The following is a 127,945-nucleotide window of genomic DNA, read 5'->3' on the forward strand; positions in this document are numbered from 1 at the left end:
CCTTTTGACACTTATATACATATATATATATATACATATATATATATATATATATATATATATATATATATTGTGGTAATTTTGGGGGGGGGGTTCTGAGAGCTTGCTGGGTATCTGTGTGTTTGTTAACTTTGTCCAGCTGGTCTCAGCTGTTTTGGAGGTTAGTGGCTCCTCCCACCCAGGGTTTAAAGCTCGCCCCTCCCCACTGTCCAAGTAAGCAGGTTTTCTTTTCATGCAGCTGGTTGCGACAGGTTCAATGCCAGAACCATCCTTCCTCTAATTATAGAGCTAAATAAGGATTTTAATCAGTTAGTGTTAGGACCTGCGAAATTATGGCCATGCCATGAAAGTGGCTCGCAGGCTTATACGCTTTGGCCAAAGGGTTAACTAAATGACCCCTTTTCCAATAGATAAATAGGTATTTCACTGTGTATTTTTGTCACATTGGATGTTGCTCTGGACTTCTTTGTTTCTTGTTTATACATACTGTACATGGACTGGGAGAAAGAACTGACTGCCTGGAAGGGGTTGTAAACGAACTCATCTCAGCCCAGAATGTGACTGACCAGGAAATAGTAGCCTTAAAAGTTCAAGTGAACACCCTAACTGAAGCGCTAGAAGATACAGAAAATCGATAGAGACGAAAAATTGTGCACAAGTTTTTTCATGCCCTGCTCTCCAATACTCCAGAAGAAAAGCTTTTGCTGGACAGGGTACATAGAGCCCTAGGACTGAAACAGGCTGACCCTAACAAAATGAGGGATGTTGTACCACAGTCAAAGAGGCTATTCTGTCAGTCTCCAGGTCAAAACCCTAGATAGAATTTGAAGGGCACCTGCATCAAATATTTAATGATTTCATTTCTTCCACCCTACTTTAGAGAGGAATTACAAGCAGTCATGCAGAACCTGAGGGACCAATAAATGAAATAGAAGTGGGGGTTGCTGTTCAAACTGGTAATATGGCATGACGGACCAACACTAGTGGATGAACTCCACAGGAAGGAGATAGGAATAAAACAACGAGCAAGGTTACCACCACCAACTAAAACAACTGATGAAACAGCGCTTACACCTATCTTAACGCAGACGAAGTCGCAGAGGAAAAGCAGACATAAGAATTTAGCAGAAATCCAAAAAGACTAAGGCGAATGAGCACCTCAGCACCACTGAAAAATTGCCCAAAAGAGGAAAAGTTGACTTTGAATAGATTTGACAATTAGAATAGTCCGAAGATCTTAGCATCACTCCAGCCCGGGAGACGAAGGAGGCTTGTTGGCCTCGCTGTTGAGTGACATCAGTGGAGGCTGCCAGCTGCGCCCCCTTTTCAACACCAGGTTTCGGAGTGTGGACGGACGTTCACAGAGGTACGCAATTAGGAGGCTTTATAATGTGAAATTATAATAGGCTTTATTGTGCCTGTTCCTTTTCATCAGGAAAATTATCCAAACACAGGGGGGGGGGGGAATAAAGCTTCCATTCACTTGGGAGTAATTCTAGTGAAAACACTATGCAACCAATTCACATCTCCCTAGTCAAGCATTTCTCCCCAGCCCCAAACATAGCATGAAAATAAGCAGATATAAGCAGTCTCTTGATAATGAAAGTCTTATCTGTTTATCAGCTGTAGAGTAAGCTTCTCTGCTCTCCTGGAACCGCACTGAGCGTGCACAGAAAATCAGCATCCAGGTTTAGAAGTCTTATCTGGGCCTTGTGACTTGAAAGCAGCTCTGCTAACTTTTGGCAGAGCTCAAAACAAGTGTCTCCAAGTTCAGCTCAGGTGTCAGCTAAAGAGTTCTCACTTCCTGTTTCAAAAGACAGGCTTTCTAAGCCATCTAATTCAGGCAGGTGGTGTTTAGTAATTAACTACAAGAGGTTAACCACCACACTGCTGGATTAAAGACACATTACTGAACAGGGATAAGTCCCCTGTTACATACCTCCCCTGTTTGTGGGAAGCTCGGGCTTACCACGGCCAAAGCCCATCCTTCCACTCTCATTCGAGATCTTTCTGTGACTTGAATGAGAGTGGATGGAGGAAGAGAACCTTCTGTCCCGCTGGGATTGGAGCCCTTTCTCCAGTTTATTTTTGTCTCCTCCCGAAGATGCTTGAGATCAGCACTCCTCAGTCGCTCGAGGAGGACTTTTTCCACGTAAAGTCTTCTTATTTCTTGCGCGGTCTTGAGATTTCTGTTGCGTCGGGCACTCCTCTTATGGTAGACAAAGTGTATGGCAACAGTTGTAGAGCAGTTAGGACTAGCCCTTGAAGTTTTCTGCTCTTGAAGCGGTCTTTCTGCAGCTTCTCCACACCACGGAGTCACCAGTTCAGCTTCTTCAGCTAAGGATTCTGCACTCCTACCTCTGTTTGTTGCCTGTTGGGCAGCTGTAGGTTTGGCTAGTGCTTTCTTTGGTGGCTCAAACTTCGTATTTTTGTTTTGAAGTTGCATGGAGTCCCCAACTCTCACTGTACCCTTGTCCTCACGGGCATTAGTTACTGTGGGATACTGGTGCTTGGGCAGTGCCAATACCTTTTTCCGTATTGAAGGAATCTGTATCAGAGTCTCCTTCATATTCTGGAGCTCTGTAATTTTTGTCGTCAAGGTTGCCGCTGCATTTGTTTTCTCCTTGGTCTACTGACTCAAGGGAATGGAACAGTCTCTCTGTCTCTCCAGACAAATAGAAGAAAAGTCGGCGGTCACTGCGTATATAGGAACTCAGCCATGGATGAAGATAAAATCAATATTTATTCAAACGTGGTGCTGGACATCACAAAGATTCACATCCTCTGACGCGTTTCGTTCCGTTAGGAACTTTATCAAAGAGTACAATGAATCTGTTCACAAGAACCTTAAGTAGGCAGGTCCCTCTCTGTCATTGGCTGAATATTAAATTAAATCAGTTGAAAGCAATTAGTAAATTACTGATTATAATTGAGCCCTTATGTGGAGAAGAACCCTGTCTACAAGGATATATTGTGAATATAAAACACATACAACAAGACAAGTAATAACAAAAGAACAATTAACAAATAATTAATAAAATATTAAAAACATTCTATTCTATTCTATTCTATTATCGAACACAAACACGGTTTAGAGGCTACTGAGCACTTTCTTGATCAATCCACTTTATCTATTTCACAATGCACTTTTTTATTACAATCAATATCTTTTTTATTAACACACAATTATTTTCTATTTGATTCACTTTTTTATTTACAAAATTTGGGTACCGCAATGGGCACAAGCTTCGCACCATCGTACGCGAATTTATTTATGGGTTTATGGGAGTCACGTTTTATTTATCACATTAACAATTCATATAGTCATAATATCGTCTTTTACCGGCGATATATTGACGATTTGATCTTTATTTGGAGGGGAGACGAAAAATCACTACTTTCTTTTCTTAATTATCTTAATAATAACACATATAATATTAAATTCACTTTTGAGCACCACATTAATCATATTCACTTTTTGGATTTACTCCTGTATATTGACGCAAATAAAACCATACAATCCGATATCTATAGGAAGCAGAATTCGAGAAACACATTGTTATGTGCTCAAAGCTCCCATCCACGGTCGTTGATCAGGAACATACCAGGGGCTCAATTTATCAGATTGAAAAAATTATGCTCAGATAATGAGGTGTTTCTATCCCATGCAAGGGAAATGTCTGATAGGTTCTTAGAGCGAGGATACTCAGCAAAAGATATAGCAACAGCTTTCGCCAAAGCAGATCATACAGAGAGGAGTGAACTTGTGTGTAAAAAAACAAGAAACTATATACCAAAAAAAGATAGAGAAATATTGTCAAGATCGGACAACAAAAAGAGTCCTTTCTTTATCAGTACATACAGCTCACAATCTCAGGATATTTGTAAAATAATTTCTAAACATTGGCATACACTACTACTAGATAAAGACATCCGCCCAATACTGGAACAAGGAAAGCCAAAACTTTGGCATCACACTTGTCACCTAGTATGTTCAATTCTAAGTCCAACTTAACTCAAATTCCAAGCATTCCTAAAGGTTTTTATAAATGTGGAATGTGTTCTATGTGCCAGTACGCTTGCCAAAGTAAATACATTTCTTATAATACCAACCTTAAGAAATATTATATTAAGACCTTTCTCAATTGTAACATCTCATTTGTTATTTACATTCTTTTTTGTGGCTGCGGACACAAATACATAGGCCGCACTATAAGACCGCTTAGAATAAGAATATCTGAACACGTACGTTTAATCAAGAAAGGGGACTTAAACCATCCAGTTCCCAGACACTTTGCACAATGTCCACATGGGGGCATTCAAAACTTTTCTTTTTCAGCTATAGAACATATACCCTGCCACCCTAGAGGTGGCAATAGGGAAAATACTTTAAACAAGCAAGAGATGTATTGGATATACACTCTCAACACTCTCCATCCACACGGCATTAACCATGAATGGGAGCTAAAACACTTCTTACATGGTTGACGTCTAGGGGAGTCTTGAGAGTGTGTCTCCATGCATCTCAACATATTTTTGTATTAATTCAATTCAATTTATGTAAATTTGTTATATTCAGTGCATTGTTGATAAAGATAAATATAAATTGTTTTGATATTGTCTCAATGTGATTCACATTTCTATGAGAGGTATATCTCATCAATTACCAATGTTATGTATATCACTTTATTGACTCTTTAATATAATTTTGGCATTATATTGGTTCATATATATATATATAATCTTTCAATGTGTAACCAATCTTCATTAGGTCCTAATATTTGTGATATATATATATATATTTCTTCCTTCCATAAATCTAATCATGTCTTCCAACTACAAAGGATTATTAATATATTTTTTATATTTGGGATGCTGCACATTACTTGAATTTGTTTTTAATATTTTATTAATTATTTGTTAATTGTTCTTTTGTTATCACTTGTCTTGTTGTATGTGTTTTATATTCACAATATATCCTTGTAGACAGGGTTCTTCTCCACATAAGGGCTCAATTATAATCAGTAATTTACTAATTGCTTTCAACTGATTTAATTTAATATTCAGCCAATGACAGAGAGGGACCTGCCTACTTAAGGTTCTTGTGAACAGATTCATTGTACTCTTTGATAAAGTTCCTAACGGAACGAAACGCGTCAGAGGATGTGAATCTTTGTGATGTCCAGCACCACGTTTGAATAAATATTGCTTTTATCTTCATTCATGGCTGAGTTCCTATATACGCAGTGACCGCCGACTTTTCTTCTATTTGTCTACTCTACGTCTACGGCTGGGGCACGCCAAGGATCCCCTGCACTACGGGACATACGTCACGATACCACCTCCCCTTGCAGTCGCGGGGACAGCCGGGACACGTGACGCGTCCATTGAAACCTTCCCAGAGTAACCAGGTTGGCGACGGCGATGACGTCATCCCGAAGCGCCGCACATGTGGAGCAAACGCCGGGAGTTCAACAGAGGGAGCAGTGAAGACACCAGGTGGGCAAAGGGCAGCAGGCATCGGTTGGCTTATCCGTGAGTACAGGAGGGGAGTCTCAAAAAGGCTTCTCATCCAGTCTCCTCACCAGCCCCTGCACAACGGGCCCCCCCCCTAGGTATTTCAAGTCTGCATTACTGTTGCATCATTTACATTCATGAACGCATTATATGCTTATTGCAGTGGGATCGCTTCTTTCATCTCTAATTTTCACAGCATCCAAGGATATTACTTGACCCATATCCAGTCACACACACTTCTCAGAGCACCAAACATCGTGGGGTTTACTCCCCTTATTCTATAGACTCTCTGTCTCTCCAGCTCTTGCTCCAGTTTCTGAGCCTTCTCACGCTCCCTCTCATACAGAGTCACCTGGTATCGAAGCTCCGCCTCCAATGGTGCTCTGAAGGCATGCAGCGTGGCCTTTAGCTCCTCATACTGCTCTGTGGGGACGTACTGGGTATTCAGACGTTCCTGCAGCACTTGTACCTCTTTAGCAGCCTGCAGCTTTTCTTCCTGCAGCGTTTGCTGCTTCTCCTCAGCATACTGGAGGTGTGTACGCAGACCTTGCAGTTGGTTCTGCAGTCGGTGCTCTGCTTCAAACATTTCCTCTTTCAAAACTTTATTTATTTCTTTAAGAGCCTGCAGCTCTTCATTCTTTCCCTTGACGTATTCTGTCAACTCAGAATTTTCTTTTTTTAATCTTAAATTTTCTCTTTTTTCAGTCTCTGTACTATTCAGGGCTTCCTTGCAGTCCACCTTCCATTTTTTCACATCTGCTTGGAGGCGGGCTGTCTCCTGGCGTGACACTTCCATCTCCAGGTTTAAGTTCTGAAGCTCCTTCTGAGAGACTTTGAGATCTAAGTTAAGATGTAGGATAGTTTTCCTTGAAATGTCCAGCTCCTCAGTGAGACTGTGTAGTTCCTTTCTGGAAACTTCCAGGTCTGTGCGGCAGCTGTTGGTCTCATGATGTGAGGCATCAAGTGCTCTGCGGAGTGTCTGAACCTCTTTCTGAGATACGTCCACTTCTATCCGGACACTGTTGATCTCCTGTTGTGAGGCATTCAGCTCTATGCGAAGAGTGTGAACCTCTTGCTGGAAGACTGTCATCTGCTTCAGTGCCTCCTCATACTTCCGCTTTAGCGTAGCCACCATTTTATCAGATTGGCTCTGCTTTTCATCCATGGCGGAAATAGTAGCCTTTGCAGTATCTAGCTCAGTCTTGAGATCGTCCAAGTCTGTCCTGGCTAAAGAGTAAATTGTGAGCACATCTTTTTGTAGCCTCACGTTATTTTTCAGTAGCTCCGCGTAACCATCTTTCTTTTGATTCAATTGTTCACGGAGTAAATCACAGACACGCCTGGCAATTTTCAGGTCGTCTTCAGGGCTGGTCAAGGGATCGTCACTCACTGGTTCCGGCTCCGCTTCCCTGGGATGACTGGTTGAGGGTTCCTCACTGTTGGCACCGGACAGACACTTCTTTGGGGTACACGACTTCTGCCTTGGGCCCTCTGGATATTCGGTTATACGCGGGACAAATTCTCCATTTTCTCTAGCCTGCAGGGCATCTCGGTCCCCCTTTTTCTCCACAGGATCTGCGGACGTGTCTGCTACTTCCATGGTAAGTGAAGAACCGCTTTTCTTTTTCTTCCTTTTTGATTTGGATGACACCGTCCCTTCAGGGATACTGGGGTCTCCATCTTCATTTGAAGTTTTAGCAGCGTCACTGGATCCACCCGGCTTTTCTTGCAACTGTAATAGCTGATGGAAATATTCGGTGATCCACTGCTCCCGCTCTGTCTCCTGCTGATCATATTCGTCATCAAAGGGAGCGGTCTTTTCTGTTCGTGCCGAGTTCAGGCACCCCCACCATTCTTGGGGTGTTTTGTGGGTGTGACTCGGTTCGGGTTCCCCGTAAGAGATGTCTTCCTCTTTATTGGACTGGAAGGGCCACTCTTCAGTGGGGTAGGGTTCATTACAGGAACGCTGCATCTTGTCCTCCATTTTTAGGCTATCAGGTGTCATTTTCTTCCTGACCTCAGGAGGCGCTATTGCAGCTGTTGCCACTGTATTTGCTAGAAACCCCAATTGTGATAGTCCTACAGATGGGCATATTTTGCTTGTAGAGGTCATGGCTCTCACAGGCATCTCTGTAGATTTTTCTTTCTTGGGTAATTTTTTTTTTTTTTCAATATCAGCAGTACTGTGCATGCATTTTCTCTTATCAGGTATACAAGATTGTGCAGTTGCTAGGTAAAAAAAAGTCTATTTGCTATACACCATTTATTTGCTAGGTGAATCCCTCCGCTTCAGCAACAGAATTTGGTTTTCTGCCTGAGTTCAGTAATTTTCAGTCTCATCTTTGGGTATTATGGAATTCACACTTCACACTTTGGGTGTCTGTTTTGCTCCCAAGATAATAGGCATACTTTTTTACTTGCAGAAAAAAAAACATTATTTGCAGTGGACTCAACACTCAGCAATTGGCTTTGAAAAAACTTTTTCTTTATAGGGCAATTTTACACTCAGCATTTGTTTGCTAAAAATACCCCTGCTTCAGCACAGTCTTTGTATCAATTTTCACACTTTTCTGCATATACTCCATTCACAGCTGGTAGCCCTATGCGGTGTGGCAACCTTTATTTGCAAAATCAGTACCACTCGTGGGTCACCATCTGTTTTCACTGCTTCAGCAAAACTTTTGAAAACAAGAAAAACCTATCCCTTTTTAAGGGCTGACTCACTTCTTGAACCCTGACTATGGCTAGAAGGCAAAATCCCTATTTCAATGACCGTATTACACTTTGTGATAGGTAATTAAAGGTTTACCTGCTTCAGCAGTCTCTTGGGATTGGGGAAAAGAGTCCATCTGTGGTTTTGTAGGTTTCAGTGCAGTGTAAGTTTCAGTGGTGTGTGTCCCTTTAAATCTGATCTCTGCTGCATGAGGGTTTTTTTTTTTTTTCCCCAAGATGTTTAGACTGTTTGTAGGCAAAAAAGCATAACAAAAAATTTCACATAAAAACTCCGGTCCTTTTTAACTACAAGGACACCTCTTGTCCCACTTCTGACACCATATGTGGACGGACGTTCACAGAGGTACGCAATTAGGAGGCTTTATAATGTGAAATTATAATAGGCTTTATTGTGCCTGTTCCTTTTCATCAGGAAAATTATCCAAACACAGGGGGAGGGGGGGGGGAATAAAGCTTCCATTCACTTGGGAGTAATTCTAGTGAAAACACTATGCAACCAATTCACATCTCCCTAGTCAAGCATTTCTCCCCAGCCCCAAACATAGCATGAAAATAAGCAGATATAAGCAGTCTCTTGATAATGAAAGTCTTATCTGTTTATCAGCTGTAGAGTAAGCTTCTCTGCTCTCCTGGAACCGCACTGAGCGTGCACAGAAAATCAGCATCCAGGTTTAGAAGTCTTATCTGGGCCTTGTGTCTTGAAAGCAGCTCTGCTAACTTTTGGCAGAGCTCAAAACAAGTGTCTCCAAGTTCAGCTCAGGTGTCAGCTAAAGAGTTCTCACTTCCTGTTTCAAAAGACAGGCTTTCTAAGCCATCTAATTCAGGCAGGTGGTGTTTAGTAATTAACTACAAGAGGTTAACCACCACACTGCTGGATTAAAGACACATTACTGAACAGGGATAAGTCCCCTGTTACATTGAGAGAAAGGGGACTAAGGAGCTTTATAAGCCCCTAGTTATTTTGCTTGGTTTTTAGTTTCTGTTTGGGGTTCCTCTCCTGTATACCCTTTTACTCTACCCATCCCATAAACCCTAGGCCAAGGGATTATATGGGATGTTTACCTCTACAAAAGGGGAAACGGAACCCCCACCCTTAGAGGAATCGCCCACCCCACACATTCGCTAAAAGTTAAGATGATGTCCCGCACTCTCTGGAAGACTCGCAGGGCTAGTCTCACTGTTTCATGTAAGTTACTGTTAATTTTTGACCCTCCTCCTCCACCCCAATTTAGACGAGAGATATGTCATGAGAATAGTAGAACAAATTCAAAAAACAAGCTACAACAAAAAAATGTATTAGATCGGGTTTAGTTACAACATGTTAAAACGTGGTCACTTAATGTTAAAGGACTAAATAGACCAAAAAAAAAAATGACAATACAAGATTTTAACAAACAAATGTTGGATATTGTTTCCATACAGGCGACTCATTTCAGGAGATGAGATCAGCCCAGATTCTTTGATAAGGTCTTCCCGACGGTGTTCCTCACATCAGCACCTGTAAAGAAAAGATTAGTAGCCATAATGGTGAAAACGTCGGTACCATTTGCCCTGGAGGAAAGTGAATCAGACAAAGAGGGTCGATTCCTGTTCCTCTGGCAAAATCAGGACTACGGCCATTACTTTCGCTAACATTTACGCACCAAGCGAAAGACAGGCTCAGTTTTTCCGGAGTGTTTTCCCACGGCTAGCTAAATCCGCTGCAGAAAAGATAATTATGTCGAGTGACTTGAATGTGGCATGTGACACAAAACTAGATAAGTCAAATCCCGCAAAAGGGACCTACAGAACACAAAACCCACACAACACAGACCTCTAAGGGTTCACACAAGACTTAACACTGTCGGATATATATGGAGGTTACAACACCCCAAAGAGAGAGACTATACATTCCATTCAACACATTTAGCACACTCCAGAATCGATTACTTTTTCATTGAGCATTCACTGATTCCAGAAGTGAGTGCCACAAAGATTCACACGATTACCTGGTCGGACCATGAACTAATAACATCAGAGTGCAATAGTAGGAGCAGTAATTAAGGGAGTAATTCACTAATGCACACATAGTAATAGGATGCACTAATTCTACTGTCAAGTTTCTATTTTTTTGCTAATGAATGAAAACTACCCATTATAATTTGTCACAGCCCTATTTAAGAAACTTGATTCAAAGGTATGGAACTAAAAAAAGAATTATACAGATGCTAACTTACAGAATACATTTTATCTCACTCTATGGGGCTGATTCTATATGTGCCAAAGTGAACGATTGGGTTGTTTTCGTTAGAAATGTCCAAGTTATGTATATGGGGAATTTTGGTCCTAAACGGCCCGATCTATCGCTTCGGCACATATACAATCAACTCCTTAGTAGGACAGACCTGACTACACTCACAGATTTTCTGTGAGCCTGATTTGGAATCATTTTAAAAGATTTTTAGCATCAGCATCTCATGGCTTTCAATGGGGTCACAGCGATAGAAGTCAGTATTTTTTTTTAATTATCACAAAGCAATTTTTTGGTAATTGGTGGAGATGGACATCTCTGGCATGATGCTAAGAATCATCATGGAACCTAGCATCCATGGACCTACACAAAGCAATAAATCCTACGCTCGCCCCCAAGGCATTTAAATAAAATGCAGGGGGTCCGCACGAGGCCTCTGTAACTTCTCCTACCTGGTCTTCGGCGACGCATCACCATGGTAACACGGCAGCGGCATCACGTGATGTTGCCATGGCCACATGACATCACATGACCCTGCGACATCATTTGATGCTGGAGTCTGATGGGGGGCGCGAGCAGGGGAGGAGAGCAGGCTGGGGGACAAAGGGAGAAAACTTTACGCACCCCTGCAATAATATATCCAATCATTCACCCAACTGCAATAATACATCCAATCATTCAACCAACTGCAATACTACATCCAATCATCTATCCAACAGCCATAATACATCCAATCATTCAACCAACTGCAATAATACATCCAATCATCTATCCAACAGCCATAATACATCCAATCATTCAACCAACTGCAATAATACATCCAATCATCTATCCAACAGCCATAATACATCCAATCATTCAACCAACTGCAATACTACATACAATTATCCATCCAACAGCAATAATACATACAGTTATCCAGCCAAAAGCAATAATATATTCAATAATCCCACAGCAGTAATATATACAATCGCACATCCAGCAGCAATATTACATACAATTAAACAGCCAACAGCAAATACATACATATAGAAGCGTAGTGAGTTAAATATATACAGTCCTGAATATTGTGGTGGGGACAAATGGAAAGGATGAACTTTTTTGAAAAATGTAATACTGTATTAAAGTCCACAGACTTCTCAATTGAGAACATGAATTGAGAGTTTGATAGAATACATTTGATTGTAGTAAGTGAAACTACATTGCATTCTGATAATCCATTGATGTTGGAATTAGAACGGTATACTTTCTGGCAGCAGGCAACTCTACCCCTACTCTAATTCACTAAGACCTTGCCCATATCAAAGATGGCCGCAGCGAAACATTCCTACTGTACTACTCTAAACATGGGCGCCGGTGACGTCAGCAGAGCGCCTGGATAGCTTGTGTGATTCGAGTTTGAAGTGTTCCAGAATGCGCGTTGTGTGTGATTACGGTGGAAGCAGAGAACGTTCGGAGGCACGAGGAGCGGTTTCTACTCACTCACCGCAACAGACAGTAAGCACCGAGTTCTTAGGTGACGTCTTCTCATGAATGCTGACGGAGACAGACCTGGCAGCCCGTGCATGCAGTGTACACGCTGCTGGCGTCATGCCTTCATCAGTATGGCGTGCGGCTTAGGGATAGTGCATGTACTGTATGCGGAGTCCTTTAAGTTCAAACACACCTGCAGTTCCATGTGTTCGGGGTGACCAACTTCCAGGGGGTATTAATCAAACCATTTCAATGTAGCCAGTAACTGGAGGGAAAATGGGCAGGACTGTAACATAGACCTTAGCTGCCATTGTTTCCATGCCTATATTCAATACAGTGAGAAGCTGGGTGATGTATTATTAACCAATGTTTTAACTTCCTTTCTAGAGAATGTAAGTTGATACATTAACTATGGGTCACCTCATTTCAGATTGTATTGACATTGTGTGTGTTTCTCTGTTTTTGTTAATATTTGCGTGAGCCTTCTTGATCTCAATATGGCTTTTTATGGTATTAAGACATTGCCCTAATTATTACTCTGCATTTAACAATTTATAGAAGGGTTTGAAATGTTGTGCATTGTGTAGTATCTATGCAACACCTCTGAATGCCTCTTGTGTGTCACGGAAAAGCAGTCAAAGAATCTGAAAACTACAATTTTGTGTATATATAATTTTTTCTTCATATTACACTTACAGTTGTCGTTTTGCATTATAGTTTATAGGTCTTTTACAATTGGACCATATCACCAGAGAGTAACCATGTCATCAGAGGTTATAGTGGAGCACAACAAGTGTATCCGAGAATCCACGAAAGAAGAAAATATAACATTAAACAACGCTGGGAATGATGAACTGACAAAAGAAACCCTCGAGAGGGATTTTAGAACACAGGAAGTTATGTCAAAGAGACAGATGAAGAAACTGTTAAAGCAAAAACAGTGGGATGACCAGAGAGAACTCAGAAAGTATGTATAAAATATACATTTTTGATATCTAGTTCATTATCAGGGAGCCTGTTTGTTCTTGTTCTGTACATAATATTTAGGCCTTTCATTTATTTAATTTGTACACAATTTATGCCTTGTTAATAGAGAACCGTACAACCCTCAAAAAGCCACACCAAACTTTTCATATCTGTCTGTAAACTCGTATAGTTGACATCTCTAAACTCATTGTAACCTTCCACGTGTTTTGTTTATTTATAAAATGTTTTACCAGGAAGTAATACATTGAGAATTTCCTCTCGTTTTCAAGTATGTCCTGTGAACAGAGTTATAACAATACATGGTTACAGTAAAAGAACAGGGTTATACAGTAATTCACGTACATTTCATGGACAGTTAGTTGGAAAATTGGGTGCAAGGGATAAAGGAGTTGGAGAGGTTCAGATTGAAATACAGCAATTTTAACACCAACAAACATCAGCAAAATGCTCTCACCCTTTGGCTGCCCTTCAGCTGTATGTGTATCAACATACCAAGAATATTAAATACACTTTGTTTTTTTGCCATACTGTATTTAAAAATAAAAATACTATGCAACCGTGCTTAGTCACTGGATATATTGTAATAAATACAGCCTCTGTGTTTCAGATTCTTTTTGGAGAAGCGTGGTGATATAGAACATGCCCAAGAGAATATTAAAATATTGTATTAATGTAAAGAAATCAAACTGCTGTTACAGTATATAGTAATCATAAAATGACAAGTTGTGTAAGTACACTAGATATATCACCAGCAGTACTGGGAAGCTGTGACAGGTTCTACTCATCCTCCTGCCGGTGATCTTGAAGCCTCCTCCTCCTTGTAGCTTGTTAGATCTTTTTCCCCTTCATCTCCTCCTTGCTAGTCCTTTACATTATTTTTTATACTTTTCAGCTCCATTTAGTAAAATCGTCTTGAAAACTGATTTATTTTATTTATTTATTTATAAAATATTTTACCAGGAAGTAATACATTGAGAGTTACCTCTCGTTTTCAAGTATGTCCTGGGCACAGAGTAAAACAAATAATACATGGTTACAAATACAGTTACATAAATGAACAGGGTATACATTATATACAAGACATTGCGTGCACAGTTAAAGAAAATATATATTATGGGCGTATGAAACAGTTACAGACCAGATTAAAATGCGAGACAGCCTTAGATTTGAAAGAACTTAAACTGGTGGTGGATGTGAGAGTCTCTGGTAGGTTGTTCCAGTTTTGGGGTGCACGGTAGGCGAAGGAGGAACGTCCGGATACTTTGTTGGGCCTTTGGACCATGAACAGTCTTTTGGAGTCTGATCTCAGGTGATAGGTACTGCATGTGGTGGGGGTGAGGAGCTTGTACAGATAGCTAGGTAGCTTGCCCATGAAGAATTTAAAGGCAAGACAGGAAAGGTGAACTTTGCGCCTAGACTCTAGTGATGACCAATCTAGTTCTTTGAGCATATCGCAGTGATGTGTGTTGTAGTTGCATTGGAGAACAAAACGACAAATTGTATTGTAGAGGGTGTCAAGTTTGCTAAGGTGGGTTTGAGGTGCTGAGCCGTATACTATGTCTCCATAGTCAATAATTGGCATTAGCATCTGCTGTGCGATACGCTTTCTGACCAGGAGACTTAGGGAGGATTTGTTCCTGTAAAGTGCCCCTAGGTTGGCATATGTCTTGGTTGTCAGGATATCGATGTGCATCCCGAATGTTAAGTGGGAGTCAAACCATAAGCCCAGGTATTTAAAACTTTGACGTCGGGTATTCTTGATGTGTGTAGACTTACTTCACTGTGTGTGTGTGTGTGTGTGTGTAGACTTACCTGACTGTGTGGGCCTGAGTGTACAAAATATATATATATATATATATATATATATATATATATGAAATGTATATAGGTGTGCATGGGCCCTTGTGCTAAATAACAAGCATAGAAGGTCATGGATAACTTTCATCTTTATTTTATTGGACCATGTTGAATATTTAAGTTATAGTGCAGAACTGACCAATTGTATAGTGCAATTTTACCTAAATTTCACCTAAAACAAAAACGTACAGTTAAGGTCACCTTAAATAGTAAGTTGACAGTGCAGTTGTCTCCTGATTATCACTGATCATAAGCGTTATCAATTAAAGCAGGTCTCCTGGGGAAACTTTTTTTTTTTTTTTAATAGGTTTGAAGCAGGGGTTCTCCTGAATTGAACCGCAAAGATTTTAGCTTGAGACCCCCTGCTTCCTGAGATATACAGTATGCCTCGAAAGGGGGTTCCCATAGCTGCTCTGGCTGGGCTTGTTTGAGCTAACATAATGGCGACTTAAATACCCAACGTCCTGCGGCCAATAGGAAGCTGTGACGTCATCCCTTGCGGCTTCTTATTGGCAAACATGACGAGTAAACAGCAGAGAGATCCTGGCACCCCATATGGAGGTAAATATCTCGAGAAGCAGGGAATCCCCGGAACTGAGATCAACGCAGTTCAGCTCCGGAGAACCTCTGCTTAAAACCTATTAGAAATAAATAAATGGTCCCCAAAAGTGCTGCTTTGAGTAGTGCACAGAATAATATTTACAAAAGGTTTGTGTACAAAAGAAATAAAATATGCATTGTTTCTACTGTACTATTATTATTTTGCTACATCAAGTCAGTATACTTTGAGAGCACTGCATACATAGTTGATATCACATAAATAAAACAGATACATTGTATACATTTTAGTTATATTAGTGGTTTTAGAAGATTTTATCTTTTTTTTTTTGTCAGATAAATTACTTTAATACAGCTCAACCCCCTTATAACTCTGTGCTTGGGGCCCAAAGAATCACATAGTGTTATAAGCGGATCGCGTTAGAAATAATGTACAATTGTATGCATTGTACAAGAAAGTATTTCAGATACCAATAATCGTGTTGTAAAGTATTCATAAATATGAAAATTGGGAGCCACGCTTGCATCGCGTTATAAGCGGATTCGCGTTGTAATGGATCGCGTTATAATGGGGTTGAGTTGTATTCAAAACCAGCATACATTTTAAGCAAAGTAATTATTTCAGTCTTTCAAATCTTTCCTTGTACTAACTCAAACTAAATATAGCAACCAGGTTAATGCATTTCATATACATTTTAATAAGTACACTTGCCACAAGTAGTTTTTCTTATGCAAATTCACAAAATATTTGTAGAGCTGAAGGAGTATCTCCGTGCTAGTTCCTGTGTATCCTTGTGCATGTCCCTATGCCTCAGGCACCTGAATGACATTGTAAGATGTACAGCACATGGGGCTTGTGGCTGCGAAGTGCTATATAAAACAAATATATGAAATCATGGCAAAAACTATTATTGCAAGAGAGTAGTCGAGCACACCAAACAAAAGATGCAAAAAGATTGCCTGTAGCACCCACCCATATTCAGTTGGGGTATCCCAAGTTGCATATATCCTGATTTTTGGTATTTAGTTTTTAGAACTATTATTGCAAATCACCCAGGGTATTTTGAAATGGGCAGTGGTTGTGAAATACTCTAATGGACAGTCTACATTTAAAAATGTAAACCTTGTATAATATTTGACTTAATGTAACTAATATTTTCTAATGTAATGCCAATACAAAAGAAAGGTCAAAGTTGAAGGCGGAGACCCATAACTCTGCATTTCTCATTTAAGGGCAATACCTTTTTGACATGTGTTTTTTTTTAATTTTATGAATTTACAATAAATTGCTGGCAGCACAATGTCAGGTTAATTCCTGAAATATTAATATTGTTGACCTTGATATAAAATGGAAGAAAAAAAATGTCAACAGCAACTGTACTGCCTTCCGACTTTAGGCAGAAGCGAAAAGAAAAGAGGCAAAAGAGGAAACAGGAGCGACAGACTCAGGTGGAGCAAAATACAGATGGTAACACCAGAAAACTAATCCGCAGGGAGATTCAGCCAAGCACCCTTAGACTGCTTATAGACTGCAGCTTTGATAGCTTGATGGCATTGAAGGTGAGCCATGTTCCTATAACTAAAGCCACTTTGTGCTGCAACTGTATGAAAATTATTTTGAACAGTCAAGAAATAAATTAAAACTGACAACTGCTCCCCTTTTCTTTTATTTATTCCCTCCCCCCTGTTTCTAATCTAGGATGTTAAAAAGCTAAACAAGCAAATTCAAAGATGTTATGCAGAAAATCGTCGGGCAATACACCCTGTTCAGGTGATTTGGATGCATGCTGGGCTGTGTGGGAATTGCTTTAGAAATGAAGGTTCAAAGTGGTCGCGTAGTATAAATCATCAGAGCACAAACTCTGAAGATACTGCATTGTGTGACACATCAGTGGAACGGGATGTGCTATAGATGCAGACAACTGGGAAAGGACCATAAGACATACTCCTTCGTGAGGCTTGAGTGAGATTCCTTACTGCTGATTACTGAATTGTTCTGCAGGAGGAAGTATTGCCGTAATATGTTAAGTATGATGCTGGTTGCTGAATATTTGTATGCAACCATAATTTCTCTAACCACTCTGAGGTTAACTCCTAAGCGTTACAATCTCTTGCTGGCTCTTCTTGCAACAGGTTATTATGCAGACATTGACTAGATTGTACCTGTGTGCTTTTTTCAGGGTTATAATCTGCAACAGTTTTTCCTCCCCATTTAAAGTAGCGTGCATTCTTTGATCTTGTATTTTGCTACAGGGAATTTGGCAAAACATTAAATATTACACGCAATCAATGGGCAGATACATTTGGCCAACTACTTACTGTATTATCTAATGCAGTGTTTCATACGCCTTCAGCAGAGCACTTTGAGCCTTATTCTATATCCACAGAAGCGTCCGTTTTCAGATGAAATTCCCCATTGACTTCAATAGGTGAATTTTGACTGGATTGGCCACTTGGGGTATTTAGAAAAGGCCCTGTTTGCGCAATGTTACATGACGCTGTGGCCCAGATCCACAAACAGTTCGCTTCACTTCTTATGAATGGGAGTAAAAGTATTCTAAAGCTTAGCACCCTTTTGTCGATCTGTGTGTGCAATGTTACATGACACTGTTGGGATCACACACTTTTAAGGCGTTTGTCACATCACTTTTATTTTTTAAATGAAAGGCTTCTAGTGTGTATAAAAATACAGGGAAAACAGGAAACCTCTCTAAATTGTCATCTTCCAGCTTTTCATTAACATTGATAAGAGTTTTTATATCTTCTCATTGATTTACATGGAGGGGTGCAAGTATTGTGAGCTGGAATAAGAAAAACAGTTCTCGTATAGTATAATTGGTTATTCATTAAAAGTTAAGATGTCGAATTGTATATATCTTATCAACAGAAATCGGTTACTAAACTGTGTGAGGAGTCCAGGTGCTGAGTTTGATTTAGCCAGTATGTCCAAAAACAGAATTAGTAGGAAAAATAAGATTTGTGTAGCTGAAAATGTAACCACACCAGGTAAATAAGTTGTATAGTTATGGGACTGTAATAGTAACAGCTCTGTTTTGTTTCTTCTAAGCTGTATTTAACTAGTCATGGTGGGCAGTTGAAAAGTAACATGGACGAATATGACAAAGGATGGACCAATTGGAAGGTAAATGACTAATGTAATGTACATGTTAATCTACTTTAAACCCAAAATGTAATTACAATATAAGGTCAAATAGATGATCTGAAGCTGCAATGCTATTGGTAATGTCAGGATGCAAACAGTCAGCCATCAGTAAATAAACATTCAAGAAATTCCTTTTTTCGCACAGTGTCTGTCATATTTTGAGTATTTCGAGCAACAACGATCACCCCCTTTTTGATGCAAAACATGCATTCTTTTATTAGGTTTTCAATATGTGATTGAAAAAAGATCAGAGAGTAATGAAGCATAAGCTCTGATCATTTGTTTGGTTGTCTTCATATATAATGTAAACTCATTTGTCATGTTTTTAAAATTAAGAGTACATTAAAGCTGCAGTTCCAGCTCCCGTGTGTTTTTTTTTTGTTTGTTTTTTTTTTTTTTACTTCAATAGTTTCATGTGGGCAATCTCTACTTACCTAAAGAACTGCATAGCTGCCGGTCAATTCGTTCTCCGTCTATTGATCGGCGAAGTTTGGCAACATCTTTAAATATGGGGAATGTAAATGGTTGCTATAGGAACAAGCATGCTTGTTAAAATATAATACAAGAAAATTGGTCTTTCAAAGTTGTTTTTTTTTTTTTTTTTAAACAGAAAATGCTAAAAGTATTTTTTCTTACTACAGAACTGATTTATTAAAAAAAAACACACATGCAGGATATTTCTTGAACTGCAGCTTTAATTATCGTTTATTTGTAAAAGCGCCAACATATTTTGCAGCATGATACAATGGGTAATTTGATTCCAAGAAAACCTGAAGACTGTGAGGCCTAAATTATGCCCCTTTGCTCAATATGCATTTTTTATGAGCAGGTTTGTTATGTAGCTATATGGAAAATAGCTGAAGCGCTCAAATGCAGGTATATCTCAAAATGATAATAAGCCAGACCACTGTACCAGGGTACTAACAATTGATATAGTACCTATTGTGTCATATAATGGGTACTATCCTCCTGAAGACAGGTGGTGTGTGGTGCAACCCACTCACATCTGTCTCATCGGCAGGTTCCCCTGAAAAATATGCAAATACTCACATCCTGGTAGGGCAGGCAGGCAGGCTGTGCAGCTACTCAATGCAATACAGGGAAAAGGGAGACCAAAAAGCGCACCAGCACAAACGGAGCAGGAAGAAACCAGAACAAAAAAATTATTAAAAGGGCACTTTAATGTGGCAAAAGACCCATCCAATGCATTTCGAACGTCGCAGCGTTCTTTTTCAAGGATAAAACACAATGTGATAACATCCATTATATACCCTCTTACCTGTGGGCCATTTCGCGCCAAAAATCAGAACCTGATGACGTCATAACAGAGCGACTCAGTGCCGATCTAAGGGCAAAAGGAAGTACCAAAGGCAGTGTGGCCATCTTGGATGTGGGCAAACATAGGAACACAATAACAAAGCTTTATTGACCATTCCAGCAGAACAAAATACATTGCTGCTAACTGGACAAGCATATTTAAACGAAATAAAGCTATATTAAACTAAACTAATGCTTAATAAAGGGTACTATTATATCAAGGAAAAACATGAACAAGGTGGATTAAAAAACTAGCTGTGTTGCAACTAAGTTATATACAAAAAAAAGTTAAAAATAAAAACCTCTAGACATGATTAAAAAAAATGTGCAAGAAAAGTAAATTTAAAGACATATTACACATACATACTGCATAACACAGATTGTGTACCTACATCATAGGAACCAGGGAAATACAACCATTATAAAATATGAAGTATTATCCACAAGATACATCAAAGAACAATTTAAGCTTACATATTAGCATAATATTTGCATGATAAGGCATAGGTTCAAAGGTTATAATGACAAGAATATAATGTCCAATATAATGACAATTGTCTTATTTAATCTGTATTACCAACTAATTACACCATAATACGTCTATCACAAAAATGTTTACAAAAAATGTGTTAGTTGCCAGTCAATGTTCAAGCCCATAGGGAAGCGCGTTTGGAGAGTGAAGATCCAATACGCCTCCCTACGGTCCAGAAGGTTGATATGATCACCTCCTCTAGATTTAGAAATAACTGATTCAATCCCCAAAAAGGAAAAATTATTAATTCCTCCCTGACCACATTCAGTGAAATGTTTTGAGACTGGATGATTAGTGTCTCTCAATTTTATGAGCCTTAAATGCTCTAACATCCTGACCTTAAGGGCTCTAGTCGTCCTCCCCACATACCTCTTGCCACAACCACATGTTATTAGATAAATCACAAATTGACTTTTACAATTTATAAAACTGTTGATCTTAAATTCCTTATTTGGTAATATATTCACACCATGTGGCGGTGGCAAGGCAAACTGGAAAAAACTTTTGGCAGGCTTCATGTGTTTACATGCACTACAAGAGCCACATTTGAAGGAACCCCTAGTGATAAAAGTTTTTTTTGAGACCAGAAGATTTGAGTTTACTTGGTGAAACATGAGATCCAATTGTTCTCGCTCTACGATATACAAAAGTAGGACCAGAATCCACATATTTTTTAAGGACAGGGTCCATGGATAAGACATTCCAATGTTTTGAAATTATAGAGTTTACTTTTCCACTTTGTTTACTAAATTGTGAAATAAAAAGAGGACATTTGTTTTTTAATTCTGTCAGTCCATGTGAGTCCTGTTTAATACCAATTGTCTTAACATTGTTAGCAAGGCGAGAATCTCCAATTGGATGTGTGGGCAACAATGATGCTCTCTCTGTATGTAATGCATTTTCAAATGCAATTGCTAAATGTGATTTGGGGTATCCCCTTTCCAAAAATCTCCTTGTAAGCTCCTCAGACTGAGAAAGGAAACCACTCATAGTGGAACAATTCCTTCTCAGTCTGAGGAACTGTCCCCTTGGTATGGCCTTTATGACATGGGATGGGTGGCAGCTGTCCGCCCTAAGAAAGGTGTTCCTGGCATTTTGCTTCCTATAAACATCCGTTTGGATTTTTTTGTCTATGTCTACAAATAATTGTAGATCCAGAAATTCAATGTGATGGAAATGAAAATTTAATGTAAATCTTAGATTATAAGAATTATTATTAAGATAAGATACAAAAGTGTGAAGTGTAGTGACATCCCCCCTCCAAATAATAATTAGGTCGTCCACAAATCTTTTATAAAAAACAATATTGTGACGAAATAAATTAGTGCTCGAATAAATAAAAAGTGCTTCCCACCATCCCATAAATAAGTTCGCAAAAGAAGGAGCAAAACTTGTACCCATAGCAGTGCCAATAAGTTGCAAATAAAACTTACCATTAAATGTGAAAAAGTTGTGCGTGAGTAAAAAGTGTATAGCGTCCAAAATAAAAGCCGATTGAAAAATTGATATTTCTGGTATCTCAATAAATTGGCGGACCGCTGCCAAACCATGGTCATGTTGTATAACAGAATACAGAGAGGTAACATCAAGTGTTACCCACAGGTAATCATTACCCCATTTAACATTTTTGATCTGATCAAGAAGATCACCAGAGTCCCGTATAAATGAGGGCAATTTCCTAACAAATGGCTGAAGAAAACCATTAACATATCTTGACAGACCATCTCCCAAAGATCCAATACTAGAGACAATGGGACGACCTGGAGGGTCGACCAATGTCTTGTGGATCTTTGGGAGATGGTGGAAGATAGGAATAATGGGATGAGATGGAATAATGAATTTAACCTCGTCCTTCGAAAGAACTTCCATAATAACACCTGAGTCAACCAGTTCTACAAGGAACTCCAAGAATTGCGGTGTGGGGTCGGCGGATAGTACACGATAGGACCGGCCATCATCCAGTTGGCATAATGCCTCCCTGATGTAACCGTCTCTGCCCTGCACCACCACCGCACCCCCCTTGTCCGCACTCTTAATGACCAATGCAGAATTATTTTTCAAAGATTTTAAAGCTAAACGTTCACTTTGATTCAAATTGTCATGATCTATATAGGATAGGGAAAATCCCTGAGCTAGAAGACGAAGGTCTCTTATAACCAGATTTTCAAACATAGTCAGAAATTGACCCTTGACATGAGTGGGGTAGAACACAGAACTCCTTTTTAGGCCTGAATTCCATTCAGAAAATGTAGGAATATTAACATCATCAACCGTCTGTTCAGATAAAAGATCATTCATATCTTGCAGGGTACAAAAATCATTAAATGTATGTAAAGCAATAGATACCGGAGGAACAGAGTCGGATGAGGGGACATCACTCTGGGTAGCAACCAAAATCCTTCCCTTTATTTCAAAAGGACACAAGAGAATCAGAAGAGGGAGGAGGGGGGGGAGGAGGAGGGGGCTACAGGTCCGCCTCCAAAAGGAAGAAGTTTTGAATGATATATCTAATGTTATAAATATTTCAGGAACTGCTCTCTCTCCTACAGAGTTGTCACTACTGGATAAAGGCCTAAAATTTTCACCTTCAATGAACTTTAATTTGTTTGAAACCACTATTGATGTGTATAAGTTTGTTCGGAAATTATCCTTGAAAAAGTTTTTTGACAATTTTATTCCAAATGTTACTAGGTCGACCGGAGATGAGGATTTAGATGGGGGGCCATCACACGCTACCCAGAGTGATGTCCCCTCATCCGACTCTGTTCCTCCGGTATCTATTGCTTTACATACATTTAATGATTTTTGTACCCTGCAAGATATGAATGATCTTTTATCTGAACAGACGGTTGATGATGTTAATATTCCTACATTTTCTGAATGGAATTCAGGCCTAAAAAGGAGTTCTGTGTTCTACCCCACTCATGTCAAGGGTCAATTTCTGACTATGTTTGAAAATCTGGTTATAAGAGACCTTCGTCTTCTAGCTCAGGGATTTTCCCTATCCTATATAGATCATGACAATTTGAATCAAAGTGAACGTTTAGCTTTAAAATCTTTGAAAAATAATTCTGCATTGGTCATTAAGAGTGCGGACAAGGGGGGTGCGGTGGTGGTGCAGGGCAGAGACGGTTACATCAGGGAGGCATTACGCCAACTGGATGATGGCCGGTCCTATCGTGTACTATCCGCCGACCCCACACCGCAATTCTTGGAGTTCCTTGTAGAACTGGTTGACTCAGGTGTTATTATGGAAGTTCTTTCGAAGGACGAGGTTAAATTCATTATTCCATCTCATCCCATTATTCCTATCTTCCACCATCTCCCAAAGATCCACAAGACATTGGTCGACCCTCCAGGTCGTCCCATTGTCTCTAGTATTGGATCTTTGGGAGATGGTCTGTCAAGATATGTTAATGGTTTTCTTCAGCCATTTGTTAGGAAATTGCCCTCATTTATATGGGACTCTGGTGATCTTCTTGATCAGATCAAAAATGTTAAATGGGGTAATGATTACCTGTGGGTAACACTTGATGTTACCTCTCTGTATTCTGTTATACAACATGACCATGGATTGGCAGCGGTCCGCCAATTTATTGAGATACCAGAAATATCAATTTTTCAATCGGCTTTTATTTTGGACGCTATACACTTTTTACTCACGCACAACTTTTTCACATTTAATGGTAAGTTTTATTTGCAACTTATTGGCACTGCTATGGGTACAAGTTTTGCTCCTTCTTTTGCGAACTTATTTATGGGATGGTGGGAAGCACTTTTTATTTATTCGAGCACTAATTTATTTCGTCACAATATTGTTTTTTATAAAAGATTTGTGGACGACCTAATTATTATTTGGAGGGGGGATGTCACTACACTTCACACTTTTGTATCTTATCTTAATAATAATTCTTATAATCTAAGATTTACATTAAATTTTCATTTCCATCACATTGAATTTCTGGATCTACAATTATTTGTAGACATAGACAAAAAAATCCAAACGGATGTTTATAGGAAGCAAAATGCCAGGAACACCTTTCTTAGGGCGGACAGCTGCCACCCATCCCATGTCATAAAGGCCATACCAAGGGGACAGTTCCTCAGACTGAGAAGGAATTGTTCCACTATGAGTGGTTTCCTTTCTCAGTCTGAGGAGCTTACAAGGAGATTTTTGGAAAGGGGATACCCCAAATCACATTTAGCAATTGCATTTGAAAATGCATTACATACAGAGAGAGCATCATTGTTGCCCACACATCCAATTGGAGATTCTCGCCTTGCTAACAATGTTAAGACAATTGGTATTAAACAGGACTCACATGGACTGACAGAATTAAAAAACAAATGTCCTCTTTTTATTTCACAATTTAGTAAACAAAGTGGAAAAGTAAACTCTATAATTTCAAAACATTGGAATGTCTTATCCATGGACCCTGTCCTTAAAAAATATGTGGATTCTGGTCCTACTTTTGTATATCGTAGAGCGAGAACAATTGGATCTCATGTTTCACCAAGTGAACTCAAATCTTCTGGTCTCAAAAAACTTTTATCACTAGGGGTTCCTTCAAATGTGGCTCTTGTAGTGCATGTAAACACATGAAGCCTGCCAAAAGTTTTTTCCAGTTTGCCTTGCCACCGCCACATGGTGTGAATATATTACCAAATAAGGAATTTAAGATTAACAGTTTTATAAATTGTAAAAGTCAATTTGTGATTTATCTAATAACATGTGGTTGTGGCAAGAGGTATGTGGGGAGGACGACTAGAGCCCTTAAGGTCAGGATGTTAGAGCATTTAAGGCTCATAAAATTGAGAGACACTAATCATCCAGTCTCAAAACATTTCACTGAATGTGGTCAGGGAGGAATTAATAATTTTTCCTTTTTGGGGATTGAATCAGTTATTTCTAAATCTAGAGGAGGTGATCATATCAACCTTCTGGACCGTAGGGAGGCGTATTGGATCTTCACTCTCCAAACGCGCTTCCCTATGGGCTTGAACATTGACTGGCAACTAACACATTTTTTGTAAACATTTTTGTGATAGACGTATTATGGTGTAATTAGTTGGTAATACAGATTAAATAAGACAATTGTCATTATATTGGACATTATATTCTTGTCATTATAACCTTTGAACCTATGCCTTATCATGCAAATATTATGCTAATATGTAAGCTTAAATTGTTCTTTGATGTATCTTGTGGATAATACTTCATATTTTATAATGGTTGTATTTCCCTGGTTCCTATGATGTAGGTACACAATCTGTGTTATGCAGTATGTATGTGTAATATGTCTTTAAATTTACTTTTCTTGCACATTTTTTTTAATCATGTCTAGAGGTTTTTATTTTTAACTTTTTTTTGTATATAACTTAGTTGCAACACAGCTAGTTTTTTAATCCACCTTGTTCATGTTTTTCCTTGATATAATAGTACCCTTTATTAAGCATTAGTTTAGTTTAATATAGCTTTATTTCGTTTAAATATGCTTGTCCAGTTAGCAGCAATGTATTTTGTTCTGCTGGAATGGTCAATAAAGCTTTGTTATTGTGTTCCTATGTTTGCCCACATCCAAAATGGCCACACTGCCTTTGGTACTTCCTTTTGCCCTTAGATCGGCACTGAGTCGCTCTGTTATGACGTCATCAGGTTCTGATTTTTGGCGCGAAATGGCCCACAGGTAAGAGGGTATATAATGGATGTTATCACATTGTGTTTTATCCTTGAAAAAGAACGCTGCGACGTTCGAAATGCATTGGATGGGTCTTTTGCCACATTAAAGTGCCCTTTTAATAATTTTTTTGTTCTGGTTTCTTCCTGCTCCGTTTGTGCTGGTGCGCTTTTTGGTCTCCCTTTTCCCTGTATTGTTATGTAGCTATACAATCACACAAGATCACAAACTAGAGCTTGAGCGGTTCACATAATTGTATTGCTGCACAGGATGCTAAAATTCAGGCAGATTAACACAATTCTATATTTGCCATTTGAGGATATCCATATCAAATCGGAGCACTACACAGATCTCATGAAGACTGAAGATCTAGTTTACCTTACATCTGACTCCCCTGACGTGCTCAGTGAACTTGACGAGACCAAAGCTTATATTATTGGAGGCCTGGTAGATCACAATCACCACAAGGTATAGTAAACATTCACGACGTTCCATTCTGTTTTGGTCACTGTCTGTTGCACGTACATAGGGCCAGTATTTGTGCGCGGGGCCTCTTGCCAGTATTTGTGCGCGGGGCCTCTTGCCAGTATTTGTGAGCGGGGCCTCTTGCCAGTATTTGTGCGCGGGGCCTCTTGCCAGTATTTGTGCGCGGGGCCTCTTGCCAGTATTTGTGCGCGGGGCCTCTTGCCCATCTTCATGTCATGGGGGCGTCGTGACTTTGTGTGGTAGCAGGAGATGCCGGCACTTGGAGTGAGTTAACTTCACCACCACAACATTTAAACTGATTGCGGAATTTGTCCTGGGGGAGAGTGCGGGACCAGGTATGTTCGCACCAATTGTACCGCCATCAAGCCGGCCTTGCGATGTGCAGTGGAATATGGCTGAAATCCTCCACACAATTGACTTTTAGGAAATGTCCCTTTTATTGTTGTGAACATATAACCTGGCAGAAATTTTAATAGAAAAATACAGTTTCTGTTTTGCTTGACTTGGTTCTTTTTTTTTTTTTTTTTTTCCACACCAGAACTACATTCCTGATAAATGGTCTATGTCGTTGTATTCAAACAAGATTGCTCATGGGAATTTCTCTCAGCCGGCACACAGTTTAAATTCTAGCTGGGGGGGGGGAAGTATTTAAGTTTCTAGTGTCAGCCATACTCGCATGCGAGGAAGATATGTTTTGCTAAAGCTTTTACAGTAGGTCCTGACGATTGAATATAATAGATCTGCGGCATCTTGTTGGAAAATTCCAAATTTATCAAAGATTGGCACTTTTTATCTCCCAATCACGACAGTTGCTGTCCGTGCTGACGAGGAGGTAAAAATGGTGCCAATCTATCTTCCCTTATTGATTGGGCCGGAACTAAAGGCATATATGGACTAGTAGAGCAGTGTATCGTCTGTAGGTCATGATTTACGCAATGTAAAAATAAGTGGTGTTGGCTTGCAAGCATGCAATGTCACAGCGAGTGCAATAACCTTGGCTACATTTGTGTACATATATCTATATATCATGTGATGGGAAATGTTTTACTGTATGTTACAGGGGATCACATACAATCAGGCGCTGGATCTTGGAATCGGTCACGCACAGCTGCCCCTCGGAAGCTTCGTGAAAATGAATAGTCGCAAAGTATTGGCAGTAAATCACGGTGAGTCGAGTAGCAAAACTGTTTTAACTATTCAATGGCAGTCTAAACACTATATAGGTTCCACATTAAGAAATATACGTCTACACTGGTCTAGGTATACAGATTGAATCTAGTGTAAGCTTATTATCATCCTTAGCTGCCTCCTGACTGGAGGGGAAATGATATAATTGATTTGTCATGTCGTTAATGACACTAGATTGAAATCCATTGAGATTCTTTGCTAATCACTCTAGCAAAAAATAAAAGGCCGCCAATGGTGACTGGACATTTCTGCTGCAGGTCCATGCAGTCAGACACCTGGTTTGCCATGACATCTGTGTCTTCAAATCATTTAAAAAAACACAGAATCCTGCACAATACAGGCATATTTTATGTCATGATTTGGAGGAGACCTTTAAAAACACAACTTTTAATTTACAGCATTAAAAAGATGGTGGCAAAAAGCAGGAGGTGGAACGACTGAGAGCACCACAATGTTGGGGAGGGGGGAGGGTCTTGCTTTTTCCTAAGGTGCACATATGTGTTCTATTAGGGATGTTAAACTTTTTAATGGTACAGTTAATTAACTTAATAGTTGATTTCAGGCTGTTGGAGTTTTCATGTGTTTTGTTCCAACAGTTCCTGGAAAAATACAAACAAATCATAAATCCACCGCTGTCCCATTTTGTGTTGCAGTTTTCGAGATCATGCTAGCCTATCTGGAGAAGAGAGATTGGAAGGAAGCTTTTTTCAGCGTGCTACCTCAGCGTAAGGGAGCAGTACCCCTGTGTGATGCCCATGAGGACATATTACCTGTACAAGTGGATGGGGAAGACTTGGACAGTGACTCAAGCTTCGATGAAGATGTCACAAGTCAGAATAAAAAGGGGAAATGAAAATCCCTGGGATTTTGGAAATATTCTTTTTTTTTTTTTTTTTTTTAATGGGCATAGCAGTGTTCAGACAAGATTGCATATTACAATCCTGCTGAAGAATACTGAACTTTTAATTATTTTTTTTATATAGACACTTTTGCTCTACAATGTTTTGTAAAAAAAAAAAAAAACTTCTACCAGCAAAGAAATAAACACTGCTATAGACCAACACTGTTTATATTGAGGTTCCTCAATTGAAAAGTAAGAAAAACATTTTGTAAGTGAAAATCTTGTTGGACATTCTGTTCGGTACTTTGAATGAGTAAACTTACATAGCCAAAGCGCTGAATGTAATAGGGGAAATCACAAAGTGCTTTACAAAGACATGAGATCTCTAAGTGGAGTGATTTCTACATATCTAAACTTTGTGTTTTCACTATTTCATTTCCACTTTGATACTAAATCTCCTAATTTGATGGTTGGGAAGAATGTTTTTTTTATTTTGTCCTCCTTTTATGAATCTGCAGAAATATTTTTTATGCAATTTCAGTTGTTAAAATATACAACCCAAACTTTATTAAAAACATTGAACTGTTTTCTCTTTAAATAATGAAATGATCAAATCGGTACTGCACATTTAATCAAAGCTTAACGAGCAGTAGATTTTAAAAGTTTGATCTCTTAATTAATAGAACGAGCCACACCCACATAATCACCTTCAGCCCATGTCGATCCACTGCTGGTTTAAACCCTCCCCACGGATCTTCCAGGTACTGCGGTTGCAAGCCTCCCCACACTACTCCAACAAACGTTCTCATTTCATCTGCTCATCTTACTTTTGGTCGTCTTGGTCCTTTAATTGCACTTGGAATTCAGTTCAGTAGCCTCTTTGTTCAGCGATGGTCATTTCTTATTGCGATTGGCTCACTGCCATTTCATTTCTTCACCCTTGTCAGACACTCGTTTAGTTTCAAACCCACTCATTATTTTTCCTCTCTTGGGGTAATACCCAGCATACATCTCTCCATACTTCGTTAATCCATTTATTTTTAAATGTTTTTTTATTGTGTTCAAGCATTTTATGAACATTGACAGAAAAAATGTAATACATTGTAGTACCAAATCAAAATGCATTTATACAAATACATTAAAAATGTCTGGTCAGTAAATACAATTTGTACCATCTATGAAAATCTCTTTGAAGAAGAGAAAAACGAAGAAAACAAAAATAAAAAATATAATCCGGAGGGATACATAATGAAGGGTCAGTCGAGGAGACTCTAAGCTGTCATTATTTGTCACACAATACAAGGGTTCAACCATTGCCATGAAAATTCAACCATGGGGTCCAGATCAATTAAAACTTTTTGGTGGAGTCTCTTATTAAGTGGGTAAGTTTCTCTATTTGCATCAGGTCACATGCATTTTTAGGAGAATGTCTAAGGATGTGGCTTCTTTTGTGTGTGTTGCAGAAAGCTTACAATGTATCACTAGCAGCTTTTGAGAAATGTATGAGAAGTTTAAAATGATTATATATGGTCATCACCTGTGGGGGTTTGCCTAACAGGAAAAGATAGGGATCTAGTGGGATGTCTGTCCCCAAACTGTCTGAAAAAGGTTTTTAAAGGTTTTCAGTTCAATATTTAGTAATGATGGGACATGACCACCATATGTGTACCAGTATGTCCACAATTCCTCCAACAGAGACCTGATGCCACAGGATACATCCTCCTCAATCTAGATGGGGTAATGTGTGTAGATATAGACTTGTTTTTTTTTTTTGTTTTTTTTAAATAAAGCTTGCGTCCATATCTGCACCCACTTAGCAGTTGCCAACTCCATCCCCAGATCTCTCCCAATTGCTGACAATCTGGTTTAGTGGAGTTGTGAGCCACCTGTAAATCGATGAATGTCCATGGCCCAGTCCCCAACGCAATTCAAATAAAAGGTCTCAAACTGAGTCGTTTCCATACCATCACTTCCCTCCGATATAACCGATTTGTGTGAAGTGTCTTAATTGTAAATATCTCTAATGTTCTTCCTTATCCAGTTTATATTTAATTTGGAAAGAGGTTACAGACCTCTGAGATCATGTCAAGTACTCTACATATATTATGAGTTTTTCACGATGGGAAGGAATTTACTTGGAGTCCTGGTGGGAATAGTGGATTGCTAAACAGTGGGCTCAGTACAGAGGGGTATGTAGTAGTAGACCATTTATCCCATATATGTAAGATGTTGCTGATTTTAAGGGGCTTATATTATATTATGAATTTGGGGTCTGTTTCTTGGAAAACCATGGCAAAGGTGCAACCCCTGTCCGACTCTGTTTGAACCCAGTGCTTCAGTTGTGCCCTCGCATACCACAGCACATTGCCGTCAACATGTTGCCTGATAGTAATCCTCCTTTGTAGTGGGGAGCATGTAATCGTCAAGTAGAAAAAAGACAGAAAAAAAAATCTAGGAATTACTTCACTAACGTGTAAATCCCTCAGCTCTGCCATCATGGACGTTCTCACACACTGTCTAAAGAAGTCACTTTGTTTTGTTTTTTTGGTTACCATTCATTTTCCTTTCAATTTCTAACAGCATTTATGGGTGACCGAGGCACTCTTATGAGTGGAACTTCAGCATAGTATGCCCTTTGATTCAAATGAAGTCCCTTATTTTGAGCATTTTATGCACCTGCGATCAGAGCTGACTTTGTCAGCTTCTACTGTCATTCACGCCACGTGCTCCCCGGAGAACACGTTACTTAATGTTCCCTATGTGCTTCTGTATGCGTAAAAGTGAGGTCTCATCGTCTGTCCTAAATACAGGAGCCCACAGGGGCACTCCAAAAGATAAACCACAAAGGTTATTTTGCAGTTCAAATATTGTATCGCTGTATAACTTTCACCTGCAATGCGTGATATGAAGTTAAATTTATCTATGGAGCCAAAAGTGCAGGCCTTGCACATGACACATTTCTAAAAGCCTTTAGGTTTCTGTAGCCAATTGGCACCAATATCTGTTCTTGATCTTTTGAATACACTGGGTGCCAATTTGTTTTTTTTTTAATTTTGGTGCTTTTCTTAAAATGACCCTTGGGTGATCCGGCATATTCTTCCCTAAAATGGTGTCTCTTTAAAAATGACAGTGTTTAGCAATGATGTTCCTAATCTTTGAAGCATCCCTGTTGTATTGTGTGGTAAAGGTAGCATGGAAATCAGTGGAAGATGATGGTTTTTGGTTTAGGGTCTAAAGTTTCCTCTCTTTTCAGCAAATTAGTTCTTTCAATTGCTATATTATACAATTCATAGTCTCAATCAATCTGTTTAAAAATGTCTGGTTATGACAAACCACCTCACTTGAGCAATTACCATTTGGACAATTGAGAAGGATAAAATGTATGTTAGAAATCCATTTGGGATGATGCCAGCTTGGTTTCTGGATATAACTATTACTGTCTACTTCCTTGAAAAAAGTTTTGTTAATTCTGTCATTCTCAATATAAATAGTCAGATTGAGAAAATCAATCTCTTGACTACTCCAGTGTGACGTAAGTTTAAAATTTAGGATGTTATTGATATACCATATTTCCTCGATTCTAAGACGCACCATTTATTCACATTTTAACATGTCTGAAATCGGGATGCGTCTTAGAATCGATGTCCGTTGGAAAAAAAAAACGAGGCTGCAAAGGGGCGCTGCTGGAGTAGCTGGTGGGAAGCCGCCGCAGTTTAACATCTTCATGCAAGCTGTGGGAGTGAAACAGTATATGCAACCCCTGCTTTGTCGTTTGTAACCTTTTGGGGGAGCTGGCAGTTTGCAGATCAGCAAGTGACGGACGGTGTCCTTTGTGTCAGACTGAAACGAAAGCCCTTCAGATGTATGAGGAGCTGGTGTATGGCACAACACTTTGTTTGTGGATGGATCGGCAGAGAGAAACGTGAATAGTCATCATGGTTACTGCTTTGCCTTTAACCTGTCGTCTGCCAGATTGGGGCTGCAAAGCACTGTGCTGGTCCATCCAGGAAAAAGGGGTTAAATTGATCTGCAACTAGAAGGGGTTCACAGGTAACTTATCAGATATCGGGGGTTACTGTTAAGGTAATTTTCTTTTGGGGGGGGGGGGGGGCGGTGAGTGGGGGTCAAGTGAGAGTTGTTGCTAGTTTCTCTGTAGGTCCAGAACTGAGTCTGTATTTCGATATATTCACTGCATGTTAATGGTGCGCCTTACAATCAATGGCGCCTTAGAACTGAGGAAATACGGTATTCAAGAAAGAGCTGAAGATCATCAACACTGCCCTGCCAAATGAACAGCACATCATCGATGTAATGTTTCCAGGGGCCCAGGTTCTCACCGACCTGGTGGATAGACAAAATAAAGTCAGACTAAAAATATTTGGCATAGGTCGGTTTGTGCTTTGTGCATTGAGCTGGGGGTATTAATCTTCCACGCCTGATGTTTTAGGAAAGTAATTTTCTCTGCTTCAAACAATTGCAGGAGATTTTGCACTAAGTGGAGCTATATATACGTATAAGTTATTTTGCATTTTGTGACAGAAGCCCCGATTTGATAAGACAGGGATTCTATATGAAATATGATTAACTACTATCCGCTATAGCACTATCCACGTTGTTAGGAGCATAGTAGGAAGTGGTTTTAGGGACTGGTCATGGATCAATATACCAAGTCCCTCTTTACAATGACTTTTTAAAATATATATTAAAAGGGTTTTATTTATTACACCTTTTACATATCTCACTCTGTCTTTTTGTCTGCAAATTGCAGCAGATTAATCTCAAAAAGGGTGATTCGCGTTTTTGTGGTTTTTTTTTTTATTTTTTAATTATTATTACCAATACATTCTGCAATTTGCGGATTCAGCAATCCGTTGGTGGATTATTAAATCCATCCACAGGTTATAGCCAATGGCGGTCTTTGATGACTCCACATAGATTAAAAAGACACCCTGTATTCGGGAGTTCCCGGTTTTAATGTTTCTATGCCTAAAAGAACTCGCTTCTTGCAAGTTTTGAGTCTGGAGGGCTTTTATTGAGGCTAAAATGTTTTTTTATACTGCCTGCACTATTTTGTTCCGTTTCTCTCTCCTGAGATCACCAACCCACATGAGAATTTTCTACACATCTTTGTCACAGATGGTGATTTGCTTTATTGTGAGTGTAGAGGGCGAGGGGGTTGGCCCGGTATTAAAGGGGTTGCACCCCATATGGCCACCCCCTGACCTCACCAGGGAGGCAAGGGGTTAACTGGACTGCGGTCCAGGAATGTGGCTTACACCTTGTCATGTCAGGAAAATGTGTGTTCCCCTGTTCCCATGTTTCATTATAATCCTGTATTTTAAAAGAACCATGTACTGATCAAAAGACTCTGCCACTCTAACTGTTTACCTGAGGGCGGAGAAGCATCAAACTGGAGTGGTTTGTAAGTGTTATATCTACACCTACAAACAATGAAGATCCTGCCAGATACTTCATCTGGTAGACTGCTCGTCGCCCCTGATTTAATTATGGGGCTACAGAAATAAGACCCTCAGAGTCCAAGTACGCATGGGCTAACTAGCTGGGGGGCATGGGTTAAACTGTGTTTCCACGTTAGGGATTGGATACAGATAATTGTTCACCAATAGTTTGTATTCAATGTTAAGAATAGGGTTACAAAGGTATATAAACTGTGTCAACCCTACAGTTTTGTTAGATCTTCTGATTTCACCTTGAATGTCACCGGATTGCTGGAGAATTGCTAGCTGATACTTCTCCATTCCCCAACCCTAAGTAAGTGCCTGTTAATTGTACTATATTGCTGTATTCACCTTTTTAAGGAATAAATATATTTTATTATATCTAAGCCTCGTTCAGTTCAACCCAGATATTTGGTGTTTGTTATATCTTGTCATAAGTTACCGTGACAAGCATATAATTAACTGGTAGTAAAACTATTGGAGGATACCTCATTTGAATGCCATCATTTATATTGCATTACTGCTCCATGATGTGTTTTCTGTGTCTCCTTCCTTGGTGTGGTCCCCCGCTCCCCATTTCCTTGAAAGATTGCAATTCAAGAGAGTACCGAGACCGTTTCTACTTGCAGGGTTCAGTATAGAGGAGTGCATCATTTATATTTGTCACTTTTATTATTATTATTATTATTATTATTACTTTTTCCCACGGGGTTCATTCTAAATACACAATTATTGGATTCACACCTTTTATGTTTTTTTTATAACATTTGACACATGCTATTCTATTTTATTATTATTTGTAGCTTCACTTTTGATTTTTGTTCAGTGTTTTGCTATTGGCTGTGTGGGAGAGCAGAGCCTTACTCCAACTAGCAGTGACGCCTGTTGGAACAGTTCCCAGGCCTCAGGGACTCAGAGCCTGTTATTTAGACCAAGCTCACAGCCTGAGCGGGACAGAGAGGAAGACTTCAGGTGTTGTCGCTTAAAGAGGTAAAAGGGCTATGTTTCGGCAAAGAGTTTAGTTCTCAATCTGTAGTTACATAACTGACAAGTATGTTGGTTAGTGCTCCAGAGGGAGCTAGGTATTTTGTTTTCATTCCTGTTCTGTTTTGTGCCCTTTTTGTTAATAAACCTGATAAGCGAACCCTACGTTTCCTGCCTCAATGTGAGAGAAAAGACCCCGCAAAGTGGCTGTTGTAACAATTGGTAGCGAATTTGGGCACTTTAAAAGGCATAGCACCTAAAGGTCTGTGGGTTTAAAAGGGCAAAAAGATCATGGGTTTTTTAAATGGCTGCTCAGTGTGAGTAAGACTGCTACAGAGGCACATACAAGAGGTATGGACTCTGCAAGTAAAGCCTGCCACACTTGTATGACTACCTATTGTGTTTAAAGCATACAAACATATTGATGCACTAGTGCCTCCCATGGTCAGTGTGAAGAAAACACCTGAAAGTGAGAGAATGGAGGATAGAATGTGTTCATTGTGTAATGAGCCTGGCCACACAAGACCGTGTACCTTCAGGAATGAACATTCCTATGTGGCCCCTGAAAGGCAGCAGTTCCAGAAGTGTTTATGGTGTAAAGATCCTGGTCACACTGAACAGTGTCCCTTCAGGTGTTATGATGACAATGACTCCTATGTGGCCCTGGCAAAAGAGCAGCATCAGTAGCAAGAGGAATATTAATTCCAGTGAGCCAAGCAACTGCAGCAGCAAGCAACACTCTGGATGCAAGAAACATACAGAAGCTTTTAACAATGAGTGTGGTCAGTACAACTGATGCAAAGTCTTCCAAGGAAAAGAGTAAGAGAGAGAAAAAGAAAAGTTCTCAACTTACAGATGAAGCTGTAGAAATGTTTATAGATGATCCTGGGACGTCAGAAAAGCATGCGTTGGAAAGGAGCTGACTTGAACTGCAGCCCAGATTTACTGACAGATTCATCAGGAGAATGGTGGCATCTCCAGAGGCTTCTTCGGAGGCAGAGGCCCGGCCGGAGCCACAGCAAGGGACCCGAGGTGGCAGAGGGTCCAATGTTGAAGTTGTGTACCCAGATGGTGTGTTTACCAGTTCTGACCATAAGAATCCCTCAACATACAGTACAAGGGAAGTGGGCCAGAAACCTAGGAGTGATTATTTCTTGAGCCACGCTGAAAATTCACTGCAAAGTACAAGGCAGGACTGTTGCTTATTCTGTGAGCGACTAGATAAAGAGCGAAAAGCCAAGGCTGAGTGAAAGCAGTACTATGAGATCTCTCTGAAAGATGTTGAGAACCTCATCACAGAGCTGAAACTCTTGCAGCATGAAATGGCAGAGCGAGCTTCAAAAGCTGGGCATGCATCTACAGGAGGCCAAGAAGAAATCAGCAAATGATGTGTAGAAGCAGCGAGTTCTGCAGGAAGAAAGAATCCATGCTGCCAACAACGTATAGGTGCTGCTGGAGCGTTTGAGTACCCAGTGTGTCCCTGCAGAGCAGCATGAGGAGCTGAATGCCATGCTGAGCATCACCAGAGCCACACAGGAGGAGGAGCTAAGAGGCCAGGTAACCCTGCATGAGAGGGAGAAGGTCCAGAAACTAGAGCGAGAGAAACAAACGCTGCTCCATCCCCAACAGTCGGTACGCCCAGGAGGAAGAAGTGTGGAAAAGGAAAGCAGCTCCAAACCTAGCAAAGAAATCTGTAGAGCTCCAAAATATAATGAAGGATGCACTGATGCAAGAACAAGGAAGAGGTGGAGGCTCTGAGAGGAGAACTGCGGGATGTGCTCAAGAAACAGAATTCTCTCGCTAATGAACTAGACTTGTTGAAAAGGAAGAAAAGCATTCAAATAATTCAGAAATTCTACAAATCTCTTATCCCAGGAAGAAGGGGGAGAGAAAGTTATTCACAAAGGAATACGTATGAACATTTGAAGCAATCTGTGATTGCACTCCAATCATTCTACCATGTCCACATGGTACGCAACAGGTTCCTTACTTTGAAAGGAGTTGCTATATAAATTCAGTCTCTGACTGGGATGAGACAGAAATGTATCCACTATCATACCCTGAGAAAGGCGTCCTTGGTTATCCAGCAGTGCTTCCATCTGAATAAATGTATGCATCAAAAAAGAGAGGTCCAAGCCTACAAGTCTGCCGACTTCAAAGCAGTGATGCCACAGAGTACAGTCTGAGTTACTGAGAACTCCATTAAGGTTGAGGTGCTGGAAATGAAAAAATGCTGAGCCAGATGCAAATGGTCGCGCTAGTGATAGGGAAGAGGAGATCGCACGACGCGTAGAAGAACTCGTTGCCAAGCGAGTAAAAGAAGAGTTGGTGAAATGCAAAGGTAAGCTTGACAAGTCCTCTGCTTGGCTGACAAAGCTAAGCACATCATTGTAAAGCAAGTACTTGAAGAGACATTGTTTGAATACACAGGCTACAAGAACTTTGTCACCAGTGTCCTCTGCAACCACGACTACTCATTGTGTTCACAAACTGAGGTAGTAAGCCTCTGTACTTCCTATTCTAAGTACCAGATAATTGCCCTAAAGGGGAAATCAAAATTTACTGGTAAGAGTGAAAATTGGCACGAGAAAAAACATTGCAGTAGGAAGAACCATGAAGGTTTATAGTTGGAATGTTCAAAGATTGGACGGTTCCAATTCTCACCGCTCTTTGCCACAACAAAAAAGTGAAGAAATTCAGATCCACTGGTTTTGCTGGAAGCCTAGATAACAGTGTGACAGTGTGAAAGACATAAATAATTAAAGTGAAGTTAAAGGACTTGCAGGACTGCAAATCAAAGAAGAAAAAGAGAAGAAATTGAAGTTGGAATTCTCCGACAAGAAAGAGGGCATTGATGTGTCTGAGGAGCTGTCGTCCCAAAGTGGAGCACAGGTTGAAGGCTGTTGACGAATACAAGTCTCCAATTCCCCTCAAAGCATGCCCATAAGGAGGTCTAATTATGGATGCCATAGAGATAAAGCCAATATAAATGATTAAGACACATGAAGTGACTCCAGTAATGAGATGACTATTACTATCAAGAGATTCACATGACAAATGATAACAATGAACTCGACAAAGGTGTGCGGTGAATAGTAGACATTCTGCATAAACTGCAGCTGAAGATGTGTACACTGAAAGATGTACACGGTAGTTCACCCCAGTAGGTCTGACATGGGGGGAGGATATGTGACAGTCACAGACTGTCTACGTAAGAGAGCATGCAATATGAAGGCGGTTAAACTCTTAGCTAGGCAAACAGCTAGGGTGTGTGAGTTAACTGCTAATTGCAAGGGATTTAAGAAACAGTCAGCAGCCTGACAGAATTTAGCTTTTTCCCAAACCAGTAGCGACACCGGTTGGAACAGTTCCCAGGCCTGTGTGACCCAGGGCGTGTTTGGACCGAGCTCACAGCCTGAGAAGGTCACAGAGAGAGACTTCAGGTGTTATCACTTACAGAGGTAAAAGGGCTAAGTATTGGTAAAGAGCTTGGCTCTCCAATCTGTAGTTAAGGAACTGACAAGTATATTAGTTTGTGCTCTAGAGGGAGCTAGGTATTGTTTTCTTGTTCTTGTTCCTGTTCTGTTTTGTGCCCTTTTGTTAATAAACCTGTTAAGCGAAGCCTACATTTCCTGCCTTATTAATGTGTGAGAAATAGACGTATATATATAATCATTCTCAACAAAAAAATCAAATCGATTATTAGGAATTTCATTCTGCTTCTCCTATGTTGTATTACGTTTTGACACCAAATGTACGATGGTCCACTAATGTACTCTTTTGTGCTATAATTTTGAAAAAAATGTTCAACAAACATAAGTAAACATATTTAATGAAGAATGTGAATACAAACAATCTCCAAATGTAAAGTCTTTATCATGTGCCCATTGGATTCTACTATATATATATTTATTGATTTCTGCAGCCACAGGGTTATCTGCAGGATATAAGTATGGCCAGATAGCTTAACTCGTCCCCCTGCAATGCAGCAAAAGCTGCTCAAAGCTGTGAAATGCAGCAAACTTAAGCTTATAGGGGACCATGTTAATGGTTTTGATGCAAAAGGTGGCACTATGTGCTCATTTGCATGTCATTTCCCAGAATCCCTTGCTGCATTGGAAGTGCTGTGTGCTGGGTGATAATGGTGAAAGGCGGGGTTGCAGACCTGCCTAAGACATGCAAATGAGCATACAGTAATATTTCCATTTGCTATATGCTTTACTGTGGAGGGGTTTTGTCACTTTTTTTACCCACCATAACTTTACTATGTGTGTATATATATATATATATATATATATATATATATATATATATATATATATATATATATAAATAAGAAAAAAATTAAGATACAGTGACTATGTACATTATCTGGAAAGAAGTACTTTGTTCCACAATACCCCTGAAGTATCCGTTCAGTTCCTGTTGAGCTGTTTCTTGGGGGTGCTGCTGTAGCACAGTCGACTGTTCCAACTGAAGGAAATGACAGGGCTACGAGTCTGCTCTCTGGATTTCGGCTTGCTGGGAGATTTCACATGTCTAGCTGCAGGTGTGTGTGGTCTGACTCTCTTGCAAAGCGACTTATCTGAAACAGTTGTAAAGACAAAATGTCACGTCACTATTAGAAAGAGTTAGCTGAGTTCTGTTGAAATGTGCTGCACAGGTGCTTTCAAACGCTCCAAAATTATGGAATCATTTGAAAGAACGGGTTTCAGGGTGTAATATGTGTAGTGGTGGCTCAGCATTAAGGTATTAATCATGAATCTATTACAAAAATACTGTAATTATTCTGAGAAAAATAACTGATCGACATATTATGAAGCATAAAGTTTACATCTGTATTACAATTGTGTTTGATCTAATTCTTCATATGTTGTACAATTCTTGAGATAATCACATTTTAGTCACTTCTCAATGTAATTTTTAAAATCATCTTCTTTTACCACAGATTCTTTAATTCCTTCATTAATTGTATTGACCTAATAGTTATAATGTAATTTTATTAATAGTAGTGAGGTTTTAAGTTGATTTTCATTAGAATTTTTCTATGAGCTGTCATATGCGAGTTTTAGCATAATGATTATTATTATATAATTAACATTATTGTTCTGCATTTCTGCCTGCTGTAGTTACGGTCTCATGGTCTGCGGGTGGCATTCTTCTCCCATTCATGTGCCCCGTGATTCACATTTCATACCTTTTTTCTTTTTTCACTTTTGGCCTCGCACATGGGATTTCCTGGCCTAACGTGCATACAAAAGGAAACGCGGATCCGTGTATCAGGACAGAATATGAGATTGTAAACTCTTTGGACAAGGAATTTATTGCTATGAACAGTAACTATTTACAAAACCATGGTAATCAGCTTAAAAAATAATAATTGTAAGTCTTCAAAAACACACTATGTCTTAAAATGCTGATATTCTAAACCAGAATAACTAAAGTAAATAAGTGTAGAGAATCCCACACATATTAGCGTATGAAAGCAACGATACACTGAGCTCCGTTAGGCTACGTAGCACAGTGCTAACCTAAATTAACGTTTGGTTTATAGTAACTCCAATCCACTAAAGGGAATAACCTGATATTATCCCAGTTTATGTCTTCAATGGGAGAGAGGGAAGAGATGGATTCACCTGTTAAATATGTTAATTTAAGTCCTTTGAATATACTTTGCATATCCATATTGTCTTCTTTCCCAGATTTCTCAGGTGTGTTCCTTTTTGTGCACATGTATCTCTTTACCTTTTGTATAAAGATGCATTAGGGGATGTGTGTAAGTCACTTTGTACTTTACAAAAAGTCTCTCTCTCTCGTCCCGACGTGAGTAACGACACCTTTAGTTAAGACCTAAGATACCAGCTTGGTCTTTGAACTTAACGCATGGTAGGCTTCAGTGTTTTGCTAATATTAGAGTGTACCTGTATCGAGCGTCCACCTCTGCTGATTGTAGCCTGTGGGAATAGCTGCCGTTCTTGTCAAACAGATGCTGTTGGGTGTCTCTGAAGTTCTCTTGCTGCTTATAAAAGAGCTCCAGTGCCAGGGAAGTGCGAATCAAGTGCGACACATACGCCTTCTCTGTTATAACCAGATAATTAACACAGTGGGGGCTATGTATCAAACTTTTGAGAACTTTCACGTGTGTGTGCACATGCTAATCATATTGGGGATAGTAAGGCTCTCCACAAACGGATAGCAAATGAGGCAATAACATCACTATTACTTGGTAATTTTTGCAATAACTAGTAGGTATTTGAACGCCTTCGCTGCCAAAGGCTCCACCAACACTAAATGGGTTAGAACAGCTTACTCTATTTTTTTTGCATATAAAATAAAAAGGAATTACCTTTCTGGTTTGCTGTCAATAGCCAATGCTGAACATCTGCCAGGGAATCAGACTGTAATATTTCACAAAGCTTCATTTGAACCTGATAAAGTAATATTTCAATTGTAGGCAACAACCATTTAAAAATGAACCATCGATACTTTGGGTGGAAATCGAAAACATTTACTGCCAAAATATAGACACAAATAAGGCTCCATGGCTCAGGAAGATAAATCGTCCTAAAGATCTTTATGAACACCCTACTATCGGTGCAGCTTTATGTGCATGGGATGAAATATCCAAGGATGAGAGAGTTTTTACGTTCCCATCCCCTCTCACTCTAATATGTGGGAACCCCGACTTTCCCCCAGGGTTGGTCTCCAGAATATTTAAAAAGGGGAGCCGAGTGGGTCAAATTAGGATAGGAAATCTTATGTAAATGGGAGAAATGAGATATTATAAATATTTTCAGGACCGGTTTGTTTTTAAAAGAAGGGGAGAGATGGCAATATATGCAAATTTTTCACTATATGAACACAAAAAATAAAAACACGTTGAGGATGTTTAATTTTTTTGAAATGGCGTTGGTATCGTTGGATGTAGGTGGGCACAATATATCGTATGTCTACAGAAAAATATTGGAAATCAAAGCTGAACCTAAGTCAGGATTTGTATAGCTTGGGAAAAGGAGTTGGTTAGAGAATAGTCTGCACTCAAATGGACACAAATATGGAGTAATGCCAGCTCTTCCTTGATGTCAACGAATATCTTAGAAAACATGTATTAGATAAGGTATGTGGTATTATACACCACAAAAACTGCACGAATATTATACGGGAACGTCTAAAAAGTGCTGGAGAGGATGTGAGGAGGTGGGAACAATGCTTCATATTTGGTGGAAGTGTAAGAAAATAAAGTGTTTTTGGGATGTGATATTAGAGTAGATTTTCAATATTACCATGATTAAAATCCCAAAAGACCTGAGTATTTTATTGCTAAACGGAGAAGGGATGAACGGGCACAGAATCAGGAAATCTCTGTTAATACATATGCTGAATGCAACAAGATGTTCTATCGCTGCCAACTGGAAAAAGCTGGATGCACCCACTATAGGACAATGGGAGTCCAGAATATGGGAGGTTATGAGGATGGAACAACTCTCATACATAACCACTGATACAAGGTTAAAATTTGAGCTTCTCTGGCGGCCATGGTCAGCGTTCACTGGTAATAGAATATTGTGAAAAGATCTGAGAGAGGAATCATCTGCCAAAATGGGAATAATAGAGACAATTGGGATTATTAAATATGGGGTTGACTTGTTTTTAGATTTTATTTTAATCAATTTTTTTGTTTCATGATTGTGTTTATCATTTAAACTGTCAGTGTGTGATAGTATATTCTAATATGTTCTTTTTTTGTAATATACTGTTTTGTAGTGTATTATACTGTGTTGTATGTTCACTGTTATAAAAATGTGGATTATAAATAAAGAATAATAATAAAAAAAAAAAAAAAAAAAGTACCACCGAATGGTAAATATGTATGCATGCACTATGGGAACTATGCAAAATTTAAGCTGGAATAAACATAACTAATATTTCCCTCCTCTCTCTGGAAGAGGTACCCATCATGGATTTGTGATGTTGCATGTGGCACTGGAAGAACCGTAGTGGCGCTAACACATTGACAATTCTCACTAATCCTCCTAATCAGTCCACCTACTTTACTGTACCTTTCCTCATCATCGCTGTGGCCATGTACGCTGTGGCCAATATAAGGATGGAGAAGAGGGCCTTTTAGCAGAATCAAGGGGGATTAGTGAAACATCTCAAACAACTGATGTGGTTCTCATTCTTCCAGTGTCAGAAATTGGGTCAAAGACCCAAAATGGTGGCTTCCCCGAAGCAGAATGAATATCAAACACAGGATACTATACATTTTGTTTTCAATAGCTCCAGTGGTGTGTGTATGTATATGTATATATACATACTTATACTTGATTTGAGGATGATGTTTTTGTTTCTTTCATCTCTTTGAGATTTTATTGCATTTTTGCACTGTAAGGGACTTTGAAAACACAGAGGCACTATAGATTGGGATATTATATTAGGCTGATGGTTATTTCAGGATTTTGTTTTCAGTATTCGTATTTTTGCTTATGAATTTTATGGCTGATTGCGATCCAAAGATGGCACTTTATTCGGATTAGTTCAAGGCATTTTTTGCGCACCTTGAAGATGGAGAGTAGGGTAAGTGGACACTTTGTTTACATTGTAATGCCCAGTTGGGCACATTGGTACTGTAAGAGTTACTGTATGCCTATTCTTTTCTTGGCCAAGTGTAGTGTCCATTATATACATAGACAAGGTAGGCCTAATGACAGCTTGGGGTATGTGTTATCAATTGGCAGTATTTTTGGTGCTACCCCAATCTCGCCAGATATAGGATTTTAGTGAACAAGTAATTTTGCGATAGTTACTCATTTGCATGTGCCGCAATACAAAAATAGCCAACATTTTGCAATGGTAAAAGGCTTCTTTTTTGTGCTATGCCTCTAGACATATGAATATACATGTACCTTGATATCTCCTATTTTTTCAAGTGTTGACCTGTAGTGAATAGCAATACTTGTAGTAGCATATGAATCTCCTAATTAATAATCATTCTATAGTAGTTGACACTGTACCATACCAGAAGCCATGTGAATAAAGTTTGTATCACTTGTATGTATGAATAATATATATACACACACACACACACCATGGAGCAAAAAAGAGATTAACTACTGTTCATAATCAGTCGTAAAGTAACAACGTGCGTATAATACAACATATGTTCTGATATAAAGGTCTTACTTTGAACTCATTGTTCTTGTACTTGGTGTCATTATATCGATACCTCGGCAACCTGGTAACACAACAATTAGACAACCTGCTCGAAGCCTGGGACTGGGAATCTGAGTGCAAACCATCAGCAGAGGTGTTGAGATTTCTTTTTAAAGGTTCTTCCTATCATCAATAAAGTAAAACACAACATTGTCAATATTCATTGAATTATCTATACATAGCTATTGATGTGGTCTTGTGACCAGAGAATAGGGGAAGCAATAAGAGTGTAATATGTAAAGATGGACAAAGTTGTTCAGAAACAGTTTTTTGTATTTTAGTCATCAAGCTATTTCAGTGGTTCAACGATTTGTAAGTTATTAATGGCAGTTCTTACAAGAGTTTTGGATTCATGTATATACCAAAAAAATCTGAATCCATTGATCTGTTGTGGCTAGGAAATAATATGCACGTCAAGGATATCTGTATATTAGCAAACATTTCCAGAAAAAGGTTATGTTAGCAACAGTAGTAACCTGAACCATTGGTTCACATTCAGTGGTACACAGTTACAACCGGTGTAGTTTGTGGAACGACTCCATATTGATTAATTGATATTAATACTTCGCTCTTAGAGCAATATACTAAGTGCCAGATGGGTCCCCAAATAGTTGCAGTTCAGAATGTAAATTAAATTCCTTTTGCATAAACACATATATAGTAGGTCTATATAATTTCCCCTAGATCAGAGCCCTAGAGTTAATGAGACCACAATGAGGGAGGAGAATGGAGGAAGAGGTATGTCCTCACAGGTAGGATGCAGACTAAGGGATAACCCAAAGCGTCCACACACCTCTTCCCTACAGCCGCCGGAGACTCACTACGCACTGACAGTGCGTCCTACTTCCAGCTCGTTGAGGTAGGGGCAGTGCTAAACCCGCAGCAACCAGACCTCATTGGGGTGTTGCCCAGGTAACCACACAGACGCTAATATCAAGCCTCTATTAGGGATGAGGTAAACAAGTGATCTACCACAGAAAAAATACAAACAGGAATGTTTTTTTCTGCGGTAGATCAAACAGTTCTGTCTTTTAAATATGTGAAGTTTTTGTGTTTAATGTATGGGTGTCTCTCTTGGACACTAGAGGGATCTTGAGTACACCACAAGCTGTTCTAAGCATTAAAATTTTATTGTGCACAATGTTGATGTTGTAAGGGGGAGGAGCGAGTTCACTCGTTTACCTCACCCCTAATAGAGGCTTGATATTACCATCTGTGTGGTTACCTGGGCAACACCCCGATGAAGTCTGGGTGCTGGGGGTTTAGCATCGCCCCTACCTCAATGAGCAGGGAGTAGGACACACTGTCAGTGCGTAGCGAGTCTCCGGCGGCTGTAGGGAAGGTGGTGTGTCTCCCCCACTAGCCGGCAGCCTCCAGAGTGATTGGTCGTGACGTCACCAAGGGGCGTCGCTAGGAAGGAACTCCCAGACGTCCACAGATGTATATGCCCATAGAGATATGCTAGACTCAATGATGACGTCATAAACATGCGTTTTTTGGCGCGAAATTGTAGTAATTATTGCAGTGTATAAAAAGGTCCCCTAGTGTGTTGTACCATACTCCTTGATAAAGCACCATGTTGTGTGAAACACGTTGGTGGGTACTTACCTCCCTGTTTGTCATGTCTGACAAACAAATAATTTTTTTCATTTCTGTACACCTGTGTCCCTGGGCAGTGCGCTGCTTTGTGCATTTATTTGCATACTTTCTGGATTAAATTTAAAATGAACTGCATTTAAGAACATCAAGTTCCCCTGAGGAAGCTTCGTCAGTAGTGAAACGCATAGGGAGACATACTGGAGGGGGACAAGTCCATCTGACACTCCAGCCCCATAGTGTGGTTGCACAGACCAGATGGATCCCTTGACCATTGCAGACTTGCAGTACTGTTACAGTAGGTAGTGTGACAAACGCCCCTCTTTTGTAGTGCTGACGTCTGTCTGGGTTCTTCCCGACACAGTCTTCTAGGGTTATTTAATACAAAAACAGGATCATGCAAAGTATTAAGCTGCTTAACTCAGGCTTCTGCCTGCTTTATTTTCATCCAAGTAAGGTACTGCAGCTTTAACATGTGTAGGTTAGAGGTACTCAGATACTTTCATTCAGCAGTTCACTCATTTCATTGTTACAGTATTTCCCACACTGTTATTTCAAGTAAAAAGAAACCAAACTATATAAACAAAATCCTATCCCTTTCAGGGATCTAACTACACATCAAAATCAGTCTCTCTAACAGCTGCTGGCCAACTAAACTGGTTCCCCAGCTTAAAACAATGCTCTCTCATTTAGGGTCACAAGATACAGCACAGTCTTTTAGCAACAGCAGTAACCATTTGTTTGTCTTATCTGTTTGGGGTGTCCAGGCAAATCCTCTGGTACTGTGATACGTGGAGAGGCCGTCAACCTCGATACTGGATGCAGGAGAGTAGCGACACCCCCAGCCCCCAGGCTCCAAGGAGAGAGAGTGAAATGCAAAACCTCTCTGCTCTAAATACCTGTGCATGTGATTAGAAGAGCAGGTGAGGGAGAACTAGAGCCATTGTAATCTGTGCTCTGGATTTTCCATCCAGCTGCCTGAGTTAATGGGAAGCTGTGGAACGGATCATTTGTAACTATTCCTGCACTTTCTGCTCTAAAATGGGGCAGAAAGCTGCCTAACATCTTTGGACTATGTCACATATCCCCCTCCCCAGCTCACACCTACTGGGGTGAGCGGCCATGGACCTCACTGGGGTGAGCGTCCTACCTGAAATACTTGAGCTAACTCCTCAGTACAATATTAAGTATTCACATGATACGAATATGAACTTCATTATAAATTTACCAACCGAAAAGGGCATTTTTTTTTTTCCATATTGTAAGCTACCAATATTTTTTCTCTTATACTACAGCCTTGTAATCTTAAGGGCCATCAACCCTGTATATTAATTTGTAGTTTTGCTACATTTTCAACACAGAGAACCAATATAACATTGTAATATTGACAAAATGCTTATTTGCATAGTTAAGTGTCCGTGACATAGTCCACACGTGTAATAAAAAAAAAAAATCGGTCAGTTCCCCCAAACATTTTTTTTTTTTTTTTTTTTTTTTGACTTCCAGTCTATTGCATCCTTTGACTTTATTTCATAGCCCGCTGCAACCTGCAAATGACTGGACTGTTTCTTTAGCTTCTGATGAGACCCTTGGACCAGATTCTCCTTGGCTCCACAGTGTGGTCCAGATTGGTGAGATATGGAACTATTCAGGCGCCATGTTAACCTTCGTTGTTTTTTCTTTTCAATCTTTGATTTCCCTTTTGTGGCCATTACCAGGCCTTTGGGTTTTGGAGACCTAGTTGCCTCTGTACAAACGTAGTCCATATTAACCATGTCATCAGGATCTGTCAACAAGTTTGTGTTTTCAGGAACTGCCACCCACTTGGCTAAAACATCTTCTGTGTTGTCCTGGGTGTGTCCACTAGTTTGATAATCTTCTGGACAACGTAAATGAAATTGAGGATCTGGATTTTTGAATTCCAGATCAGGGAGTATATTCTCAGGAGGGTGCCTATCTGTTTCTGGAATAACAGCAGCACAATCAAAGTCAATTCTTTCTCCTTCCTCTTTGTCATCAGTGAGGACATTGAGTTTACTTTCCCTGGTCTCCTTTTGTGACCGTGTCTCTTTTAGCCTTGGAATCTCTTTCTCCAACTTCATCTTTATAGCAAATCGTAATATTGCAACAGCATTGAAGATACACGTATAGGAACGTACAGCTTGCTTGGTTAGGAGGTAGGATTGATAGCCCGACTGAACCACTTTAGCCGCTTCTCCCATGTCCGTCATCTGTTTCAGAGCGAGGTTTAACTCTGTTTCATTTTCTCTATTCTTGACCTGCAGCTGCAGGTGCTCCTTCCGGGTCTTGTCCAGCTCCAGCTGCAGCCGGGCCCCCTCATTTGCCGTGTGGTCCAGCTGCTTGTAGATATCGGCCATCTCGCTTTTATAGCGCAGTGTCAGGCAAACCACCTGACGGACGGACACCTCCTCTCTCTTGGCGCACTGTATCTCGCGCTCAGCCATCTGCTTCTGCAGCTCTTCAACCTGATCGTGCCAGACCTCCCTCAGGGTCTTCACCTCTTTCTGGTGCTTGCTCTGGGTTTGCATCAGCGCCTCCATTTTTTGGAGCTCTGCAGTTTGTGTCGCCTGGATCGCCGCTGATTCTGTATTCTGCAGTGCTTCCTGCATTTCTAACTTTTCCTGGATCAATTGCTTCTCCACTTTTTCTGCTTGGTGAAGCTTCTCATCACTTTCACTGATCTGGTCAGTCAAGTCTGAATTTTTCTGTGTCAGACTTACATTCTCTCTTTTTACAGTCTCTAAATTACTCAGGGTATTCTCATAGGTTTTCTTCAATGTACACAGCTCTGTGCTGCGAGCGTAGACCTCATGGCGTGAGAGTTCCAGCTCTGCTTTAAGCGCGCTAGCCTCTTGCCGAGAAACCCCCAACTCTGTGATGAAGTTTTGCACATCTTTCTGGGACATCTCATAGCATAGTTTCCAGTCAGTTCTTGTTTTCTTTGATTCGCTTGGCTCTCTGCCTATGGTGGTAGCAGTAGCCTTTGTCATCTCTAGGCGTGTCGTCATTCCTGGGACGATTGCGCCAGGCCCTATGGGCTGTTGCTCATCTCGGCGCCTTTCTGACGCATGTCCTGACAGCGCAGGTTCAAGTGGCTCGGTCACTTCCCCTGTGACTTGAGGAACAGTTTTCTTTCTTTTTGCTTTATTAGCTCCAGAGATATCAGTGGTCCTGGGCACACACTCACTGTTATCAGCTTCCACATCTTGCTTGCACTCACAGGGCGTTGCTTGCTTTTGCAGCTGTTTGTCTTTGAAAATTTTGGGGCACACATCTTCCATGTGACCTACTTCACGACAGGCCCAGCATACTAAATTCATCTGTAGGTACGGCTCTCCTCCAGGGTCGTGATCATAGTATGGCCTGAAGGGACACTGTTTTGTATGGTTACGTACATTACACAACAAACATTTCACGTCTGCCATTTTAGAAACCCGGCAGGGACAATTGCTAGCTGCAATTTCACTCACTTCAGCAACTTACATACAGCACTTGCTAGCTGCAAATTCACTCACTTCAGCAAAAGGCATTAGCTTTACAAACAGCACTTGCTAGATGCAAATTTTTTTTTTTTTTTTCATCAGCAAAACATTTTGGTTTTCTGTTTGGGTTCAGGGTGCTATTGCATCCACACTTCGCACATTCTCTGTGTACGCTAGAAGCACAACTGATATACACAGTGGAACAGACTTCACTCATAGCATCTGTATTTTACTTCAGCTGGGCGGCCATTTTAAACCCCCACATTTATTTGCAAACCCACAGACTTTAGTGTCTGCCCGCATTCTCCACCATATGTGACAAACGCCCCTCTTTTGTAGTGCTGACGTCTGTCTGGGTTCTTCCCGACACAGTCTTCTAGGGTTATTTAATACAAAAACAGGATCATGCAAAGTATTAAGCTGCTTAACTCAGGCTTCTGCCTGCTTTATTTTCATCCAAGTAAGGTACTGCAGCTTTAACATGTGTAGGTTAGAGGTACTCAGATACTTTCATTCAGCAGTTCACTCATTTCATTGTTACAGTATTTCCCACACTGTTATTTCAAGTAAAAAGAAACCAAACTATATAAACAAAATCCTATCCCTTTCAGGGATCTAACTACACATCAAAATCAGTCTCTCTAACAGCTGCTGGCCAACTAAACTGGTTCCCCAGCTTAAAACAATGCTCTCTCATTTAGGGTCACAAGATACAGCACAGTCTTTTAGCAACAGCAGTAACCATTTGTTTGTCTTATCTGTTTGGGGTGTCCAGGCAAATCCTCTGGTACTGTGATACGTGGAGAGGCCGTCAACCTCGATACTGGATGCAGGAGAGTAGCGACACCCCCAGCCCCCAGGCTCCAAGGAGAGAGAGTGAAATGCAAAACCTCTCTGCTCTAAATACCTGTGCATGTGATTAGAAGAGCAGGTGAGGGAGAACTAGAGCCATTGTAATCTGTGCTCTGGATTTTCCATCCAGCTGCCTGAGTTAATGGGAAGCTGTGGAACGGATCATTTGTAACTATTCCTGCACTTTCTGCTCTAAAATGGGGCAGAAAGCTGCCTAACATCTTTGGACTATGTCACAGTAGAAACAAAAAATATCAGTGGTACAGCTGCCCCTGAAGTGTTGCAGAACTCACCAGCAAAAAGTAAGTTCAAAACAATTTATTGATCTACAAAAAATGATAAAAAAAATCTTTTTGTATTTTGTTTGTGTTTATTCCTACACATAGCCCTGGGAGGATTAGCATTTTTTAAAGACTGGTTGAGTCACATCATATATTTGAACCTAATATAAAAATAGAATGGTAGAAGGTAGAGCACTGCAACAAAATAGCAAGGGCTGGAGGCAAGGATAAAAACAATTATTTTATACGCATGACAGCCACAAAAATCAGACACACAACTGAGGTCCCCTGATGCGTTTCTTGCCATGGAGGCGCTTTATCAAAGAGTAACCTATATTCTGAGAACTCTCTGCTTAAAAAGCGGCATCCGAATGTAAAGGTAGATCACGCCCAAAAATATCTAATCAAGTTAATGATACCTAAACAGGTGCAGAAGGACGGATGCCTGCAGGTTTGAACAAGTAAACCCAACTAGAAACCGCTGCAGCAGGAGTTAATAAAGCAATTCTAAAACTGATATGTGTGGGGACAATCAGCATCAACCTTACTGCCAGAAAGTCAAAAAGGCAGCGCAGGCAAACAGTGTCCACCACACAAACCACACAACATCACATGAGCAACTAAACTGAAACATAATACATTAAACAATGTATTAAACCATATAAATAGTTGCAAAAACATATCAATAACTACAAAAATATAGAACCTATTAAAAGTAACCCCTCAGAAAAATGCAGAATTTAGAATGAACGGCTAGTGTCACAAATGTAAAAAATAATCAATACATGGAAAAATGGCAATTTAATAAATAAATCAATATATCTGCAACATGAGTCTATAGATGCATGATAATAAATCATAGATCTAATAACAATATATAATAAGAATATAATCATATAACACACTATCCTTCATAGCTACTAATAAATGGATGAATGTAAACCACATAGACTTCCTCATAGTAGAACTAAAACCATATGGAAAATACAATACGAGCAATCTAGCCTGAAATATATGTCCTATAACAGCAATATATAACCAAGATCATGTCATATGATAAATATATAAATATAAATCCATATGACATAAGATGCATGTAGATGTTGTGACTCTGTATATGTTAGTAGGTTGCATTATGCCTGCTTTCCAGTATGCAATGAGTTGACTCCCCTAGTTAGGCCACAGGTGATCCTAATTAAGTGGGCTCAACTGCTTTAAAAAAGGGGAAGAGGAAACGCTTCTCTGGCAGCAGTCTCTGTCAGACACTGAGAAAGGACAGAGGAGAGCTGACAGACAGACCCAGGCTGCTCAGACTTATGCTGTCCCGAATGGAATAAAGCTCCCAGGGACAGAGCACCCTGTTATGTTTTTGGACAAATAAAACCACCAGTATATTATTTCACTAAAAGCACTGTGTTGCCTACTCACTAACGACGGTCATCCTGCCACAATGTACAAACCAAACTTGGAATGGCAGGTAGTAGACAATGTCAAAACATTAGAAGAGAAATATAAAAAACCACCGTTCACAGATAGATACATTTACTGATAGAAGAAGATAACTGCCAATAATGAAAACTAAGAGAAAACTATCTCGATCCCATAAACATTAGAAATCAGTCACCCAATGTAAACATCAAATGATGAATAATGAAATGTAAAAATATAATACAATCATATCTAATGGAATAAAAATCCCACTATAACTATAAATTGTCTCAAAAATATAATCAATATCTAATCCATAAAATGAAGTGTGGTATATTGGATAAAACTCTCCATCAAAACAATAAGATCTGTACTGAGCTAAAATACATGTTTACAAAGGTCATATAAATTATAAAAAATGTTTTCGCTCCAAATCAAAACAAATACCAGAAGGATGTAATGTGTCCAAAGTAAAAATACAGAACATTTCTCGTTTGTTGAACATGCTCAATCGGTCACCCAGAAGAGGAGCATGGACGTGCTCAACATCCGAGAAAGAGAATTTCCCAATTCCACCCTGAGGACAGTTCGAAAAATGTCTTGGTACTGGGTGTAGTAAGTCAGGGGGGAGCAAACTTTTTTCCCTGTGCCCCCCTGCCGGCGGTCCCCTCACTCCCGTGCCCCCCCCTATCCCCTCACTCGCCTGCGTTCCGGCATCATGACGTCACGTTGCCATAGGAACGTGACGTCACATGACCTCGCGGCGTCATTTTGCCATGGCGACGCAGGAAGGAAGCCGCCGGAGCCTAGGTAAGTGAAGGTTTACAGAGGCCCTGCAGCTCCCCCGGCACTTAATTGAAGTGCCTTCGGGAAGCACGCGGGGCCTCTGTAAACCCCGCGCCCCCCCCCGCCGGCACTCTCGCACCCCCCCTGGGGGTCGCGCCCCCCAGTTTGCGCACCGCTGTAGTAAGTCACCTGACAGCGCGGACATGCTCCATTATCCTCTTTTTAAGAGGCCTAATGGGGCGTCCAATATAGCCCATTCCACAGCCACATCTAAGAAGATAGACTGTGGCTAGAATTACAATTGATAAAGGTTTGGATTGTCCGCTCTGTTTTTGCTTTAATACATTTCACTTTTTTTATTGGGTTCGCATATTGACATATGGCACAATATCCACATTTATGAAAGCCCTTCGGAATATTTCTAATTGTGGAATCACAAGATCAAGAATCAAACAGATGTAGTGAACGAAAAGTTGCTAGTGATTTGGCTTTTCTAAAGACAAATTTTGGTCTGTCCTTGTCTGCTCTGTTGTGTTATAAACAATGGTGTAGATATATCTCTGTTTGAGATTCTTGTTTATATCTTCTTCGATGAGCAGGTAAAAGATCCATTCGGTCCATCAATTTAGCTGCATTGAGGGCATCATTGACATGGAATTCCCTATATCCTCTAGCTAAAAATCTAGAGGCCAGGTCTTTAGATTGTATGTCAACGGCATCCTCAGTGGAGCAAAGCCTCTTTAATCAGAGGAATTTACCTTTTGGGTGCTCTTTTTAAGTGATCTGGAATGATTACTGTCTACCATAAGATATGTATTTCTTGCATTGGGCTTTCTGTATGTATCTGTTTGAATGTCTCCTTTTAGATCGATATACAACATTATTCTATTTTTCTCTTCCTATTGGGCTGAAGCACGCTTTCCGGATCCAAGGTTCCTTATACATGTAGCCATGCATGTAAAATGGTCTGCAGTTGTCTCCCCTGTTGGCAGTAAACCTGGTGAGTTACAGGGATGCCAGCAGTAATCATGGAGGTTTGCCCTCACACCCTGGTGAGGTGCCCTATGTATGGATGGGAGTGGCTGCATGCTCTGAGTCCACAGTTAGTGACATCAGAGCTGTGACAGTTCGTGAAGTATATAAGGCACAGCACTGCCCAAAGTTAGTGTGTTGGAGAGAGAGAGTTGTTGGAGTGCGTTGGGAACGAAGGATCCACTAGTGCAGTAACTAGTGGTCCATTTCTACATCAAACTTGATAAGAGCCACACTGTGTCCTGGGACTTGGCACAGGGGTGATCTCCCTACGGGGAGAGGGGATCCCACTCCATTGGGAGGGCGTACCTGTCAAAGGGACAGCAAATCGATATGTGCGGCTGAGACAGCTGGCTGTGAAGGGCAGCTTTCCCATACGAGATCAATAAAGATGCCCTGTTCAAAGATACCCCCACTGTGTGAGTGTGAAGTTACTCTCCAGTGGAAGGCACCACCAAGAAGGAGTTCCTCATCAGGACCCTCTCCCTGCGGACGCATAGATCCTGATGAGGTGGAGGCGCTGCACGTGATAAAGGTAGGACTTGCACACACTACCTCAGTTGCCTGTCTGGATTGACAATCCCCGAATACCATCATGCGGGAGACTCAGGAGTCCTGTTGCCTACAGGTGCACCACCAGACACGACCATGTAATGGTGACTGGTTAGACCACAGGGGCCAATATGAGATTGGGTGGGTAAGGCCAGAGGGAAAAGCCGTTACATACATATCAGCTGCTTACCTGCATCGTGAGTATTATCACATATGCTTGCTTGCAGCAGTACTCCCTCATCCTTCGCCAGTGAGGTTACGGTGTTCCACTCACCTGTCTGCGATTCAGCGGGAAGTGACCTACCCGCCCGATGAGGGGTGCTTCATTGTTGCGGGACTCAGCTCTCGGGCGGCCGGGTCACCTGGCTTTCCCCTCTGCATACATCTTCCACAAGGACATCAGGTGAGGTGGTTGCCGAATTACTCCACACACACTTGGCTTATCAGATGGACTTTTATCTGCCTTATATTTTATGGTTCCGGTTGTACGTTCTACATCAGCTATTTTCATTGACATTTATACCAAAGTGGATTCATTCATATTCACCCGGTGTTTGTAGCACCGAATCAGGGTTTTTTCCCAAGTTTTTCCATTTGAACCTAATATAGTTTGCAGTTGCAGCAACTGCATATGTGAGAATCCATGAAAGGGAAGGGGAGGGTTAATTCCCACTTGTGATGCTAACCAGGAGTAGGCAATGTTTGATCATGATATAAAAATATAAACATCTTCATAGCATAGGACAGTTCATAAGACTCAGGATTCCAGATAGTCCAATGTTAAACACACTCCCATAGATTATGCCACTAGCCATATAGGTAAGTCTTATGTGGTGGTCTAGGTAACCGTGTGTGGGACTGATCACATAAATGAAGTAAATGGATTACTCACTGCTGACCTTGGGGATATCCTGGTCCTGTCCTGCGTGCTCCTACCAAGGAACAATTGAAGAGAGTACAGGGAAAACGGCGGTGCTTCTGCTGCTGCTGCTGAAGATTGGAAACCACAAACTGCAAACCACAAAATATCCTAGGTGCAAAAATTTATTTTAGGGCATAGTAACAGCCAAAAAGAACACTCTGACTGAGTAAAAAATAAATTTTTGCACCTAGGATATTTTGTGGTTTGCAGTTTGTGGTTTCCAATCTTCAGCAGCAGCAGCAGCAGATGCACCGCCGTTTTCCCTGTACTCTCTTCAATATGTGAGAATCCAGAACAATTCACTGTAGCCATGTTGTGAATAAAAAGACTGGTAAGCAGGGCTACTGACTGCTCTCCTGATGGTAAGCAGGGCTACTGACTGCTCTCCCGGGCCTAGGACTACAGTCTATACCTGAGCCCTGGGTGGTTAAGCTGGGGGTTCTGACAGTTTGTTGAGCGGGGATGGGAGTGGACAACTTACAGACTGTTGAGCGGGGGTCTCTGTTTACCTGTCAGCGGTGTGGTAGAAGTCTGCCCAGGTGGCCAATAACAGACGTTGGGGCCTACTTCCGACCACGCCAACTTCCAGGTATAACCTGCCAAGCCCAGGACTATTGTCCCAGCAACCCCCCGCTGTTGGTGTCTCCACTGATAAGTTGTGCATCTCCTGCATCAATGTTTATGGGTTATTTAGGTTAATAAAGTACTGTATATTATATTTCCAGTATGGCTATTAAAGTATAAGCAATATTATATTTTTTTAAATCTTTATATTTACTAATGCTAGTTATAAAAGAAATACACAATTCTGTTTTCATTTAAATGTATCAATCAGGTACGCAACATGTGGGATGCATCAAAAATAATTTCAAACAACAAATGACTAGTTGTTCATATAAACAAAAGTATAATGTGCCTTAACAACCTTTATACAGACGACACACATTTCAAAAGGGTGTTACATTTTTGAGGCAACACAATTTTGAAATATGTTGGTACATAGGCCCCAATGACTTTTGGGTTGGGTTCATGACTGACATAGTATAGTATACTTAGCATCATCAACTAGAGCTGCTGTTCCTTCATTTGCTTGCTGGTATATTTAAGATGGAATAAGCCTGCTCATGCAACTGCACCTCTTTCCTTGGAGTTTGTGGTTTCCTGGGTTGAATTCCACCTCCAACTTTTTGAGAGAAGAATCTAAGTTCATTTTTCCATTTGGCTGGAGCTGGAAGAAACGAGCACAAAATGTCTATTCATTGAGATTGTCAAATTTTATTTAAAGCACCTTCTTAAACATTGAATTCTTAAAAAAGAAAAATAATGAATTAAAAAAATATTTTCTAATTACTGAACAATGCAGTCATCAGTTGAATTGCTTTTGTTTTAAAGTTACAGTATTGCTTGCTGGGCTCAAAATCTGAAGTTAAATTACTGCTACTTTGTTTTTATTATTTAGACCATGGATGGCCAAATCCAGTCCTCAAGGGCAACCAGCAGGTCAGGTTTTAAGGATATCCCTGCTAAAGCATAGGTGGCTCAGTCATTGACTGAGATTGAGCAACCTGTGCTGAAGCAGGGATGTTCTTAAAACCTGACCTATTAGTGGCCCTTGAGGACTGGAGCATTATTATATCATTATCGTATGTGTGCTGACTGCTCCTAACTGCACTAATATAGATACCTGAAACTTTATTTTTATTTTCATATTGCTGCTATTTAGGCTACTGCTTAGAATACCTTAATGTTAGATTCAGCTAAACTGCATGCATGGCAAATACACAAATAGATTTGCATAGTCTAGAAAAATTTTACAAAACAATATGTATGGGCAAATCTCATGATGACCCATTAAGATATGCCAGTACCCGACAAATTACTTGATTTTAGATGCTATGGGGCTTATTCACTAAACTTCGATAAATGCATTATAGCACTATAAAAGCCCTTTTCCTGCGATCTTGCATGTGTAGCTATTCACAAAGCTCATATAAGAGGGCAATATTGCACCAAAATGGCTTTGTATAGTACTATAACACTTTGGCTATAACAAGTTGTGCGATTTTGGACCTGAAAGACCACTGGACATTACCCTCAGAGGATTCTGGGTAAGAAGAGAGACTGTGATTGTTTATAAGAAGAAAGACTGTTTAAGCCTTGGCCAGTGGGATCCAGCAGATCCAGCAAGTAATGAGTTAATGTCTCAACCAAGGCAAGTCAATATGAAAAAGCCAACCTTGGAATTCTTGACACAGGACAGTGATACTTAAACTATGTATCCCACACAGCTAGGCCCAGCAACAGGTAACACAAAACAAAGCAGATACAGTTATGGAAGAAGGGAGGTATTTGGGGTATGCGCAGAGAGAATGCTAGAAGTAAGAATGATTAGTGTGACAGTTTTTCTAAGATATAAGTATAAGCCTTGAATAAGATTCCTTTGCCTTGATGAGAGAACAGTGCTCTTGGTTGCTTTGTCCTGCACGCAAAGGACAGCACTGGCTATTTTACTCGTGTTGATGCTGTGCTCATAATAAACAATTTCTATTCTTTGAACACACCTCTGTGTCAGCCTCACCTTTTTATAGTGGTGACCCAGAGGTGATCTTGGAAAGGCAACTTCCAAAAACACCTGAGGGACCAGTGGTGTGAAGAAGAAGATAGACTTTGTGGGTAGGGACAGAAGGAGCCCCTGCATCAAGGGATCGTGGATTGCACACGGAGCTGATTGTTTCACAGCAGACAGAGCTTAGTGGTCACCTTGGGAGCCGGACACCCCAGTGAACAGGTGTGTAAGACATGGTGCTGAGTAGTCAATAGAGTAATAGCAACGTAGGATTTAGGTGTGTGACTGGTCCTACGTGGTGTTTCTTTTTGGGAACTGATCATTTCCAGGAATCAAATACAACATGGAACTTTTTGGAAAGTATGTTCAAAAGTACAGTGCCTGTCAATTCACAATGGATTCTGCATTCCCTGTGGTTGATCAGTTTTTATTCTTCCAAGAGCAATGCAAAGAATGAAAATAAAATAAAAAGGATGACGAGGTGAAATGAGGAAACATTCTGGCAATGTTTTCTATGATACGTTCTGTAGCCGAAGAGGCGAGTCTAAAGTTGGCTGAACAGCGACTAGCCCTCCAAAAAGAACGTGAGAATCAAAATTTGGCTAAAGAGCACCTAGCACTCCAAAAGGAGCTTGCTGAAGAAAAAGTAAAAGTCCGTACAGAGAATGAACGCAATCATATCGAACAAACACAGAATTCTAACTCTAATTGTGAAAAGATGAAGTGTGAAATTGAGGCATTGTGTGAGGACAGACAGGAGCTGTAGGAAGCTTTGGACGTTTGCCAGGGTAAGTGTGATTTAAGGGAGTGAATGGTTTCTACCTTAAACTTTGCAGCTTACAAAAAGACAGAGAGAGACAGATTAGGATCAGACATGATACCTCTCGCATATCTGTTGCACCTTGTCCTCTTACACCCTCTGCTCCTCCTTTACCCTGTGCCCCTGTTCAGCGTTCAACACCCAAGGACTCACACAATAAAGGTACACGTACACCTTTCTTACACACTGTAGATATGATCGGACAACCTGACTCAGGTCATCAAGAAAATTGGTACTGTGGGGGGAGCAGGTCTGACAGTGAAGACTCTGATGCTACCAAATATTGGAGTCACAGAAAAGTAGAGATTAGATTTATGTCACTTAGAGACATCACACAGCTGAAGCTGTTATTGGGAATGTTTTTACTCTACTTTGCCAGTTTCACAGCTCATGCAGTATTTTTAATCTATTGTTGAACAATATGATTTGAGTGCAAAGGATGCCTGTAAGCGCTTGGCTCCCACCGAATTTGTCTTCCCAGTTAAAAAGTACAAGTGGGCTGATCAGTCTTAGCTGACCCGAATAAAAATTCAGGTTGTGGCAGCAAATGTGAAAGATTGGAAGAGATAAAAAAGAATCTTGGGAGGAGGAAGAAGAGTTGATTTAACTACTTTAGAATCCATGAAAATAAATATAACAGACTCTCCCGCAGAATTTATGATCAACTATTATGATCTCTACCACCTGGTTGTTCACAGCCAGAGCGATCTTACTATGAATGATCCTGGCTTTCTATCCTCAGCTGTTGCTCGCATGCCATTTTTGGAGCGGAACATACGTGCTACTCTTAAGTCCAGAAGCAGCTACGAACAGTTCCTTACAGTCTTACAGGACTGGATAAATGATTGTGAACTAGAAATCCCACCTGGCAAATCTATAAAGGTTTCAGCAGTAGCCGATAATGAAGGGGGCCGCTTTAACAAAGCAAATATCAAGTGTTACCATTGTGACAGAATAGGTCTTTTTAGAAGTGACTGCAGACAACAAAGGCGAGAACACAGGAACAAAGAGAACATGGAAAAGAAATAGGAGACACAGAAACAGGATGGGCAGGATAATGGGGAATCCCTTTACACCCCACTTCTGAGGGAATTGGCTAAACTAATTAAGTCTAATAGTCTGTCTCTGGACATGGCTGATCCAATTGATCTGGTTCACGGCACAATTCACAACTCCAAGTCTAACTCTTATAACTCACAGCACTGCAATCTGAGGTCTGTGGGGAGAGTCAAAGTTTGCGACGGGGGGCGTGGCGGGGTTTTTGCGGGGGCTTGGCCATGATCTCATGCGGTTGGTTCACCCTCATTGGCTGAACCGCCAGCGAGGGCGTGGCTACGCCTCCATCAAAAGTTGTAAACACAATTTGCTTGTCTTTTGAAAAAATGGTAGTAAAGTGCGGCTGCCAAATGCGCGCGAAGGTACCTTCTGAGCCCAGCCCCATTGAGGGGCGGTACACACTGGGGCCGCAGCCTTAGAAAACAGCAAATATAACAACTCAAACACTAAATCTGGAGTAAATTATATGATTAATGATAAAATCAGTAATCAAATGAAGGTTCACAAGCTAGAAAAAAATGTGCAATAGCACACAGCAGCGCCCTGCCAAAAATAAGGAATACAGGTGGATAACAGTAAATGAGGATTTATTGCCCAGTGAAAATGAAAAACAGGGGGTCCTTACCCCCTGTTTGTCAATTTCATTGGGCAATAAATCCTCATTAACTTTTATCCACCTGTATTCCTTATTTTTGGCAGGGCGCTGCTGTGTGCTATTGCACATTTTTTTCTAGCTTGTGGACCTTTATTGGCGGCTGGACACGCCATCAAAAGACTTCATTTGGTGCTAAGAGTGGGTCATATACAAGAGAAATACAAGGAAAATCTCTGGATTCGCTACAAGGGCTACATATTTGGGTGAGTGTTTTTCAGAACTTTATTATTGTCTCCAATGAGGCACAGTGGAGGGGGTTCATCTTCCATCCACTGTTTCCTTCAGGAAGATATCTACAGGTTCATTGGCATTATTGCAAGTAAACAGGAAGACAAGAAGTTAATCTTCCACAGATCCTAGATAACTGCACACAGGCTAATAGAATATATAGCATGAATAAAGTGCTTATGTTACTACAGGGAGTGGACTGAGGGGGGGATCCTGGTAATTGCACCCAGAATTGGGATAGAGCAATTACCTAAAATGCCCTATGGGCAAAACAATAAACTTTTATTCAACATATATGTAGACACACATTGTCACGACGCAAAAAATCGGTGAATAATAAAAACAACTAAAACACAGGCACGGGTATGTAGGGAGGTGGTGGTAGGATAAATATCAGATATACCACTGCTTAGATAGATACCTCCATTAATAGCTACGATAGGGGTGGTAAGCGGTGAAGGTGTCTATTCCTCCATCTACATATACCATAGCTCTAGATGTTCAGTACACTGTCTCATATAACTACCCTATATATCAACACTCAGGCTTTTTGTACCATACTCACCATCCACTGAGCGTTATACCTAGTGCACATTGAGTTAATCATATGCCTGGTGAGCAATGCGGCTACGGATTCGATGCCCTATTATCTGACAACTCACTTACCTGGCAAGTCTGTAGCATCTAAGGGTTATACAAGAAGTAAGACAGAGACAGCCATATCTAGGCACATGTTATACTTTATTTTATTGTATTTAATCCGTTTCCTTTGCCCTTCCGCAATATGACTGACAGCATACCAAGGGTTTAAGCATCAATAGTCCTCCAATACCCCCCGAGCGCTACGATACGTTCTTTAGACTGTCCATTACAACAGTGGAGTGCGATTGGGGAGTTCTCCAGTCACGCCCCTTCATATGTATACAAATAAGATTTACCATGACTCAGTAGGGACCTCCTACCTTGAGAAAGCGCCAGCCCCCGAGCGCGAAACGTACGTCGGGATGACGTCATCGCGTTGACGTCGGAGGTCACGGGTGAGATCGCTCCTTTACAGGGAAGGGAGGGTGTCAGTTGCTGTACCGGGTACTCTTAACCGCAGCTACTTTGCCAGATTTTGAGCACTATACCGGCACTGGCCGCTCTGTGAGACAGGAGAGTAGGGACTGCATAGGCTGCACGGGGTGACATTGCAATCGATAGAGCAGTGTGTAATGCAGCCGCATTTATCTGCAGCTCTCATTACCCACAGTGATTGAGGCTCATTCCTCCGGTACTACCATACTAGTTGCATAACAGACACCCATTACACCCTCCCAGGCTTCAGGTGATTCACCAGCATTTATTGCTAGTTTTCATTAGGTATATTTACCTTCACCGCTTACCACCCCTATCGGAGCTATTAATGGAGGTATCTATCTAAGCAGTGGTATATCTGATATTTATCCTACCACCACCTCCCTACATACCCGTGCCTGTGTTTTAGTTGTTTTTATTATTCACCGATTTTTTGCGTCGTGACAATGTGTGTCTACATATATGTTGAATAAAAGTTTATTGTTTTGCCCATAGGGCATTTTAGGTAATTGATCTATCCCAATTCTGGGTGCAATTACCAGGATCCCCCCCTCAGTCCACTCCCTGTAGTAACATAAGCACTTTATTCATGCTATATATTCTATTAGCCTGTGTGCAGTTATCTGGGATCTGTGGAAGATTAACCTCTTGTCTTCCTGTTTACTTGCCATGTTAGTACCATCCCTTTGCACCGGTTACATTATTTGCTATTTGGTGAGCGGTGTACTATCAGTTATTTCATTGGCATTATTACCTCACTCAGTAGCTTACCCACGCCCATAGAAGTTGATGTCTCTTCATAATTTGGATTTATTTGTATGTTGATTCCGGGAATTTTAGAGCACCCATTTCTCCCATATATATCAAATGAAGGTTGTTGAGTTAGTATTTACCAGAAACAGACGGAGGATAGATTTTACTCTTGCAAGGGTATGTCTGGATCCCTGTAACCGTATCAATAGGATATGATGTGCTGTTTATTCCAATTGCGTTCGGAGGAAGAAAGTACCGGAAAAGAAGTTCTTGATCTGGATAAGCGATTCTGGAGAGCTCAAACCGCTGTCTTGGAAAGAACCCCTCATCTCTCACGCAACATATAGGTACACCATTTAAACCTGTGAGAAGGGAACACATCTGAATGCTTACCACTGTACCAGTACTGTATAAAGAAGTAAAGTACAGGTAGTCCTCGCTATCCAACATTTCACTTTAAAACAAATGGCATATCCAACGCTTTACAATGCAACCCTATGGATCCGATACCGGAATGCGTTATCCAACGCACACCACCACTGATTAACATGGGACTCACTTTACAAACAGATTCACTATCCAACTCTACTTCCAGAACGGATTTCGTTGGATAACCGAGGACCGCCTGTATATAATAATTCCTTTTAAGAAACAGACAACAGTACTGCACATTACATATTGCACAGCATAATATGCAATTCATTTCTTGCTAACACGCTTGCTCTTATACAGATGCCTTCTACGTGCATCTCTAGGACTTGGAGCCACGCAGCTCTGTTAAATCAGGGCTCATAACGTGACTTTACCTAAAACAGGAACGGACGTTATGTTCCCAGAGTTAACATAGTATCCTTTCACATTAAGCTTATGCTAATGTCATGTTATTGTAGCATAATGTTGCATTATTTTCTAATAACATTAAGCATTAAGTATTTCTTAGCGTTACTCCTATCCAGACCCCAAAATGGGGCTTTAGCTCAAGTTAAGGACGAGAGAACAGAGGGTTATAACTCTAGGAAATAAAGTTATGTTATTTAAGTCATGCCTAAATGTATTGTATCACCTATCCAGACACTGCAAACACCCTACATCAGGGTCTGGGTGGGAGTAACGCCACGTATGACGCATGAAACCCATGCATTAAGCTTACTTTAGTAGATTTGCGATGCTAATTTTCACTAATGCTCGTTATAGTTAATGCTATGCTCTTTACAGGAGAAAACGGCTTAATGTTATGTTATTGTCCTTTGAAGATACACCGTTAGTCTTGACCTGACGTTAAATTAGGTGACAACAGAGTTTTGTTGATCTGGCCATAACTATCTGCGTAGCAAAGACATTTTGACCTCAATAGTCCTACAGTTTATGAGTTAAATCAGCAATACTCCTTCCCCTTTTTTATCTTTTTTTTCCTGCTTTTTTTTTTATATGTAAAGCATGTGACAATGTATAATTCTACATTCTTACCTATGCTGGCAATCATTTGGTGCTCCTGTTATAAATCTGTAAAAATCCTGATTGTGTGCCTAACGAAATGGCCGTCTTCTGACTTTGTGCTACAGTCTGTGAAATGTTGCAGCTAATATGTAACATTATATTACGAAGTGTAACACATAATTTTTACAGCTTTCAGAGTAATAGACAGTCTGTTGTTTGAAAAACAGAAACAGATCTGTTGGTGATACATTGTTGCCAAAGGGCAGAGATGAAAAAGATGTCTGCCAGTGCCTGTTTCAAAAGAGGAAGTGGACATGACTTTCTAAATGGTTGCTGTAGCAACCAAAGGAGGATAACAATTATATACATTTCACCGCTTGAAGGTTAAGGGAGGAGTTCGCAGATGTACATATTATATGTATAAAATGATGCCTCACCTTGCTTAATATTTTTCAACTTTATATGCTGCATAATTCTCCACTAAATCTGACTAGACGTAAACTCCCATGTGTGTCAAATGTAAAACAATTTGTTAGGGAGTTTCTTACATTTACCGCAGAAGCAGGAACACAATTAATTTTCCTGTGCGTCTTGTTGCCCTTTTCAATACCTTTATACATAGCCACCTTCATATTTCTATTTTCGGGATTCCGGCGCAGGAAATCTTAGCAAATTATTTTTACACTTCAATATTTTTCTGCAAATTAAATTGCTATTTTTTTTTAGTTTAGAATGGAATGTCATTTAAACTTCTAAAAATACTTTACAGTGTTACAATTGCGCCACTTGAATCAAAGTTTCTACTTACCTTACGTAAACATATAGGGGCCTATGTGTTTTTCTCCTCTCCCTGGCCCCAACCCCAGTCTCCTGACACCTCCTCCTGATTGGCTGCATTACCCAGCAGCAGCCAATCAGGATGGAGGAAGCTGCCCAGTCACCTAGCAACAGCCCTGCTCATGGAAATTCCACGGAAGCCAGTCAGGTCACTATGACCAGAGAGGTAATACCGGACACATACATGTCCAGTATTATCTCTATTTTTTTACTGGACAGTGTCCAAATACAGGACAGTCCGGTTCAATACTGGACACCTCTTAACCCTACGTACTAATACCCAGATATCGCACAGGACCTGGCATTTTTTAATGCCGGCCCTACTTGAGACTTAAAGCAGCATTTCATTTTGCCCGTTTGTTTTTCTTTTAATAAATGCAGCAGTTCCTTACATTTACGCAATGCAATTATCTAAGCAGACGATCGATCAATTCTCCCGTGATAGATCGGTGAAGATCCCGCTTCCCAGTGCACACAATATGGCTGCCTATTTCAAAAGAGGATGCTATGTGGCTTTATAAACAGTCGCTATAGTAACCCCAGGAAGCTTTATACATTCAGAATCATTAAAAAGTGAATAAAGAGCGAGAAAAAAATACAGTAAATATTATCTAATACTACACAACTAATTTTATTTAAAAAAAAAAAAAACACACACACAAAAAACAGGGTTTTGAATGAAAATGCTGCTTTAAGAGGAGAAAAAGCTAGAGAGAAACAGGTGTGTTGAGATTGTAAGAAGATAGGTATAGTATGTGAATATACAGTCACTTCAGGCCTATAGAAGGAGCCTTGAAAGTGGGGTTTGAGGGGGTAGCAAAGAGGAAACTGGCAAAGGAAGAACAAAACCGTTGTAAGATCACCTAGACAGAAAGCGAGGCCTACATCGGAAGGTGGACCTTGCCATTGGAAAGGAAGGAAGAAAGGAGACAAAGCCATTACAGTTTTATTTATGCCAAAGAGGTATATTTCCCCCCCAGTTTTTATGAATTGTCTGCCAATGGTATACTTTTGTGTATAACTCCGTGAATAGGAACTGTAATTTGACACAGACAAAAAAACTCTACTAGCTTCTTATACAGAAATCAATTTTATAATGAGTCTATTTTAGAGTCTACCTACAATTTGACCATGTTTCTTAGTGTGTTATTGCACAGGGACTGGGACTGCTAATAATATACCTAGTCCCAGTTTACCAGGGAATTTTAGCTTGCATAAACTACTTAAATAATTGAGGTAAAAAAATATTAACAATAAACAGATGACATGTTGTGTGGTTGTATTATTATTTTGTGGTTTTTTTGCTTTCTCCTAAAGTGTATTGTAGAAATAGGGATCTTTTCAGACATGCAAAAGTAATTCCTGAGTCAGATAAAAGAACCAATGTGAGCGCTTTTGCATTCCCAGCTAGTGTAACAGAAGCCACTAAGAGTGGCAACTGCACTTTGTGATTAAGTAGTAGAACTGCCGAAATATCAATATACAGTACTACAAACTGCTGAAAAGCATTGTCTGATATAAGGAAATGGAATCATTATGCACATAATGAATACAAGGAATAGCTTTTGAAGGTCAAAGATCCCAATTGCAGATAGAGCTCTGGATGAGGTTAATACAGTTGAATAGATGACTGTTAAACACACAATTTAAATATAAGACTTCAAGAAAGGGGGGTTGGTGTGAAAAGGCAAACCACTTGGCAAAGTTAGGCCTTGGTCCCGCTGCGGCCGGCGGCGCGCGTGGCCGCGGGCCACCAGCATCTTACCCTAATGGTCCTTGTCCCCGCTGCCTCCTTCCGGCAGGGCTGACTGCGTACTGTAACGCGTCAGCCTGCTGGATCTACCACCTCCTTGTGCTTTGCAGCACTGACGCATCACGTGGTGCGCGCGTCAGCCAATGAGGGGAGTAGCAAAGAGCTACAGTGGGAGGGAGGCGGCTTGTGAGGGAAGTCTGAGGCAGCCGTGCATGGTTCTCCCTCTCCCCCCCCTCCCTCCAAAAGTAGGGGGGGAAGTGTGTGTGTTGTGTGTGTGTGTGGGGGGGGAGGGACGGGGGGACGCAAGAGGTCCGGAACCATTAGCAGGATGGGTGAACAAACTTCTGCTTTATTATTTATTTCCTAATCTCCTGGGAGCTGTATGTATTGTGGGTGGAATGAGTCCCTGTTTAGAAAAGATTCCCCTCCTCCCTGACACACAACATGGCCACGCCCCCCCTCGTCATTGCCCCTGCCCACCCGACCCGTTTGGCAACGCCCCGAGCACACAACACAGTTCACTGCAGACCGCAAATCGCGATGCAGTGACTTGCACGCGCCGCCGGCAAGCAAGCTTACTTTTCAAGTTGTAAGAGGATGCTCTTTTGATTGCCGTGAAAATTCACTTGTGAGGTTGTTGTACTGCACTCCTTCAACAACGTAATTCTGAGTCGAGTCAGAATACTTATTTATATCAGCAAACGAGTATATTTGAATGATTCTTTTAGAACGGATAAATAAGAACACTCTAATTGTGTTTACTTTCGCTTCTCATGGAATCAGAAGTAAATAAACTGGCTACAGGTTTATGATAAAAGTGATGTCTTACCTTTTATATGACACACTCTCTTAGCGTGTGGGATATTCCGAGATAGAAAATAATATTCATTTCGAACACTAGTAGATGGACTCCCCATCTTATGTGAGAGGGGTAAGCGGTTATTTAACTTTGGGGTTACATTAGAATCCAATCCACATTTTATGCTCATGTTAGCTTTTTTTTTTTTAACCACAATAGTGCTGTTAACTTCAGATTTTCTTTCTTGTTCTTCTGAGATCTACACTCGGAATCATAGAATAAAATAAATAACTTGTAAGCCACACAGCACAAAATAGGCATGACGCATGAGAGACTGGATAAACAGACTACATTAATGCGAAACAGCATGCAAATTAAATGTAAACAATATTTTAATGAAGTATATAACACGGTAAACTGAAATTATGCCAGCACAAAAAAGGATGGAAGTACACTATTTTATTAAGAATTTAGACATCCAAAAGGTTTATGATGATGGATCCAATAGCACAAGCTGGGCACTCTTTAAAAAAGTATTTGTTTAACAAATAGATATGTTAAAAAAAACAATGGGTCGGTCCAAGCATGAACCTGATGGACACGTTTTAATATCAATAAATATTTTTACATCATTACTGTAAGCATTGTGACGTTTCATAGTAGTATTCACAAAATGCTGCCCTTTGCCCTACTAATGATGTACCCAAGCCATGTTGACATAACAGTGTCTTTATCTAATGGATAACTACAAGATCGATAACTAAAGACTATTCTTCATGATTTTTTTTATTACATAACATGTATCCATTATCCCTAATGATATATATAAATTTGACAACAAAAAGAAAAAGAACCCCATGGAGAGCACTCTCACACAATATGTAACAGGTGTACCTAAGAACTATGTGATGAATGGGAGGAGTGAGTGAATAAAATTAATTTATTTGAGTCGTAACTCAGAATGATTAAAATATAGGGGAACGCTGTGGGTCAAGTGAAATATTCTTATGAGCCAGTATACGACTCAAATAAATAAATTTATTCACTCACCCAATTCATCACATGGTTCTTAGGTACACCTGTTACATATAGTGTGTGAGTGCTCTCCTTGGGGTTCTTTTTCTTTTTGTTGTCATTACCCCTGTTTCCCGTGATAGTAGCACCACCACTCCATTTACTTCCGTATAGCAGTAGCGAGGGTTTCCCCTCCCCCTCCCCTCCAGTTCATTATTGGGGATTGTGTTATACTTGTATACTGTGTGTAATGACCCTTGGCTGAGGATCACAGGGTACTAAATGTATTAGTGGATAAGAAAACTTGTTGTTTTACCTGTATTCCTAGTTCGTATTATTCTCGCAATCTGACCGTGTCTGACCGTAGGCCATGTGTGGAGGAGTAAGTTATTACTAGGGACTCAGGCCCCGGCCTCAGCAATAGTCATAAGTCTGAGAGCTAAAAGTAGAAGTGTTACATACATTTAAAACATAACTTTTTATGTATTGCATATTAATTCAAAGTCCACTAAAGTATGTAGGACATATCTATCAGCTAGACATGTGCACCATAGCCATGTGATTAGCCAAGTAAAAATCCAGAGTCTGAAATGTAAAAATATGGGGTATTATTAAGGAGGATTAAGGTTAATGTCAAAGGAAAAAGTGTGACACACAGTAACCAAATGGCTTATTACCACCACAAGCAGTTGGTTAATACAGTCATTCAACCCAGTCTAATAGTAGAAATACCAGTTATTATTACCTTTTGAATAAATACTGTATTTGAAAAGCAGATGTAGAGGCGGGGGAAGAAGAGGTGAACGTAGTTTTGGTGGAGGTCATTGTAGTGATAATCTGATCAAGTTAAATCAGTTAAAAGTGGGGCCCACACTGCTTGAATGTGCACTAATTGGGACTAATAAATTTAGGCTGAGACAAGAATTTCCTTTTATTTTAAAGTACCTGTACATAGGCGCACACAAGCACAATTTCAACTGACTTTTCTCTGAGCCACTTTTGTCCCCCCAAAAACTGTTTGCAACGCATACTGTAGTTCATACACTCTAAAGACACCTGAGAAGTCTGATAAATAACACCTGTTTATTAGATTGGTTACATACATTTTCTATTGGTAAATTATTGCAAGTTAAGAAAACTTTCCTGACTCTTTTGTCGTTAACGAGAGGACTGTTCATTTGATATAGCTCATTTGTTTTTATTTGCATGAAGCATTACATTTCTAGGTATAACTTTCCCAGGATACACAATAGGATGTCTGCTCAGTTACTGAATTCTGATTCTTCCCCAAGTGAAATGTATTGTTGAATTTAGCATTACGTTGACCTCATGAACTGACCAGCTTGATAGACGGGACAATGACTTCATCTCTAGATAAGACACGTCTTTGTAGGTCTGGAGTTTCAGATAGCACTATGTTATGAGCGGCTTTCACTAAAGTCCAAGTATACATAATTAATCAGAATTGTTTAAAGCAGCAGTCCATTTCATGCACATTTAAAAAAAATGAATCGCACCATTTAATCAAGTTTTGATTCCTTGTGTTTTGCAGGATGAGATATAAATCCCACTGCTCCTTCCTCTCCTACATGTTTATTACTAACAGGAGATATTAAAAAATAGTAGTTAGGGAGGGGGATTGATCGCTCAAGACTCAATTAAGGTGCTACACAGAGGTAAGTAGTTGAACAGAACTGCAAAACTGGGGAGAGTGTCTCCAATTTAAATAGGTGTATATTTAGGAACAGTTAGAATGAAGAATCTTGTATTTGATCAGAGTAATGAAGATCATTTAAAACATAACGTGTATTCAAGTCAAAAATTAAAATAAATTGTACACAGTGTATAAAATCAAAGAGGGGACATGAGAGTTGTATATACTTGGGAGATAAATAATCCACTATTACTAGGGTCTTACACTGATATACAGTGGTAGCGATACTGGAATAGGTGATAGTAGAGGCTGGTAGAAGTATGAGTGAGGAGGTGTAGTTATTCACCTAGGAGTGTTTGTATACTTAGTGTATGTTGGATACAGATCCCAGGGTGGTGCCTGTGAATGTAATCAAAAAGTGACAGGGATGGTTTTTAAGAGCCCGCTGTTACTGTAGTTCAAAGGTGCTCTAAACTCCCTTGAGAAAGCTCCAGTAGGGGTGAAACGTACGTCGGAATTAGTTGCGTGTGACGTCAGATATCACGGGGGACGGGGCTTCATACTGGGAGAGAGGCAGTGTATGTAGCGATTGCACCTCGCACCGATAGTTGCAGAATTTAGACAGTATATACCTATGTTGAAGGCTAAGAAGAGGTAACTATTGAATATCTACGCACCATTTTATTGATCTTGAACCCTGTTATTTTTCAGAGTTACGGAGACACCGAGTCTTATTAGACCTCTTGAGCTTTACTGAGCCAGTATCTACAGACGTGTGTACTGAACAATTACACAGGTTCTAAATGCTTGACTTATTGTCTGCCCTATGTAGCATTACAATAGCTCATATAGCACAATATTATTCTGATTGAAGTAACATACCCTTTTTAGAGCAACTTTGAGTTCTTAGGTGAATAACTACACCTCCTCTCAAGACCTACCCCACTCAAACTTCTACCAGCCTCTACAATCACCTATTCTAGTATCGCTACCACTGAATATCAGTGTAAGACCCTAGTAATAGTGGATTATTTCTCTCCCTGTATATACCACTCTCCAGTCTCTCCCCCCCTATTTGATTTTATACACTATATTTACAATTTATTTAACTTTTTGACTTGAATAAATGTTATGTTTTAAATGATCCATTACTCTGATCAAATAGAAGGTATTAAAAATACCTTCATTTCTTGGGGGGTGCAATATTAGTAATTAGGACTGCAGGTAGTTTGAACCATGCAATTTATGTTGCTTGCTCTATTGCTATATAAGATACTAAAATCTAGTAAAATATATTAGCTACTAAAATGGCTACATAATCCATTAATTGAACAGCGAGGCACACTTGTTTTTTTTTTTACTGTTTTTGAACATTGGACCTCGGGCTATAGGGCTGCGGCTGCTGTTATCAGCTGGACACATCCACGTCAGGAGATTGTAGGAGATACTGCATGCACACTTGGCATAGCAGCATATTAACATGTTTACAATGGCTGCTGGAAGAAAGCTGCTAGATGGCCGGTTAGCAACATTGACTTACAGTATAAGGAAGTTGTCCAGTACCATCTTGAAAGAGGACAAATGGCCTTTTGTGTTATGTAATAAGATATTTCCTGATTAAGGGAGCGATTATAGTGTAGGGGCTCGTGCGCGCAACGGAGCGCAAGGTGTTGCGTGCGCCTGTCGACCGACCGATCCGTGAACACAGATGGGGAGGCGATGGGGAGGCGTGCCTGTGACATCACCAGGCTGGTTCACCCTCATTGGCTGCACCACTCACGTGACGCGGTAGTCGCGCGAAAAAAAACGAAATTATTTGTCTCTTGAAAATTCTGTCGCGTGGTTGCTCTTCCTCGCGCGCACTATGGCAAGACTGATAGAGGTGCTGTACTAATGCAGCCACGAGTATCCGAACCCTTGGCTGGGACCCATTCAATCTGAATGAGACTGCCAGGGACCCCCGCTGTGTTAATCCGATGGGCCATTAGTCTGTTTGCAGAAATGTCACAGAAATGTTGCAGCATTACTGGGAGATTGCCCCAGATTTTCAAAGGCAAGTATTCAAGTATGCTGCATCTGTATGTTCGCGCCGCATGCATGATAAACACAGCCTAAAGGAATGATCATAGGGACTTGCTGCTTTAAGAGCAGATGTTTCATAAAAAAGGTATGCTTTAGTTTGCTTTTTTTATCAAGGTAATCAATAGATTTTGTCTTTGACAAAGCGCATTGTTTTGTGAAACGCGTCAGTTACCTCTTTGCCAACTTCCTTGATGTCACCCAGCTCAATAAATTGTTTTAAAACTATTTTTGATGTGCTGAGCCCCATCATTATTGCTGCTATGCACAACTTTCTTATCCTGTCGGGGACTATTTTCTCAATAAATAGGTTAAATCATTTATTTTAAAGTTTGATAGATTCAATTAATGGCACATACTCTGAGGAAGAGAGGTTATCATTTACATTGTTTTCTCCTATTTTACTAGAGCATGCAGTATCCTTTATACACTCATTTATAAAATACGTGGAGAGATACCTGTGAAAAAACTTGAAATACACTGGAGACACTTGACAAATATGCTAATCCAAACTAACATATTTCCCAGGTGTCTCAGGTGTGTTAGGGTATTTTCTTTCCATGCCATATTATTAGAAGCTAATGCAATGTCGTGCTAACTTAACGTGACGTAAAAGCGTATGCTAATGGGATATAAAATAGCTGTTGCTTTTGCACATACCTATCTTGAATAATGAACTATGTGTAGCCAGGTCTTCCTTAAACTTGCCTTAAACAAGCCCAGCACATACTCAGCACATACCCAGAATGTAACCGGGCTAGTTTAAGGCAAGCTTTAGAATAGTCGTGGTCTCATCTGTACATCATATTTGGGGATCCAGATACAGGCATACCCCGGTTTAAGGACACTCACTTTAAGTACACTCGCGAGTAAGTACATCTCGCTCAATAGGCAAACGGCAGCTCACACATGCGCCTGTCAGCACGTCCTGAACAGCAATACCAGCTCCCTACCTGTACCGAAGCTGTGCGCACGCGGGGAGACTATAGAGCCTGTTACACATGCGTTATTTATATCTGTTATGCACGTATATGACGATTGCAGTACAGTACATGCATCAATAAGTGGGGAAAAAGGTAGTGCTTCACTTTAAGTACATTTTCGCTTTACATACATGCTCCGGTCCCATTGCGTACGTTAATGCGGGGTATGCCTGTATACAGTATTAAGAAACATCATGATCTGTATTGACCATTTGGGACAGATCACTGTAATTTGACCTTCATTCCTACACAAAAAAATATATAAAAAATATATATACATTATATATTATTTTATCAATATCATACTCTGTTTATGTTCACTCACCTGCCTTAAATGAATAGGATGAACTCCCAAAAAACTATGTGCATCCATAGACTACTTACTGACATTTATTGATATATTGTATTCAGTGCTTAAACATTAGGAAGAACCAATCACCAGGTTTTTGGTATATATGTTAATGATTTTAATGATTTAGACATTATCAACCATTTGTAGTGATACATACTTACATGCTGATTTAACATTGCTACGGTCTGTGCAATGACATACTGAGATAACCCGATCTGATAGGGTAGATATAGCGATATTTCGCTCCTATTGGCTAATAAGGTATCCCGCCTACCACAGCATTTAAATACCTACTATAGGGAAAATAATTATTGACTCCTCCACCCTGAAGAAGTGAGAGGAACACGCAAAACATATGTTGGAGAAGGGGGAGTAGACATAGTCGCGTTGGTATCTATCCGCACTACCAGCACACAGGACTACAGCTCGTATACAGGCTATATTTATTTTGGGTTCGCCGTAACCCTATTTACCCCCATTTGTCAGGCTGCATTGTTTCTGCATGATCTTATTATGACTATATATTTGATTGTGCAGAGCTTGTGGACCATTTGCAGTATATCCGCTTTGGGGTTCGCCACAGCCCTGGTGATTTTCTATCTGTGGTATGGCGGTATTTGCTTACTGTGACTATGTATAACTAGGTATGCGTTTGTAGGCTATATGCAGCCCTTTCGTATATTCGTCTCACTTGATACCATAGTGCTATAATTGCTGACATTTTGACAGTGGCCAATCAGTTAGTTTGTAGCCAAGCATATTCATGATAGAGACAACATCTACTGTATATACGCATTCCATTGTGTGTAGCGGACATGATATTGCAACAAATTTTATTATGATACATTTCAGCACTCATTATGATATACTATTTTGCTATATTTTGTATCAGATTATTATACTACTAGCAATGGTTTGAGAGGTTTTCAGGCACAACTGAATGGGAGATTAGTGATTACTAATTACAGTCACAGCTACCAATTGGATGTTGACATAATTACTTTGCTCCCATTGCCAATTTAATGCCATACATACACACTATACATGGGGCTATCACTCCAATAAGTATTTATACTAATACATTTACATCTTGTTAGTTATACGACTATGTCATGTAGATATCTGTTCATTATGATCACACAGGACAGATTTAACTTCTAAAAATTCACCCTTCTGAATTCTACTCCATTACTGATAATTTTATACATTTTAATAGTTATTGTAATTTTGTATATATATACTGATGTAATAACATTTTATTATTTTGTTCTCTAATTACTGGTCCCATTGTTGTTAAAAGATTGACCAGAAGGAGGCATTTACCTATGGGCCTTGTTTGCAAAACATATATGCACACTGGCATAGAGTGCATTTTTGTAGGGTTCTTTCTGACTCATCTTGAGCCAAAACTGTATACACTGTTATGACACACCCCTATGCACCTGCTACTGATCTTTCCAGGACTAATTTTTAGGAGAGCGGTCTGGTTCATCTGTTACATAATAATAATAATAATAATAATAATAATATTATAAAATATATTAAATACAAGTGTGTGAACTTATTGCACTGGGTCCTGTGAAGGGGTTATCCGACGCTGTCAGGATCCCTCACAGATGGAGGCGCTGTCACGAGATGGATCAGGTACAGCCCGGGCTTCCAGCAGCGGAGGTTCAGGCCTCCTGTGAGCCTACAGGTAGAGCACCACACACTCAGTAACCGCCCCATTTCCCATAGGGGGGGGGGGGGGGGGAACAGCGCTACATATGCATTAACGTCAGGGAAAACAATGTCCGTCACTGTTTTAGGTCACGTTATTTGCCCTGAGTAAGTGGAGCTTCTGGGCCTGAATGCTTGGAACCTGCTACGGTGTAGTAACTCTTTGGGGCAGGCATTTGTTTCCCTAATGTTTCCTTTCATGTTTGATGCACATATCTCTGCCATTTATTATAGTTTAATGTTGTATAATATACATACAATCCTGAAACCAGGCATTTTGCGCACCAGAACGCAAATAAAATGAAACCTTAAAAACTACAGCACAAATAGCTTTGTTATATATTGATAAATGTCACTGATTTGATCATCTAAAATAGAAAGTATTTCCTGTCAACTCAATGAGATCATTCTAATGAGAAACAAATGGATGTATAGGGGCTGTGTTAATTATTACAGGGTACATTGTAGTACTAAAATGTAGTTAACACCGTAATAAACTTCATTGTATGTATGAAGGTTGATATGTGACTTCATACACACTGTATGACATAGGGGCTGCTGTAGAAATATCATATTTGAATTATGTGTATTTTTTTCATATTGTATGTTTTCTAGTGTTACACTAATTGTAATATTATTTGTAATATCCCTATTATGAAAATAATACATGTTGTTAATCTATATAATTAAACATCTATGCAGCATCAAATACATTTTTGGTTGATACATAGAAACTGAACTGCACTTAACAATAATAACACACGTTTTAGGATTGATGTCTGGTTCAACTTGGTGTAAGATTTTGATGCAGGTTCAACTATAAATTTTGGTGAACAGATATAAGTAGTTTTAGTACCTAACTATATACATCGCAGGGCTGGGCTTAGGCTTTGCGGGGTCCAACGTGACATGCTGGCAGCAGGGCAACTCCCTGTAAAAAAAAGTTCAGAGGACTTACCTTGACAAGCGGCCCTCCTCCGGCAGTGTCGCTGAGTCATGACGTCGCGGTGGAATGTACTTTCAGGGGCCGCTTGCTCCCTCCCTTTTCTTTCTCCTGTCAGCGCCTGGATCCAACTTCCGCCCGATCGGAAGGGGGAGCTGGAAGAGGGGGGAGCCCACGGTCCCTCATCCAGCTCTGCACCTCAGGTGGAAGTTGGATCCTGGCGCTGACAGGAAGAGGGAAAAGAGGAAGCTTAGGGCTCCCGAAAGCGCGGGGCCCAAGGGGTCAGTCTTGCTCGCCTTGCCCTAAGGCCTGCCCTGCAATCTGTGTATCATGCAGATCCCATTTGTTTTTGTGCCAGTATTCAGTACCTGACTACAAAGATTTTTGATGCTGAAGGTGCACAATGAGGAAAACAAAGGCTAGGACAGAGGTGCAATGTAATTTGTGATTTCTGTCTATTTTACGTCAAAAATTCAATTTGCAACACTTAGTACTGTACAGTTAATAGGCCACAAAGTCTCCTGGCTGCAAAACTGGGGCAAAACTTGAACAAAAAATAAATAAACTGCATATTTATCAAAGCATAAAAATCCCATAGCACCTTTTTCTTTGATAAATCTGGTGCAATATTTTTACTCTAGTATTTCCCCAGTTTTGCAGCTGGAAGACTTTCATACATAACCCCCATGAAATCCCATTGCCCTTCACCTTTCTCTTGACTAGAAAATAATGCACCATTATTTCCTTTCAAAAGGGGTTATTTAGGAAAGTTTCTTGGCTGCAAAACGGGGACAATATCAGTGCAAGAGAATTGCACCTGCTTCTTCAAAGGGATAACTACAGTTTTGCAGCCTGGAGACTTTTAATAGACTTCTAATGTCTTTCTTCTTATACGCCTGTCTACTTCTACAACACTGTGATAATATGTAGCACCTTTGGAGTCAACTGTGTCTGAAACAAAGCTAATATTAACAGTATCTCTCCCAACTGAAAGGTCAATCTCAGAGCACACAAGACTGATAGTCTGCTCTAATCATGTCATACAATTGTTGATTGTTTATACTCCGATGTGGGCTATTTATCGAAGTCTCCTGGATAAAAAAAAACCTGTGTCAGGAAAACATAATGAAATAGATCAAAGACAATAATTCCCAGTTTTGTAGCTAAGAGACTGTGAAAAAAACATATAACTACATAAAAACAGGTTCTTGTTTTTTAAGTGGTTTGCTCCATTAGACACCTTCCAGCGCTGGAAAATCCTTTATGGCCCATTAATGTGATCGGGTTATAGGGTGTTTTCTGGTACCAGCATGTGTTTTATGGAATAGCACTAAGAATGAGAGATTGGCGAAATGTTTGAGTGGATTGGGATCGGCCTCAGATCAGCCTGTACCTTTGACCTGCAGAATTCTGCAGATCAGTCTCAAAAAGACCATATTAATGTACTATCACTGACCATCCACATGGCAGATTAATAATCTGCAGTTGGATAATTATTAATCTACACTCACATTAAATCTGAAGGGGGGAGAGTGGAGAAATGGGGGGAGAGAGTGTGGATTTTTAGCGATCCGTGATCTGGATTTTGGATTCAATATGGAATCTGAGTACGGATTCTTAAAAATCCAACCAGATTCTATCCAATGGCGGATTCGGATGAATTAACGTAATATACTTTAAATACATTTTATTTTGGTGATTAAATGAATTAGCTAAATATAAAATTACATGAATGTGCGTGTGTATATATAAAAATCCACAATCCACATCCAAAAATCCACACTCTCTCCCCCCATTTCTCTACCCCCACCCCCTTCAGATTTAATGTGAGTGTAGATTAATAATTATCCTGCTGCAGATTATTAATCTGCCATGTGGGTGGTCAGTGATAGAACAAAAATATATAAATATTTATATGATATTATATATAGGAATACCAATATAATATGTATAGAGAGCAGTCCCACATGTAACCTTGAAACAACTACAATCCATTTTCTTCTGGTTTACATTCATACTGTAGCTTTTAGATTGTGTTGGCTTTGAAGGGGTTGCTACTATGCATATACTCCCATGTGAGAAATACAAACTAATTTTTAGCCTGAGAAAACAGATGAAAGAGAATCTTTAATTTAAAAAAATAAATAAATGTATACGGTATGTTCGTATATTTACATCAGACAGAAGGTACAAACCCACTTGGTGATTTACTAATTGCATGGAAAAATAAATAATTTAAAACAAACTTTTTTATAGCATTCAAAAATGTAATATTAATTCATTCATCCAAAATGTTGCATTGTCTTCTAATTTAGAAATCTGTTGTGTTATGAATCTATTTATGGAACAAATATTTTGTTTCTTAAAAATCATAAAATGCTACACATGAACAGGAGCAGTTTATGTGGATACTACTGTACTTCACCACTTCTTCACCAATAGGCTGTAACCCCCACGTCCCTTAAAATGTCTGTCATTTGTGTATTATAATATTTACTTTCTGACAAAGAACAGTATACTGAATCTTAAAATAACTTACCTGTAGGACAGGGGTCAAAGCTGCTTTAGAAACGTCAAACATTTAAAATACAGAAGAAAAAAAAACATTTGAAGTACCTTAAAACGATGATACGAAGCTCTGGATGGGCCCAGGCTTGGGGAGAAACACACTTCGAATTGCAGAAGTTGACAATACTGCTCAATCACACACTCTTTCTGCCCTCCTGTGTATTAACATGAAACACTATGCTGTTCTTTTATGATCTTTCTATCTCAGGCTTCACCCATTCACTCCTCTCACCTTACTGCTCTCTCTCTCTGTTGTTAGGGTACATTGAACATCATGGTAACAGACAGGTGAGTTCTATATATGGAAGGAATGTCGCTGGTTGCTGGGCTATAGAATTCTGTAGTAACTAATAGAAGACAGATTTCTAGAGTGACATAAGCTCAGGCTATTTTCTTGAAGCACACAGACACCCAACAAGCTCTGAGAAACCCCAAACATTACTATATATACATATATGTGTGTGTGTGTGTGTGTGTGTGTGTGTGTGTGCGCCAAAAGGCGTGCTAGTGGTTGTGGCTAAATGTATACAACCAAAAACAAGCAAAGATGCCCAAAGCTACTTCCAATGTGACAAAAACACAGTGCAATACCTATATATTCTTTTGAAAAAGGGTAATTTAGTTCAACCATTTGGCCAAAGTGTCTTAAGCGTGCTAGCAAACTTCAAGGCATGACCGTTAGCAGCTCCTAACACTCCCTGAGTTAAAATTCTTATTTACCTGTATAATTACAGGAAGAATGATCAGCATTGGATCTGTCGTAACCCAGCAAAATGAAACTGACCTGCCAACTTGGAAAGTGGGGAGGGGCAGGCTTAAACCTTGGGGAGGAGGGACCACTAACCTCCCAAAAACAGCAGGGACCAGCTGCACATAGTTAATAAACACACAGATACCCAACAAGCTCTGAGAAACCCCAAACATTACAGTATATATATATATATATATGTATATAAGTGTCAAAAAGAGTGCTAGTGGGCGTGGCTAAATGTATACAACAAAAAAACAAATAAAGATGCCCAAAGCTACTTACAATGTGACAAAAACACACAGTGCAAGATAATAATATATATAATAATAATTAAAACATTTGTATAATCTGTATAAACGCCTTTTAGGCCTTTAAACATTATTATTTTGATGTATGTATAGTGGTATACCCAATTACACACAGGAGCCTCCATTTATCCAATTTAATACAACCAATTAGGACTCTGGGTATATATATCCGGTTGATATGTCTCAGTCCATCCCCTGATGAAATCAGCAAGTCTGAGGAAACGCGTAGGTTTAATGTGCTGTGGATGACCTAGCGTATGTTGAGCAAGTTGCTGCCACCTCACTCAAAGACTGCTACCATCTGCGGTCCTGTCACTTCCGCCTCCTTCCTTCCCCCTTGCTTGGAACCAGGGACATCTGGTTTGTGTTCCCCGGGGGAAGAATTTGAGAAACCACTGGTGCCGATAGTTCCTGCTGGACGGAGCCTCACGAGGACCACACTGGTCTGCGGAGCAGCTGAGCAGAGGAGAAGCTTCTCGGAGCATGAGTATTGATCTCATAGATGCTTTTTTATCTTCATTGTTTGTGAGTTTAACCATTGAGTTTTTTGGAACATTAAATCCATTTTTTTATACAGTAATGCACTAGGACAGGGCGCTTTTGTTCTTTTCTTTTTCTCTGCAGGTTGAGTGGGGAGGTCGGTGGGCCCTATCAGAAGGCTGCCTGTTTCCTGTTTCAGTGTTTTTGATTTGCTGTACTGGACTTCATTTTTTGGACTCACAAGGATATTATGTTTTAAGTATTGTCATTTTTTTGTTTATATATTTTTTTATTAGCATTTAATAATTTTTTTGGGTTAAATAGGCATCCACAGCACTATTTTTAATTGCTTTATATTATTTAAATTTGGCTACTCATGCTGGGACATACATGTGTGATATTTAGTGGAACATATATGGCTCATTAACACATTGGTGTCTGTTCTGTTCTGACTGACAGATTAAGTCTGTCAGTGGTGATATTGGATACCGAGGCTTGAGCCTCATTACTCCAAGTTCTCTTGTTGAGTGTATTGTCGCACACTTTAGAAAGCTTCGTGATCTGTGTTACTTGCCACAGTTGAGTTGGTTTCACAGGGTCAGCGCTGTGATGGGTGACACATTGGTGTAGATCCACTTAGATTTTATTGTTCATTACGTTGGACAGCAGCAGTCACCCAAGCGCAGTCTTTTTTGTATATCTATATATATATATAAAACAAGGTGGAAGCTGGGTGCACACCAAAATGTAGCTAAACATAAAAGTATACTTAACAGTTCAGGTGCTCGCAGACACACAGGGAACACCAACCAGTCCAAGGATAAATACAAAAAAGATCAAAACTGCAGCACTCACAAGTTTAATCCAAAATCATCAGGCAGTCAGACAAAACACCAGAGCGACGCACGTTTCAGACTTACTGGTCTTTTCAGAGCTTGACAAAAGACCAGTGGGTCTGAAATGTGCATCGCTCTGGGGTTTTGTCTGACTGCCTGATGATTTTGGATTAAATTCTCCTTTTTTTCACTTGTGAGTGCTACAGTTTTGATCTTTTTTATACATATATATGTAACGGGTATTCCCTTTCGTCTGACCCACCCAATCTCATATTGGCCCGTGTGGTCTAACCAGCCCCCATTACATGGTTGTGTCTGGTGGTGCACCTGTAGGCAACAGGACTCCTGAGTCTCCCGCATGATGGTATTCGGGGATTGTCAATCCAGACAGGCAGCTGAGGTAGTGTGTGCGAGTCCTACCTATATCACGTGCAGCGCCTCCACCTCATCAGGGTCTATGCGTCCGCAGGGAGAGGGTCCTGATGAAGAACTCCTTCTTGATGGTGCCGTCCACTGGACAGTAACTTCACACTCACACAGTGGGGGGGTATCTTTGAACAGGGCATCTTTATTGATCTCTTATGGGCAAGCTGCCCTTCACAGCCAGCTGTCTCAGCCGCACATATTGATTTGCTAACAACTCAGACCGGACGGTCAGTGACTACTGAGATAACAACCACTATAATGAGTCAGTGTGTGCATGACAGTCACGGCCCCCTGCTGACATCACTTCCTCCTGCCGCATCATGTGTTTACGCCCTACGCTCCCACTACACAGGGAGCATGCGCAGTGTGGCGGTTGTGGCCGTGACTTACCAACACTGAACCCACGAGTATCTTCCTCGGCTGTGGACATTTCTTTACTGCTGGACTTGTGTTAAGTATCTTTTGCACCTTATTTTGACTTTGTTGCATATCATCTGTCCATTAGTCAACCTCTGTGTGTGCCAAATTATACTCATTTCATCTATTGCATATTACTGCTGTTATGCACACACTGACTCTTTATAGGGGTTGTTACTGTATCTCAGTAGTCACTGACCGTCCGGTCTGAGTTGTTAGAGGCAAACATTGTTTTGCTTCTAAACTCTCATTACTTATTGGTGCAGTTATTTCATCTGCTAAGCATATAGTACCAGCATTTCATTACATGTTTCCACATTATAGTTCAGTAATATGCTGTCGTTTTAGACTAATTCAAATTTAGTAACAGCCTATTTCAGCTTGTTATTTTTGTCTTTATGGGGCTTTAGTACCATCTCACAGCAGGCAGGACACCACTGCTCCCTTTTTTAACTTATATATGTCTATTTGTGATTAATAAATGTTGTTACTTTTTGTATGCTAGAGTGCTATTAGGGGATTCTTTTTTCTGTGTTGGTTTTCATATATATGGTGTAGTAGCTTGGCTGCAAGTCGCTATAACTAGGGAGGGTCCCTATCTAGGGCCTTCTCTACAATATCAATCTTTGTAGGGATCGGGGCCTAAGCCTTGGGGAAAATGCACTGGCCTAGTCCAGGAGCTTACTTGCTCCTGCGACAATACCTCTTCTTCCAGAAGCTCCTTGATGACTCATTCGCAGGCTCTCCGTTCGCAGAGAATATCATGCTCCAAAAGGTCTGCCTGCATCCCATTGGCTGGGGCAGCCCATGTGACCTATCCCCTCCCCCCCGATACTCCTGGGACATGTAGTTCCACTCCATTCCAAGATGGCCTCTGCAACTTGCTCACAAGGCTTCTGGGAGTTGTAGTTTCCGTGATTCCCAAAATGTCCACCACAAGTTACATCCAGGCTGCTGGAGGAGCGTAGCAGTTCCCCCTCACATCGCAGGTAAGCTTTGGGGACCTCCGTAGGTGCTGCCTGTTACTTACTGGTTCTTAAATCTTCCAAGGCACGGGACCACTAGGAAGCTGCGATGATTAGCTGGAACCATATCTTTAACCAGTAACAGAGGAAAGTGTGCTTTACAGCAGGGACAATCAAAATGTTCTATTTCCTACCTATGGAAACTGTGATGGCATATATAGTAGATAACTTAAACAACCGCTTGATAGTGCTATTTTAATTAATTTTTTTAAAGAACAGAAAGGTATACAGGAATATACCAAATATGTTAAACATAGGAAGGATGTTGATCCAGGGAGAAATATTTCAGCTGATGAAATTGAATAAAGGTTGACATTTTCTTCACCCAAAGCAGAACTACATTGGAAAGCAAACTAACAGTAAATCCTTGGTACAGATTTATATTCTGTAAATAATTGCCTGTTACAATGCATATGGTATTAAGGATCACAGTACACCACACAATAAATGGACATGTTTATGTTATAAGGTAATGTATTGGTAATACGTATATTGGGAGATTATCTTGTGTGTCTTGGTAAATACTATAAATGCAGACTTGAATTTCTGGTGAATGGCAAAAATGAACCAATGATTTTTTGCCCTCACAGCAATGTAGGGAATTTGCTTTTCCCTTTTGCTTATTTTTTAAATCTTATAAATAGACAGAGCCCCCAACTTTAACTGATGCATGAACTAGTTCATAATGAATTACATTGCTTTTTTCTATAGTGTGCTCTTGTTTAATGCACTCATTGGGCTCTATGTATCAAAGGTCAAATTCCGGTGCAAAGTCGTCTGAACACTGAGAACTGCAGTAAACAATATGTGTGTAAAGCCAGGAACATTTGTGAGTGCGATTGTAACAGGGTGGATTCCCTATATGAGTGTTATTCATGAGAAATCTACTCTATGTTTAAAGGTTGAGCACAGCAGTGAGCCGGTTAAATCTCAGTCTGAAAACAGGCTCACCTGGCTCCTTAAGCTGAGTCCCCGGTGGTCACAGCGGCGCGTACTATGGTGTGAGCGCCACACACCACAGCACAGCCCTCTATGGGGCAGGCCCCAGTGGCTGTGTGCGTGTGGGTGCGCAAAGCGCTGTGACGCGTATGCTGCCAGGGAAGACAAGAATGTTGTTGTGCCGCGACGCGGTCACGTGATCGGCGTGCAGACAATGGCAGATATGCCCCGTCATGGAGGGAGAAAAGCCTGCACAACAAGGTCTGTTTATATTGGAAATCTTGCTCTTCTTTATTATGGACTTGAGTATCCCTTACTGGGAAAAGGGCAAAGCACTTATCAAGGACTTGATTTTGTTAACTGTTTATATGCTGAGATAAGGTCTGTTTTGTTCCCCCTTTTTTGGGCTAAATAAAAAGCCTTTATTCGGGCAAACCTACGTGTCGTTGCATTGTCCCTGCAACAGTGATCCCAACCTTTTTGTGATTGTATAATACATAATTTACATTTTATTAAACTCTATATATACTCTCTTTTCTTAAATTGTGAGTGCCTCGGGAGGAGAGTAATTAAGACCCAGAGGGGCTTATTCTATAAGCTGCTATAGTGATAGAGTGCTGCATCCGCGCCAGACGCCAAGCAGTGACTGGGACCAGACCCAGGCCTATCCTTTATCAGATACTATTAAAAGGGACACACTCCAATGGTAGCCCCCCCAGACGTGGAACGGACATCTCAGGATCCAATGTGCACCAACGGCCATACACACTGTGAGCAGCGCTGTCACACATGTTGGGGTGGGGCTGCTGTTGTGGACACCGGGTGGTTCGGTTCCCAGGGCACCCCATTACTTTGGGGGGAACTTCCCAGGTGGTGGGCTTACCCTGTGGGAGTATTGTGTGGGTGTGGCCTTGTATGGCCTTGTTATTACCAACGTTATCAGTTATATGCCGGTAAATCTAAGTTAGCCATACTGTGTGTATGTGTGTGTGTTATTATCTGTTACTGGTGGGTTCCTGGGAGAGGTTATCCTACTGCGTAGAATCTCTCTAGGGTGGAGGCGCTGCATACCAATGAACACGATCACCCCAGGCTCCCAGTGGCGGAGGATCAGACCTCTTCTCTTTTCTCTGTACACACTCTCTCTAGGTGACCTAATAACATCTTTTGGGTTTAATTATCACCTCTATGCTGACGACATACAAATATACTTTTCAACACCCGACCTTACACCTGCTGTACAAACCAAAGTTTCTGAATGTCTCTCTGCTATATCATCCTGATGGCCCTCCGCTGCCTTAAACTCAACATGGCTAAAACAGAGCTCCTCATACTTCCTCCCAAACCTGGCCCTACTACCTCCTTCCACATTACTGTTGGAACTACGATCATTCACCCAGTAGCACAAGCACGCTGCCTAGGGGTCACACTCGACTCCTCTCTCACATTCGCCCCTCACATTCAAAACATTTCTAAAACCTGTCTCTTTTTCCTCCACAATATAACAAAGATGCGCCCTTTCCTCTGTTGCTCGACTGCTAAAACTCTGACTCAGGCCCTCATTCTCTCCCGTCTTGATTACTGTAACCTCCTGCTGTCCGGCCTTCCTGCCTCTCACCTGTCTCCCCTACAATCTTTACTAAACGCTGCTGCCAGAGTCATGCTACTCTTTCCTAGATCTGTCTCAGCATATCCCCTCATGAAATCCCTCTCCTGGCTTCCGATCAAATCCCGCATCTCACACTCCATTCTTCTCCTCACTTTTAAAGCTTTACACTCTTCTGCCCCTCCTTACATCTCAGCCCTAATTTCTTGTTATGCACCATCCAGACTCTTGCGTTCTTCTCAAGGATGTCTTCTTTCTACCCCCTTTGTATCTAAAGCCCTCTCCCGCCTTAAACCTTTTTCACAGACTGCCCCAAACCTTTGGAATGCCCTTCCCCTCAGTACCCGACTAGCACCCTCTCTATCCACCTTTAAGACCCAACTTAAGACACACTTGCTTAAAGAAGCATATGAATAGCACTGTGGATATTCTGAACACATGATACATAAAGCTTGCCCCCCTGCAGACGTACTTACCAGAACTCCCTCCTACTGTGTCTGTACGTTCTCCCTACCTACCAATTAGACTGAAAGCTCCTCGGGGCAGGGACTCCTCTTCCTTAATGTTACTTTTATGTCTAAAGCACTTATTCCCATGATCTGTTATTTATATTATCTGTTATTTATTTGATTACCACATGTATTACTACTGTGAAGCGCTATGTACATTTATGGCGCTATATAAATAAAGACATACAATACAATGCAATCACTGCCTAGTATTGAACTATGGGTTTAGAGAGAGTCCCTGGGTTCTCTGGGCAGCAAATGGTCATTGAGTGATCAAAGATCTGAAGGGCTGTCTCAATTGTATTCAAAGTAAATGATTAACACTGTGTGTGTGTGTCTCTCTATATACAGTATATGTATGTATGCATATTTGACAGTGCAAATGAGTCAAGATCATTGAACTGTTCAGTCATCTTTGTTTGTGGCTCTGGCATCTGTGAAAGGATAACAAGCAAGAAATGGAAACTGCAGGCAAAGTAAGTACAGAGTTTCTATCTCTTCATTTGGAGACACGTAATACATTAGGGCTGCTTTATTCTCTACATCGACACATTCGTTTAAATATTTGCCAACATTCAGTTACATATTCCAGAACATACTCAAATGCCATTATTAAAAAAAAAAAGAAAAAGAAAATGAAATGAATGGAAAATCAATATATGTTTGATGAATAAATATATATCCAACCCAATCTCATTTGCCCTCTTTGCAATGTCTTCATAACAGTAGATTTTGGGATTAAAGGTTGTGAGGAAACACAAATTTCAATAATATTCAATTTTAGGAGCAGGATAATACCTTATACGGTGTGTGTGTGTGTGTGTGTGTGTGTGTGTGTGTGTGTGTGTGTGTGTGTGTGTGTGTGTGTGTGTGTGTGTGTGTGTGTATGTATATATACAGTGTTCGACAAACCTGTACATTTGCACGCCCCGGGCGAGTGGATTTAACATCGTGGCGAGCTCCTATTGGCCCAAGCAGCACACGTGTGGTACTAGGTGGCGAGTAGATTTTTTGGTGATTTGTCGACCACTGTATATATATATATATTTTTTTTTAATACAGTCATATCATCTTAATTCTGCAGGTAATTAAATGCAAGGCAGCGGTGGCCTGGGAAGCTAGCAAACCCCTTTCTATAGAGGAGGTGGAAGTGGCTCCCCCAAAAGCCCATGAAGTCCGCATCAAGGTAAAGATTAATTTGTATTATGAAGACACAAGATCTATGAGCAGTAATGCAATTTATGTCCCTTTGCTAGCATTTAAATGAAGCACATACGTCGTTTAGGTTAACTATTGTTTTTATTTTTAGTGTTCATATAGTTAGGACCTTATTCTATTGTATACTGTATCTGGATGTTTGGGCTGTTTTTGGCTGAAAATACCCATTGACTTTAAGAGGGATTTTCGGCCAAAACCAGCCACTCTGTGGATATAGAATTACCACCTTAGTAATTTTTTAAACATTTTATTTGTTGTTGCCAGACATGTCTTTTTTTCTTTATTCATTTTATTGCTTACATTTTCTTTTCTAGGGCAGTAGTGCACAAACCTTTTGTTTGCACCCATCTGCCTGCTTTTCATTTGGCATTTATCCCGTTTTGAGATTTGTCTTAGAAGTCAGTGAGTGCTGGAACAATTATTAATATTATGTTAATTGTTTAGGAGGAAATCAGGTCCTTCTCTTGTTCCTTGTTTGCACCCTGCACATAGCTATTAGTTTTCTGATATTGAGAGTGCTGTCTATCATTGTTTTGTTTTTTACATTACCACTGAATATTATGTGAGATACAGGAGATCACAGGATATATTTAAGTAAGTTGTCACTTTTACGGCTGTTCTCATACACTTAAATATATACTGTATATACAGTATGCTGTACTGTATGCTTCATGTCCTATAGTAGCTCTATATTTCTTTCTTGTTATAGATGGTGTCTACAGGCATCTGTCGTTCAGATGAACATGCACTTACTGGGAAACTCGAAGATGTTAATTTTCCAGTCATTTTCGGCCATGAAGGTGTTGGTATCGTGGAGAGCATTGGAGAAGGAGTAGAAGGATTGAAGCCAGGTGTGAAACTATATTGTATCTGGGCTACTCAGTGGGCAGTCCTGTTTATCAACGATCTGGCTACTGTAAGCTCCCCTCTGTGGAAAAGATGGTTAATAAGTATAATGTCTAATTTCTAAAATCATATGCAAACACTAAACTGTGCTTCTGAAAGTTTAAGTTCTAATGGACATCGTGGCTAACCTGCCAAAAAAGAAAATTCTCATGACATCCTTTTATTTCATACGGGATATGTAAGGCTGTCTTTTGAACGTTATAACCAAAAGTGCTAAAGGGCATATTCTATATTCGGTGAAGCGGAAGGTCGGACTGTTATTGACCAACATTCCCGATTGGAGTCAATCATCAACTTCAGCTGAAAATGGCCCGCTCGACAACGTCAGTGGAAGTAGAATAAGCCCCATAAGTCTGAAACGAGTATCTCTCGGTGAGCTAGAGATGGATATTGGCCTCTCAACATTAATACAAGAGAGATAACTCGTTGAGTACTGAACCATAAAGATAAACTATAGTGTGTTCAACAAGTCCAAAGGTACAACATTCTTATTAGAGTACTTACCACGCTGAGAAGTCAGGATACACTAAGAAATCCCTTTCAGATTTTGATTTCACCATAAATAAATTGTGATTAAGTAGGATAAATTGAGCAGGTTTTACATTTATTATTTAGGGGTTAAATCAATTATACAGAGAAGCGACCAATCACACTGCGATTGGCCGAAAACTCTTAATTTATAAACATACAGGAAGCTTAAGAGCAGGGGCGTAGACAGATTTACCAGGGCCCAGGACTAGAGTTATGACTGGGGCCCCTGTGTCGGTGGTCTTGCAATCCCCCCCATTTCACACCTTGCGAGCACCCTCTTCTATTTCCCCCATTTTCCCCTGTATTTCTCTCCCCTTTATCTCACTTTTAGCCCCTCTCTTCCTCACTTACTCCCCCCCTCACCCCCTCTCCCACTTCCATCAAGTGTCCCACCTCACACTCATTCCCTCCCCCCCTCTCCCTGGCCCCACACACATAATTCCCTTTCATAAAATACATACCAACCCCCTTCAAAAAAAAAACCGCCCTCAAATACATACAAACATCCCCCTATCCACCCAAATACACATAAATAAACACCCCCCAATACATATCAAAAAACTCCACCCTCCAAATACATACAACCCCCACCCCCTAAGTACATACACAAAAAAACAACCCCCAAAATATATACAACTCTCACCTCACAAAATAAACCCACCCCCAAATGCATACCAAACCTCTCACCCTCAAATACATTCATCCCCCACCCCCCAAATACATACAAATCCTCCAAATACATACAACCCTCCCACCACCCAAATACATACAAATCCCCCAAATACATACAACCCTCCCACCACCCAAATACATACAAATCCCCCAAATACATACAACCCTCCCACCACCCAAATACATACAACCCCCACCCCCAAATACATACAACCCTCCCACCACTCAAATACATACAAACCCACCTCCCAAATACATACAACCCCAACCCCCAAATACATACAAACCCCCCACCTCCCAAATACATACAAGCCCCACCCCCAAATTCATCCACCCTCCACCCCCCAAATACATACAAACCCCCACCACCAAAATACATACAACCCCCCACCCCTAAATACATACACCCTCCACCCCCCAAATACATACAAATCCCCCAAATACATACAACTCTCCCACCACCCAAATACATACAACCCCCACCACCCAAATATATACAAACCCCACCCCCTAATACATACATGCCCCAAATACATGCAACCCTCCACCCCCCAAATACATACAAACCCTCCACCCCCGAATACTTAACCCCCCGAAATATATACAACCCCCCCAAATACATACACCCCCCCTCCACCCCACAAATATTTTTTTTTAAATACCCTCAAATAAATACAAAATACAGACAAACCCCTCCTTGGACAACCATCGACAGACCACATTTTTGGGATAAGTACATTCTTATTTTATTTTTTTTTGGCATTCCTAATACCTAGCTGGAATTTTCTTCGAAAAATGTGGAAAAACACTGATTTATTTACTTTTATGTTTTCACACCGGAGTGAGAGTTTTCAAGGGTTCCTGCTGAAGACATTGATAGCGTATTATTTGCTACAGAGCTTCCAGGGGAGCCTATGCGTGACGCCAAATGTTTAGGGCCAGGTTAACTACGTGGTGCAATTACACGACGCCTTGCAGATCAGTATAATGTCTTGCGAAATAGCACTGCTTGGTAAATATGGGCATTAATCCTTAAAAGGGGGACATGAGGCTGTATGTATCAAAGAACAAACAGAAGCCTTTATTTAAACACAAATCACGCTAAAAATACCTGCGCTAGGCAGCATTTATGTAGTAATCTTAGCTGCACCATTTTTGGATATGTCTGCAGTTGTCTGCAATGAGATTTATGGAGCAAGTGAGAGGAGTTGGGGGAATTCCATTTGTACATTGGCCCAGGTCTATGTATTAAGAAATGTGTGTCTTGCGTTACTTTTCTTGACCGTTTTTTGCCTTGATTTTTGCAAAGATTGAGTAAGTCTTTTTCTAGTTCATACTAGCACACCATGCACCAAAATCTACAACAGCAGAAATAAACGTAGTAAATGTGGTGTTTCAAATAGAAAAAATGCTAATTCTTTTATGCACGTGCATCAGCGTGGACCCTAGCGGCGGATTTCGAAATCCGTCGACCCTTACGCACTTGCCTGTGTCTGCTGCCTCCGTACTGCCGCCTTGCTTCCCTTTTAGAATACAGCGTCAAATGACGCTGCAGACGGCATGGTTGCCATAGAATTGAGAAGCCGTGTGATGTCGTTTGTGACGTCTGTGGCGTCATTTGACGCTCAATTTTGAAGGAGAAGCAGGGCGGCAGAACGAAGGCGGGCGGCACAGGTAAGTAAGTCTTCCTTCACATTAGGTCTGATAGGATCAAGAGAGCGGCAAATGCAAATAGGGGGGAATTTTTGCCGTCTTAGGCCCAGACCTCATGGGAAATCTGACACTGGCTGGCCCCCATAGTTTTTGTGTGTGTTTCAATCAAAGGTCCATGAAACCAGTAAACATGTAATTACAAGTCCATTATTTATGGCTGTGCAGTCTCAATGTCCACTATCCATTCAGATGCCTGTAGTTATTCCTACACAAATGTTTCTTAATCTCTTCTTTTATATCTGGTATTTACCTGGCTTGGCTCTGCTTCAAAACCAGTAAACTGCCACCATACCATTCATGTTAACTGGTGGGAAATGCCTTATATTACCACTTCTGTTCAATGCATAAATGTTCCTCTTTCTTTAGGAGACAAGGTCATCCCACTGTATATACCTCAGTGTGTTGAGTGCCGCTGTTGCAAGGACCCAAGGAGCAATTTCTGTCTTACGGGCAGGTTAGTTGTACTTTTGTTTGACTTATACCTTTTAATTATTCCATGTCTTGGTTTCTGGTTTCATATTTACTACAGTGGATGAAAATAAAATTGACTTTATTGAAACACCAGTTAATATTTATTCACTAAGAGCACCTGGTTGATGCTCCCTTTTCACGATGTACACATACAGATCTAGCAAGACTTCCTGTCTTCTGGGCCCCGTGCGGTCAGGCGACTGGTGGCACAGCACTGCGGCTAGTTCCATTCAAAAGCATGGACGCCCTAAGGTGCTATCGCGGTAGACACTGTCTCGGTGCTGTGGACATTTGCTCCCTTGTCGTTGACTCTGAAGACAGTAAGTCTGGATACATCTGTATTATAAAACATACATGTAGATATAGCATGTTCTGTTTAGGGTAAATAATAGAAATGTTCACATGTTTTGCCAGTTTTCACAAACCAGGAGAAATTACCCTTTTTTCCCCACCTAAAACATTGAGAAAATCGTCAGACTTCGCAAAATTTTGCCAAGCATTAAAAGGAGATGTGCATTGCAATTTTGTTTCATTGCTTTTATTTTTTTCTTTATACTTTTTACATTTTGCATCACTGCAGAGACTATAAAATAGGGCTTGTGCAGTCGGGATGCTAGTATTAATACTTAACAAGTCAACAGGCACACACATAATAGACGTTGAAAATAAAAATATGTCTAGTTACTGTATATTGGAAAATGACAAGGATTGGGAAGGTAAAGTGGTGTTGGTGGTTGAAATCGTGGCAGTGGCAGAAAAAGACTACTAGTGAGGTGGGACCATAGAAAAAAGATTAGGAATAACTAAAACATCAGCAGTTGTACTAGAGCACCATAAGCCTTTCAGTATTTAAAGAAATAAAGTTGAAAAGCAAGTTTCATCAACATATTGGGCAACAGCAGGCAATAATACCACATCATTTGTCATCATCACCATCATCACCATTATCCCCATCATGGAGTGCATGGCCATGGTGTGTAAGTTCACTGTTAGAACTACTTTTGAGGGAAGGGTCACAGACTGACTGAGCTGCCATCAGTGCCTATGGTATATAACCACCACCACCCACTAGTGTTCACTATCATGACTACCACCAATGCCACAATCATAATCCATTTGCCAACTTGACAGTGGCTTCATTTAAAATTCAATTTTTGTTACCATTTTATAGGGGCCCAAATAAGCCAGCACTCATACAGCATTGCCAGCCACAGATATAGCATCCATGTTGGTACAGTCTTTGGCTTGTTCTATGCATGTCCTAACTACCTAAGACTTGCTGTCCCAGCCTACATATAGCAACACACACACACACACAAACACACACACACACACACACACAAAGTACTGGAAGACCATGTGAGGGACTGAGTGAGAGCCTGGCTGAGCTTATCTGTGCCACCTGTAACAGTGGACCCCACCATCAACAACACCTGTTTTCACTATTTGTGCATTGATCCCTACCACCAGTATTACTCCTCAGACTTGATAGCCATTGTAAACAAACATAATCTACATATACACATTGGGATGAGAACCTGGCTGAACCAAGAGAACTGATACTGGAAGACCACATAATAGAGACTGAGAGCCTGTCTTAACTCAACTGACCAGTTTCACCATGCACCCTGTAATAATAGTGACCACCAACACCGGTATTCACTCTCAGGCCCTAATCACCATCATCACCGCAAGTAGTACCACCTCAAAACTTATCGGCCAACATATACCAACATATATGTCAACTTCATGTAGAATGAGGGCCTAGGTAAAGCAAGAGCTCTGATACTGGGAGACCATATGTCAGGGACTAAGAGTAAGAGCCAGGATGAAAGGCAAAGCTGAGCTCAGCCGACCAGCACCACTGCGCCACCTGTTATAGTATCCACCATCACCACCGGTGTCCACTGCTGCTGATGTGGTGGTGGTCTCACTAGTGGCTTTTTTCTCACTTGTGACGGACTAGTGGTGGATTTAATAGTTATGGTAGCGGACCTGGTTTTTGGTCTTTCACATTCTAGCTTTTTCCTAAAGTGGGGTGCAGGAGAGCCCCTGCCACGAACCATCACACCTAGTCCCCTGCTAAACTGCCTTTTCCTACTCTCCTCTCCTCTTCCTTCTCTTCTTCTTCAGAATTTCCCCTCTTGTCTCCTCCCCTCTCTAATAAAACAAATATATGATATTTTTTATAAAGTAAAACCATAAATAAACAAGTAACATAAAATAAAATTTGAGCTAGAACTAAAATAACTAACTATAAAACTGTAGCTCTATACAGTATATAAAAAAGTCTAAATGATCATTGAACGCGAGGACGAACATTTGTTGAGTTTTACTCACATTTGAGGTCGGACGTTGCTGATGGATTAATACAAAAGGTGATGTGTTTTTGTATTTAAAATATCGGAAAGTAGAGAGGCGCTATGGGGGGGGGGGGGGGCATTTTATAGCCCAATGCACTAGTCCAACGTTTTTGGGAAGGTATGCTTACTACTGGCTGTGAAAATGCTAAATTAAATTAAATGCAATCTAGAAATTGTTGGCGAAAACACAAAATGGAAGAAAACACCAGTAAGTAAATGTTTATAAATTTGAGTGCCAGATATCAGATAGTATTAGCCAAGGAGTAACTGCAGAAGGTGAACTATGTTTGGTTCCCAGTAACATTGTTTCTTGACCTGGGGCAAGTCAATTTACCCCAATGTGCCTCAATTAAAACTCTTTGGACTTTTTGCATGTGTAAATCTAAAACCTTCTCTCATCCTTGGAAAATAATTAATGTAAGGTTATGCTGTATTCATAACTTCTACTATGTAATAAGTACAAAGTATCTGTAAGATCTGAATCTCATAATAGGTTGGGCAATCTCAAAGGACTGATGAGTGACGGCACCAGCAGATTTACCTGCAAAGGGAAGCAAATCTATCACTTCATTAACACAAGCACCTTTACTGAATACACTGTTGTTGATGAAATAGCAGTCGTAAAAATTGATGATGACGCACCTCCGAATGCCTGTCTCATTGGCTGTGGCTTCTCCACTGGATATGGGTCTGCTTTGAATACTGCTAAGGTATTATTATTATTATGCATGTTTGTTTGTATCATACTAAAACATTGGACACAACTCATAATGATATACAAGTTGCATATCACCGGATGGATTTGAATTGGAAGTTGTAGCTCAGAAAATATATGAATGGAGCTGAAACTTTCCTGACCAAAAGAAAATAATTGTGAGGCAAATTTTTATATAGGGCCAAGGGAGAGATATGTAATGAGTGATAGATATGGAATACAAAACAGGTAGAAGGCCTCATAGGAGGACTGAAAGAGAGGAAAATATGGAGATGGAATGAGAGATCCTCAATTACAATATATATATATGTTTTAACAATAAACATTTTTAGCAATACAGTTATAGCATGATCCGCTACAATGCGGATCCGCTTATAACGTGGTCTGAGTGTGGCTCCCGATTTTTGGCTTTTTTTTTAACATACAATCTTAACGGACACACGGAGAAACACACACATATACACATACACTCACAGACAATTCATTTGTGTAGTTATGGCTTTTAGGTGGAACAGTTATTATGATCTGTGGGGATTGGGGTTTGAATTTCCTTTTATGGTTACAAAAGATTTGCGTGCGGGAAACAGGGAGTGACAAGAAGTAGATGTTCACAGCAACAGCAAAGAACAGACACAGAGGCAGAAACAAACAGAAAAATACATCAGATCTCAATGTTCTAAACTTTATGGCTTTCTTTGAAGTCCGTGATAAAAATAGCAGGGGGCTTATTCCTATTACTGTGTGAAGATGTTTCTTCTATGCTATACTCAAGTATTATACTGAGGGCAGAACAACACCTTTCTTCAAACACAAAAATTACCATGTTGCACTATATAATGATCTAAGTATTAATCAGTCCACCTTCCACAGATGCTTCTCCTTCTGGAACAGCATTTGAACACTTGGGGGTGACACATCTTTAAGCCAACATGACTGTGTATCAAGGCAAATGGTGGGCAAACAGGCTGACACACCCCCTGGCTGCTCCTGTTTCTCTTGTTACCTTGCATGCAGAGTACATTCAGAGTTTTTCCAGTTTCTTTGCCGGGGGGAGCTGAGAGCAGCTGCCTTTCCTGGCAGCGATCCTTAGTGGTTGCAGCCCCAGATCCTCCACCGGCAAGGCTCTCAGCTCCCCTGGCCAGTCCGCAGGTGGCTGAGCCCACCACGGCAGGGGATACTTGCGGTGCCGCGCTCCTTGCACCGGCTGCACACACCACTGCCGCTATCTCCGACATCGGAGGAGCAGCCCTGGACCCTGCCCAGGGAGGAGGAGCACCCCTTCCCTGCTCTGGTGCATGGATCCCTGGTCGAGGTAACGAGATCTACAGCCGCTCCCCTAGCAGGGAGACAGCAGCACAACACACACACACTGCTGCGATGCCAGGTTCAGGGACAGCTGGGAGAGTTATCCCAGCTCTCTCCCTCCGGCGGACACGGAACCCCTGATCGCAGTGGCCAATTTCCCCCCCGAGATCCCGGTTATAATGCTGTCTCATTATGTGGACTCCAAGCACCGCTTTATAATGGGGTTCAGCTCTATTTACAACGTTGTGCTAAGCTGTAAGGCATCTTATATGAATGTGCAAATGATAAAAAATATACAAAGTAAAGAATCAACCCTAGAATGAAAATTAATCTAATATTTCATGTGTGTATATTTCTGCAGGTGCAACCAGGATCGACCTGTGCTGTGTTTGGTTTGGGAGCTGTTGGGCTTGCAGTTGTCATGGGCTGTAAGATAGCCGGTGCTTCCCGTATCATTGGAGTGGACATCAACAAGGAAAAGTTTGATAAGGCTAAAGAATTAGGAGTAACTGATTGCATCAACCCCAAGGATTACAACAAACCTATTGAACAAGTGCTTCTTGAACAGACTGGTGGTGGATTGGACTATGTATTTGAATGCATCGGTCTCATTGAAAGTATGGTATGTGTGCAAAATGTGAAGGTTTCATTTTGTAGACCAGAATAGCGCTAGACACGAATGTCTCTTGCTGTCTTGCAACTTGCATTCATCTGTTTTCCTCAGGCTTTGCACGCACAATTCTTCTTTCTCCTCTGGCCCTCTTTTTTGGCTTTTCCAAATACAACCTCCAATATTCATGTACAGAGTGGGAAACAGAAGCCAAACCAGTTATTATTAATCACTGAACGCAGGTAATAATTGTATTTATAACGAAGATTAGGACAATTTGCAGGTAAACCTTTCACGTGAAGTAACTTATAAATTAGTTAATAATATTTAATGTAAACATATTTTTCATGAAATAGTAACAGAATGAGCTGATTCATTATTACTGTAGTTGGTTTAAATGTACATTTTAAGGATACAGATCTGAAATTGTTTTTGTTCAAGATGAACAAATATTTATAGTGACTTTAGTTATGCCACAAAAAATAAAAACAAGATTATTCCATTTAAATGGGCCTTCTTCCCTCTTTCTAAAGTTTCATTTTGGAAGGTTTTTCACTGCCAGTAAGGCAATTGCTAATGACAATCCACTACTGAGAAGCTTCTTATTGGCAATGTTTGATAAGGAAAACGTTCCTCTGTTTTTACAGTATACAGTATTTATCTAGAACCATGTGGTGCTTAGGTAAAGACACACTATGCTACTAGACAGAGAAGTCTGTCTCCATCCCTGAATTTCAATACTGCTATAAAAAAGAAGCAGAACGGATGCTTTCATGTTTGGGTTTTGTGCTTAACATTAAATAATCCTCTATCTGACAACTGACTTCATGGGAGAAATCAAAGTCTGAGTTTCATATTCCCATTTCCTGTTCAGTAAGCAACGTTGGTATAATAGATCGAGAGGAAGACTGGCCTAGGCCTCCATCACATAGTTTACAGGTATGTGATCATACAGTAGACTGTGTGTTAAAGGATCGATGACAAATCATATAAAGGAGTTTTCTTTCAAGGCAGATATATTTAATTAGTGGTGTCTATGGATTAAGTTCACATTCTGCACAAATTCTTTATTTGATTACTCTACATGAATATTCTAGTTACATTTGGGAAGAGGAGACACTTACAATGATTCTATGTTATCCTGTTGTTCCTGAACAAACCTGGATACATAATATTTGATAAGATTGTCTAAAAAGTGATGATTTGTTCTTGTAATAAAGCCTCACAGAATATATGCTGCAGTGCGTGTGCACACACCAGCCCTTTTACATGTATGTGTACCTACCCAACAGACTGACAGCTAGGGTAATTATACTTTCCCTAACACACCACACCCACACTCCAACAATAATCCCATCCAATCAGGTCGATGTTTGTTATGTGATGTCAGTAATATTTCTTGCCGTGTCAGCGGGCAAACACATACCCGCCTGTTGATCATGAAATTGTAACAATCCATAGACCTCCATTATTCTTTTCTTCTAATGAATATACTTTTATAGATCAGTAGGGGGCAGTGTTTTTTCATGAATCTCTGGTCCATGCGTTTATTTTCTTGTGTGTTATTTACAAGATACATATATCCTGTAGCAGACTTTTCTTCTTTGTCTTGTCAGAGAATTAGGGGAAACCGTAACCCAATATAAGAATTTGGTAATATGACTTTGCCTGGACTGTTCAAGGAGTCCGCAAAACCTACAGGAATACAAAGATTCCGGGGTACATTTCCTCTATCTTTTATAGAGTCACCAGAAATAAATGGACATCAAATAAACCGATAGATATTTCATTGTAAAATTGTAATATAGATATATATATATATACAGTATAAAAATCATTTATTTCAGTTCCTGATGGCAATGGCTCTAAGTTTGGCTAAGTAGCTGTGTGTGGGGGGCAGTAGTTCAAGCTAGAACAAGTTGGAACTGCCAACATTTTTCTCATTTCTGGATGTATATCAATATTTATTTGAAGCCCTAATTAAACCTAAATAAAACAAAAGTTAAATTATAGAATAGTTTAAATAAGAAAAACTCCCTCTAAAGTGTTCTTGTCAAGCATACTCACAATTGGCCATCTACCAAACTAATAATAAATGACTACACAAAGGCTGAGAGAAGATGCACATATCTTCCTGGAGCTGCCACTTTGAGCTTATTTTTACATTTGAGGTACAAGTCCAGGTGTAGAAGTAAATAATGTACTATACTAGACCTTTAACACCAGATACAAACTCTCACTGTCAAAATTATAACGGTAAATTTGCAGCAATAGCAAAAAAAAAAAAGAAGTAGCACATGCTTCTTTGTGAAACTTTGTATTATTAGATGTCTATAAATAGTATTCTGCGTATTTTAATAGACTGCTTTATATTTTCTCACAGACTGCTGCTCTACACTCGAGTCACTTTGCATTTGGAACAACAGTGATAGTTGGAGTATCTGCTGCATCATCGACCATCACTTTTGATCCAATGATCATGTTGACTGGACGCACACTGAAAGGTTCTGTCTTTGGAGGTAAAGTAAAGCATTGTTCATTCTCGTGTGTTAAAAAAGCCGCACTAATGCTGAACTTCTGCCATTCACAAAGTGCCCCATAACAGCACCATTTGAGGTACAGCACTTTCTGTATTCCCAGATTTAGTAGGTACAAATGAGGTCATTTGTTTAATGTTTTAAGTAGTTTGTCTGCAAACAAAGCAGTTTTTTTGTGATTGTAAGTGTAGCGGTCATGTAAAATGCCTACAGTCATCTCTCCTGCTGGCAGTAAGGCCTGGTAAGTGTGGGCATGCCAGCAGTAATCATGGAGGTTTTCCCTCACACCCTGGTGGGGTGCTCTGTGTATGGCTGGGACTGGTCACATGCTCTGACTCCATGGTTAGTGATGTCAGAGGTGTGTCAGCCTCAGAAGCTTACATAAGGCACAGCACTGTGTTCTAAAGTTAGTTGCTGGAAAGTTCTACCTGAGTTGCTGTCTAGTTCAAGTCCAGTTGAGGAAGAGTTCTGTCAGTTATGATATAGTAACTCCATGGGAGGCTGTGTCCAGAGACCTGGCACAGGACAGTGATTCCTGCGGGAATAGTGAATCCCTGATCTAGGTGATATACCTATCTAAAGGGAGCACTGGCGAGATGAGCGGCTGAAGATACTCCTTGTGGAGGGCAGCTGCCCTGCCGTGTCAATAAAGATGAGTTCAGCCAGAAACCCTCTCGTGTATCTATCTGGAATGAGTGTACAGAGAGGAGCACCACGGAGGAGTTCCTCGCCAGGATCATCCCCTTGCGGACGCAGGGACCCTGGTGAGGTGGAGGCGCTGCACTGGAACTAGGTGAGACTCAGCACACTACCTCAGCTGCCTGTCTGGACGGGTCCTCCCCACACACCATCATGCGGGAGACTCAGGAGTCCTGTAGCCAACAGGTGCACCATCAGGCATATCTACACTGTAATGGGGTCCGGTTAGACCACAGGGGCCAATGTGAGATTGGGTGGGTCAGGCCGGGCCAGAAATACCGTTACATTTGGAGGCGAGCTGCTGAGAGCAGATCTGTCATCAGGACAGGCTCTAGCTAGGCACACTGGGAAACAGGGAGAGTGTCTGCTGCCACTCTGTGCTGCGTAGGGAAGGACCTAGGGGTAGTCAGGGGACTGACGGGATATTGTCAGTTCGCAGGGACAACCTAGGGGCCTGAAGGGAGTGAGGGGTCTGGAGCGGGCTATAGCTGACCGAGTCACCTTGAGGCAGTGCTAGTTGGTAGGATGCCAGAAGGGACAGCCTGTTAACTTGGTCAGGAGTCCTGGAGAGGGTCTGCGCTAGGCTGACCAAGACAGGTAGACGCCCCAAGTACTGCATGGCAGAGCCAGCCAGAGTACCTAGCCCATTCCAGACACTCACCGTAGGGAGCACAGACTGGGAGGAAGGAGTCACAGCAGACACTGAGAGAGTGAGCCTAGCCTGAGGTAGTGCAACACTGGGTCACACCTAGATAAGGTACACATGTGGTGGTGCATCTGAAGCTAATCTTTATTGTACCGGTGTGGTGGCTGCCCCGCAGAGAGGAGCCCCATTGTACAATCAGAACGAACACAGTAATCCAATGGCGATGCAAAGCAAAATGGCGGCTCCCGCTTCCCTGGGAGACCGCGTGGGCCAGTTGCAGACAATGCGTACATTGCTAGACTTGCAGAGAAATTGGCCGGAATTGGCGCCAATGAAGAAACCCCGCCCTGTCAGGGGTAGTGGCGCGAAAGCTGTGGCCGCGCGGGAAAATGTTGCAGAAACCCGTCCGGGACTGGCGGGAAAACCAGAGCCCCGCCCCTACACTGTGAGTGACGCAGGGCAGAGCCAGGTCTATTCCTTCATAGAATGTGCCTCATTTCCGCTTTATCCCAAGGACAGATTGTTTGAAGAACTGCAGTCGGCCAAATCTGTTCTTCATAATGAAACCAATAGAACTGGACGGTGCAGTCAAGCACATCCTCAAGGATTTGGAGTCTGGCTATCAATGAACAGGAAGCTACCCTTTCTGTTGTGTCCGTGTATACAAAACCTATTGAGACTGCCTGTTAGTATGATCTATGACCCCAACCTGCTGCTACTAGACTACAAGGAGGTGTTCATAGAAGGGATAAGGTGTCTGTACAACACTTGTGTTACTTGTGACTTTTCAGGTGGTGAATTGGCGTGGGTACCCGAGTGTGCCTACTGCGGAGTACAGTTTCCAGAGCCAGTCGCAGAAAATGCTGCAAATGATAAAATTGCAGGAACTTGCCCGGGATTGGCGGGAACACCTAAACCCCACCCCCGCCAGCCGAGTGACGCTGTGCAGAGCCACAGTCACTCCTTGAAAGAGTGTGCCGCCCCTCCTTTAAATTCCACCAGGGAGCGAGAGTTTTGAGCAGTCATCAGCCATTTCTGTTCACCAGGAGGAGGAGCCGGGACTCTATATCACTATGAGCCCTGCTGAAGTTCAGGCTGTCTTCAGGGAGAAGTTACCTAGTGCCTCCCATGACCAACACCCAGCTGTGGTGATGCCCCAGCCGGCGGACCACACCAGTGAAGCTGGAGATAAGGAATCACCTGCCCCGTTATCTATGGAACAGGAGAGACCACTGTGCAAAGTGTCCCCCGTAACCAGCACAACAAAGCGCGAGATAGACATTGGGGTATATCCCTATTTATTGCCAGGAGGCTCCCTGGTAGTCAAGGCGGGAGCGGACACAGCCATGCTGACGGCTGAAGCCCCGCGTGCGGCCTGCACCGAACCAGTTGATCCCGGAGAATGGGGATCGCTCCTAATGATCAGAACGGAGCCTGAAGAGAGAGGGGTCTACAACCGCGGTGAGAACCCGGAACCTCACCGTCGGTCCCCTGCGGGAGTGCCACTCCCCGAGTCGGAGTTCGGCTCCTCGGAGAAAGAACCGGCACTTACCTGTGTCGCGGCGGAGCAGAGTCTCGTGTCGTCGGTGCAGAATCAACCCGAGAGGCGGAGTCCCACGGCCGTGGTGACTTGCAGCGCGGAAGGAGGAGAGGATTCCATCCCGAGCCGACGGAGCGGTGAGATACATCCTTACCCTTCCCAGGCGCCGGTGTTGGCAATGGCGGAGGAAGGCCTAGCCCAGGCCCGAGCGGAGCGGAGAGCAGAACCATCACTTCCGGCGGAGGATGTCGTTGTGGAGGAAGAGATCCCGCTTGGGGATCCATCGCAAGATGGCGGAGTATCCGGTTCCGGTGATGACGTCACTTCCGGCGGAGGTAGCGGAACGACCAGAGAGAGAACCACAACGCCTCGGCGATCGGGCAGTGCTTCCCGATCACCTGTGTCAACAAAGAGCTGGCAGGCTGCGAGGAGAGCTGAGACGGGTGAGGCCCAACCAGCGGCACGTCCGCACAATGATACGGGACTATCCGAAGGCAGAGAGCGGGTCGGAACCCCGCGGATGCCTATTACCTGTCCCTGCGCCCAAACCCATGCCCTAGATAAAGCCCCTGTCCCAGTCACCTTTTCCCGTTGGTCCACGTCCAGTTTGGGAATGTCGGGAGGGTCCCAGGGAACCGGTGAGGAACGGACTGGGGAGAGACTGAACAGTTATGCTTCCGAGGGGGGTTCCAGGGGTGGAGGGCAACTGGGTATGGCATCAATGGCCCGGTGGGTACCTAATGTAACCTATTCGGCAGAGGAAAAGGTACCGGGATCATACCTATGGTCCAAGCCTCGCTCGGAAAGAACCGCGGGGATATCTTCTTGGGGGAATACAGAGGAGGGGGACTCACTAGAGTGGGGGTCTGAGGAACGTAAGGAGACCCGATGGTGGGCGGTGGGGGAATTTACACCGGCCCAGAAGAAGAGGAAGATGCAGGAACGATGGTTTCAGATATGTCAGCATAATATAGAGCCTATGGGGCCTGGGATATTATCTGACCCCGTGGACACAGACGAGCCCCTGTCATGGGTGTTGCCAGGAAGGGCAGGGAATGCCGAGTTAACCAGGAGCAGCCGGGCCGAGAGGGCTATTATAGCTAAGTACAAAGCGCCCCACAGGTTGGAGTACCTGTATGTCCCTGAACCCCTCATGGAAGGAGAAATTGAGTTTAAAATGGGTTCCACTGGTGAGGATAGGGGATATGGCACTGATGAGGAGGCAGGATCAGGGGAGAAAGATTGGGATCCTGGCGGGTTACATGAGAAGTGTCGCACAGAGGGTTACAGCATTGCTGCTTTAAGCCCCGTGGACCATGCTGTGCGCAAGCCACCGTAAGAGGGTATGGTAGTACCACTAATGGATACTCCATAAGGGAGTAACCCTGGTTGTTATACATCTATGTTAGGATGTATCTGTAATGTTTATGATGGAGATATGTACTGTATTCATTTGTACTGCATTATGAGAAAATTTGTGTGATGTTAATTATGTTTTGTGTTGCAGTGCTTCCTGGAAAGAGGTATGCAAATTTAGGTCCCAGCGAGGACGATGGGATTCACCAGGGGGAGAATGTAGCGGTCATGTAAAATGCCTACAGTCATCTCTCCTGCTGGCAGTAAGGCCTGGTAAGTGTGGGCATGCCAGCAGTAATCATGGAGGTTTTCCCTCACACCCTGGTGGGGTGCTCTGTGTATGGCTGGGACTGGTCACATGCTCTGACTCCATGGTTAGTGATGTCAGAGGTGTGTCAGCCTCAGAAGCTTACATAAGGCACAGCACTGTGTTCTAAAGTTAGTTGCTGGAAAGTTCTACCTGAGTTGCTGTCTAGTTCAAGTCCAGTTGAGGAAGAGTTCTGTCAGTTATGATATAGTAACTCCATGGGAGGCTGTGTCCAGAGACCTGGCACAGGACAGTGATTCCTGCGGGAATAGTGAATCCCTGATCTAGGTGATATACCTATCTAAAGGGAGCACTGGCGAGATGAGCGGCTGAAGATACTCCTTGTGGAGGGCAGCTGCCCTGCCGTGTCAATAAAGATGAGTTCAGCCAGAAACCCTCTCGTGTATCTATCTGGAATGAGTGTACAGAGAGGAGCACCACGGAGGAGTTCCTCGCCAGGATCATCCCCTTGCGGACGCAGGGACCCTGGTGAGGTGGAGGCGCTGCACTGGAACTAGGTGAGACTCAGCACACTACCTCAGCTGCCTGTCTGGACGGGTCCTCCCCACACACCATCATGCGGGAGACTCAGGAGTCCTGTAGCCAACAGGTGCACCATCAGGCATATCTACACTGTAATGGGGTCCGGTTAGACCACAGGGGCCAATGTGAGATTGGGTGGGTCAGGCCGGGCCAGAAATACCGTTACATAAGCAAGTTGCTCATTTAAATACATATATATTATATCGAGTAATAATGAGTGAAGTGAAGATGTTTGTGGGGGACGACGTATCATGGCAAATTCGGAGTAAAAAAAATGAAAATTGTTTCATTTTCATCTTGTGTCTCTCTGCATCAATGTAGCAAGGACTTTGCTCCAAGTTTTGTGCTGGGTGCTTCAGCTTGCGATTTAGGGATTGTCAGTAAAAGGAGCGAGGGAAAAGTTACATGTGCACAGATTATAATGAGCGGCATCATACTCTGTGTCCCTGGGGCGTCACTTTTTGATCTTCTATTTGTGTCTAAATAATCCACCATCCTGAGGTGATGTGAACTGATCTGGTTAATAATTTGCTTCAAATGTAAGAAACCCTCATATATTTGATGCAAACTCAAAAGAAACTTCCATGTACATTCTCTTTGTTGATACATCCCCCCCCCCCCTGGATTTAATCAGTATTTACTAATTGGTGATCAAAGGAATCAACTGGAGTGGTTTCTTTTCCAAGGCCGAGAGCATCAAGATTAAAGAGTGGAAAATACATCATATATAATATAACATCAAATATATACTGTAGCAATATAATTATATATTTTCTCCTCCTGTCTCTGTACGTTCTTTCTACTTACCACTTACATGGTAAGCTCTTTGGGGCAGGGACTTCTTTTCCCAATGTTACTTTTATGTCTGAAGCGCTTATTCCCATTATGTGTTACATTATTATGTCATGTGTATTAGTGCAGTGAAGTGCTATGTACATGGGTGGCGCGATGTAAATAAAGATACACATACATAAAAGTGTTGTTTGCTCAGGGAAGTTACAGTATCAGTCAGCAGTAGAGAAGAAGTACCATAGTTTTCATACCAGCTCACAGGGCATCAAGAGCCTATGCACAGCAGGAAGATCTGTTGGCATTAGGACAGCACCATGGAGAACCCCTCTCCTTGAGAGATTCAGCAACCACCACAACATATCAGATGGGCAGGCTCCTAATGGACACACACTTAAAATATGGCTCTGTGTCCTAATTAGGATTTGCCAGTCCTCAGGTGAAATAACCCTGCTAATTGACTCAGGTAAACTGAATTCCATAACCAGAGGCAACTCCCAAAATCAAATAGATTCTCCGCCTTGACTACCTGTGGTAGTTACGCTGCACTGTGACAATTGCCTATAGAAACCCAATTACTAAGACTAAACACATTAAAGCTAGCACAATGATAACCAAAAAACAAAATACAAACCGGCGCCTAAAATTGTCCAATGATAGTCTATTTGGAGATCCAATTGAACCGGGACACACAGATCCACTTCCAGTCTTGTGCTTCCAAAGTTGTGACCACGACCGAATGAAGCGTGATATATGGAATCAAACAGAAAGATAAATCCTAGTGCAATCTGATAACAAGAGGGACATACAGTTCAAACACTAAACAAACAGATAAAACATAGTACAAACTGCTACTATGGGGACATACAGCACAAACACTAGACAAACAACAGAGACAAATACAGACATGGCTGACTAAATGAATGAGCTACTTTTAATGAACAAATAATGATAAAATACAGTTGGGAACACATCAGCAGGCAGCTGATCCGGTAGTTCTAAAATCAAAATCCTACTCACGACAAGTCGGAGGTACATGTGCGGTGGATGATGAACATGAGAATGTGACAGCTTGTCCACCTGTGGCGTCGGGCTGGTTTGAGGGCAGCTTCGGCACCACAACACCTCCCAGTTCGATCGTCCGTTGCTGGGAGTGTGCTTGGGGGCAGGTCCTTCTCTCACTGCTATAACCGGATATACGTGGCATGCAGCCTGCAAGTGTTTGTGACGGTGGCTCAGAGTATAATCCAACGCGTTTCGTGCGCATGCGCACTTCATCAGGGTAGAATGAGTAGTGGCAGAAAGCATTTAAATTCAGTTGGAGTTTCTGTGATTGGGGGAAAAACTCAGCCATAATAGCTGTCAGCCAAACACTGATTGAACAAAATCTTACCAACATAGCTACAATGAAAACAGCGTTACACAACAATAATCACATACAAAAAACATTTAACATAAATATAAACGAAAAAAAATATTACAGATTGTAAAAACTCACCAAAGCATGGGGATATTTAAAGTTTAAAAATTAATTAAAATTGTTACTGTATGCTTGTCTGTTTTCTTTCTTAAAAGGAGTCAGTCAACTACAGAATCTAATAATTAGAATAGTTTTTTCTTGTATAGTGCCGGCAGTGCATGCAACGCGGTACATAGAAAGTTTGCAGACATGAGTCACTGCTCTGCAGGGCGTACACTTTTTTTGGGGGGGTGCCTGAGGCACAGGGTGATAGTTACTTGCCCAAGGTCACAAGGAGCTGCAGCTGGGATTTGAACTTCGCTCCCCTGCCTCAAACTCTATGTCATGGTTTTCAGAGTCAGTGCATTTACTTACTGAGCCACTCCTTTGGTCCCAGTCCCAGGGCGCACTAGAGTGGGACATACACAATGCGCCAGCGGGAGAAGCTGCCATTGTTTTGAATCAGCCGCATGCGAGAGAAGGGGCGGGGATATCACACGATTTGACCCAAGGGAGCGTGCCAGGGTTTGGCTCCATCTGTACATTTAACCTATAAAACCTGTCTTTTTTTCAACCTCATCTACTATAGAACTGTTCCTCTTGTTGCTCATGTACCTCTCTTTGGATAGGTCTTGAACACATTGTGTGACTGTACCGCTGTAACTAAATCTGCAATGTTCTTTAGGTTGGAAGAGCAAGGACGCTGTCCCCAAGTTAGTTTCTGATTACATGGCAAAAAAGTTTGACCTGGACTTACTGGTGACACACCGATTGCCTTTTGAGAAAATCAATGAGGGGTTTGATCTTTTGTGCTCTGGCAAAAGGTGAGTTGACTTTCTTTATTATATCACTTAATGGTTTACCATAAAATCAAAATGTACTGTGTGTTTTCATTCAGTAATTGGCACGTGAAGGGCCCGCGCTCTCCCACAAACCAGGAATACACCAGATACAATTTGGGGAACAACAAGGCCACAGCTTTATTTAAATCTAAACCTCTCCAAAAAATACACACCCCTTGCCAGGCTGCCGGTTAATAGTTCAGAAACCAATGACATAACCATGGTTCGAGTTTCCCACTTCTTATTCTATATTTGCCGAAGCAGCCGTTTGGGCTGTTCTTAACCGATAACCCACATTGATGTCGATGGTGATTTTGGGCTGAACGGTAGTTTCAGCTTATACAGAAATATGAGGGTGAGAGTGGGCAGCCTGTCAACGTGTGAAATGCCAGTGGGAAAAGGGGAAAGAGCTTCCCGAGCATCATGGGGCATCCCACCGGAGCGTGGTTAGGAGATTAATTGATATAGTTTTTACAGAGAAACTACATTGGTTTACAAAACATATCAAACAATCTTTAAAGAAATTACTGTTTTGCGCAATGTCGATTCTGTTTTAATTCTCACCTTTTCCAATGAAAATACTAAAATGTTTATCCAATGAAAATACTAAAATGTTTATTTTTATTTATGCCGCGTTCTCTGCAATTTAGTATCTGATGTGTTCTTTCCTATATACAAAAACACATACATTTGTTTAATTACATTAATGTTATCCTTATAAAAAGTCATTTAAATAAAAAATTAAAAAGGCAATGCAAGTACACATTGGCTCTATCAGTATTGTCTGACCAACCCATATCAACTCATAAGTAAGTCTATTTCCAAAAGCTTTGGGGGTGTTTTATCAAAGTCTTTCAGATGCAAACCATTCTTTGCAATTATTTTGCAGCCAGAATACATTGATAAATAGTATGTACAGTATGTATAAATACATTACAAATAATGGGGACGAGGGCAACAGGTAAATGACAACATAAGGCAAAGGGAAACCCTGCCCTGAAAAGCTTTCAATCTACGTGACTTACAGATATATAGGACTAAAAGTGCATTATTGGAACTGCAGTCAGGGGAGGTCAGCTGGAATTTGTAGTAGAAGCATAGAAAGTTTAACGAAGTGCTTCTTTTAAGAGGTTGATTTTCATCTGGACTTGGAATGTGCTTCATGGGAGACGCCTGTAGAGGTATAATGTGTCAAGATGAGACAACCTTGGGTTGAGCATAAGAGACGGTATCAAATGATTTACAGGTGTAGCAGGGTTTATTGCACCTGCAGATACATTACGGTGTGATATTCTGTGATATCCATTGAATGGTATGAAAAATTTGAGAGATTTTGCGTTATAAAGCAATATTCTGCGTTACGAGCGGATACAATATCCCTTGCTACATCCGTAAGAATTTTACTTACTCGCAGTTGCAAAACTTGGGAACAATGAGTTAAAAAAAATGCACAGTATTTATAAAAGAAAAGAAATCCTTCGGAAAGAAAATAATTTTATTTGATCAATCTGGTCCAGTTTGGTGCATGTGTTTTGCCCCGAAAGACATTAATAAATAACATCCTAAAGGGGTTATGTACTAAGTTTGCTTAGGTGAAAACTGGGACAAAACATAGAGCAAAATATAGCACCAGATTTATCAAAGCAAAAAATCTAATTCAAAGCAATTGAGTTGTTTTGTTTTCCTTGATAAATCTGATGCTATTGATAGGCTCCAGTTTTGCAGCCAGGAGACTTTAATACATAACTACATACGTTTTGTACATAACAGGTGTTCGACCACAGTTTTTATTTCCTGAAGGAAGGACAATGCTAGGTGTAGGCAAGAATAGCCTAGCAAATACTTTCACAAGTCCATGACATGTAAGCCATTTAAGAAGGTACAGTAGTCACAGCCAATTTAGAGGCAAGATCCAAAAAGCTCATCGACTGTAAATCAGGACACCTAAAACAGAAACAGACATGTTCCCAGGAGTTAACGCATATCCCCAAAGTTAATTATATGCAAAAACAATGACCATTCTATATCTTATACGTAGGCATAATGTCACGTACTTGTGGCATATCGTTGTTATCTTCCAGTAAAGTGGCATTATTTCGAGTAACACCACGTTTAGGCATAATCTGCTATAACTAATGTAGCGTTATGTCCCTGCATTAACCTTAGCCGACTGGTGAATATGTGATGTGATAATAACGCCTCATTTGCATGTTTATTTTAGTAACAGCCTATATAGTTATATGCTGTGCTCTTTAAGGGAGAAAACATGGTGTGACCTTGTTATTGGCCTTTGAAGATACACTTCTAGTCAACATGACATTTAATTTAGGTTCACATCACGTAGAGCAGGCCTGCCCAACTCGTAAAGTGAGAAGGGCCGAACTGCTCCAAGGAAAAAAAAATTGGGCCGCACGGGTTAAATCATCATCATCATCATCATCATCATCATCTCTCCTCCAGCACCTCTCCATCATCATCATCCTCATCTCCCCCAGAACCCCTCACTATCAACCTTTATGATACTCCCCATCTATCTCTCATACACCCATCTCTCCCCCTCACCCACACAATACCCCCCTCCACATCAAAAACATAATACCCCCTCCACATCCCCCCAGCCCATTCCATGTCAGCAGCCCCCCCCCCAAGTAAGCATCCCATGTCAGCATCCCCCCCATGTCTCTCTTCCCTCAATATAACACTCTCTCCCCCTCCCCTAAATCACACCCTCTCCCCCTCCTCTCAATGACACTCTCCCCCTCCCCTCAATATGACACACTCGCCCCCTCCCCTCAATATGACACACTCTGCCCCTCCCCTCAATATGACACTCTTCCCCTCCCCTCAATATGACACTCTTCCCCTCCCCTCAATATGGCACTCTCTCCCCCTCCCCTCAATATGACACTCTCCCCCTCCCCTCAATATGACACTCTCCCCCTCCCCTCAATATGACACTCTCCCCCTCCCCTCAATATGACACTCTTCCCCTCCCCTCAATATGACACTCTTCCCCTCCCCTCAATATGACACTCTCCCCCCCTCCCCTCCCCTCAATATGACACTCTCCCCCTCCCCTCAATATGACACACTCTCCCCCTACCCTAAATCACACCCTCTCCCCCTCCTCTCATTATGACTCTCTCCCCCTCCCCTCAATATGACACTCTCCCCCTCCCCTCAATATGACTCTCCCCCTCCCCTCAATATGACATTCTTCCCCTCCCCTCAATATGACACTCTCTCCCTCCCCTCAATATGACACTCTTCCCCTCCCCTCAATATGACACTCTTCCCCTCCCCTCAATATGACACTCTTCCCCTCCCCTCAATATGACACTCTTCCCCTCCCCTCAATATGACACTCTTCCCCTCCCCTCAATATGACACTCTTCCCCTCCCCTCAATATGACACTCTTCCCCTCCCCTCAATATGACACTCTTCCCCTCCCCTCAATATGACACACTCTCCCCCACCCCTCAATATGACACTCTCTCTCCCTCCCCTCAATATAACACTCTCTCCCTCCCCTCAATATGACACACTCCCCCTCCCCTAAATGACACGCTCTCCCCCTCCCCTCAATATGACACTCTCTCCCCCTCCCCTCAATATGACACACTGTCCCCCTCCCCTCAATATGACACTCTCTCTCTCCCCTCAATATGACACTCTCTCTCTCCCCTCAATATGACACTCTCTCTCTCCCCTCAATATGACTCTCTCTCCCCTCAATATGACACTCTTCCCCTCCCCTCAATATGACACTCTTCCCCTCCCCTCAATATGACACACTCTCCCCCTCCCCTCAATATGACACTCTCTCTCTCCCTCCCCTCAATATGACACTCTCTCCCTCCCCTCAATATAACACTCTCTCCCTCCCCTCAATATGACACTCTTCCCCTCCCCTCAATATGACACACTCTCCCCCTCCCCTCAATATGACACTCTCTCTCTCCCTCCCCTCAATATGACACTCTCTCCCTCCCCTCAATATGACACACTCCCCCTCCCCTAAATGACACGCTCTCCCCCTCCCCTCAATATGATACTCTCTCCCCCTCCACTCAATATGACACTCTCTCCCCCTCCCCTCAATATGACACTCTTCCCCTCCCCTCAATATGACACTCTTCCCCTCCCCTCAATATGACACTCTTCCCCTCCCCTCAATATGACACTCTTCCCCTCCCCTCAATATGACACTCTTCCCCTCCCCTCAATATGACACACTCTCCCCCACCCCTCAATATGACACTCTCTCTCCCTCCCCTCAATATAACACTCTCTCCCTCCCCTCAATATGACACACTCCCCCTCCCCTAAATGACACGCTCTCCCCCCTCCCCTCAATATGACACTCTCTCCCCCTCCCCTCAATGACACTCTCTCCCCTCAATATGACACTCTCTCTCTCCCCTCAATATGACTCTCTCCCCTCAATATGACACTCTTCCCCTCCCCTCAATATGACACTCTTCCCCTCCCCTCAATATGACACTCTCCCTCTCCCTCCCCTCAATATGACACTCTCTCTCCCTCCCCTCAATATGACACTCTCTCCCTCCCCTCAATATGACACTCTTCCCCTCCCCTCAATATGACACTCTCTCTCTCCCTCCCCTCAATATGACACTCTCTCCCTCCCCTCAATATGACACACTCCCCCTCCCCTAAATGACACGCTCTCCCCCTCCCCTCAATATGACACTCTCTCCCCCTCCACTCAATATGACACTCTCTCCCCCTCCCCTCAATATGACTCTCTCCCTCCCCTCAATATGACACTCTCCCCCTCCCCTCAATATGACACTCTCCCCCTCCCCTCAATATAACACTCTCTCCCCCTCCCCTCAATATGACTCTCTCTCCTCAATATGACTCTCTCCCTCCCTCTCTTCAATATGGCACTCTCCCCCTCCCCTAAATGACACTCTCTCCCCCTCCTCTCAATATAACACTCTTTCCCCCTCTCCTCAATATGACACTCTCCCCCCCTGCAACTCACATCATACCCCCCTGCACTTCACATCACTTCCCCCCCCCTGTACCTCACATGTCAGCAGCCCCCCCTCACATGTCAGCAGCCCACCCCCCCTCACATGCCAGCAGCCCACCCACCCCTCACATGCCAGCAGCCCACCCACCCCTCACATGCCAGCAGCCCCCCCACCCCTCACATGCCAGCAGCCCACCTCCCTCACATGTCAGCAGCCCACCCCCTCACATGTCAGCAGCCCACCCCCCCTCACATGTCAGCAGCCCACCCCCCCTCACATGTCAGCAGCCCACCCCCCCCTCACATGTCAGCAGCCCACCCCCTCTCACATGTCAGCACCCCCCCCCACATGTCAGCACCCCCCCCCCCACCTCTGTACTAGCCCGTTTTTCACACACCCCCCCCCACCTCTGTACAGCCCGTTTTTCACACACACCCCCCACCTCTGTACCAGCCCGTTTTTCACACACACCCCCCCACCTCTGCACCAGGCCGTTTTTCACACTCCCCCCCCACCTCTGCACCAGGCCGTTTTTCACACTCCCCCCCCACCTCTGCACCAGCCCGTTTTTCACACTCCCCCCCCCCCCACCTCTGCACCAGCCCGTTTTTCACACCCCCCCCCCCCACCTCTGCACCAGCCCGTTTTTCACCCCCCCCCCCACCCAGCACGACACACACACACACACACACACACACACACACACACACACACACACACACACACACACACACACACACTATTCTGAAGCCAGGGCACGTTGGTATGAATGGCTCCCGATAGCATTAACACAGTTCCCTTTTAAATCACTCCAAGTCCTGTAATATTTCCTCCACTTTATTGGGAAAAGGTAGCAGGGTACAGATACTTGTGGATGGTGTGTAGTGGTGATTATTAGTTAGAAACCGGTAAAAAGAGATGGCCTCACCAAGGGTTATAAACAGAGAAAGGTTCTTTACTCACTGTCTCCAGGGTTGAAAAGAAAGTGAGGTGCGGTGTGGGCAAAGGAAAAGTCTAGGGGCAGACCATGTCTGAACAAACAGGAGGGGGGGCAGACTAGCCCATTCTGGTGAGGATCTCAGAGACTGCTGTAGCAGCTCACTGATGTCATGCTCGCAGGCAAGGAGTGCAACATTGTTGCAAGCCACGCAGGCACAATATGTGTCTGCAGACTCCATGCAGCTGGGAATAAAATCTGACAGGCAGAAACTGCAAAGGAGAGAGGGGGGTGAGTCAGAAATGTGGCTCTTGTTCCATAACACTCCCCGTCTGGTATCTGTAGATACCACTATATGGCAAGCTATGTGGAACATATGTGCAATACATACAACATAACAACATACTGCAAAGGTCCATATTTCCATAGCAATGTGATACCGGCTGGTACCACTGGCATCAAAGTCCTTTGGCCAGGCCTTCCAGTAAGGGAAGCCAGGTGGGTGCGCAGCTCTTGGTTAGCTTGACGCACCACAATGTCTCTTAAAAGTCCACGGCACTGGTAACCAGTTTTTCCCCATCACAGTCCGATTTGGGCATTAGGAGGATAGTCTCTGTAATGGGTCTTAAGAAGGTTTTAACGATCCCATTCTGGGCCACTCGTACTTCCACTTTGCGAACCTTTTCGTCTTCGCTTGGGATAGTTCTGATTATAAGTCCCATGGGCCACTCATTTCTTGCCACCTGTTTATCTTTCAACAAGACCACATCCCCCACTTGGATATCTGGTTTCACTGTTTGCCATTTGTGGCGTTCTTGGAGTGTCACCAGATACTCACGTCTCCAGCGATCCCAAAATGTGTTGGCCAAGTACTGCACCTGTCTCCACTGTCGTTTGTGCATATCCTTAGAGTGGAAGCCTTCGACTGGGGTTGGTAGCGTTTCCGCAGGCTGCGCAAGGAACATTGGTCCTGTGAGCCACGACGTATTCTGCAGTTGAGATGCGGGTACTGATCTGGTGGCGTGATCTGCGGGATTTTGCTCTGTGGGCACGTGGTGCCATTGTTCTGGTTGGGTTGACTTCCTGATTCTTTCTACACGGTTAGCTACGTATACGTAGAATCTCCTTTTCTTATTGTAGATGTATCCCAGTACCACCTTGCTATCTGTGTAGAGTTTGACGGCATCTGGTTTGCTGTCCATCTCATTCTCGATAAGCTCCGCCAGTTCTACTGCTAGCACTGCACCACACAGCTCGAGTCTGGGTATAGTATGGTCAGGTTGTGGCGCCAGCTTAGCTTTGCCAAGGATGAACCTGATGTGGCAACTTCCATCCACGTCCGTGGTTTTTAGGTAGGCCACCGCTGCTATAGCTTTGGTGGAGGCATCTGAGAACACGCAAAGCTCTTTGATGTGTGCGGCGGTGAGAGATATAGGTGAATAGGGGCGTGGGATTTGAAGTTGCTCGAGGGCCTTCAAGGAGTGTTTCCACGTTTCCCACTCTTTCCGTTTTTCTGGAGGTAGTGGGGTGTCCCATTCTTGTTTTTCGAAGGACATTTCTCTGAGGAGGGACTTCCCTTGTATAGTGACAGGAGCCACGAATCCTAGCGGGTCGTAGAGACTGTTAACGGTGGACAGGACTCCGCGACGTGTGAAGGGTTTTTCTTCGATGGCTACCTGGAACGTAAAGGTGTCTGTTTTAAGATTCCAGCTTATCCCCAGGCTCCGCTGTATGGGAGGCGTGTCGGTCCCCAGATCCAAATTCTTGAGATCTGGTGCTTGATCATCTGCGTGGAACGCCTTCATCACTGTGGCACTGTTGGAAGCTATTTTGTGCAACCTTAGGTTGGCCTTTGCTAACATCTTTTGTGTCCTCTTGAGTAGATCTACGGCTTCATCTTCGGTGGGAACTGATTTTAATCCGTCGTCCACATAGAAGTCTCTTTCGACGAAGCTCCTGGCGTCTTTCCCGAACTCTGCTTCCCCGTCTTGGGCCGTTCTTCTGAGGCCGTAGGCTGCCACTGCAGGTGATGGGCTGTTCCCGAAGACATGTACTTTCATGCGGTACTCCGTGATTTCCTTTTCTATGTCGTCATCTTGGTACCACAGGAATCTTAGGTAGTTACGGTTGTCTTCTCGCACAAGGAAGCAGTAGAACATCTGTTGAATGTCTGCGGTTACGGCGATAGGTTCCTTGCGGAAGCGGATCAGCACTCCCAGAAGACTGTTTGTCAGATCCGGCCCGGTGAGGAGAACATCGTTTAGGGAGACTCCCTGATGCTGGGCGCTGGAGTCGAATACCACTCGGATTTGGCCAGGTTTCTGGGGGTGGTAGACGCCAAACGACGGGAGGTACCAGCATTCTTCGCCTTCTTTCAGTGGGGGCGCCGACTCTGCATGGCCACTGTGGAAGATTTTTTGCATGAAGGCCACAAAGTGTTCCTTGGTCTCCGGTTTCCTTTGTAGGTTGCGGCGGAGCGAAGAGAGCCTAGACATAGCATGGTCTCTGTTGTTTGGGAGGCGTCTTCTTGGCGAGCGGAAAGGTAGTGGGGCCACCCAACTGCCCAATTCGTCCTTGAAGAGCTCCTTATCCATTAACCTCAAGAATTCTTTGTCTTCCATTGATGGCGCCTGTTTGTCGTCGTCCTTTGTTGTCTGGAACACTGTACTCCCTAGGTCGTTGGGGTATTTTCTTGCTACAGGCGCGTCTCCATAGTTCCTTTTAGTCTCGAGCTTCTCGTGGACCTGAAAGTGGTTCGGACAAGGTTTGAAGTGGGATATACTACCGTTCTCCAACAAGTTCGTATGTAGGGCGCCTACGTTGTCGGGTCCTCGTATCCTGTCTATGCATACTTCTCCAACTACCACCCATCCTAGATCGAGCCTTTGAGCGCTTGGGCCGTTGTGGTCCCCATTTCGCTGTTCGCGGATCTTGTGTGCTCTCATGATGTCTCTGCCAAGTAGCAGCAGGATCTGGGCATCTTCGTCTAGTGGTGGGATATGATCGGCAATGGTTTTTAGATGGGGATGGTGTCGCGCCACGTCTGGCGTGGGGATCTCAGTCCTATCTTCGGCCATGTGATTGCACTCGATGAGCGTGGGGAGGGGCATGCTCACTTTGCCGTCTATTGAGCATATGGTGTAGCCATTCACTCTTCTCCCTGTAGTCTCCATTCGCCCTGCGCACGTTCTGAGAGTGTAAGGAGAAGTACTGTCTTGTATACCGAACATATCGAAGAATTCTGACCTGACCAGCGATCGGTTGCTCTGGTCGTCGATGATTGCATACATCCGTTTGGCTCTTTGGGGTTGTCCCTCTGGGTGCACTGCTACCAGACATATTTTAGAGCAAGATCTACCGTTGTTTCCTTCTCCGCATACTTCTGTGCATTTGGATGCTACTGACGTCGGGGGGGGGGTGTCTCCCACTTCTTCCTCCCCGCCCTGCTTTGTCGGAGGGTTAGGGGCTTTGCCTGCTTTGGGCTTCATAGCTTCCGGGTGTAGAGCGACTATGTGCCTGTCGCTATCGCACTCTGTGCATTTCATAGCTTCTTTGCAGTCCTTGAATAAATGAGTTGTGGAAGCACAACATTTGAAACAGGCGCCCCATTCCCTGAGTAGGTTCTTTCGCTCCTCTATGGGTTTCATCCTGAATCCGAAGCACTTGTTAAGTGGATGCGGCTTTTTGTGGATAGGGCATTCTTTGTTAAGGTCCCTTGGTTTTTTGTCCCTGTCGGCCGTCTGGCTGGGACTCGCGTGGGTCGTAGGGGGCACGTCCGTCCTGTGGACCGAGATGGGTGTTCTGGAGTCCTTGCACCTTGCTGTTGACCTTTCGTTCCTCGGGTGGCTAACGCTGGATGTGGTTTGCGCCCCTAAGACGAAGCTGGGGTCGTTTCTTGTCTTTGCCGCTTCGCAGATGAAGCTCACGAAGAATGAGAATGGGGGGAAGACAACCTGCTTCTCCCTTTTGTATTTGGAACCTTGTGAAAGCCACCTTTCTTGGAGGTTGAAGGGTAGCTTCTCCAGGATGGGTCTCACTCCACGAGCTGAATCTAGGGCGTTGAGACCTATTAAGGAATGGTCTTTCCTTGCGGACTCCAGTTCTTGCAGCAGGTCTCCAAGATCTCGTAACTTCGAGTAGTCTTTACTCGTGATCTTGGGGAAGCTCTCGATTCTTTTGAAGAGTGAATCCTCGACTGCTTCAGGGCTGCCATAGGTCTCTTCTAGCCTTTCCCACACTAGGTCCAGACCTACTTGGGGTTGATGTGCGTTTGCCGTCCGAAGTCTCTGCGCTTGCTCCCTGGATACGTTCCCCAAGAACTTAACTAACAGGTTGAGCTCTTCCCTTGCTGAGAAGTCCAAGCTGTCGATTGCGTCTTTGAACGTGAACTTCCACGTCCGGTAGTTCTCAGGGCGGTCGTCGAAGCTGATGAGTCCTGCGTGCACCAAGTCGCGCCGGATCATGTACTTGGCTATGTCTGTCAGACCTGAGACGTCGGCGCGTTTGCCCCGTTCTGAGGTAGTTGCTGGGACGGTCTTTGCGGTCGCCTCTTCCTTGGCGTGGACGCGTGATGACTGCCGGCCTGTGTGAGGGGCTGTTTTCTCCCGCGTGGGTGTACCTGGATTACGAGCCTGTTGTGGTGCATCCGTGTGCGCTCTGGCGTGTGGATCACTGTTGCGGCTGTGGCTATCCCAGGCAGCGTGTGCCATTGACGGAGCAGCGTCTTCTCCTCGTGGTCCTAGCGAGTCTTCGTTGTCTGTGGTGTCGCTCCCTCCGTGTTGAGATGGTGCGCTGGTGTTTACACTGAAGAGGCTCCTTACATAGTCTTCAGTGCGTTGGGCTGGATCCTCTGAGGCAATCCGTCTGTAGGGTAGCTCCCCGCCGTCCTGTCTCGCAGCTGCTTCTAGGACTTCGGCTTGGGCTATGGCGGCAGCGGCGTCTTCTTCTTTGCTTCGAGCCTCTAGATCCGCGTCTAATTCGGCCTTTCTACGTGCATTGGCAGCGGCGGTGGTAGCAGCGGTGGTAGCAGCGGCGGCGGCATTGGCAGCGGCGGCGGTAGCAGCGGCATTGGCAGCGGAGGCGGCGGCGGCGACCTGCTCCTCCTCTTCTATGCGCGCCTTTTCTGCCCTTACGGCTGCCTCTCTCCGACCATATTCGGCCCGGGCACGTGCGGCCTCTGCAGCGGCTCTCGCCTTGGTAGCGTTTGTGCTTGCGCTGGACGCGTTAGACTGCGCTGATCTTGCTGACCTTGATGAGTGTCTGGATGTGCTTGAGCGCTGCGATGCGGTTTCCAGCAAAAGGTCCTTTCTCCTACTCTCAGCCTCCGTGATAGTGGTACGTACGCGGCTGTGTCGTGCCAGGTCAATGTTGCTCTGTAAGTCTCTTTCTTGCAGGCTTTCGCTGGTGTTGGCCCTGGTCAGGTAAGTAACGTATGCCTCTGATAGCTCTTGATAACGCGAGTGATCAGTCCTTAATTGCGTTATTGCCTGCTCGAGCTGCTGCGCATAGTTGCCAATACTAGTGACATTGCGTATTCCCAGTGTGGTTGTTTCCCAGGCCAACTCTAATTTAGCGCGGTGCGCTTCAATGTCGCTCTCATATTTTTCGCGGGCCTTTTGTGTCAGTGTGACTGTCCGTTTAGGCCTTGCGCCTGCCTGCGCCTGTTGCAGTTGCGCGGCGGTCTCTGTGTCTGAGAGATCGCTTTCCTGCGTGATGTCTGGTGAGGCTCTGAGTTCTGCCATGCTGTAGGTGTGTGTAGGCCTTTGCCAGTGCGTGTGGCGTGCGGTCTTTTACCTTGTCAGCGATGGGCGTCTGTCTCAGATGATGCCGAGCGGTGTCCTGCAGCGTGCAGCGTTGGGGTAGCTGTACTTACAGGTGTCCGTTGGCTCCTCACTGTGGGGCTGAGCAGCGGGTGGACTCAGGCAGAGAAAAAGGCAGTTAGTAATTGTGAGAGGAGCACTGCTGTTGCAAGGCTGCTGCGCAGCTTGAGCTACTGGTTGTCTGTGAAAGCTGCAGACTGTGTGCAGTTGCAGAGGCTGCTCTGTGTACTATTAGCAAAGTAAGGCTGCTCACTGTCTTTGCATAAAGCTGTGGTAGTTTGCTGTGTAGAGGCTTGTGGCTCTGTGTAGCAACGTGCTTGTGCAATGTGGTGAGAGACTGCTGATTATTTGCTATGTAGGCTGCCTGCTTGTTCCTTTAGCATAAAGGCTGTGGGTAGCAGCTCCTCTGTGTGTATTTCCCAAGGCACACGGTCCTCTTTTTACTATTCTGAAGCCAGGGCACGTTGGTATGAATGGCTCCCGATAGCATTAACACAGTTCCCTTTTAAATCACTCCAAGTCCTGTAATATTTCCTCCACTTTATTGGGAAAAGGTAGCAGGGTACAGATACTTGTGGATGGTGTGTAGTGGTGATTATTAGTTAGAAACCGGTAAAAAGAGATGGCCTCACCAAGGGTTATAAACAGAGAAAGGTTCTTTACTCACTGTCTCCAGGGTTGAAAAGAAAGTGAGGTGCGGTGTGGGCAAAGGAAAAGTCTAGGGGCAGACCATGTCTGAACAAACAGGAGGGGGGGCAGACTAGCCCATTCTGGTGAGGATCTCAGAGACTGCTGTAGCAGCTCACTGATGTCATGCTCGCAGGCAAGGAGTGCAACATTGTTGCAAGCCACGCAGGCACAGTATGTGTCTGCAGACTCCATGCAGCTGGGAATAAAATCTGACAGGCAGAAACTGCAAAGGAGAGAGGGGGGTGAGTCAGAAATGTGGCTCTTGTTCCATAACACACACACACACACACACACACACACACACCTCTCTCTCTCTATTCAGCACATCTTTTCAGCACATCCTCGCCCCGGCACTAAGCCCCGCCTCCAGCATGCTCTGACCTCCAGTCCCCGGCATCCTGCATCCTCCTCATGCTACTTCTGCCCCCGAGCGCGCATTTCAAAACCCGGGGGGGGGGGGGGGGGGGGGGAGGCGAAGGAGGCGGGGGGAGGCGAAGGAGGAGGGGTTGGGGATGAATCGCCGCCATTTTTTGAAACTTAAAAAAAAAAAAATTTAAACTTTAAATTTTTTTTTTTTTTTTTTAAATTTATTTAATTAATTAAATAACTGGCGCCCGACCGCCGCGGGCCACGCAGAGAGGCCAGGCGGGCCGCATGCGGCCCGCGGGCCGCGTGTTGTGCAGCCCTGACGTAGAGTGACTTAACAGAGCTTTTTGGACGTGGGCCAAGGATAAGAAAGATGACATTGTTTGAATGCTTGCCCTGTCTGAGTACTCATTCTACTTGTATGTGATAAATATAAGAGAAACGTTAGCTTTAATAAATCCTGATTACGATTTTCTCAATGATTTTTACACGCATTCAAATAACGAAGGCAGTGGATACTGTTTGTGCAGTGTTTTACTGACTATTTTCTTTCTTTTTAGCATTCGGACCATCCTGTCATTTTAAGCAGTGGATCGTCTACTTTTCACTCGAATCTGCATGAGTTTCACAGTGAAGCACCCAAGAATGTCAGGGGCTAAACTTGTATTTAACATGATAAAAACAAATAAAGACTAAAATATTCTTGGGATTTTCTTATTGTTGCTGTATTATTTTGTATTTCTTGCAGAAAAACATGAGAATAACAATAAAGGATAGTATCATAAGTAGACCTTGAGATGGTCATCTGCTAACATGGGTGGGTTGGGCAGATCATGTACTGTGAGAAACATTTTAGTGCCTTTTTTCAGAGGAGAGAGGGGAAAATAAAAGTACTAGCTAGAAAGTGTACGTCAAAGTTCTGGTAGATATATTAGTCACACAGATACCCAACAAGCTCTGAGAAACCCCAAACATTACCACATAATATGTACTGTATATGTATATAAGTGTCAAAAGGAGTGCTAGTGGGCGTGGCTAAAAAAAACACAACAAACACAAACAAAGATGCCCAAAGCTACTTCCAATGTGACAAAAATACACAGTGCAAAACCTATATATTCTCTTGAAAAAGGATCATTTAGTTTAACCCTTTGGCCAAAGCGTCCTACTGTAAGTCTGCTATCATTTCAAGGCATGACCGTTAGTAGGTCCTAACACTCCCTGAGTTAAAATTCTTATTTACCTCTATAATTAGGGGAAGAATGATCAAACATTGGATCTGCCGTAACGCTGCAAAATGAAACTGACCTGCAAACTTGGAAAGTGCGGAGGGGCGAGCTTAAACCTTTGTGGGTAGGGGCCACTATCCTCCTAAAACCAGCTGAGACCAGCTGCACATAGTTAATAGACACACCAATACCCAACAAGCTCTGAGAAACCCCAAACATGACCACATTATATATATATATTACAACTGAAAAGTGTTTGATTGTTAGTATCCGCTCGCCCCCCCACCACTCTCATTGGCGAAGAGGGACGCTCCACTGTGACACAAATACACACACACAGATTGGTCCCTCGGTCTGCCCGTCCATGATCCGCCTCCCCACGACTCTCATTGGCCAAGAGCTACACTGACATCACTGAGACACCTACTTCACTGTCACACACTCACACTCCTACACCATACCCCTTGAGACAGTCATCTCAGACTATCACCCCTGCGGAGTGACACACTGACCTTGGTAATTTCAATCCACCTCAGACTATAACCCATGTCAAATTTTTCTCCTTCAGACCTGCTCCACACTCCCTCTGACTTTGACCTTGCTAACTCTAACCCACCTCAGACTATCACCCCTGTCTAATTAACCCACCTCAGACTATCACCCCTGTCTAAATTTTATCCACCTCACACTATCACCCCTGTCTACAATTTTTTCTCCTTCACACCTGCTCCACACTCCCTCTGGCTTTGACTTTGCTAACTTTAACCCACCTCAGACTATCACCCCTGTCTAATTTAACCCACCTCAGACTATCACCCCACACAGCTAAAAACCCAGTCGCCGCTACAAAATAGGCACACTCCCTTCCCGATCAGCATCACATTTCTGCATTACCGTAAAACTAATTTTGCCCGCCTTAAAATAATTGTTAACGTTACCCTTCACACACCCTCGACGCTCCGATCACAAAATGGGCGCCTTAAACTAATTATTCACACTAGCATTCACACACACCCTCAACACTAAATGGCCTCCTTAAAATAATTATTCACACTAGCCTTCACACAACCTCAACACTCCCTTCCCGCCTACTCAAAATTTCCGCCTTCTGACACAACATTTATCATTCACCTACTGTAAATTTCCAACTTCCAAAATTTTCACCCTTCACAAAATTTCCGCCTTCCCGCACCATCAACACTCCCTTCCCGCCTTCACCTACCCAAAATGTCCGCTTTAAAAACATGTCACCATCAACACTCCCAAATCACCTCATGTCCGTCTCCACTCCGCATGGCCGCTACTCATCTCCATATGCCCTCCGCACTGCAAATTTCAAACTTCCCCTCAGCATGCCTGCACTCGCATTACAATGGCTGCCTTCACACACACAACTCATCACCTGCATGTCCGTCTGCGCTCCGCACAGCTGCTACTGCTACTCAACAATGGTGTCCCTCTGCATTAAATCAGGATTTTCAATCTGCACAAATCATTCTCTGCATAAATAATTATGTCACACAAAACACCTCTTAAACTATATTAAAAATACCTATAACAAAAACTTTAACTGCAAATTACATTTATAACACCCATCTTTTTCAACCCACCCCACCTCCTCTTTTTACTCCCACCCCCCTGCTACTTTTCCCCCAACACCCCCATAATCTTTATCCCCCTCTCTTTTTCCCACCACCCTCCTCTTTTTACCCCCACCCCCTCCTTTTTACCCCCACCCCCCTCCTCTTTTGCCCTCCACCCCCCACACTCCTCTTTTTTGACCCCCACTCCTATTTTTCCCCAAACCACCACATATTTTGCCACACAACACCCCCCATCCACTTTTCCCCCCCACGCCCCCCCTCCTCTATTTCCCACCACCTCCTTTTTTTCACACACCCCCATCCTCTTTTTCCCCCCATCCCCCACTTCTCTTTTTCCCCCCACCACCGTCCTCTTTTTCCACCCACCTCCCTCCTCTTTTTTATCACAACCCCCGTTTTTTTCATCACCCCCCCTACTCTTTTAAAACATACCCCCCTCCTCTTATTACCACCACCCCCCTCCTCTTTTCTATCCCATCCCCCTTCTCTTTTTCACCCCACCCCCCTCCTATTCTTCACACCACCCCCTCCTTTTTCACCACACCCTATCCACCCTCCTATTTTTCATCCCAGCACCCCTCATCTTTTTCCCACCACCCCCTCCTCTTTTTCCACCCACCTCCCCCTCCTCTTTTACCACCCACCTCCCCCTCCTCTTTTTCCACCCACCCCATCTCTTTTTCCACACAACCCCATCTCTTTTTCCACACACCCCCATCTCTTTTTCCCCACACACCCATATATTTTTCAACCCACCCCCCATCTCTTTTTCCCCCCATCCCCCCATCTATTTTTCACCACACCACCCCCTCCAATTTTTTCACCCACTCAAAATATTTCACCCCGCCACCCCCTCCTATTTTGGACCACAACCCCCCTCCTCTTTCCCCACAGCATACTCTTTCCAACCGCCCCCTCCTCTTTCCCCCCACTCTTCTTTTTACACCCACACCCCCCCTCCTCTTTCCCCACACCATACTCTTTCCCCCCCCTCATCTTTCCCCACCCCTCCTCTTTTGTCCCCCACCCCCCTCCTCTTTTTCCCACCAACACACCTCCTCCTACTTTCCCCCCAACACCCCCACCCACCCACGTCCTCTATTTCCACCCACGTCCTCTATTTCCACCCACCACAACCCTCCTCTTTTTCAACCCACACCACCCCTCATATTTTTCCACACACCCCACCCCTCATATTTTTCCACACACCCCACCCCTCCACTTTTTTCACCCAACACACACCTCCTCTTTTTTTCCAACACCACCCACATCTCTTTTTCACCCCACCCCATCCTCTTTTTCACCCCACCCCATCCTCTTTTTCACCCCACCCCATCCTCTTTTTCACCCCACCCCATCCTCTTTTTCACCCCACCCCCATCCTCTTTTTCACCCCACCCCATCCTCTTTTTTCCCCAACACCCCCTCCTCATTTTCAACACCCCCCCTCTATTTCCACACACCCCAAACCTCCTCTTTTCCACCCATCCCACACCTCCTCTTATAAATTTACCACACTTTCACAGGTCGCACAAGAAAACCTATTTAGCCATCAAGACCTTTCACGTGTCACACACACCACATTCAACTGATAACCGGTAAGTGTGTTACATCCATCTATGCATAAACACACAACACCTCCTACACCTACACAATCATCTACACACACACTACACCATCCTCTCTACCCTGCAATCCCATGTCCACTACCCCCTCCCCTGCCCCCATACACCACTCACCTCTCACTTACCCACACTCCCCTGAACCCTCCCCTGCATCACCTTCACGCTACACTACCCTCAGCCCTCCACTCACCTCACCCCTCCACTCACTGCTACACTACCCCCCAACCCTCTTTCACACAACCACAAGTAATACATTTTAAAATATTTTACAGGTCAAACAACAAGCGCTATTTTCCCATCCCCCTCCACTCCCCTCACCCTCAGCACCACATCCACACTAACCTCCCCCCTTCACCCCACCACCTCCACACTCCCCTCGCCCCTTCACCCTACACGCACCCCTCCATCCTTCACCCATCTCCTCCACTCACACTCCCCTCCACCATCCACTGTACTCCCCCTAACCACTCACATTCCACTCCTCCACTCAACCCAACTCCCCTACCCTCCCCCTCCACACCACCTCCACCCTCCCCTCCACCCTCCCCTCCCCCTTCCCCACACTCCCCTACACCCTCCACTCTCCTCCCACAACACCATCTCCACCCTCCCCTCCTCCACTCACCCATCTCCCCTCACACCTCCCCTGAACTCACCTCCCCCCTCCACTCCACAGTCACCTCACCCCTACATTCATCTCCACCCTCCGCTCCACTACCCTCCACCCTCAACTCCACCCTTCTCCACAGTCCCCTCTCCTCCACCTCACCACCATCTCCACCCTCCCCTCCTCCATTCACCACATATCCCCTCCCCTCCCCTCCACACAACAACACATCCACCCTCCCCTCCCCCTTCCACACACACCCTCCCCCCAAAACTATACTCTCCCTCCTCACAAGCTCCACCCTCCCCTCCTCCACTCACCCCTCCTCCACTCACCCCTCCTCAACTCCTCTTTTTCCCCACAACCATCCCTCCTATTTTTAACCCTCCCTTACCCCACTCTTCCCACCCTCTCCACCCACCCAACCCTCTTTCCCACAACCACAAGTTATAAAAATTTAAAACATTTACAGGTCAAACAAGAAGCGCTATGTTTCCATCAACACATAACGCGTTTCACACACACAACATTCTACTGATAACTGGGAAGTCTACACCCTCAACTACACCCTTCCCTCAACCACCACCTCACATGCCCCCCTATACATCTCCCCTCTCCTTTCCTCCACTCTCCTTCACCTCCAAGCACCCTCCACACAACATACACCCCACCCTTACCCCCTTCCCCACCCTCCCCTCCCCCTCCAATCCCCTCCCCCTCAGCACCACATCCACACTACCCTCCCACCTTCACTCCACCACCTCCACACTCCCCTCACCCCTTCACCCTACACTCACCCCTACATTCTCCCCTCCTCCACTCACTACTCCTACACTCCACACTACCCTTACCCATACACTCCACCATCCTCTACTTTGAACACCCTGTACACAAAACAAACAAAACATCCTCTTTGTCACCCATACTCATCCCTCATCATCCACACTCCTCCTACACGCCCACCATCCTCCTTCCTCCCCTCATCTACACCTTCTCCTTTAATACTATTTCAAAAATAGAACCCTATGACTTATCTCACACACACACACACACACACACACACACACACACACACACGTTATTACTACCTCGCCCCCTTCTTACTCTCCATTACCAAACTCTCTACCTACTCTTGCACTCCAATAACTCTTCCACACAACACCCTCTTTCAAACACACCTCTTTACACCACACACTATTAATCAATTTCATACACTTTCATACACTTTCCCAGGTACCACAACAATTGTTTTTTCCTGTTGCTCAACACATTCAAGGCTTATCCGGTAATTTTACATCCATCTACGCATAACAGCTACAACCTTTACCCACCACTACAAACTTTTACCACACCGTGTTTCAATAAAAAAATCTATTTCACCACCACCACTCTTCCACCACACACAAATAAACTTTAACAACTCACACATCTATACCATTATTACACATAACACTTTTTTACACTTCTACACCTGCAGCACACAAACTATGTACGGCCAAACGGAACGTTTATAACATAATCTATGCCTACCCCCCTCTTACTCATCTTTACCTCTCCATTTGCGTCAACATCTAACACCACTATTTCACACACTTTCACAGGTCTCTCCACTGGCGCCTTTGACCGCTCTACAGCTGTCCCATCTGATCCCCACTTAGACTTACCCTCTCCAAAAAAGGTTGCATCTGTAAACTGTATAGAAGGAACACATTTTGCTGTTTACACGTGAACACACAACAAATTTACTCAAGATAAACCATGCCTCCCAAAAAAAACAAGATTGAAACATCTAAACTCATACAAACAACAGACACTACTCAATACCATAACACTACACTTACAACAACACACACTACATCAAATACAACACACAAAATTTACCAAAATGACACACAACAACCATCAACATCAACAATAACAACATTACAACACCAACACACCACTACAACAACGCAAGACAAAAATGAACAAAGACTTAAACAAATGAGAGACAGAGCAAAATTAAGAAGAGCTACACAAACACCACAGCAGGTAATAAAACAAATAGAAACTGTGACCACTTCTCGAGCTAAAGAAACTAAACAACAATATGATACCTGCCTTGAAAAACAGAGACAAAGAAATATAACATCAAGAAAAAATGAGACTACACAACAACATCAAACAAGAGTTGATAAACAGCGACAACGCACTACAACATCAAGAGCGGCAGAGACTGCAGAACAACATCAAACTCGCCTTAACAAAAAACGACAAGCAGCTATTACATCAACACAACAACAAACAACACAACCACATAACACAACAACACAACAACATGAAACACACTACAAAACATATACATTTGACACGCGCCGCTTTCATTATGAAACTCACATACAATACGATGAACATCCACACGTTAATATTGGACACATTAATACATTATGCCGTTACTGTAAAGCAAAAAAATTCCCTAACGAATCTGCAGGAATGTGCTGTAGAAATGGCAACGTTTCTCTACCAGCTATACAACCACCACCAAAAGAACTTCTTTCATACATGTCAGGAACTACACCAGAATCCAAACATTTCCTCCAAAACATACGCAAATACAATTCATCTTTTCAAATGACACCCTTTGGTGCTACATCTATAGTTCAACAAATTGGATTTCAATCAACTTTCAAAGTACAAGGTCAAGTTTACCACAGAGCCGGATCTCTACTTCCATTACCAAATGAAAATCCAAAATAGTAGGCGCATTAGGTTATCTGGTGAATTTACAGTGTTGTATCGTTCAACATTTTTTAAGTCTTATAAATGGACAAGTGGCCCAGGGACGTCTACATGAAAGCAGCACACACCTACTGAATTAAATAAGGAAACATTTTTAGGTAATGCAAATGTAAAACAAGCTAAGCTTTTCCATAAATATTCCTGTTATGTCATCGACAGGACAGCTCCCATTTCTTCACTGAAAATAGGAATGATCCTGTTCCGTTGTATTGTATTGTATTGTATGTCTTTATTTATACAGAAGGGCGCTGCTTCTCGGCGCTCCGCTTCTCGGCGGCACCGAGAAGGGGGCCGCCATATTGGTTC

The 127,945-nt window shown here is 42.3% G+C and overlaps 3 protein-coding genes across 5 annotated transcripts; 2 read left to right on the plus strand and 1 right to left on the minus strand.

Annotated features, from left to right (window-relative positions):
* Positions 1–11,833: 11,833 nt before the first annotated feature.
* On the plus strand, positions 11,834–29,813 carry TRMT10A (tRNA methyltransferase 10A). 2 transcript variants are annotated; one of them, XM_075609310.1, is made up of 8 exons: positions 11,834–11,977; positions 12,671–12,920; positions 16,753–16,915; positions 17,055–17,126; positions 18,423–18,497; positions 26,364–26,513; positions 27,592–27,697; positions 28,373–29,813. In XM_075609310.1, the coding sequence occupies exons 2-8, from the start codon at positions 12,715–12,717 to the stop codon at positions 28,570–28,572; spliced, it is 972 nt and encodes a 323-aa protein (XP_075465425.1). In that variant the 5' UTR covers positions 11,834–11,977; positions 12,671–12,714; the 3' UTR covers positions 28,573–29,813. The 2 variants fall into 2 exon arrangements, with proteins under 2 accessions (XP_075465425.1, XP_075465416.1); XM_075609301.1 differs by lacking the exon at positions 11,834–11,977 and adding an exon at positions 12,057–12,185.
* Positions 29,814–39,343: 9,530 nt separating this feature from the next.
* On the minus strand, positions 39,344–67,304 carry C1H4orf17 (chromosome 1 C4orf17 homolog). 2 transcript variants are annotated; one of them, XM_075577835.1, is made up of 8 exons: positions 67,180–67,304; positions 62,464–62,685; positions 56,305–56,396; positions 44,187–44,339; positions 41,350–41,431; positions 40,925–41,081; positions 40,201–40,246; positions 39,344–39,588 (listed from the first exon to the last, which is right to left on the minus strand). In XM_075577835.1, the coding sequence occupies exons 1-8, from the start codon at positions 67,265–67,267 to the stop codon at positions 39,535–39,537; spliced, it is 894 nt and encodes a 297-aa protein (XP_075433950.1). In that variant the 5' UTR covers positions 67,268–67,304; the 3' UTR covers positions 39,344–39,534. The 2 variants fall into 2 exon arrangements, with proteins under 2 accessions (XP_075433950.1, XP_075433958.1); XM_075577843.1 differs by lacking the exon at positions 40,201–40,246.
* An 18,803-nt stretch (positions 67,305–86,107) lies between these two features.
* Positions 86,108–120,499, plus strand: LOC142499651 (alcohol dehydrogenase 1-like). Its single transcript, XM_075609325.1, has 9 exons — positions 86,108–86,234; positions 86,843–86,944; positions 87,686–87,827; positions 91,165–91,252; positions 94,126–94,342; positions 96,014–96,274; positions 98,646–98,781; positions 106,824–106,962; positions 120,357–120,499. Exons 1-9 carry the CDS (start codon positions 86,217–86,219, stop codon positions 120,379–120,381), a joined length of 1,128 nt encoding a protein of 375 aa, XP_075465440.1. The 5' UTR covers positions 86,108–86,216; the 3' UTR covers positions 120,382–120,499.
* The last annotated feature ends 7,446 nt before the right edge of the window (positions 120,500–127,945 follow it).

The sequence above is a fragment of the Ascaphus truei genome, chromosome 1 (genome assembly GCF_040206685.1).
Source record: "Ascaphus truei isolate aAscTru1 chromosome 1, aAscTru1.hap1, whole genome shotgun sequence".
Lineage (NCBI taxonomy): Eukaryota > Metazoa > Chordata > Amphibia > Anura > Ascaphidae > Ascaphus > Ascaphus truei.

Excerpts from the sequence above, each read along its gene's own strand:
- TRMT10A (XM_075609301.1), top strand. The coding sequence starts at position 12,110 with ATGTACTGTATGCGGAGTCCTTTAAGTTCAAACACACCTGCAGTTCCA. Across the intron at positions 12,921-16,752 it reads GACCAGAGAGAACTCAGAAA|GCAGAAGCGAAAAGAAAAGA; the intron begins GTATGTATAAAA and ends TTCCGACTTTAG. Across the intron at positions 27,698-28,372 it reads AGTATTGGCAGTAAATCACG|TTTTCGAGATCATGCTAGCC; the intron begins GTGAGTCGAGTA and ends TTTGTGTTGCAG.
- C1H4orf17 (XM_075577835.1), bottom strand. The coding sequence starts at position 67,267 with ATGGGGAGTCCATCTACTAGTGTTCGAAATGAATATTATTTTCTATCT. Across the intron at positions 56,397-62,463 it reads CTATCCTCCGTCTGTTTCTG|CTCCAGCCAAATGGAAAAAT; the intron begins GTAAATACTAAC and ends CGTTTCTTCCAG. Across the intron at positions 40,247-40,924 it reads GAGGTGGACGCTCGATACAG|GCCAGGAAATCCCATGTGCG; the intron begins GTACACTCTAAT and ends TATGCACGTTAG.
- LOC142499651 (XM_075609325.1), top strand. Across the intron at positions 94,343-96,013 it reads CTGCTTTGAATACTGCTAAG|GTGCAACCAGGATCGACCTG; the intron begins GTATTATTATTA and ends ATATTTCTGCAG. Across the intron at positions 98,782-106,823 it reads GAAAGGTTCTGTCTTTGGAG|GTTGGAAGAGCAAGGACGCT; the intron begins GTAAAGTAAAGC and ends AATGTTCTTTAG.